The 144,179-nt window shown below is 40.9% G+C and overlaps 6 protein-coding genes across 9 annotated transcripts; 4 read left to right on the plus strand and 2 right to left on the minus strand.

Moving 5' to 3' along the window:
* Positions 1–19,055: 19,055 nt before the first annotated feature.
* Positions 19,056–32,438, plus strand: fundc2 (fun14 domain containing 2). The gene is made up of 5 exons (XM_078412347.1): positions 19,056–19,162; positions 24,442–24,598; positions 25,698–25,773; positions 26,819–26,947; positions 29,866–32,438. The coding sequence occupies exons 1-5, from the start codon at positions 19,087–19,089 to the stop codon at positions 29,941–29,943; spliced, it is 516 nt and encodes a 171-aa protein (XP_078268473.1). The 5' UTR covers positions 19,056–19,086; the 3' UTR covers positions 29,944–32,438.
* Positions 32,439–36,225: 3,787 nt separating this feature from the next.
* cmc4 (C-x(9)-C motif containing 4 homolog (S. cerevisiae)) lies at positions 36,226–44,100 on the minus strand. Of its 2 annotated transcripts, none has more exons than XM_078412350.1 (3): positions 43,937–44,100; positions 37,723–37,787; positions 36,226–36,637 (listed from the first exon to the last, which is right to left on the minus strand). In XM_078412350.1, the coding sequence occupies exons 2-3, from the start codon at positions 37,778–37,780 to the stop codon at positions 36,522–36,524; spliced, it is 174 nt and encodes a 57-aa protein (XP_078268476.1). In that variant the 5' UTR covers positions 37,781–37,787; positions 43,937–44,100; the 3' UTR covers positions 36,226–36,521. The 2 variants fall into 2 exon arrangements, with proteins under 2 accessions (XP_078268476.1, XP_078268475.1); XM_078412349.1 differs by lacking the exon at positions 43,937–44,100 and adding an exon at positions 43,397–43,908.
* brcc3 (BRCA1/BRCA2-containing complex, subunit 3) lies at positions 43,444–57,968 on the plus strand. Its single transcript, XM_078412348.1, has 8 exons — positions 43,444–43,858; positions 46,301–46,420; positions 47,419–47,506; positions 48,890–48,978; positions 50,036–50,091; positions 50,857–50,988; positions 53,476–53,519; positions 55,960–57,968. Exons 1-8 carry the CDS (start codon positions 43,754–43,756, stop codon positions 56,109–56,111), a joined length of 786 nt encoding a protein of 261 aa, XP_078268474.1. The 5' UTR covers positions 43,444–43,753; the 3' UTR covers positions 56,112–57,968.
* Positions 57,969–61,237: 3,269 nt separating this feature from the next.
* On the plus strand, positions 61,238–92,692 carry LOC144600375 (amine oxidase [flavin-containing]-like). Of its 3 annotated transcripts, none has more exons than XM_078411952.1 (16): positions 61,238–61,265; positions 65,644–65,738; positions 67,529–67,666; positions 71,046–71,150; positions 72,489–72,580; positions 73,170–73,311; positions 75,210–75,359; positions 77,293–77,452; positions 79,884–79,980; positions 82,121–82,174; positions 85,661–85,718; positions 86,475–86,572; positions 87,860–87,971; positions 88,736–88,804; positions 89,387–89,529; positions 92,467–92,692. In XM_078411952.1, the coding sequence occupies exons 2-16, from the start codon at positions 65,667–65,669 to the stop codon at positions 92,468–92,470; spliced, it is 1,494 nt and encodes a 497-aa protein (XP_078268078.1). In that variant the 5' UTR covers positions 61,238–61,265; positions 65,644–65,666; the 3' UTR covers positions 92,471–92,692. The 3 variants fall into 3 exon arrangements, with proteins under 3 accessions (XP_078268078.1, XP_078268076.1, XP_078268077.1); XM_078411950.1 differs by lacking the exon at positions 61,238–61,265 and adding an exon at positions 61,369–61,661; XM_078411951.1 differs by lacking the exon at positions 61,238–61,265 and adding an exon at positions 63,053–63,164.
* Positions 92,693–96,994: 4,302 nt separating this feature from the next.
* Positions 96,995–101,012, minus strand: gpr34l (G protein-coupled receptor 34 like). The gene is made up of 2 exons (XM_078411953.1): positions 100,925–101,012; positions 96,995–98,063 (listed from the first exon to the last, which is right to left on the minus strand). The coding sequence occupies exon 2, from the start codon at positions 98,061–98,063 to the stop codon at positions 97,011–97,013; it is 1,053 nt and encodes a 350-aa protein (XP_078268079.1). The 5' UTR covers positions 100,925–101,012; the 3' UTR covers positions 96,995–97,010.
* Positions 101,013–131,357: 30,345 nt separating this feature from the next.
* On the plus strand, positions 131,358–136,943 carry LOC144600378 (snaclec echicetin subunit beta-like). Its single transcript, XM_078411954.1, has 5 exons — positions 131,358–131,418; positions 132,611–132,786; positions 134,699–134,836; positions 134,946–135,063; positions 136,846–136,943. Exons 1-5 carry the CDS (start codon positions 131,358–131,360, stop codon positions 136,920–136,922), a joined length of 570 nt encoding a protein of 189 aa, XP_078268080.1. The 3' UTR covers positions 136,923–136,943.
* The last annotated feature ends 7,236 nt before the right edge of the window (positions 136,944–144,179 follow it).

The raw sequence follows: 144,179 nt of genomic DNA on the forward strand, positions 1-144,179 counted from the left end.
CTATCTTTGGTTTAAACCAGTATCTGCAGTTCCTTCCTCAACATGGAAGTTGCCATGGTGAATTAATGACTGGCACTATTGAGTACCTTGTTTTTCGTACCAACTCTCTGATTTGAACTTTGGTAGACATTGAAGTGTAGATTACTGTAAGCTTTACCCGTAGTCGTCTTTATTGAATGAATTAAGTATTCACTGGGGACGGAACAATTAAATTCTTACTCTCTTTAAAGACACATTAATGCATCAACTAAATATGCAAATATCAATAATACAATAAATTATGTTGTATTAGATAATCAGACCATAACAGGCTGAAGTACGTAATGCAACCTATACAAAGTACATAGAAGTATAAGAAAATAACTGCAGATGCTGGTACAAATCGAAGGTATTTATTCACAAAATGCTGGAGTAACTCAGCAGGTCAGGCAGCATCTCGGGAGAGAAGGAATGGGTGACGTTTCGGGTCGAGACCCTTCTTCAGACTGATGTCAGGGGGGCGGGACAAAGGAAGGATATAGGTGGAGACAGGAAGATAGAGGGAGATCTGGGAAGGAGGAGGGGAAGAGAGGGACAGAGGAACTACCTAAAGTTGGAGAAGTCGATGTTCATACCACTGGGCTGCAAGCTGCTCAGGCGAAATATGAGGTGCTGTTCCTCCAATTTCTGGTGGGCCTCACAGTGCCATAGTGAGGAATTGGAGGAACAGCACCTCATATTTCGCCTGGGCAGCTTGCAGCCCAGCGGTATGAACATCGACTTCTCCAACTTTAGGTAGTTCCTCTGTCCCTCTCTTCCCCTCCTCCTTCCCAGATCTCCCTCTATCTTCCTGTCTCCACCTATATCCTTCCTTTGTCCCGCCCCCCCTGACATCAGTCTGAAGAAGGGTCTCGACTCGAAACGTCACCCATTCCTTCTCTCCCGAGATGCTGCCTGACCTGCTGAGTTACTCCAGCATTTTGTGAATAAATACCTTCAAAGTACATAGACGTTCGGTGCTGTGGTAGTGTTGTGGTTAGGGTTGTGCAGGGTGGTTCAAGAGGCTGATGATTGGTGGGAAGAATCTGAAGGTAATGGTTCTCAAGCTGCTGTACCTTGAAACTACTATTTGCATTCTTTATATTTACTATACTGTATGTTCTGCTAACTTTAATTTTGGCTAACATATTTTATTTTCCTTTAATCAAACAAATGTTGAATAGGTTAAAAATAATATGGAGCATACTGGAATTATCTTTGCACACAGAAAAAGAAAGAAAATAAATAACCGAAAAGGATGGCTGAGCAGAAATCTTCATTCTGTTTCTCTGAGCACAGATGCTGCCTGATGATATACTGAGCAGTCTAGGGTTTTCTACTTTATTTCATATGTCCAGCATTTGAGGTAATGTGTTCCTGGCTGGTAAAGTCGATTAAAAGTGAAATAATTATTTTTCGTGAATGCTGTTTGAATGTTTTTAATTTATGAGTTTGATGCCCTTTTCTGTTCTGTGCACAATGATTGCAGGGAGAATTTACAATTTTGAAGTTCTGAATGGATATAAATTGCAGCGATTTTAATTTAAAGGGTATTTGAATTTCAATGCATGTAGATTTAAATTTTATTAGATGATTTCTATTAAATTATGTTCCTAATTCTGGTGCATTGCTATTTTATGTTTTATTGTATGGAATTTGAATTTTATTGTATGGGGATTTAATTTTTTACCATTGACCATCCTTTATCTTGGGCAGTGCTGGCGTTGGAGTTGAGGTGATGCCACTGTGGAGCAAGGTTTATACTCTTGATAAGCAATCACAATCTAATCCAATTGATTAAAGCATAAACGACTGTTCATCAATTACAACATATTGATCTAACCCAGATGCAGATGTCAGATCCTTCACCCTACTTGTCACTTTCTTCACAACAACAAAGGGAAGAACTAGGAGAGAAATCAATACTCTGTTCAGTCATCAGATTAACAGCAATTAACATTGTGCACTCTTTGGAGCCATTTTGATACGGTCAATGGAACAGTCAATGAAAGGTCATACAGATTTTACAATGTGTATTTTGGAGGTGTGATAGATAATTTTGCTGCTAGACTGGTACGGTAGAGATAAGAATGCATGACGTAATGACAACTTAGATGTGAATATACAATGTTCTCTCTCGAAATTAAATTTTACATTCTATCTCAGCAATTGTGTCTAATTTTATTATTCTATGCATTAGTCCATTTCAATATGTTTGTTTATTTTTGAAGTATTTCCATACCACATCTAATGACTTTATATGATGAACATGATAATATAAATACAATAAAACCATATCATTATGCATTTAGCAACATTATTTCCAAACAGTTTTATATCAGTCTGACCCAAAGCAAAGTCTGATCAAGGTTTCAAGTCAGTTCAAGGTTTCAAGGTCAGTTTATTGTCACATGTACCAGTTAAAGTGCAGTGAAATTTGAGTTACCTTACAGCCATACTAACTCATTGACCTGAAATATTAAATTTGTTTTAATGATCTGCTGATTATTTCCAGAATTTTCTGTTTTTGTTGTACATCACTCTGAAAATATTTGAAGTGATCTTGAGCATCCATAAAACAAGGATAGAGAATTCCCAAGAAGAATTATGTCTTGACTAGAGAAATACCTCTGAACCTGGTCCTCGATGTCTTATCCTACTTATTTTCAGACAAAATCCTTTGTTCAATCATGAGAAGCAGGCATTCAGCATCCACCCTGACTACCTCCTTTAGAATCAGTATTGTTCAAAATAATCAGCTCTCATTCTTTTAAATGCTGAAGAATACATTCCCATCCTTTTCAATCTTTCTCATATGGCAGACATACGATCTGGGAATCAACCTAGCTAACATCTGCTGTACTAGTTCTATGGCTAGTATCCTTCCTAACATAAAGAGACCAAAGCTCCAAACAGAGCTTCCACACAGAGCAATCACACCAAAGTCCTGTGCAAATGTAGAAAAATATTCTATTCTTATATTTCAACACCCTTGCAATAAGACCAATATGCTATTTGCCTTCCTAATTGTTTGTTGCACCTACATATTAATTCCCTACGATTTATGTACAGAAATACCCATACCAACCCGACCTTTAATGATTGTTCTCCAATTTAAATCATGCTGCTTTATTGTTCCCTCTATCAGAAAGAATAACTGTGGATCTATCCAAAGCACCCTTCATCTTTTCCCCATTCACTGAAACTATTTATATGGCTTCATAATGCCTTGTTGAACTTCTTGCAGTTTAGTTTACCACATAGCTTTGTATCATCAACAAAAATGGATAAATCCACAATCTTCCCCTTTATTTAATTCCTTTGATCCTTTGGCACTTCACTAGTTGGAGCTTGTCAACTTGAAAAGGAACTATTTAGTCCCGCTCTGTTTCAGTCTGTTAACCTGTTCTCTTTCCACACTAATATATTACTCTATTCCATGTGGCCATGCCTTATCTCCTGTACCAACATTTCATTTGGCAACACATTATATTCCTTCTAAAGATCTAAATATTCTATACTTACTGGTTCCTTTTTAATACCCTTTCTGGCAAATCTAATAATGGGAGGGATGTCATTGGACTTGGATAGTGATTTACTATAACAGTGGGTTTAATCATGCCAGCATGTACAAATAGCAAAACTTCAGAATACATTTACTGACTCACAGGAGTGTTTAATCATGTTGGAAATTTTGTTTTTTTTTATTTTGTCTTGCTACATTAAGATATTTAGATATGTCATTTATTGTATACGAATGAGTTAATTAATACATTATCATGTGCTTTGGTGTTTTTTTCTTTTCTGAGCAAAAATCTCTTCAGTGTTCATGACTATAAAAACAGAATGTGAGAAGATTGTGAGCTGCATTAGACTTTTTATTAGAAAAGTTGATTACAGCAGTTTATTATTTGGAAAATTAACAGTATATCAATAACATCTGTGCGTAGCATATAAATATATGGATTGTGCTTTGCACTTTATGTAAGGTTGCCAACTACATCATGAACAATAGTCTATTTGGTGTTTTGATATATTTTCTGTAGGACACCTGGAAGTACTGCACCTACCATGACAAAGCTGCTGAAACAACAAGTTGTGTTGAACTGAATGTGGACAATGTGTGGACAAAGGAAATGGTGATTAGCTGATGATAAACTGGGAGGTGAGCTGAATACCATCATAAGCAATTCAAAGCCATTAAGTGCAGGAGTATTTGGGTAAATACACTGTACACGGCTGTAGCCCCAATGCTGTGAACAAGCAGGAGGGAATTAGTGAATATTAAAGGAAGCATATTGGCTCAAGAAAATGTAAGAAAAACATACTAGAATTCCAAGTTATACCATTGGAAATATTAGTTATACAAGCTAACTTACAATGCCAAGTTACAACTAAAACAAAATGAACCTAATAATATTTTTATTAACACCAGTTAAAATACTGTAGGCAATATTGAATTTTATATTATAGACGGATTATTGTGACTGAAGAATGCGTAAAGTAAATTCCTAAATTTTACTGATGCAGGAAAAAAAACATACAAAATAGATTAAGTTGTTTCTGGGGGCAACTCAGATGTGGGGTCAAATATAAATGAAATTTAGAATTATGTTTAAAATTATGAAAGGTCAAAGCAGGATAATTTTTTTTTAAAAGAACGTCTCCAGGAATCGAGAGCTCCAGAATTTTCAGAAAATGGATTTAGTATTTTGTTTCTGGGTACGTGCTTGTGAAAAGGGGAAATGAGAATGGGTGGATAAATATGTGGGTATATATGATATAGTTGCTCAAAATAGCCTGTTTCCACTTAAGAAATCTTACATGGAGTCAACTCACAGATCAGTGGAACCATTCTGGCAAGAAGTTGCAATTTAGAACCTCACATCCAACTGAGAGTAGATACAGGGGCACTGAGCCTGACTGAGTTCATGGTTTAAATGCAATGGGTGCTTGGATCCAATTGTCCCATGAGTGGTCTGCCCCCCCCCCCCCCCAAATATGGATGGTGGAACCCATAGATTTCTTCTGCTGCATAGAAATCTTTCTGCAAGTACCAAACAAAATGTTACAGCTGGGACTGCTCATGTCACAGTCCATCTGACTGCTTGTAGAGTTGTCTGCAAATACGCCCAATTCCTCATTCTGTTTTTCAAGGGAAATATATGAAAATGCTGAAACACACCTGCATTTTGTTGAGTGGACAGAGTTAAATTCAGGGTTTGAAAAAGACCAGAAAGACTATATTCAATGTGTGTACCAAGGACCTAGCCTAGTTTTATTGTTCAGGACATTACCGAGGATGACGTAAATGGGAGGAGACTAGGAAAAATGGAAACAGCAGGTTAAGATACCACTTTCTTACTTTGTTACCGTGAAATGAAAATGATTACCACATACAAGTTGATGTTCTCATGCACAGAGGACATCAATTGTCCTAATCACAGTATTATTTTTTTTGTTAATGGAATAAATCGTTATAAATTGCTGATTAACCATGAATCTGACCATAAGCCATTTTAAACATGGGTTAATTTTAGTAGAATGTTTTTATAAATTTAAATAACGTAAATAAACATACTTAACAGCTTGCACTATCAGCCAATAAATTAATCATTCACAAAGATCAAAAAACACTCTCAATTATTAATTATTTTAAAATATTATCTTTATTTGGGTGGCACAGTGGCATAGAGGTAGAGCTTCTGCCTTACAATGCCAGAGACCCGGGTTCGATCCTGATTACAGGTGCTTGTCTGTATGGAGTTTGTACGTTCTCCCCGTGACCTGCGTGGGTTTTCTCCCATGCGCCGAAGATGTACAGGTTTATAGGTTAATTGGCTTGGTATAAATGTAAATTGTCCCTAGTGTGTGTAGAATAATGTTAGTGTGCGGGGATCGCTGGTTGGTGCGGACTCGGTGGGCCAAAGGGCCTGTTTCCGCACTGTATCTCTAACTAAACGAAACTATTTCAACAAATATATAAAGGGTTAAAATGTACATGCACACACCTTGCAAATGCAAAATCACATGAACTCATTTTATTACTCACATATTACTAATTTATCTGCTATTCAGAGATGAATTGGTTACAAGTATGTATTATCTTGGACAACATTAGTATGCTGTGCAAAGGTCTGAGCTGTACAATTGTATTATTACTTAAAATTACCATTATTAATTCCTCATAGCTTTAATTATCAGGTACACTTAATCCAAAGTTTGTAGATTCAAGTCCCACTTCATAATTTGAGAATATAAACCAGGCTTATGGCAGGCAGGTTTGCCACTGCTACATGGGTGGTTTAAACTAAATAGTGGAGGGTGTGGGGGGGGGGGGTTTCAAATGGGATAGACAAGGATGGAGTTAAAGGGAAAGAGAGTATAGGAAAAGTTAAGAAAGACCCCAGAATTAACAGGACAGAAAGCTCACGAAGGAATAGGAGAGAATGGCCAAGTGTAATAGGTGAGATAAGCAAAGGATTAAAAGTACTATATATGAATGCGCGAAGTATAAGAAGTAAAGTGGATGAGCTTGAGGCTCAGTTAGTGATTGGCAGATTTGACATTGTGGGGATTACAGAGACGTGGCTGCAGAAGGATCAGGACTGGGAACTGAATATTCAGGGTTATACATCCTAAAGAAAGGACAGGCAGGTGGTTAGAGGAGGTGGGGTAGCTCTGTTGGTGAGGGATGAAATTCAGTCCCTTGCGAGGGGTGACATAGGGACTGACGATGTAGAGTCACTGTCGATAGAGTTGAGGAATTGTAAAGGTAAGAAGGCACTGATGGGAATTATCTACAGACCCCCAAACAGTAGCCCGGATATAGTGTGTAAGTTGCAGCAGGAGTTAATACCGGCATGTAACAAAAGTAATGCCACTGTGGTTATAGGGGATTTCAATATGCAGGTAGACTGGGAAAATCAGGCTGGTTCTGGACCCCAAGAAAGGGTGTTTGTAGATGTGCCTCCAAGATGGATTCTTAGAGCAGCTTGTACTAGAGTCTACCAGGGAGAAAGCAATTCTGGAGTTAGTGTTGTCCAATGAACCAGATTTAATAAGGGAACTCAAGGTAAAGGAACCACTTGGAGGTAGTGACCATAATATGATTAGTTTTAATCTGCAATTTGAGAGGGAGAAGGTTAAACCAGGAATGTAACTGTTGCAGTTGAACAAAGTGGACTATGAAGGCATGAGAGAGGAGCTGGCCAAGATTCAAATGGAAAAGGATCCTAGCAGGAATGACGGTTGGAACAGCAACGGCATGAATTTCTGGGCATAATCCAAAAAATGCAGTATTATTTCATTCCAAAGAGGAAGAAAGATTCTAAGGGGAGTAAGAGGCAATCGTGGCTGACAAGGGAAGTTAGAGATGGAATAAAACTAAAAGAAAAGATGTATAACATAGCAAAGAGTAGCAGGAAGCCAGAGGATTGGGCAACTTTCAAAGGACATCAGAAGGTAGCAAAAAGGGCAATATGGGCTGATAAGATGAGGTACGAAGCGAAGCTGGCCAAGAATATAAAGAAGGACAGTAAAAGCTTCTTTAGATATGTTAAGAGAAAAAGATTAGTAAAGACAAATGTGGGTCCCTTGAAGGCAGAAACGGGTGAAATTATTATGGGTAACAAGGAAATGGCGGATCAGCCTTCACTAAGGAAGACACAAACAATCTCCCAGATGTACTAGAGGACAGAGGATCTAGGGAGACAGAGGAACTGAAAGAGATTTGCATTAGACGAGAAATAGTATTGGGTAGACGGATGGGACTGAAGGCTGATAAAGCCCCAGGGCCTGATGGTCTGCATCCCAGGGTACTCAAGGAGGTGGCTCTAGAAATCACGGATGCATTGGTGATCATTTTCCAATGTTCAATAGATTCAATAGTTCCTGTGGATTGAAGGGTAGCTAATGTTATCCCACTTTTCAAGAAAGGAGCGAGAGAGAAAACAGGGAATTATAGACCAGTTAGCCTGACATCGGTGGTGGGGAAGATGCTGGAGTCAATTATTAAAGAGGTAATAACGGTGCGTCTGGATAGCAGTAAAAGGATTGGTCCAAGTCAGCATGGATTTATGAAAGGGAAATCCTGTTTGACTAATCTTCTGGAATTTTTTGAGGATGTGACAAGTAAAATGGATGAAGGAGAGCCAGTGGATGTGGTGTAACTAGACTTTCAGAAAGCCATTGATAAGGTCCCACACAGCAGGTTGATGAGCAAAATTAGAGCACATGGTATTGGGAGTAGGGTATTGACATGGATAGAGAATTGGTTGGCAGACAGGAAGCAAAGAGTACGAGTAAACGGGTCCTTTTCAGAATGGCAGGCAGTGGCGAGTGGAGTGCCGCAAGGGTTGGTGCTGGGGCCGCAACTATTTACAATATATATTAATGATTTGGAAGATGGAATTAGAAGTAACACTAGCAAGTTTGCAGATGACACAAAGCTGGGTGGCAGTGTGAACTGCGAAGAGGATGTTAGGAGGTTGCAGGGTGACTTGGACAGGTTGAGTGAATGGGTAGATGCATGGCAGATGTAGTATAATGTAGATAAATGTGAGGTTATCCACTTTGGCGTCAAAAACAAGGAGGCAGATTATTATCTCAATGGTGTCAGATTAGGTAAAGGGGAAGTGCAACGAGACCTTGGTGTCCTTGTACATCAGTCACTGAAAGTAGGCGTGCAGGTACAGCAGGCAATGAAGAAAGCTAATGGCATGTTGGCCTTCATAACGAGAGGATTTGAGTATAGGAGCAAAGAGATCCTTCTGCAGTTGAATAGGGCCCTGATGAGACCACATCTGGAGTATTGTGTGTAGTTTTGGTGTAGTTTTTCCTAATTTGAGGAAGGACATCCTTGCTATTGAGGCAGTGCAGCGTAGGTTCACGAGGTTAATCCCTGGGATGGAGGGACTGTCATATGAGGAAAGATTGGAAAGACTGGGCTTGTATTCACTGGAGTTTAGAAGGATGAAAGGGGATCTTATAGAGACGTATAAAATTATAAAAGGACTGGACAAGCTAGATGCAGGAAAAATGTTCCCAATGTTGGGGGAGTCCAGAACCAGGGGCCACAGTCTAAGAATAAAGGGGAGGCTATTAAAAACTGAGGTGAGAAGAACCTTTTTCACCCAGAGAGTTGTGAATTTGTGGAATTCTTTGCCACAGAAGGCAGTGGAGGCCAATTCACTGGATGGATTTAAAAGAGAGTTAGATAGAGCTCTGTGGGCTAGTGGAATCAAGGAATATGGGGAGAAGGCAGGTAAGGGTTACTGATTGTGGATGATCAGCCATGATCACAATGAATGGCGGTGCTGGCTCGAAGGGCCAAATGGCCTCCTCCTGCACCTATTTTCTAGGCTGATTCACCAGCAGAATATAGCATATTAGTTATCAATAAGATGTTAAGCTGATTCAATTGATACAGTTGGACTTTCAAATCAAAAACATGAATCAGTTAAATGTAAACTCAAAATTTTACAGGTGCTGGAAATTTTATGTCAAAAGAATTCTGATTAAAGGTCACTGAAAAGTTAACTCTGTCTCTACAGAAGCTGCTCGAACTTGTCAGTATTTTTATCATTCTGTTTTAATTTGACTTTAACTAGTCATTTATTTTAAACCTAGTTTTGGACTGTTTTTGGACTATCATGCTGCATGGCATGACTGCCATGCAACATGATAGTTAGCCTTTTATAAAGTGGGTTGAATGGTTTCTGAGGTGATATGTAAATGAAGATCATTATTTCAATTAATTGCACTAATTGAACCAAAACAAAGCAAGACACCAAGTGCTGGAGTAACTCAGCAGGTCAGGCAGCATCTCAGGATGACATGGATAGGTCAGGACCCCTCTTCAGCCAAAGCCCTTTCAAATTTTCAGTTTTGATAGAGTAAAGCCATTTATATTTTATAGATATAGAAAAAGGAAGCAAGTAATTTTAATATTCAATGAAAATCTTTTTTTCTGATTGAGATTCGTTTTTTCTTACAAATTGATTGCATGACTTCTTTAAAAAGTAAATCTGTTGGTTTTCTTTTCATGATCACCTGGGAAATTTATTTTGTTTCAATCAGTCACCACTAAAAAAAATCTAATTCATTTTAAAGAAATTCCCCAGGAATAATGTGGTGGACTCGTCACTTTCTAACAGGCTAATACAGAAAGGGGAATGAATGTGTCAGGAAATGTTCTAAATGAGGTGACTTTCAATTCAACAGCCTCCAGCTCCGCGCCAGACGTATGCAATCATGATATGAGCAACGTGGGCTAGTGTGCAGGTAGTGCCCCTGACAGAGTGGGGCAGCCCCAGTGCTGACTAACAGCAACTGAGGGCTGAACAAGGGGATTTCACCCAGCCATATATCTGACATATTAATAGCTGGGATCAGGACTGTTCAGAAAGGCTGCTGCACTGTAGGACTGCTACCTGCTCACACTGTTGCACAGTTAGGCACATTGCAGTATCTCTGCAGTCTGGCTGTTTCCTGAGACAGAGTTGTGTGAACCCAGTGAATACTCTCCAGCCTTGTTCTGAGTTGGAATTTATCCGCGATAACACAAGACATTAAACAGGTATGTTTTAACTTATGGCTGTTTTTTGTTACTTAATACCAAGAAAAAGTAAAAATCTACGAAAGGTAAAATAGTTATAGTAAATTTTCGATGTATATTGGCATTGTTAAAATTAATTTATTTTTAAAGTGATCAGTTCTGTTTTGTTTAACTGTTATCTGTATAGGTATTGAGATATTTTTTCATGAAGCAATATAACGCATCGTTGAGCAATGCTGTTCTATAACTGGCATGTACTCAGTGTTGGTTTGTCTGTGTAACATTCCGTTCCTCCACTGTTCTGTATAGATCACAGATGAGCCACATACCTATCAATCCTCCTGATTCTTCCATGTAACACATTTCATCCAGAGTGCTTGTTGTTATAGACTTTCTAATCCATTCAACCATCTTTTCCATGTTCTGTCAGCTTGGCTATAATGAATAGTGAACTAGCTTGCTCTGTTATCTTGAACCTACACCTAAGACAGTGAAGGTTGGTAAGGCGTTGAATTAAAAGAGCACACATTGGCATCTGTTTTCTCTTTTGTGCAATAAGCATGGGAACCAGACGGAAGCATTTTCAGTGAAGATCTATATTACACAGCTGCTTCAGACAGCCGCACAAACCACAAACAGCATCTTAGCACCTGTCATTTGTAAACAAGGTAGGCTAGCTTCATGCTTGGGTGTTGACTTGCTCCACAGTTGTGCATCAAAATATCTTGCTGCAATCCACGGTCTTTTCAGTGCATGAGGCAAGTTTCTGACCCAGAAAAACCTTGAAGTAACTGTTGGCATACAAAGTTATTGAAGAGTTTCCATTAAATAAATAGTTACAATGGTTTATAATATAAAAAAATCAATGAATATATTAGTTAGATGCAATTGGTAAAGGATAATAAATTGTTGCATTGGCAATTGCCAATGAATGGGGGACTAATGGATGAGGGGGAAATTCCAGAAAGATCACTAACGATGTGGACAATTAACATTTTGCGTAACCTTTTTCATTTGAAGTTGTAGAAACAAACAAATGCAGGTGCTGGTTAAAACGCAAAAGGACACAAAGTGCTGGAGTAACTCAGCCAGTCAGACAGCATCTCTGGAAACATGGATAGGTGATGTTTTGGGTCTCAACCTGAAATGTCAGCTATCTTTGTTCTCCAGAGATGCTGCCTGACCTGCTGAATTACTCCAGCACTCTGAATCTTTTTGATTTAAGTTTTTTTGGATGATGTAATTTCCAAACAGGTTTTCAAACATGGAGAAAATTGTCCAGCTTATTTCTTGGGCAGTAATGTCATTTCATTTATCTTATGTCAAACTGGATGTTCTGAAAGAAAGATTCTAACTTTGAAAGAATCAAGTTTACTTAGTATTTACAGCAGTTTCTGCAAATATGAAAAGTCCACGCAAGTGCAAATGTTAACTGATCACTGAGTAACATGCTGCTACACTCCTACCTGGACTGAGGATGCCATATCTCTCTGATTCTCTAGAGCAAATGTCATCAAGTCAACATGGGCTCAGTTAACAAGATGAATCATGCCAGTTCAAAATGGTAAAAGACACTGGTCCTTGAATGACCAAATTCTGAAATCTGCTGCTGCAATCCTAGATACTTGGTGACACAACATAGGTGTCAAAATAATCCTTGTCAACATAGTTGAGAGTGATTTACACGAGGGTCTTGTATAAAGCAAGGGTGAAGCAATCCAGGGAAGACCCAAATTTTGATCCATCAATAAAGGACGGTAGAGAAGCAGTTTAAGTTGAAGCTCATCAGTCACATCTTAAGTTTAAACTCATCAACCACATCTGCATTTATCTAGATGCTCCTGAGTAGTATCAGGTCATTTGCATTGTTATGTTAAAAACTAGGTCTTTAATTTGATGGCAGGTAGGATTAAAACAACTCCTGTCATCGTTTTACTTGTAAAGACTGCTTCAGAATCTGATAACACCAGTGTATATATAGACATCTCTACAAATATCTGTTTTTTCTAAATCCAAAATTTTAGTTTTGCAGCAATTCCATACCAGTATCCGTTCATTTTCTGAGGTTAAATCTATTTTTGCAAAGCTACCTGAACAGATGAAATGAAAATACTTTTAATTTCCACTTGCATTGCTGGGTTTCTCTAAAACAGGTCATACAAAAGAGCTGCATCCTACAATAAATTATAAAAGAAAACTGTTATCATTGAATTTCAACCTTGAAACTATTAAGAAGATCAAACTCTGAAGCAGTTCTATTAAACTTTGCTGCTCCATTACATCCATCGTTCATGGATCCAAATTTTACAGGCTCTGAATTTAGCTGTTGGACATTATAAGTGCATGTTTTGAAGCTTTATTTTGATGTGATCTTTTAACTTCTGTTTGATATTAATCCCTGTGGCCTTAGTTGCCCAGTGGATTTTCATTTGTTATGATCCATTCATTCATCCTTGTTATTTTCTGTTCTTTTTCAGAATAATTCACTCATCATAATTCTACAGAAATTTCAGCAGTCGATCGCTAAATATCAGATACAAGGTGTCAATCGGTTGCTCAGTAGCTAGTGTAGGATCTGTTTCATTATTGCTACAGCTACATCTGGTTACTGGGTCTCTGGTGACATCACCAATCTACCTATCACAAGGATTAAGAGAAGCCATTCAAAGAACTTGTAATTGTGTATGGAACATGGCAGTGATATTATATTGTGTGTTTAATTTCAGACCCAACATTTCCAATTTCAGAACTGGAATTTCTAATCAGCATCCATTCCAAGAATCATGAATCATGCTTCCTTTACATAGAAATTAAGAGCTCAAATACCAAAGTTATACCACAGGATGTTCTGGCAGCTATGCATCACTAGCATGTAGTCCTTCCTTTGCAAGCCATTAATCATAAACGGTTCAAAACCATTCAGATTCATGACTTTATAAAACACTGTTGTTATCGGCTGAGAACAAAAAAATCAACAGCAATTAAAAACATGAATGAATTGTCATCCTGAAACATTGTTTATTGCTCCTCAGGTCATTGCCTGCTGACTGTTTCTGGCAATCTTCTGCTTTAATTGCTTTATAAAGTTCCTTAGATTACATAAATATTTAGAATACAAATACTGACGGCATGCTGTTAGAACTTTACTAAATTTATAGAACAATTCAAATGATCAAACAGGATTCATAGAGCCCCTCCAACCCAAGCTGAACGGATTATTCTCTGTGGTGTCACTTAGTCACTACAATGCTTCACCAAGTTCCTTGACCCTACTGTATCGCTGATATTGCAGTCCTGCATTAGGACCCTTAGCTCCAACCGTTACTATATTACTGCAATACTGCATCAATTTTTTTGTTACTATTTTATTTCACTGCTACACATAGACATTATTGTCCCATATAACTTAATTTGTGCAACTGAGGGCAAACATCTTTAATGTAAGCTGAGTGGTGGCCATTAGACCTCAGGAGTATTCCCCTGGATAGACTTCTCTGATTCCTCCCCAGTGTTTACTCCTGAATTCTGGTGGAATGACTCTGTGTTGTTGGGCCCACTACATCTGACCCATGACTCTCCACTTTACAGAGTAAACAGATAATTTGCACAAGCATGAAAATTTTGTTGTCGAACAGGAAGTAACTTTTGCTTATCACAATGTAACACAATAGGTCATTACTATTTCTGAAAGTTACATTTTTGCTGACATAATTTGATTTCTCATGTAAAGTGATGAGGAAAACACTTCAGTAGCTAATGACAAGGATGTATGTTGGGAAATGATTATTTCATAATAAAAACTATAAACTTTCAAAATACTATAAAAACTTTCCAAAATAATAACTATTTCATAATAAAAAATATTAAAAATTATATATGTTGTTGTTTACACTTTCAATAAATGTTAAAAACACATGTGCTTTTGGATGTATCTTCAGTAATTACTCCTTTGTTCTCTTGTCCCATTGAACTCTCCTCCGATTGGTCAAGAACCCCAAAGGTGTAGAATTTAAAAATATGAAATGAAAAACAGAAAATGCTGAAAATATTCAGCGGGTTCAGCTAGCATCTGTGAAAAGCGAAACAGAATGAATATTTCGTGTTCATGAATTTTCATCAGAATTATTGAAAATCAATCAGCCAAAAACATTGATATGATAGCCACATACTGTAAAATGAATGAATTAGAAAGAAACAGGTTTCCAGGTAATATCAGTGCTCTTGATGATGGCAATGGGTATTCCTTATGGAATATCTCTGCCTGCATTGTATGGATAAGACTCAAATGCAGTGAACAAGGGAACCTTATCTACCCATGATGTACACTATCATCTTCTGGGAATGTATTCTCCCATGTGCCCATTATTCCAATGAAAAATAATGTATTTGGTGCCAGATTTTCAATTGGGATTTGCTACCAGGATTGCTACCTATCTAGTGATTTGAGACAGTCAAGGTAATTAATAAATATTGAATATAACCGAGAAAGTTAAGCATTCATCAGTGTGTTAGCCATCAAGAATGGTCAGAGGAACCTACAGCCTTTCCATTGAGATCCAGCTTACCTTGGTTCTGGAGTGTGGGTTCTATAGGGCGCTTGCACGGTAGGTCAAAAGGTTAAAGTGTGTGATGCACGGAGTCGCTCAAGCGTACTGGAGGATAAGCAAGAATCCGGCATACACTCGTCCCACACGCAACACGTACGTTCTTACCTGGAAAATACCGTCAAAATGGTCAGTTACTGTGCTGTTAAACATTGTGGGAATAGGGCTAACCGTGAGAACCATTTATCGTACTTCAGAATTCCAAAAGTGAGGAGAAATGATGGTAGAGAGTAGCAAGAGTTGAAGGGACAACAACAGCTAAAGCGGTTGGCGAACATTGGCTGTGCAGAAATCAAGATGGAAAAGATCGAGAATTATCGCGTTTGTTCACTGCGTTTCATCAACTGTAAGGCATTCTTTGTGTTTTTTCTTGATTCCTTTGGTATCTAAAAAGTTATAGAAGTGACAAATCTGGCTGTAAAATTGTTAACAATTTCTTAAAATCAATTCTCCCACTCGATAAAACATTGAATCAATAGCAAATCATTACCACGCTATGTCCATGCAGTAACTCAATGCAATGAACGGCGAGTTCATTGGCCCGTATACTGACCCGTATCTTTTCGCATGCGATAAGGTGTGTTCTAATTCATGTGGGTATTATTGAAAAGCATAGTCGTAATGTTGCTGCCAGTTGCCCTGTTATCCTTTCGATCGCAAGTCGCGCCGGGTCATGGACAGACGCCGGGAGGGATGAGGTTAAATGTATTGATGGCGATTCACTTCCGTGTTCCTATAATTTGTTTACCATGTTTCTCAAGTGGGTGTTTACATGCAAAAAGACAATGCTTCTGAAGGGAAATTTCTCAGAAAGAAATCGCAAATCTTTTACATAATTGAACTTCGGGCCTACAAAATTATACCTGTGTTTTGAATTACATTTTACTGAAATGCAAGCCAAGGAATGGCAGAATTATTTAGTTATTATTTCCATGCATGGATTTAAGTTTACTGTTTTGGGCCAATGATTTTTTTTTCCGTGTGGGTTATTATTTTAAACTCAATATGCAACTACCTGTTGTAGTTTGTATTCACACGAAGTTCAATAAAAAAGCACAAGCATATCATGGTCAATCAGATTGTTATGATACAACGAATGCAACGGTTATTTCATGCATCAAATATGAGTAATAGCCAGGTGAGTGTAGCACCGATTACGTGGAAACTAGGGTGAAAATCCAAATGTTTGTTTATAGTCGAGTGCACTTTCTATCCATTAAAATTAAACGTCACTAAAAGTTTATCGAACGAGTTTATGAACCTGATTAAAAACTTGCGAACAGCGTAAACAAATGATAGAAAACTCACTTTTCCACACACCACTTGTAACTGTGGATGATTCTTTGGAATATATACACTTGTGTCGTGCAACCAACCATTTGCAAATTGATTGTAAGCCTCCGATGGCTTCTATGCCTGAAAATTATTTGCCATGTATGGACTCGCCGTTCATATCAGGTATGCCATGATGTCCATGGAATTGAGTTCTGGAAATTGGGAAATATCACACAATTTCTCTGTTTCAGGCACTAAATAAGGGTCGATGCCAATCACAGAAACATATCATGCGGACTCGTCAGTTGAAAGATTGGAAGCATACTGCGACAATTCAACGGCTGCTGTGACCGAAGAAGGTCCCGCTGCACTGGCAGCCATAGTAATCAACACACTCGTGCTTGTCTCCAGTACACCTGTTGGCCTCCAGAAGGCATAGCGTGGCAACATTACGGGACAAGTGTCGTGACCTCGCCGGCCGTGCAAGCGCCCTATAGGTTGAGCATTGCATCAAGATCAACAAAATGTTGGAGTAATGATACATCATCACACTGGTCCTTACTAAAATTGGTTTTGTTAGTATCATGGCCTGTATTTAGGGTTGCCAACTGTCCTGTATTAGCCGGGACATCCCGTAGTTTGGGCTAAATTGGCTTGTCCCGTATGGGACAGCCCTTGTCCCATATTAGGCCCGGGGAGGGGGGGGGGGGGGAGGCGCTGTAGGTCCGGATGCCGCCTAACGGAGGTTGCCTGGAAACCTGCCTCCTGGCCCAGGCGGCCGCCATTGGTGGAGCGGGGATGGGGGGAAAGAGTCCCGTCCTGTTGCGGGGATGTTCCGTGCGGTGGGTAGATGGCGGCTGCTCTCCCACTGATGGTCCTCGAGGGGGCAGAACATGTTGATGCGCCAATGCTGCTGGACTCTGGGCGGCGTTGGGAAGTTGCTGAGCTGGCCGGGGAGAGGAAGGGGACGGGGGAGCCAAGGGCAGCCCCAGTGCCAGGCCCAGGCCTGCACTCCACCAACGCCCAGCCTCACCGCCGCTGCTGCTGCTGGCATCTTTCCCCTTGACCCACCTCAGGCTCATGGTTACCCAGTCACGTCCAGGCCCAGGCCCAGGCTCCGGCTGCTTCCCCAGGCACCAAGCCTGGCTCTCCCACCGCTACGGAGCCGGCAAACCCGCCACCAAGAGACAAGTGGCCGAGCCCTGCTCGTGCCAGAGGGCCGCTGAGGAGGGCGAGGAGAGAGCGGTGGCTGGTGCCGGGTCACAGCCCTGACCACGGCAAAAATACTGTGCAAGTTCCGAACCGGGCAAAGTAAACCAAACTGCATCGCTGACAATGGCGTCTGGAATCAGTCTGAGCAAAGCAGGAACTGGTTCTTGATTTTTATGCAGAAAAGACATTGATTAAAATAATGTAGATATATATGGATTTTTTTTCCTACAAAAGATACGAATTTAATAATAAAAGTTTAAAAATCTGAAAGAAATTGGTGGAGCGGGAGCACGTGGCCGCTAGCTGGGTGAGGTCATGTGGGGCGCGGGCAGTGACGTTACCTTGTCCAGTATTTGGGAGTGAGATAGTTGGCAACCCTACCTGTATTGGCGAACATAAAGCTCAGACAAATTTCTGTGCAAAGCTTAGTTTGAAGATAGTGATCCAGAGTTCCCCCTGATCGATGGAGTCAAATGCTTTACTGACATTAAAAATGACTCTGGATCGTGGCTGGTTCTGTTTCCTGCACTACCTTGGAGTTATTGCAGCATGCACGTCATGTGCAGCGAGCAGTGTAGGTTTACTAGGTTAATTCCCGGAATGGCGGGACTATCATATGTTGAAAGACTGCAGCGACTAGGCTTGTATACACTGGAATTTAGAAGGATGAGAGATCTTATCAAAACGTATAGGATTATTAAGGGGTTGGACAAGTTAGAGGCAGGAAACATGTTCCCAATGTTGGGGGAGTCCAGAACAAGGGGCCACAGTTTAAGAATAAGGGGTAGGCCATTTAGAACTGAGATGAGGAAAAACTTTTTCAGTCAGAGTTGTGAATCTGTGGAATTCTCTGCCTCAGAAGGCAGTGGAGGCCAATTCTCTGAATGCATTCAAGAGAGAGCTAGATAGAGCTCTTAAGGATAGCGGAGTCAGGGGGTATGGGGAGAAGGCAGGAACGGGGTACTGATTGAAAATGATCAGCCATGATCACATTGAATGGCGGTGCTGGCTCGAAGGGCCGAATGGCCTCCTCCTATTGTCTATGTCCACTCTGCCTCCATGGAATTCACACTGTGATTTAGGAAGATAGTGCTAGTGTATGGAGTGATTGCTGGTCGGCGTGGACTCGGTGGGTCGAAGAACCAGTTTCACCCTGTATCTCTAAACTAAAATGTACAGCATGGCAAATTATTGTTGATACATCACAAATATTAATTCCTCTTTTTGCAACGTTCATTAAAACATCTAGAAATCTGTCGACACCGGCCGCGAATGGGATTCAATCACAATGTATTACATAGAAGGGGGGCAAAAGATGCACAGGGTGCTTGCAACCCTGCAGCAGGGTCTGCAACCAAAGATAATAATAGAGCAGCAACTGGGGTCAATGATTGACAGAGCCCTGGGAGCGGGGGCGGGATGTGGATGAGGTCATCTCCGCTGGTCTGTTTCCAGGTGAGAGGGCAGGACGGAATGGCGGCGGCGGCGGCAAACGGTGAGGAAAGGGGCTGGCGGACAGTCTGTGCTGGGGCGGGGGCAGGTGGAGGCCTGAGCGTAAAATCGATAGGGGGCGGGCAGGCAAAGGGCAGGGAACCAGGAGCAGGGTGAGAGAGGCAGGTTTACAGCATTACACACCACTTTGTACGTGGTGGGGCTGCAGGGAGGGCCCGACTCTTCGCACAGCAGGAGCCCAGACAGTGAGTGCGGGCAGTTATAATCATAACAGAGGCAGAGGCAGAGCGATGGATGGAGGGGGTGGCCACCGGACCCTTCTACCGACCCGCTGAGATTCCCCAGCACTTTGCTGTTCGCTCAGGATTCCAGCATCTGCATTCTATTGTGTCTCCATGCAGTTATAATGTTGGCAGAAGCTGAGTGCCAACTGGAAATTTATATGTCTATAATATAATATAATATAATATAATATAATATAATATAAAGCAATGTGATACCACCAATGCACGGTGATAGTACCTGATCCCCAGTCTATAATATGGACGATGTAAGGGCCACTGTGCCGCCCTTATCTATTTATCACTATTTATCTACAATTAAACAGTTCAATTTAACTGAAAATAAATCAATGTCAAAGTTGATCAGCACGGGTGTCAGGGGTTATGGGGAGAAGGCAGGAGAATGGGGTTCAGAGGGAAAGATAGATAGATCAGCTATGATTGAATGGTGGAGTAGACTTGATGTGCTGAATGGCCTAATTCTGCTCCTATAACTTATTGATTTATGCGTTGGGCCAAATGGCCATGCTGTAACAGAGTAGGCAAAGGGGTTAATTAAGAGGGGGACATTGGAGCATGAAAGAAAGCTTGTGGGGAGTATAAAAACTGACTGTAAAGGCTTCTTTAGATATGTGGTGGAAAAAAGTAGTGAAGACAAATGTAGATCCCTTACAGTCAGAAACAGGTGAATTTGTAATGGGAAACAAGAAAATGGCAGACCATTTAAACAAGTACTTTGGTTCTGTCTTCACTAAGGAAGACACAAACAATCTCTGAGAAATGCTAGGGGACCAAGGATCTAATGGGAGGGAGGAACTGAAGGGAATCCACATTAGACAGGAAATGGTGTTAGGTAAACTGTTAGGACTGAAGGCAGATAAATCCCCAGGGCCTGATGGTCTGTATCTCAGAATACTCAAGGAGGTGACCCTAGAATTTGTGGATGCATTGGTGATCATTTTCCAATGTTCTATAGACTCTGGATCAGTTCCTGTGGACAGGAGGATGGCTAATGTAACCCCACTTTTAAAGAAGGAAGGGAAGGAGAAAATGGGGAACGATAGACCAGTGGCTTTACATCAGTAGTGGGGAAGATGTTTGAGTCGATTATTAAAGATGTAATAGCAGCACAGTTGGAAAGTAGTGACAGGATCGGTCAAAGTCAGCATGGATTTATGAAGGGGAAACAATGCTTAACTAATCTTCTGGAATTTTTTGAGGATATAACAAGTAGAATGGATAGGGAGAGCCAGTGGATGTCGTGTATCTGGACTTTCAAAAACCTTTGACAAGGATCCACACAAGAGATTAGTGTGCAAAATTAGAGCACATGGTACAGGGGGGAGGGTATTGACATGGATAGAGAACTGGTTGGCAGACAGGAAGCAAAGATGAGCAATTAACGGGTCCGTTTCAGAATGGCAGGCAGTGATTAGTGGGGTGCCACAAGGCTCAGTGCTGGGACCCCAGTTATTTACAATATATATTAATGATTTAGACGAAGGAATTAAATGTAACATCTCCAAGTTTGCGGATGACACAAAGCTGAGCGGCAGTGTGAGCTGCAATGAGGCAGATGCTATGAGGCTGCAGGGTGGCTTGTTTAGGTTGGGTGAGTGGGCAGATGCAGTATAAATGTAGATAAATGTGAGGTTTCCACTGGTGGCAAGAACAAGAAGGCAGATTATTATCTGAATGGTGTCAGATTAGGAAAAGGGGAGGTGCAATGAGACCTGGGTGTCCTTGATTATCAGTCTCTGAAAGTAAGCATGCAGGTACAGCTGGCAGTGAAGAAAGCAAATTGCATGTTGGCGTTCATAACAAGGGGATTTGAGTATAGGAGCAAGGAGGTCCTACTGCAGTTGTACAGGGCCCTGGTGAGACCACACCTGGAGTATTGTGTGCAGTTTAGGTCTCCTAATTTGAGGAAGGACATTCTTGCTATTGAGGGTACCTACTTAGGTTCACCAGGTTAATTAATCCTCAGGATGGCAGAACTGACATATGATGAAAGAATGGATCGACTGGGCTTATATTCACTGGAATGTAGAAGGATGAGATGGGATCTTATAGAAGCATATAACATTCTTAAGGGATTGGACAGGCTCGATGCAGGAAAAATGTTCCCCATGTTGGGGGAGTCCAGAACCAGGGGTCACAGATTAGGAATAAGAGGTAGGCAATTTAGGACTGAGAGGAGGAAAAAAGTTTTCACCCAGAGAGTTGTGAATCTGTGGAATTCTCTGCCACAGAAAGCAGTGGAGGCCAATTCACTGGATGTTTTCAAGAGAGTTAGATATAGCTCTTGGGACTAATTGAATCAAGGGATATGGGGAAAAAGCAGAAATGGGGTACTGATTTTGGATGATCAGCCATGATCATATTGAATGGCGGTGCTGGCTTGAAGGGCCGAATGGCCTACTCCTGCACCTATATTCTATTTTTCTAACAGTTTGTATTATGACTTTCAGTGGTTGGCCATTAATTCTTTAAACTGGCTTCCAATCCTACGACTGGCCTGTAAAAACGAAACTGTTGTGAATATGGTGGACAACAAAATGCTGCAGTAATTCAGTGGGTCAGGCGGCATCCCTGAAGAACATAGGTGATGTTTTGGGTCTGGATGCTTCTTTTAAAAAATTGAGATGTTTTTCAATCTGAAGCATTGGCAAGCTTTGATATTATGGTGATAATGTTGCAACTTTCATTTTTTGCCATTATTACAGCATTAAAATGTACACACTGACCCAGTCTTTCCCCACAGGCTGCAATAGTCATACAACGTGGAATTGGGCCCTTCAGTCCAACTTGCCCACGCCAACCAACATGCCCCATCTAAACTAGTCCCACGCCTGCTTTTGGCTCATATTCCTCTAAATCTACCCTATCCATGTACCTGTCTAAATTGTTTCCTAAAAGTTGTGATAGTACCTGCCTCAACTACCTCCTCCGGCAGCTTGTTTCGTACACCCTTTGTGGAAGAAAAGTTACCCCTCGGGTTCCTATTACATCTTCCCCCCCCCCCCCCCCCCCCCACTTCATCTTAAACCTATGTCCTCTGGTTCTCAATTCCCCAACTTTGGGCTAAAGACTGCATTTACCTGATTTATTCCTCATGATTTTGTAATTCCTCATGATTTTGTTTATTTTTTACTGTATTCAAGTCAAATCAATTGATTCATGAAAATTTCAGTATTTATGAATTAGTGTCGAAGTAAAATTTGCTCGCATTACCTCAAAAGTGTAATGTATTTTTGTTGCCTTTTGAAACATTCATTTGACATTTCAAATTAAATTTGCATGTTACATTCTTTATTTAGTACTGCAGAATTCAAATTATACTTTTTCCTACCCATGAGAATTCTTCCCTGGTCATGGGTGGGGTATGGTTATTGATGGTGGTTGACTCAACTACAGATTTTAGTCTGGATGAGAGGTCGGCCACTTAAAGATGAAATAAGTAGAAATATCTTCTCTTGGAGTTGTGGTTCTTTAGAATTCTCCACCCTAGGGAACTTTAGATGCTGAGTTATTAAGTATATTCAAATGTTTCTTTAGACTCAAGGGGAACTGTGTTGAAAACTGAAATTAATGTCAAAGATCAAAAGTCATATTTTCATCGAATCATAGAATAGTCCCCATGTCATGGTTTTATTTATGTTCTTGGGTCTGTCAGAATTTTTAAATGTGCATGGCGGCTTGGCCATCCTTTGGACATCAATATAACTCTATGTCTGAGATTTTTTCAAACTGATAACTCAGAGAACTAACTTTAAGAAGTCAACATTAAACAAAAATGAATTTTCCTGGTCAGCAGCATTTACTGTTTAATCCTGAGTGCATATGCCAAGCCATTAGGGTTTTCCTTCGAAAGCTGTCTGCGCTAATCCTTCTGTTGACTTCCCTGTTTAGGTGCACCTCTGGGGACAGATCACATAGTATTGAAGATTACAGTTTTAAAAATTATTTCCTTATTAACCTTGTTTATTAACATTTTTATTCCAAAGTAGATGTGTAAAATGATCGATATTTTGCAAACAGGAAATATTAGTTTGTGAACAAATGTTGCGTTGAGCTGTTATCAAAATGAATTCCTGAGTTATGAACATCCCAATAAACATTTCTTTAGACAGTTTCGCCCCACCCTACCATTTAATGGCACACAGAGCTAGTGTGTACTAACAGCTGCTAGTGTCCATCATGTCACATTAGGTGAATTGAAATCCTGCAAGCGTTCTTTCAATGGTTGGAATTTATTGAAAAGTGACAGTAGATGTGAGGTGTTTGGAATTAAACAGCAGGATCATTAAATCTTGAACCCTAGTTTAAGCTTTCATTTTTGAAGTTGAAAAGATTTGGGACATCGCCTTCTGTGTAACCATCACACTAAGATTCTAAAAGGTGCTACTCTGCAGATTGAAATGATGCTCAACAATTTTCAAGCATTTCTCACAACATTATAGAATGTTTAGTTTTTGATCTCCAAATATTATGTTGCTCTGTACATCCACATTTCTCTGCCCAAATTTTATGTTTGTATGTTGCACCCTCAAATGGAACAATTCTTTTTGGGCTTTGGGACTATTATGCCATTAGACCGGTTCATAAACGTTTTACACAATACATTGTAATGGATAGCAGCTCATGAATATTGGGGGGAAAAAAGAGGAGATGCAGAGTTGCATTATTTCCATAGTACGGTGTTTGATTTCATAAGCCAAATGGTGTTATGTATGTTCTGTAATTTAATAAATCAAAATTCATATTTATTAGCATATTAAAAATGATTACCAGAGCGTAGCTCTTGATTTGGAATGTAACATCAGTAGATTGCACTTAGCATTATTCAGGATGGCTGTTGCAAAGTGCATTCTTATTCAATGTCCAATAAGATTATTCAATCCATTAAGATTATATACGTGAACAACTGGCAGTTCATCAACCAGATGTTATTCTGCAGTTTGGAAGAGTGTAACACTGTGGACAGGACATCTATATGTTCAACCAAGACAAAAGCTTAGATTTTGTTATTTTTCTCTAGATCAGGGTAATGAAGGTGAGCAGTTTGAGGTGTTAGATTTGGCTGAATATGCCAAACGACAAAGATGGTGGAACCGATTCTTTGGAAGAAACTCTGGACCTATTGCTGAGAAATATACAGTAGCAACACAATTGATGATTGGAGGAGCCAGTGGATGGTAAGCTAAAAACGTTTTTAAAATATGGCCTTCAGCAGGGAATATTCTATTCTGCTCAATTTATTTTATATTCACAGTAAATTGAGACTTGGAAGAGGTTGTGATATTGTGGATTTTATTGCTACGTTATAGATTAACTTGGTCAAAATATCGAGCGAAAATCTTTCTAAATTCATTTTTGCTGTTTTTTAAATGGATAGATAAATGGGAGAATTTCCATTACAGTGCAGTCCCAGTGAATAAATTCTGCGTGATCTAATTTCACAAATCAAATGTAATATTTTTTTTAAAGTGAAGTATAACATCCACGGTACTAGTAGAAATCAGGTACTGATAAACTACCTGAATGAAAAGAAACAGATTCATGAACCCAAGACTATATTTCTGGTTGGATATCACTGGTTCTTTTAAAATTGCTTTCTGACTACACCAATAACATTTTTTTCTGGATGTGCTCCCACCAGGTTTTATTCGAGAAAGTATTCAAAGCATGTTACAGATCTCAAGCTTCAAGACTTGAAGACTTGGCTGGAAATGTTGTGTTGGAAAATGGAACAATATTAAAAATCTGTCAGCAATATGAAATCATTTCAATTCACAAAGCTCTGATGGCTCGGAGCTTTACTGAACTTTGGATGGTTTGATATGGCCATCATGGACTGTCTCAATTCCATGCCGTTGGAATTTTGTACGATCTTCTGCTTTATAATGTTCAATTTTGGCATTGCAGCCAATTTAAGTTCACAGCCCCATGTTTTGGTGGTTTGGTTGTCATTTTGTTCACTGTAATAACTTGTAAATGCTAGTTTGCACATCCCTTCCTTTTATCGTCAAGTGAATCTAACATCAAATAAAATCTTGATGATACATAGTAGATCGGGAAATGTTTGCGGAAAGAACAACATTTTTGAAAGATAATTGATCTGAAATGTTAGCTCTTTCTCCCTCCATTGAGTTGCCTGACCTGTTGAGTGTTAACAGCACTTTCTGTTTGTCTTCCAGATTTTCACTACCTACACTATTTTGCTTTTCCAATATATGGGAAATCTGTTAAAAAATACAGTTCTTAAATCAAATTAAATTTCTGGAACTTTTGCAGGTGTGCAGGCTTCCTCTTTCAGAAAGTTGGAAAATTAGCTGCAACTGCAGTTGGTGGAGGCTTCTTCTTGCTGCAGGTGAGAGTGGGTTGTTGACTTGATATGTCAAAAATAGCTAAGGAATGGAAAGATTATTTTCATATCTGAGGAAGCAGTTCAGCAGGAGAAAGAAATTGGGGATGTGTAGGTAAAGAAAAGCAACTGGTTCATATTTGCTATTTGGACAAATGAAGCGCAATCGTACCATACCTGTAAAGCAAAGGATAGGCATTTAATTAGCATTAGGGAATTCAGACTTAAAGACATAAATTCTTGGTGGTTTTTGAAGTCCAAATACATAGTGCTAAATACATTAATTCATTCCTGGATGGCTTGGTGTATACAAAATATGCAATTTGTAGTGTTTTCCTTCTGCAGGTGAGAGTTGTTGAAAATGGTTGAGCAATTGCTGGCTATTGAGCTCGTTACATAGAAAGATTTCTGGGCTTGGCATAGCAGCTTTCTTCACATAGAGTGATAATGAGGAGAACTGTAGAATTCAGCTGATCTATCAACATATGGAGCAGATGATACCAGTACCCAGCAATACCCTGAATTTGCAGTGTCAGCTAGTATGCACTAAACCACACTGCCTGCCACCTTCCAAATTAAGTGATTACACTGCATTTGCATTTTTGCGGTTGCCCGAGGTCTTTACTATGCTGTTTATTTCTGATTTTCATGCCATTAACAAAGTTTGAAAACTTTTATATCAAACCACAGAGTAGCTGCAGAAATTGTTTGAAGATGTATCTGGAAACTTAAAGGATGAATGATGTCCAATTAGCTCTGTCGTCTGTTGGATGGCAGATCATTGTGGTAGAAGGCTAGGTAGTTGTAGAAGGCAGCATTTTGTGTCTACCAACTAAGTATTCACAACCTTGTTTACATTATCCTATCTAACATGGAGAGAGCAAAATAAATACTGTTCAGAGGAGAGAGATTTTTTCCCTCTAGTAGGGTAGGGAGGAAAAAAACATAGCATTAGTATGTTGCAAGATATGCAAGACTTAGCACCATTTCAAATATGCATTTATCCATTTGTAAAAATGGTGTAGTAATAATCGAGTTTTTTTTTCCCCAGGTTGCCAATCACACAGGATACATCACTGTGGACTGGAAACGAGTAGAGAGAGATGTGAATAAGGCAAAAAAACAGTTGAAAATTGGCAAAAATAAGGTTACTTCGGAAGTACACGGTGCATTTGATGAGGTAGGGAGATAATGAAGTATAAGTATATTGGAGTAATTTGCCATTTAGCCGTGTTAACCAAATACAGGCCAGAATAATAAATACAAACTATTGCTGTTCTTTTGTTGTTTTCTTAGTTTAATCCCCTTCGAAGAAGCTGAATACTTTAATTTTGGTCTAAGTGACATGTTTAAACTAATAGGAAATATTATTATAGATTGATGCTGCCATATATCAAAGCATATGTGGGATTCCTGAAAGATAAAACTGAATAGATTTTTTTATTGCTTTGAGGACTGTCATTTATTTCAGTTATGACATTGTTTCAACCTTAAATTGCTTTCCTGTAAACTACCGTTCTATCCATCACATCCCTGTTTAAGGACAACCGTAACCGTTCAGTTGTGTTGCTTTCCACCAATTCCTGTTTTTTTAATCTTAAAATTTTATTAATTCCCCTTGCTCCCAGATTAAATATTCTGAAATGCTTTCTTGCATTTTGGATGCAGTTGTATTAAAGGAAACTTTACCTGTACTTCCCCCCTTGCCCCCATCCAAGGACCCTGACAGTCTTTTCAGGTGAGGCAGAGGTTCACTTGCACCTCCTCCAACCTCATCTACTGTATCCGCCGTTCCAGGTGTCAACTTCTGTACATCGTTTCGCTGAACACCTCCGCTCAGTCCGCTTTAACCTACCTGATCTCCCATTTGTTCAGCACTTTAACTCCCCCTCCCATTCCCAATCTGACATTTCTGTCCTGGGCCTCCTCCATTGTCAGAATAGCCCCTGCTTTCCCTCTCCATCCCCTCCCCCTTCCAAGTTCTCCCACCAGTCTTACTGCCTCCTACTACATTCTATCTCAGTCCCGCCCACTCCCCTGACATCAGTCTGAAGAAGGGTCTCGACCTGAAACATCACCCATTCCTTCTCTCCAGAGATGCTGCCTGTCCCGAGTTACTCCAGCATTTTTTGTCTACATTAAAGGAAACTGTTACACCGTTACATGTTTCCTGCAGAGAAAGATTGTGGAAAATATGATGCAGTAATGGGATTGTCAATTTGTGAAGGGCAGAGGTATAAATACATTTGAGTGCATCCAGTATGGAAAAAGCAGACAGGTGTATGAGTATATTTATCTCGTGGGCAGATCTGGAAAGAGTGCTAAATAAAATAGTTTAAATGCAAAGTTTGCATCAAATATATGAGGTTAGTCCTGTAAATTACTAGTCCTTGTCTCCTTGTAGTAGTTTTGGTTTTGCACTTGATGCATATGTTGACTGGAATTAATGTCTGTTAATCAGTTCAAATGTTTCCTTGTTACAGAAATTGAGAACATTGCAAATTTTTTCTATTTGTTACTTTTCTTTCAACCACATTAATTTCATACCTAAATACTTATATGTGCATTGTTGATCTGATAGTAATTTATTCACATATCTTTCTGCCTTAGGAACACTACATATTCTTATGCTATTTCCTTCCGATGAGCATCACAGTTCAGTCCAATTCTTGCTTTGGTGCTTTGTTCTTGCGAGTAAAGCACCAAGGCAAATTCCTTGTATGTATGTATATATACTTGGCTAATAAAATTTATTCAATTCAATTATGCAAATTGTTGTACTTGTTTCCATAGTCCCAAACTCTTAATGCTCTTCCTCAATCTTTTTCCAAAGTAAACTCTTCTCTCCAATTTTCCACTTTATTTCCTGCAACTTATTCTCTCTTACAGGCTTTCATCTGTAAGTTTTTCATTTGCAAAATTATGCCCTGTATGACCATTAACATTATTAATACATGTTAAAAAGAGCTATGGTTTTTAAACTGATCTGTGGGGGATACCACTTTACATTTCCTTTCATTTTGGAAAAAATAACTGGCACTATTTTCTCCCCTTTACCCATTTCTTCAATCTAATTGTCACTTCAGCTGACAAGATTATTTTGTGTAATCTTATCAAATATTTTTTCAAAAGTGTACTAACATATCAACATTATACTCGTCTGCAGTAGTGGGTGGCAGGGTGACCCAGATTTGATCCTGACCTCAGGTTCTGTCTGCGTGGAGTTTGCAATTCTCCCTGTGATCGCGTGGGTTCCTCTAGGTGCTCTAGTTTCCTCCCACATCCCAAGACATGTCCTTTGTAAATTTCCTCAAGTGTGTAGGGAGTGGTTGCAAAAGTGAGTTAACATGAAACTGGTGTGAACAGGTGATCGATGGTCAGCGTGGACGGTGGACAGAAGGGCCTGTTTCTGGGCTTTATCTCTAAACTAAACTGCTTTCTTAACAAAAAATTCAAGCACCCTTATCATACCAAATTACTATTTCACCATTTCACCACTAGCTAATTTGTATATAAAAAAAGGAATCAATATATCTTCTAAAATTTTCTTCTATCCTTTCTATCTCTAAATAGGTCTTCCCTCACCTATTGCCAACTTTATTACCATTTTCAAAGAAATATAAAATGTTGCAATCTTCTGACACTACTCCCATTGCAAGAATTAAGAGATGGTGCACATAACTTTTGCAAATTATTTCATTATTTCCTTAAATCATCCAAGGAAATTGATTCTGAGCCCAGCCGAAGAACTGTCCTTGATAGGCACAAAAATTGCTGGAGTAACTCAGCGGGACAGGCAACATCTCTAGAGAGAAGGAATGGGTGACGTTTCTGGTCGAGACCCTTCAGACTGATCTTCAGTCTGAAGAAGGGTCTCGACCTGAAGATCAGTCTGAAGAAGGGTCTCTACCTGAAATGACACCCATTCCTTCTCTCCAGAGATGCTGCCTGTCCCACTGAGTTACTCCAGCAATTTTTGTGTACATCTTCGATTTAAACCAGCATCTGCAGTTCTTTCCTACACAACTGTGTCCTTGAGTTCTCCAGATGCTGTGATAGAATGCTAACCAGTATTTTATTTTCTCTTCCACCACATAGGTGACCGTGTTTGTGAAAAAGAACATTGTCCTCACGGGTGGTTTTGTTGGTGGCTTCCTAATTGGACTTGCATCATGAAGATGAGTTGAACATGTTATTTTGACTGAAGAACTATACTCCATAATTACTTCCATCTCTACCCTCAAAAGCATTTATAGATTGTGTGCATTGTGTGCCCCGCAGATCAGCGCTGAGCAAGTGGCTTCAATATATTGTACCGAAGGAAATTTTGCATTACTGAATTCCTGGTTTTGTGATGCTTAACGATTTAAATCGCCAACATTTGTTTGTCTTTATTTGGAACTATAATCAAAATGCATGGTTGCACTCATTGAGGAATTAGACTTAAATTTTAACCTGACCTACATTCACAATATGATCGCACATTCAAGACCCCTTTCCTGCGGAATAAAGAAATCTTGTTTCATTTTGTTTAGAAATTGAACTTTTAATCCCATGTAAATTCTGAACTAAAAATTACTTGTTTTTGCATGTTTGTTAAACTACATGGCACTAACAATATGTTGTTAAAAATTGCTATTTGTGAAGACTACACACTCCCTATGCTGATACTTTATAAGGATTGGAAGTTAATTCATTAGCGCAGCTGGCAGAATGATATGGGTGTATTGACAAATTCAATACGATGTTGAGTTTAAAAGGCCAAATGCCTGAGATTGTTGAAAAATAAAAATGCAGTTTTAGAAGCTAAGTTTAATTTTTAACTCCCATTTTCTTCTGTTTTGTCCTTTTGAATATCATTTCTGTGTTCTAATTTTTTGATGTCACTCCCCATGTATCTTTTCTGACTTATTAATTGTTTTCAAATCATGTGCTCCTGAGCAAAACCTACTTCATTATATGCATTTTCAGAAGCTGCTTATCGATCCATTGCTGCAGTGCAGCTCGGAATTATAACTTGCTATGCCTCAGCATTTAGAAAGTAAGAATAAATTTAAGATGTCAAGTACCCCATGTCATGGTAAAAGGTACTGTGGCAATCTATATCATATTAACACTTTAAACTATTAATCTGTGTCATGTCACTGATTTGTGATGCTTGCCTTTACTACCGTTGTACCATCAAGTCAGGTCCTAGGTTTGTGTCTAACTCCAGGGACTTCATTGCAACCCTTGCGTGATTGCTGAATTGATGAAGCTGCTGTCTTTCCACTGTTATTTGCAGTGAGGCTCTATCTGTTCTCAGGTGCTTTCTGCATATGAATTTATGTTACTGAGTGGAGTCTTGTGTGTAAATTTGGCTGAATCAGTTTGAGCATACAAAGTACTTAATTGGCTATGGTGATATTTGATACATTGGAACATTTTACTGCAACTTTGTCAACTTGAACATGTAGATTTGAAAGTGAGCCAACTATTGGTAGCCCACATTAATGTGTTTTCCATATGAAAATGGAAGATGAGACAAGAGTGCATTTATGGTGCAGATTCTAAAAACCTGTACATCTTTAACACATTTATACTGATAATTGGATGAATTGGTTATTTAAAAAAATATATAGCCCTTCACATAGAGTTTTGCCAAAACAATTTAGAATTGATATTGAACATAATTTCACCATTACCTAATGTCATATTTTTTATTGTAGTTTATTTTCCAGTATTTAATTTCTTATTTACAAATTTAGGTGGTCACTTCCAGTCGAACAGCCTGGTGGATTTTCTGCTCCCAATTTATTAAATATAAGCACCCTAAAATTCCTTTCCAGATTTGATATGAAGTGCAAGCTGTCAAACGCAAGTCAGATTGTTTGCATCAGCAGTACATAGCCTGTTCAAGAATTGTTTATTTCCTTTAGGTAAACATTTGAACCAATTGAACATCAAAGTGCACACAATCCTCTGCCCCAGAATTTCAATACTTTAGCTAAAGGTCTTATCCTGCCTTTACCAGCAATGATTTTATCATCCAGATAATTTGCAATAGGGAGTCAATTTCTTTAAAGTTTTTGCACCAATCTCAATTTTATCCTTCATTCCGGGTTCTTTCAAAAACTAAAGATTAATTGTACACAACTGTACATATATGTCACAAATGTATAGGAATAGTCCTAGTTTTTGAAACACTGCTTCTTGAAAGGCCATGCCTTCCAAATTAAGTGTTATTGTATTAGATTTTCAATTTGCAATGGGATTGTGGACAATTACTGCTGCAGTCTATGTTTATTTACAGAAATGTACATTCGTCAAATTGTATTTGCTCATATTTCTAGCCAAGAGTCAGTCCATACACAGGCAATTTTCTTGATTGAAAATATCAACACTTTTGAGACTTTGATAGATTTGTCTCTGAATTAGAAATGAAGCTGGAGGGCATTTTTTAAATATTGTCCCAGTCTAGTCCATTAATGAGTGTCAAGGTGACATGCAATCTGACTTTTCTGTTTATCAAATTTTCCTGCTGCAGGTGTTTGCTTGACTCAGTATCTTGCCACTTTGTGACTCTTGTTCATTTTTATTTATGATTGTAATTTTGGTAACAGTATTATTTCTTGAAAGTGTGCAATGTCAATGTGGTGTTAAGAAAGCGCACCATAAAGGAGTTTTATGAAGTGTGTTTCACATTTCCTTCTGTATTAATTTTCACCCAGTGATATCCTAATAAAGCCTATATCCATTTGGTAGTGATGAGCTATTGCAGATGGCCAGTGGACTGAAGGGCTTGTTTCAGGCCTGTATAATTATATTACTTCAATATGATTTCAATACCTGCCAAGCAACAATTAGTGTAAATTATTACCAGCCTGCTCAATTATTTGCATGCATTTACTGCCCCTGGAATTGCTCTGTAAGTTGGGCAGCATCTGTAAAAGGAAAACAGTTGATAGTTTGGGTTGATGGCCTTTCATCACAACCAGGAAAAGTCGGAAAATGAACAAGTAGAAAAAGACAAAAAAAGGAGGAATATAGGGAGAATATGTTGTAGGCTGGAGATTGGCACATGGGAGTAATTCTGAGTGGAATAGGATAACCTTTGCAGTGGTAACGTCCAAATAGTGTTTAAAAAGAACATATTTGACACCCTGTGCGGGGATGGGATACAAGGAAAAGAATATAGAATAAAACATTAAGCTAATTGTGCTTGTCTTTGCTGGAGATATTCTATGAGACTTTTAGAGAAGGGAGTGGGGTTTTCTCCCTTTAAGTTATGTGATCATTGTACTCTTCACGTTAAGGAGGCTGGCAGTTTTATCTAATGTTTCATTTGCTGCCCATCAAAATATCATCCACATTAATAGTTGATGCTATTGGTGTGATTTGATCAGAATATTTGTGCAAAGGCAGATAAGACAAAAAAAATTGGCAATTGCCAAATCTTGGGATGTTCTTTTAAAAGTACTGTATGTTTGGGTAAAAACAGTGCATAAGATTGTATTCTAATGGTGCCCTTTTAAATGTCTTGATTAAACAAGAGAATCTGAATGCAGGCATTGTATATGTACTGCTTCTTGAGTTTTAATTTTTTTTCTGGATTTTAACTACCATTAGGAATTTTAATTATTTGCCCATGTCTGACTGCCCTAAAAAGTCCGAATGGACCTGCTTAAACTAAAGAGTAAAGTGTACATTGAATGTTATTGGATGGAAAAATTTGGGATTTTAACCTCAGGACAAAGACCCTTTTATTTAGTATTCCCATGCACATATTGCCCTTGTTCCATTGAGTGGAGCTTTTGAGGGCTGCAACAAAAAAAACTCTTTAATAAGCATAGCTTAAGAAGACATAATATAATGTAGTTAATATAAACACATAACTAGCTTTACTGTCATTCTGAGAAGATTTCAAAAGTTTGCACACAAAGTAGTGAGCTTCTCTATATGGTGATAAAGTAGAAGATTTTTGAACCAAGCAACTAACTGCGTGTTATATTTGGGAGGAAAGCTACAATGGGCTAAAGGGCCTGCCGCATATCTTTTCAGAACAATGTAGAAAAATAAAGCAGCCCTGAACCAGATAAATGCTGAAATGCAGCCTGTTAAATAAACTGGTGTCCAATCGGGACAGACATCTAATTACAGACTGAATTACATAACTAATTCTGTATTTCTCTCAGCCATAGTGTACACACAATAAGCCTCCATATTTATTAGTTAAGATCTTCCTTTTTCTTGCACAGAAAAAAAAGAATGTAGCAGCAGGATTAGGTATTTGTCCTCCACTGGTAATTGTATGATTTTGACCAATTAATTATCTCTCTCAATATTAAATTCCTGCTCTGCCATTTCCACTGATACTTTGTATCCATAAATCCATCTACTTGTTCTTAAATAAATTCAGCAACTTGGCTTCCACTACTTTCTGGCGTAGGACATTTTTTGAAGATATTCCCAGCCAAGGGAAACATCATCATTGCTTCATCTTGTCAACATTTCTCCATTTCAATGCAATCCCCCTCATTAACCTCCAATGACTGGAAAATAATATTTCTCCTCACTACAAGGCTCAATGATTGATTATACAGAAAAATGTTTAAAATGTCACATCATTCAGAATTAGAGCTTTACATAAATCACTTATAAAAATGGTCAACAGGAACTCAGTTTGTAAAACTACAAGGTCAATGCAAAGGGTGAATTTTCTAAAGCTCATTTTGTACTCCCTAGAATCCACAATATATTTGACATATATTCTTAAATAGAATCTGGGTTAGTGGTGCCAATGTCAATTCCAATGCTATACTCCACTCTTCAATTAAATGTCAGGATTTAACCTGAGCCACTGTATGTGTGCGATTATACTACCCATTAGTCTGATGGGCAGAATCCACATGCACTTTCACTTCACTTCACAGAATCTGATCAGCATAGTTTCTCCAACACAGCACAGATTTACTAAATATTGAACCCATTAGGTTAAAACTGCTAAAACCAAAACAGTGTAACATGCTCGCTATTGTGTTGGTTGCTAATGCTGCAAGATCGGAAATGAGTCAAGACACACATCCCAACCTCTGTTTGGAATTACTGCTCATATGGGAAAGTGGACAAATAATTGAATTGCACTGGACTATACTACTTTGGTTAAATTTCTTTGAAACATCAAGGTTAATCTCTGGGAAGATGAAAAGCAACAGGGATTAAAAATCATTCTGCTTCAATTCTGGGTAAGGGCCTTCAGAAAACTTTCAATGAACCAACCTTTACAGTAAATTTTAGTTGTGATTTTGCAGATGAATTTTGCATCAAAAACAACGTTAACTGGACAGAGTGGCCTAGTAGCACTAATTTCTGACAAAGTATTTGGAGATACCACTTTTCTACAGCAACCAATATCTCAAATTTGAAAGGAGAACAGTTGGGCATCTACCTCTATTGTTTAGGCATCTCACGCAGATTAAATAGAAGCAGATCTAATTTCGGCATTCAGATGTTCCTCTACATAGCAAAGGGTGTTTCGTGATTACTACATTGCATTTCCACTTTGCTTTATAATCAGTGTATAATTTCTACATTGGGAATAGTTTGCCTCCACAGGGTTTTGTTACTACATATTTACACTCGATCAAATAATTGTTTCATATTCCTTCATGACATAGGAGGCCATTTGGCCATCAAAACTAGAACAGAGAGTACGCTCAGAACAAAAGGCACAGCAGTCATAGTCAAATTGACCCCTAAATCCCATTCCCCCACTTATTTCCCTGTAGACTATTTCACAGATGTTCATCAATTCCAACCACCCATCCAATTTTCCTGCCACCTATAAAACACAGAACAATTTAGAGTATCCAATTACCAAGTCTTTTGGTTATGGAAGGAAACAAGAGAATGAACTGCTGTCCAAGCAATAACATTTGGTTGCATCATGGCCTGGTTCAGCAACTTGAATGCCCAATATTGCAAAAGGTAGTGAACATTGCCCACTCCGTCATGGGTACTGACCTCCCCACCAAAGGGATCTAGAGTTGTCGCTGCCTTAAAAAGGTAGCTAGCATCATCAGATACCCACACCATCCTGGTCACACTCTCATTTCTTTCCTGCCATCAGCCTGAAAACTAGCATCCAGGTTCAGGAGCATCTTTACAACCATCAGGCTATTAAACACTACAACCTCCAAATAAGCTCCCAACTCCCTAGGCTTGGGAGTATGGTTTTTATCTTTGCACTATAATTTTTTTTTAATATACACACACAGTAAACCCTTGTTTTTAAGGTGGGGCTGAGTGCCTTCGCGGGCTGCTGTGCTCCTTGTGGTGAGGGAGGTCCCACTGGGCTCTTGGTGACGGGATTCCAGGATTCTGACCCAGCGTCTGGGCAGTGATGGCAATGGGGGGGAAACCCATACTCGGTTATAGCGGACAATCGGCAATAATGAACCCCCCCCCCCCCCCCCCATGGTCTGTTATAACGAGGGTTTACTGGACTGAACTTTTTTCTTGTTCATTGTGTTTACAGAGTACTACGTTTACATGTCGTGCTAAAATTTTAATACATAATGGAATACACATACAAAATGGCAACATGTTATGATTTAATATTTGACTGGAAGCAAATTTCAAGACATCACCGCACTTGTGATTCCCAATTGCCAATCCTGGATTGTCATGTTATTCTGACTTATAGTTTCCTGCTGTACTGAGACAATCTGAAACAGCGTGACTGGAGCCTAGGGTTTACAGCCAGTGAATATACATCAGCTCTTCTTTTTCAAAAAACCCGAACAGCAAACTGACGTTTTTGCATGTATCTTACAGCACTCATGCATATCTTGGATCACATGTTGACATTTGCTTTCTTGATAGTGTTGAGCTGTAAAAGAAACAAAATAAAAATGCTGTGATCCTCGGCATTCATTTAGTTTGTTTTCCTTGTAGGAGCTCCCCATCATTCATCCCAACTACTGCTCTTTGGGATGGAGGGGAATGTTGTTGTTGAACCAAATTTTCTTGAGTTCCTATTAATTACTGGTGTAATGCCACTGAAAGTGACTGGATGATGCTGAAGCTCTAAATTTGCCTTTTGGTTACAATGGCTTTGACAGGCAAGTAGCCAGCCTTCTTACTCGAGTCAAGATATTGTGTAACAGTTTACTCTTTAAACATTAAACTGGGTCTGGAAAGGCCTGAAAAAGGGATTGTAGAAATAAGTGATGATCCAGTTGGATCTATAGAAAATCCAATTATTACAATGTTACCAAACCAAAAATCCCATCGTGAAGAACAAATGCATTGAGTTATGAGGTTTCTAATTAATGAATTATTTTGGTAATCACTTTTATAAGAATAATGAATAATGTTACAACATCATCAGGAATGGGGTACTGATTTTAGATAGACACAAAATGCTGGAGTAACTCAGCGGAACAGGCAGCATCTCTAGAGAGAAGGAATGGGTGACTTCAGGTCGAGACCCGAAATGTCACCCATTCCTTCTCTCCAGAGATGCTGTCCGTCCCACTGAGTTACTCCTGCATTTTGTGTCTACCTTCGATTTAAAGCAGCATCTGCAGTTCTTTCCTACTGATTTTAGATGATCAGCCATGATCATATTGAATGGCGGTGCTGGCTCAAAGGGCCGAATGGCCTACTCCTGCACCTATTTTTCCATGTTTCTAACATTTATTTTTCAGGTTTGGAAGGTAAGCCACACCTGACCAAGGGGCATTGTTCAAATGAAGTTGTTTTTTGTCCTATGATTTACAAGCTGTACTTAAAGCTGTTAATTTTGCAATAACTGCATGATGCTGTTCAATAAAGCAAATTACATTAGTCAAGATCTCAATGAGATGAAATAGTTGTGTAATAAAGTAATTCATGATAGGTAATATAGAATACAAGATGAATGTCCAACTAGCAAGAGCGAAGCATATTAAAAAGAAATGGGAAGAGACTCACCTTTTAGACATTTCTGTATTTCACAGGCTTGTTTTTGGCAGGGATCTTTGGCAGGCATTGTGTGGCTGAGAAAGCAAGGGGAAAAAAGCCATTTGTAACTTTTTACAATTGTATTACAATTATTTCACTTCTGTCGTTACTTCTGAAAGGCTGATCCTCTTGGATCCTCTTCTATCCAAAGCACATTATATGCCTTCCACACATTTGGAGATATCAAGAATCTTATGTTGAAACAGCGAAAGTAAAGCTAGATATACCACCTGACATCATCAACATAAGCACCTGATTCAGACACGGCAAAGTCGTTTCCAGCTTGGTCCAGTATACAATGTCCTCCCAACAAAATTTAGGATTTTGAATTGGGAGTCACAAGTTTGCAACTGCCTTACATAATCACACTCACATCATCTAAATTTACACGTACTATCCATACCCTTATTATAATCACCTGTCCTGAAGGCTGGACAGACCACCAGAGGTAAAGGTCCAATAATATATAGGGGAAAGGGAGTCATCGACATTTACTATAAATCATATGAAGTCTCATGGCATCAGGTCAACCATGGGCATGGGAACTCTTCCCCTCATCCCACCATTTAGTACTTATCCATGTTGAACAATACACTGGTTAAGTACCAAGGGTACAAATTGGATGGGGTCATAAAATGTTCGTCAATAAGGTTAGTTCAGTAACACCAACCCCGATTGAGATAGCAGAATTTGTAGCTTTTGGTAAATGAACCAACAGACAAGTTAAAGTAATGTAAGAAAATAACTGCAGATGCTGGTACAAATCGAACGTATTTATTCACAAAATGCTGGAGTAACTCAGCAGGTCAGGCAGCATCTCAGGAGAGAAGGAATGGGTGACGTTTCGGGTCGAGACCCTTCTTCAGACTGATATCAGGGGGGCGAGACAAAAGAAGGATATAGGTGGAGACAGGAAGATAGAGGGAGAACTGGGAAGGGGGAGGGGAAGAGAGGGACAGAGGAACTATCTAAAGTTGGAGAAGTCAATGTTCATACCGCTGGGCTGCAAGTTGCCCAAGTGAAATATGAGGTGCTGTTCCTCCAATTTCCAGTGGGCCTCACTATGACACTGGAGGAGGCCCATGACAGAAAGGTCAGACGGAGTGGGAGGGGGAGTTGAAGTGCTCAGCCACCGGGAGATCAGGTTGGTTAAGGCGGACTGAGCGAAGGTGTTGAGCGAAACGATCGCCGAGCCTGCGTTTGGTTTCGCCGATGTAAAGAAGTTGACATCTAGAGCAGCGGATACAATAGATGAGGTTGGAGGAGGTGCAGGTGAACCTCTGACTCATCTGGAAAGACTGTTTGGGTCCTTGGATGGAGTTGAGGGGGGGGGGGGTAAAGGGACAGGTGTTGCATCTCCTGCGGTTGCTGGGGAAAGTGCCCGGGGATGAGGTGGTTTGGGTAGGAAGGAACGAGTGGATCAGGGAGTTACGGAGGGAACGGTCTCTGCGGAACGCAGAAAGGGGAGGGGATGGGAAGATATGGCCAGTAGTGGGGTCCCGTTGGAGGTGACGGAAATGTTGGAGGATGATTTGTTGGATACGCTTGCTGATAATAATAATAATAATAATAATATTCATCTATTGTCATTGCAACGAGTACAACGAAATTAAAAAATAGCCAATCCTGACGGTGCGTACAAACATATATGCAATAAATGCAAAAACAAATAAATACATAAATACAATTATATTAAGTACAAGATTTTTTAACGGTGTTGCCTAGTGCAAAGGTAGTGATCAGTTCTCGTATGGCCCTGGGGTAAAAACTGTTCTTAAGTCTGTTTGTTCGAGATTTGATCGACCTGAAACGTCGACCAGAGGGCAGATGAACAAACAGACGGTGGCCGGGGTGGGATGGATCTTTTATTATTTTGCCTGCTCTACTGAGGCAGCGTAGGCTGAACAGGTGCTCCAGGGAGGGCAGTGAGCAGCCGATGATCTTCTGGGCCGTCGTGATGACCCTCTGAAGGGCCTTCCTGTCCTTTTCTGAGCAGCTGGCATACCATGTGGTTATACAGTATGCCAGCACACTCTCGATGGAGCAGCGATAGAAGGACAACATGAGCTTCTCCTGCAGGTTGGTTTTCCTGAGGATCCTCAGGAAGTGGAGTCTCTGCTGTGCCTTCTTTACTGTGGTGATGGTGTTGGTAGACCAGGTAAGATCCTCTGCGATGTGCGTACCCAGGAACCTGAAAGCGGGTACCCTTTCCACACAGACCCCATTGATGTAGAGTGGGTCGTAATCTACACTGGTTTTTCTAAAGTCAATTATAAGTTCCTTTGTTTTGGAGGAGTTCAGGACCAGATTGTTCACTGAACACCATGCTGCCAGCCTTTGGATTTCATCCCTATAGGCTGTCTCATCTCCTCCTGAGATGAGTCCAACCACAGTCGTGTCATCCGCGAACTTGATGATGGTGTTGGTGGGATGGGTGGGGGCGCAGTCGTGAGTGTAGAGGGAGTAAAGGATGGGGCTCAACACACAGCCCTGCTGTGAGCCGGTGCTCAGTGTAATGGTGGAGGAGAGGTGAGGGCCTATTTTGACAGTCTGGGGGCGGTTGGTCAGGAAGTCCTTGATCCATTGGCAGATGGTTTGGGAAGGTGAGAATGAGGGGGATTCTGTCCTTGTTACGAATGGGGGGAGGGGGAGCAAGAGCGGAGCAAGAGCGGAGCAAGAGCGGAGCTGCGGGATATAGAAGAGGCTCTAGTGAGAGCCTCACCTACAATGGAAGAGGGGAAGCCTCGTTTCCTGAAGAATGAGGACATCTCTGATGGCGTAGTGTGAAACACCTCATCCCGGGCGCAGATGCGACTTAGACGGAGGAATTGGTAGTAGGGGATAGACTTTTTGCATTGGGAGTAGGGGAACAATCCTTGTTCCGGACGTACACTGGCCCCATCTCCGAACTCTACCTCCGCAACATCGACGACTGCATTGGTGCTACCTCTTGTACCCATGCAGAACTCACTGACTTCATACACTTCACTACCAATTTCCATCCTGCTCTTAAATATACTTGGACTATCTCCGACATCTCCCTACCATTTCTGGACCTCACCATCTCCATCACAGGAGACAGACTAGTGACTGCCATCTACTATAAACCCACTGACTCGAACAGCTATATGGACTACACTTCTTCCCACCCTGTCTCCTGCAAAAAGTCTATCCCCTACTCCCAATTCCTCTGTCTATGCCGCATCTGAGCCCGGGATGAGGTGTTTTACACTAGGGCATCAGAGATGTCCTCATTCTTCAGGAAACTGGGCTTCCCCTCTTCCATTATAGGTGAGGTTCTCACTAGGGCCTCTTCTATAATCCCGCAGCTCCGCTCTTGCTCCCCCTCCCTCCATTCGTAACAAGGCCAGAATCCTCCTCGTTCTCATCTTCCACCCCATCAGCCAGTGTATCCAACAAATTGTTTCGCTCAACACCTTCGCTCAGTCCGCCTTAACCAACCTGATCTCCTGGTGATGGGCACTTCAACTCCCCCTCCCACTCCCAGTCTGACCTTTCTGTCATGGGCCTCCTCCAGTGCCATAGTGAGGCCTACCGGAAATTGGAGGAACAGCACTCATATTTCGCTTGGGCAGCTTGCAGCCCAGCGGTATGAACATTGACTTCTCCAACTTTAGATAGTTCCTCTGTCCCTCTCTTCCCCTCCCCCTTCCCAGTTCTCCCTCTATCATCCTGTCTCCACCTATATCCTTCCTTTGTCTCGCCCTCTGATATCAGTCTGAAGAAGAGTCTCGTCCCGAAACGTCACCCATTCCTTCTCTCCTGAGATGCTGCCTGACCTGCTGAGTTACTCCAGCATTTTGTGAATAAATAACAGACAAGTTAAATCTACTTCAACTTACCTACTTGTTTTAGATGCATCTGTCCTTCATAGCAATGCATACAGTCTTTGCAAAAACAAAGTTCTGCCTTCACATCGATAGCATTTCTCAAACTCAAGGCCTCTAACACCAAGAAGTATTAATGCAACAAGCATGTGGGAACTCCGAGATAAGCAAGTTTCCCTTTGAGCTGTGGAAATATTGTCAATCCTCCAAACCCTGCCACTGTGCCAAGTTATGCTGCATGTATATCTAATACAAAAATTCCAAATATTTAGAGAACAATTTACTACCCCTCAGGTACATGATGCCCAAGAAGAACAAGGTAATATGCCTCAACGGCTACTGACGGGTAGCACATGTTTATTGTGATGTGCTGCTTTGAGAGATTGGTTATCACACAAATCAATAGATGGGCAACGGATGTGATCTCACTGGACCACTTGGACAACAGGAACTCATGAGTGAGGCTGTTATTTGTTGGTGTTCAACACCAGCATCCCTTTTAAATTCACCATCAAACTGGGTCTCTGGTACTCCCTATGCAACTAGGTAATTGAATTCTTCATTAACAGATCTCAATCAGTATGGATTGGCAATGCCTCTTTGATGATTGTTAGCACAGGGACACCTCAGCATTGTGTGCTCTGTGCTCTGCCCTACTTTCTCTATATTCATGACTGTGTAGCCAGACACATCTCCAGCATCATCTTTAAATTCTCTGTTGATACTAGTTTTGTTGGATTAAAAAGTGTTTAATGATGAGTCAAATTACAGAATGAAGATTGATAATCTGGTTAAATGGTGCCTGAACAACAATCAATGTTAGCAAGACCAAGGAGCTAATTGATGACCAGGAAGGGAAGGCCGAGGGACCACGCACCTGGCTTCACTGGCAGGATGGTGGTGGGGAGTCAACAGCTTCATGTTTCTGGGTGAACATATCTCTGATCTGTCCTGGGCCCAGACATCACAAATGAGCTCACAAATGCACTACTTCCTCAGATTTTGAGGAGATCCGGCATCTTGTCAGATACTCTATTGAACTTCTACAAGTGTACGATGGAGAGAAGACTGACTGAATGCCTCACAGCCTGGTTTGGAAATTCAAAACCCCAAGAACAAAGTGGGTTGCAGAAAGTATTACAACCATCCTATCTATGCCCCAGCCTTATAATTTTGTTTATATTACCTCTATCAGTCCCCTCCCTCAGAGTCCTCTGCTCCATGGAAAACCCAACCTATTGTCTCTTCAGAAATTCCAACTTTCCAACTGTATTTTCTTGTCACACTATATATTATCTATAGCCCAAGTGATGTTTTATAAAGTTGCATGGATTGTGACATGTTATCAAACAATGGAACATATTTTAAAGCTGTCTTCAGGAAATTTAGATATTTTAGGCCATAGTAGGGAAAAAAAGAACTGAGGTTCCAGTCAGGAAATACAACTGGCAAAAATATGTAAAGATGGCATTGCCTGTAAACAATCGGGGGAGGGAAAGAGATGTCATTTTTGGAGCACTATTCAGAACTTTCGGTGTACACCTAAAATCGGACTGAACCACCTCTCGCCGCTAATATTACAAAGATTGCCAAAGAATTTACATGCTACAAAGAAAATGTTGAGACTCGCTTCTGATCTCCAATCAACTGTCTGTATACTTATTAAAATGACCAATACTGGAAATATATAGTATTTTTGCAGCTTCTTAGGGTCTCCAGTTGCAAAAGTTAATGCGGTCCCTTCACCAGCTGATTTTGCCTTATTAATGATAGGTCCATAGATCCATTACATTTACCTTAACTTGCATTTCAGCTGCGATACATTTCGCACCAACCAGCCTGCACTCACAGACCCGGAGATAGTGTCACCTAAAACTCGGCTCGGGTTCGTCCATGAAGGAATCGATGAGAAGTTAAAATTACAATCTTCTCAAACATCTGATACAACGAGGAACACTGTCTTCGCTCCGTGGAGAGTAAAGGCGCTACATTGCGACTTGTTGTGGTGACCCAGCCGCAGCTTCAGTGGGAGATTGCCCCGGAACCCGGTGGCGGGCCGCGTTTTCCAGCCGATGTCGGCCGTTTCCCCCGTTGGCGGCGAGGAAGAATATCCGGTTTCGATAAATCGAGTTTAGATTTGATTTGCAGCAGTTATGGCGGTGTGCGGGGTCCACCTGGACTCTGATGCTTTCCTCGTCTGTTTGAATCACGCTCTGTCCACGGAAAAAGAAGAAGTGATGGGGCTCTGTATTGGAGAGGTACAGATCCCTTAGCAACCAGGCCCGGCGGCCGTCACCCTAGCAACCGCGCGCCCCTCAGACTAACCAAGGCCTCACCTTAGCAACGGGGCCGGGGCCGCTCACCCCGGCGTCGCCGTCTGCTACCCTCGGGCAGAGCAATGCAAACCATCGCCTTTGGAACGGAGGCAGTACTCTCGGAACCAGGCCTGCCGCCAAGGCAGCAGTCATAGCCTGATTCCCACTGCAATCTGTCCATCAATGTGGGCTACAAAAGGGAGACCACTTGCTCCCATCCCATGTTGGCCCCAGTCAATGAGCAAGCAATCTTAACCCAGCCGAAGCCGACAAAGTAGGGGGCGAGTAGTCAATCCATTTCACGAGCTCCCTGGAGAAATAGTACAGACCGTCCTTATTGACTCAATTTAATTGTAAATTAAATAGATTAGGTGAATAAAATATCATTTTGAAAGCAGTACATGAATAAAGTGACGCTCGATGTATGGCAGAAGCATGGCAGAAGCAGGTTACTACAGACTAATCACTTCCAAAAGATTTCCCCATATACATTTTCACTACCTCATTGTAAACCAACAAGTAGAGAGTAATTACTTCGATTATATCAAAGCTCCATTGTCGCTTCATCATAGTCTAGGATGGTAGAAGGAGAATAAGATGGGTCTTTATTTTTAATAAATCTAATCAACTTTGCAATAACTTTCCACTTTTCCCTCATATTGGTATAGTTAATTTCTGGCTCCCCTCCCTTCACATCCTTTTCTATCTGTCTCCAATTCTTGGGACAGGTTTGTGATCACCTCTACTTTGACTACACTTCTTTTACCTCCGTTCCTTTGATGGCCCCATTCCATTTTCTTATGTCTTTGTCATGTCAGTTTTGACAATGCCATCTTCCATACACCTTCAATTGTAACGAGAGTTTCCTGTAATTTACAGGATTCATGAAAGTAACAAATCAATTTCCCACATATCTGATCTTCCTTCATTCCTTCCATCCCAGAATGATGATAGGTGTCCTGATTCTTGCTTTCTAATTTCTATATCCAACAGGACATTATTTGCCATTTCTTACATCTGTGGTGAATTACCATCTTGCCTTCCTCGCCTTGCGAGAGTTGTGCAACCAGTGCACCTTTTACCTTTTGCTGCTGTTCAGAGTCTGTAAACATGTATGATTGATACATCATACATCATAGAAACAAGCCTTTTGGTTCATCGAGGTCACGTTGACTATCAACCACCCATTTACATTAATCCTATACTAATCTAATCCAATTTTAGCCTTCCAGATTGTTATTAATGCCCCAAAATATACCAGTCACCAATGCAATAGAGGCAATTTCCACAGGTCAATTAACCTACGTCTTGTTGATGTGTGGGGAACCCCATGTAATCACAGGAGTACAGTAAATGCCACACAGACAGCATCTGAGGTCAGGATTGAACCCAGGTCTCTGGCACTCTGAGGCAGTGACTCTTATCAGCTGCACCACTGTCTTTACGGTCAAAGGACAATTCAATTGACCCATCTTAGTTTACTGTATTATATTCATTGCTGATGATATAATCTATGATTTACATTGGGGAGACCAATTGCAGAATAGATGACCACTTAGTGGAATACCATAACTCAGCTCATATGTGTGACTTTGAGCTTCTGATAACCAATACCTTTAACTTTCAGTCTTATTAACCTGACCTTCCGATCTTAGGCTCCTCTGCTGATCCATTAACGCTTGATGTAATTTTTTTGTTATATTACAGCTTTCCGGGCTCAGTTTTTTTCCCTAATAATAACTGCAATCCCCATATGGACCTCTTTTTGCCTCTTAACTCATCACCACACCCTTTCGCCTACACTACCATTCCTTTTATTATTTAATCTGGGAAATATAAAATTTTCTTTGATCAAAATCTTCCAGGGGTCTTTGGATAGGGGGTTGTTTCCAAAGAACTGGGGAGTAGCAATTACCTGTAACATTCCCTTTTTTAAAAAATGAAGTAAGGAGTTAACTGAGTTACCTCATCAGAGTTAATGTGGGTAATGCAGCTAATGTGGTGTACATGGACTTCCAGAAAACACACAATAGGCATATTATCAAAGTTGAAGCACATGGCATAAAAGGTTTTCCCCAGTATAAGTCATTAATAATAGCTGAGGCCCCAGTACTGATCCTTTTCAAAATCAGTGAGTAAAAGCCTTACAATTGAAAGTGATTAATTAATCCCAGGTTTATTTGTTCATGCCCTTTAACCATTTTATCCATGCAAATCAGTTATCCCTGATATGTGTCAGATTATTAAATGCCTTTTGATAATTCATTATTTGTTTCTCTGATTGATTGTGAGACCAGTTTCCAGAAATGAGAGAGTGTTGTATAAATTTGAAAGACTCAGAAATAAATCAAATTATAATTGGTGAATCCCTTTATATTTTCTTAGGTTGACACAAGCAGGATTGTTCACATTCATTCAGTTATTATCCTCCGTCGCTCAGATAAGCGCAAAGACCGAGTGGAAATTTCGCCAGAGCAACTATCTGCAGCCTCTACTGAAGCTGAGATATCCTTTCAATGATCACACAATGGAGATTGCTATTGTGAAGGGTTCTGCGTTCATCAAGCATATTATTTTTGTTTAGAGTATCCAACATTTTTCGCTGCAAATATTATCAGATAATGTTTTTTCCCAACTGTTATCAGGCAACTGAACCATCCTATCACCAACCAGAGAGTGGTCCTGACCTACCATCTTCCTCATTGGAGACCCTCTTTAATTGGACGTTACCGTTCTTTAGCTTGCTCTTAACGTTACTCCCTTTATCCTGTATCCTGTATCTGTACACTGCAGACGGCTTGAATGTAATCATGTATAGTCTTATCTACTGACTGGAAAGCCCGCAACTAAAGCTTTTCATTGTACCTTAGTTCATGTGACAATAATAAACTAAACTAAACTAATTTTTTCATGTTTTCACAAGATAAGTAACTTTTGAATCTAGAATCTTCACTAGATAGCCCCAGATTGAATACATATGCATTTGATGGGTGTAAACAAACGACAAGGATTGCAGACCTAAACATGTTTGTTATTTACTGAATTAAATTTCTAAAGGATGCAGGTAAATGTTCTATAAGCTGCAATAGCAAAATATGATGCAATTATTAATGTTTTATTCCTGGAGAGAAAATCATTCACAACTTTATTTTCTTTGTAAATCAGTGAATATATTTTGAGTGCATTAAGGTATTACTATGAGAGGGCTCCAAGAATGGTTTTCCTACTTGGAGATTGCAGTGTTCAAGCATTCTAGAGAAAAATCTAGCAGAAAGATAAGTGATTCTACTTTAATTTATAGTTATCACAAAATGCTGGAGTAACTCAGCAGGTCAGGCAACTCTGAAGAAGGGTCTCGACCCAAAACGTCACCCATTCCCTCTCTCCTAGATGCTGCCTGACCTGCTGAGTTACTCCAGCATTTTGTGATACCTTTGATTTGTACCAGCATTTGCAGTTATTTTCCTACACTATTTTAATTTATAATCTTTAACAAGTTATACAGATTAGCTGATATGACTGGCCACCCAATGAGAGTGGTGGGATGGTATCATTCTCATCCACATATCACCGTATGGCCTTCTCATGTAGGTAAGTGAATGACAGAAGTGAGCATTGAGTAACCATGACCACTGAGCATTTTTAAATATTTTAAAAATTATCTTTTGCACCTCACTAACATCCAATTTCATTCATGTTAACAACTCCCTGGTATGGATTTTAACTTTCACTGGATGATAAACTTAACATTTGTTCATTATATATCCTGCAAATAAAAACCGGGCTAATGTTTCAGAACAAAGACCTTTTTATCAGAACTAGGAAAGAGAAAACATTTTGCCTTTAAGTGGCAAAGAGAGTGGGGAAGAGATGAATAGGACAAAGAGAATTTCTCTTATCAGATGAAGCCACTGGAGCTGTGGGGATGAGTTGTAAACCATCTGATGTAAACCAACTCATCAGATGTATGGTTTAACGTGGGCAGTTAACAAAAGAATTTGAACAAGGGAATATAGAAGTAATGAAATGTTGCCAGTTGGAGAGGGAGTGAATACAAAAGTTGCAAAATGTAGAGCTGTGGGACATGCTTTACTAATAGAGAAAAAAAAGCTGAGTCCATATCACAAATGGAGAGGTCAGTTCTAATGCACCCAGTAAGCAAATTAACTAAAGATGTATAATTTGATATTGACTCTAAAATGATGCTTAGATGGTAGATGAAGTGCTGATCATCAAGCTTACATAGGACTTTGTTATAACAATGCTGGAGATCACAAATTGGTCAAAATGACAATGGGATAGTGAATAATAGTGAAGATGGAGAGAAAAATGAAATGAAGCACACTGTTTAGTCTATAGGAGTGATCCTGAACTTTCTGCCATTTAATTTCTGTAGGAGTTATTATTTTTCTCCCTTCCTCACATTTCACTGATTAAAACCCCATTTGTGCATATTTATTGATTTCATAAATTAGTTAAGTCAGCACATCTGGAGTTGTGTAGTTTAATTGGCTCAAATTCTAAAACAGTTTAATGGGATTCATAGTATACATCATATCAATCAACAGAAAAGTATCACTTTGTATGGTTTTGCATTTACCCATAAAGTTATCAGCAATTTTTTCTCAGTGCTTTTCACTTGTGAGGGATTTTGTAAAATTATCAGAGCCTTGATGTACTGTTTGGGTCTTTTAGATTTTCTTGATGTTCAAATTTCATGCTTTTGCATAGTGTTTGGCTGAGGGAGAGTGGTGCCTTGTTGTCTTGGAAATGGATTGTTTTACATTAGGCCAGATTAAACTTTGCCAGTAAATTATATGTTATCCTCCTACAATACTGCTTCAGATTCAAATTATATTGAAGAACTTTGCCTGCAATATCTTGAGCTTTTAGCTTGGTTACCAGGTGCTGTACATGTTGTAAAATTTGCTCCTGAAACAAAATGTAATTAATTTATTTGCTCTATTCTATCAGATGTCCGAACTCAGGCCATGTACCAGATGATGGACCAGGGTTTCGTAGGACTTATCTTTTCTTGTTTCATTGAAGACAAGAACACTAAGGTTTGCATGTTTTTATTCTTTTGTGTGCTAATCCTAAGGTGGCAGGCATCAATGTTCATTGCTTCCCCAAAGAGATGGAGAGCAAGCCACTGTGTTTATTGTTGGCTTAACTGTCTGGTTATAGAATGATATAGGTGTAACTTTGTTAATGATAGACTAAAAGAGAAAAAGCACAAATTATATATGTACAACTGTGATAGCTAAAACAAACACAAATCTTAGAAATCAGAAATACAAAAAAATGAAATGCTGAAAGATCTCACCTGGTTTAATCATTTGAGAACTTTTTATGAGTTTTTATATATGATTGCATAATATCATTTAAAGGAGAACAGGTTATCTGGCCAACATTTAGTCAATCTACAAAAGCTTACTGTGCACATTGTGTTTGCTAGCGAGAACACAAGCAAATCTCAGCAGTCATTGACTGAATCATGTGGAATGTCCCATGGACATGACAAACCATCTAAAAACATGTTTCATTTTTTCAAATCTTGCTTGACATGCAATGCATTTTCTAGTTGAGACATCAGAGAAATAGAAAGGAAAATGTTTGCACTCCCTGGTAGTATCAAATGTTGTTGCAGCAACTATTTCACAGATAAAAGGTTCTCTGCACGGTTTCCTAAGAAGGAAACCTTCCTTCCAAACTTAATTTCCCAGATCAACTTTCCTCATTGCCTGAATAATGTGACTGCTAATTAGTAAGAACTTGAATAGTTTTGTGCTGAAGTCTTGGGTTGATATTATTCTTAAAAAATTCAGCTATCAGAGGGGGCACTTTCATCACTTCATTCCTTGTGGATTTGAAAAGGAAGCATGAACAGAATTTTTTTTTGTCATTATGTTCTACTCCAAAACAAAGTTGAACAATCCCTTGTTGCTTTCCTTCATGATTAATACTATACCAATAAGTAGCATGTTTATTTTAACAGTTAATGATTAAGCTCCACCCATTTTTATGGTGACTGTATAAATAAAACCTACGTTTAATAGCTTATTGAAAATTTATGTAACGTGTAGAAAGAATACATTTTGCCCTTCTTGTTTGTTTCAGACTGGTCGAGTTCTTTACACCTGTTTCCAGTCAATTCAAGCGCAGAAAGGTTCTGAGTAAGTATAATCAAGTATATGTCATTATGTGAAGCATCTATATACTAAAACTCTCGTTTGTTGTTTGTTTGTTCTTGAACTACAGCCAAAACGGTACATGATAGCGCTACAATTTTAGGCCCACCTTACTCACCGTCGTCCCTTTGGTGCTAATGGAAGAAGTTTCATTGAAATCGGTGTTATATTTTTAAAGTTATTCACATTTTAAAGTTTAAATCTATCTCCTAGGGAGGGAGGGGGAGGAGGGAGGATAAGGGGGGTTGGAGATGGAGTGGGGAGAGGGGATGGGGGAAGGGAAGGGGGAGGGGAGGGGGTGGAGGGAGGGGGAGGAGGAGGGAGAGGTGAGCGAGGGGAAGGAGGGTGGGAGGGGAAGGGGAGGGGGAGGGTGCTGCATCAATGCAGGAGAGGTTTGGGCTCAATTGGTCCACTTGGTCTAGTGATATTTATTAATGGTCTTGGTTCTTGATGTATTCTGATGAATGTTATTAACATGAGGGAACGCTCGGTGAATGAATGGAAACAATGTCCTTGCACTCATTTTACAGTAACTCAGTATGGAATTGAAGACTTGCTTTCTCTGCCAGGCATTGAACTGGAGAATTAAATAAGCAATGTATAGCGGAAGACTTGTTTTCAAAATATATTGATGATGTTAGGGCTCTGCTTTAATCTTTAGGAGTATACAAGTATCATAAATCACTTGAGCTAATCTGAGGACCAGGAAAGCATAAGACCCTATTAATTTTTTTAATAATTTTATGTCAGGTATGAACGAATTGAAATCCCTATTCATGTCGTGCCACATGAAACTATTGGCAAAGTATGCCTGGAATCTGCAGTGGAACTTCCAAAAATTCTTTGTCAGGAAGAGCAGGATGCTTATAGAAGAATTCACAGGTAGGGTGCAAATGAAATACAACCGAGCTTAATACTACTCTTAATACTAATATGTACTCTTCCATGCTCACGGTTGAAAACATTATTCATACATTTGTTAATTCTAACATGACTATTTCTATGGATTCCTAGCTTGCCTCCTTCATTCATTGTTTCAAATAAATTGAGGTAATCCAAAACTCTGTTGTCCATTTTATAATAATGTTCGTGTTGTACCAACTCCTATCCTTGTAAACACCATTTATTCTGCAGCATCTGAAATATCTTCACCAGCCCAATTCTGATCCCCCCAAATGCAATTACTCCAACAGATGTCTGGAACTTTGATTGCCAAGAATTTAAATTTTGACCTATTTTGAAACATCAACACCTTTCTGCTTCTCTCTTCTTTAAGATGTTGTTTAAAACCCATCTATTTGGCCAAGGTTTTGATTATCTGCCCTATTATCTTTGTGGTTGCATTGGAGTTTTCTTGCTACATTACATATATACATCTGTAATTATGTAACCTGTATACAATCTATCTTCAATTTGGAGGTTCTGTTTATAGTACTTTGAGTTGGTATATTACCACAATGGGAAAATACTGGTCAGTCCTCTACTGCTCTATTGACATCAATTTAAAGCTCTTATATGTTAGAAGTGGTTTACATGATGCTTCTATCAGACACTTAAAAAAAAGATAATGAACACACCATTTTGTAAATAATTGCTTTTGAGATCACGTTCTATTTTCTGTGCCGAACAACTGGCACCAGTCTGTGCCAAACAATTGGCACCAGTCTACACAGACATTTTCAATCGGTCCTTGCAAACCTGCATTTGTCCCTGCCTGCTTCAAAGTCTCCACTATTGTTCCCGTACCCAAAAACCCAAGGATTACTGGTCTTAATGACTACAGGCCTGTCGCACTGACCTTTGTAATCATGAAGACCTTTGAAAGACGTGCTGGCCCAACTGAAAAATATCCTGGACCCCCTGCAATTTGCATACTGGGCAAATAGATCAGTGGATGACGTAGTCAACCTAGGCCTGCACTTCATCCTCCAGCACCTAGACTGCCAGGGGACCTATGCAAGGATTTTGTTTGTGGATTCTGCATTCAACACCATTGTGCCAGAGCTACTACACTCCAAACTCTCCCAGTTGACTGTGCCTGAACCCCTCTGTCAACTTCCTGACCGACAGGAAGCAGCTTGTGAGGCTGGGAAAGCACATCTCGGATCCGCAGACCCTCAGCATAGGAGCACCGCAAGGCTCCATACTCTCCCCTCTCCTTTACTCTCTCTACGCCAACAATTGCACCTCCACAGACTCCACTGTCAAGCTTCTCAAGTTTGCGGACGACACAACCCTGATTGGACTGATCCAGGATGGGGAGGAATCTGCCTACAGACAGGAAGTGACACAGCTGGCTTCTTGGTGCCATAGCAACAACCTGGAGCTCTATGCTCTTAAGACGGTGGAATTGATTGTAGACTTTTGGAAAGCTCCCCCTCCTCTGCCCCCACCCACCATCAACAACACCACAGTCACATCTGTGGAGTCATTGAAGTTCTTTGGAACCATTATCTCCAGGGACCTTAAATGGGAGGCCACCATCGACCACAGTCAAAAAGGTCCAACAGAGGATGTAATTCCTGCGGCAGCTGAAAAAACACAATCTGCCACAAGCAATGATGGTCCAGTTTTATACTATCATAGAGTCTGTCCTCACCTTCTCCATCATGGTCTGGTTTGGCTCAGCCACCAAGCATGACATCCGGAGGCTGCAGCGCATAGTTCGATCAGCCGAGAAGGTTGTAGGCTGCAACCTTCCCCCCATTGACGAACTGTACACTGCAAGGACCAGGAAGCGAGCGGGTAAGATCATTTCTGACCCCTCTGACCCTGGTCACAAATTCTTTGAAGCACTTCCCTCTGGAAGGCGAGTCCGGACTGTCAAAGCCGCCACAGCCAGACATAGAATCTGTTTTTTTCCCAAGAGCAGTAGCTCTATTCAACAGCCAAAAGTCTGTAGCCTCCTTTTGCTCTGGTATTTTATTTCATTCTTCACATGTTTAAATTATAACGTTTTATTTTTATAACATCGTGTTATTACTTGCGAGCAAAGCACCAAGGCAAATTCCTTGTAAGTATACATATTTGCCTAATAGAATTTATTCAATTCAATTAAATTCCATTCAATTTCCTGCTTCATTTTTTATCAAACTCATGGTTCCAAGATGGAAAGTTTTGCATTGTTCGAGGAAATGCTGTTACTCTTTGGTAGCTACTCTTTGGTAGCCCCAAGTTTATGAACAATTTGTTAATCATTTTTGGAAATAAGTATAGAACTTTGGTAGCTGATTATATTTATAAATAGGACATTGCGTTTTATTGTATGTTTGAAGTTTATTTATTTAGGTTACTATCTTGTTCTCAATAAATTTTTACCTTGAAGATGAAATTCTCTCTGGAGTTGTAATTCTATATATTTTTTTTCAGTCTGACACATCTGGATCCAATAACCAAGATTCATAATGGATCAGGTAGATAATGATTTAATGTGTTTGAAAGGAAATAAATTAACATTGAGTGGTATAATGGAAGAGTTGGCGGCATGGTGGCGCAGCGGTAGAGTTGTTGCCTTACAGCGAATGCAGCACGGAGACCGGGTTCGATCCCGACTACGGGTGCTGTCTGTAGGGAGTTTGTACGTTGTCCCCATGACCTGCGTGTGTTTTCTCCGAGATCTTCGGTTTCCCTCACACTCCAAAGGCGTACAGGTTTGTAGGTTGATTGGCTTGGTGAATGTAAAATTTGTCCCGCGTGTGTGTGAAATAGAGTTAATGTGCAAGGATTGCTGGTCGGTGCGGACTCGGTGGGCCAAAGGGCCTGTTTCCGCGCTGTACCTCTAAACTAAACTAAAGTGCTGTCATAGGCTTTGGCATGCTCCAGAGGAAACAATCCAAATTTGTCCAAAGTCTGAAGAAGTGTCTCGACCAGAAACGTCACCCACTCCTTCTCTCCAGAGATGCTGCCTGTCCCGCTGAGTTACTCCAGCATTTTGTGCCTATCTTCAAGTTTGTCCAAATCTCTGTGACTAATATACTCCAATCCAGACAATATGCTAGTGAACCTCCTCTGCATCCTTCCAGAGTCTTCACATCTTACTATACTGTGATACTGTGTACTATACTAAGCCTCAATAAATTCAGTTCCATTGTAATCATGGAAATTTTAGTAGCAAAGTTCAACATGCAACTTTAGTGCTGGTGTTACTATCTGGCACGATTGTCTTAGGCAACAGAGGATGAATGTTTACTGTGTTGTTTAACATTTTTACTATTGGTAATATTTTGCATTCCTATGTGTAGTGTTCATAAAAATGAACAATGCCATATTCAGGTACACCTTGAGTACTATAGCCATAAACAGTTTTTTTTTCAATTGAAGAAGCTTTTAAGGTGGTACAATGTAATTGTGTGATTTGTAATGAAATTGATATTTTTGCCTGCAATGTAATGGGAGCATCTTTGTAGCTATACCGCAGATACATAGGTACCACATTATAGATGATAGAACCTGTGGCATAATCAAAATATACTGGCAGATTCTGTGAAAATTACTATTCCAAACTAGTGTCCATTGTTAACTAAGGAGAGGAAACGCTTGAAGTACTTCGCAGATCAGATGGCATACGCAGAGAGGGGAATTATTTTTCCAGAGGGTAATGAAATAAATCATTGATTTGAAACATTGACTTTGTTTCTCTATCCACCTGCTTGACCTGTTGAATATTCCTAGTATTCCTGTTATTTCAAATTTCAGTTAGCACATTATTTTTTATCTGAACTGTGATGCCAGTGTCTGTCCAGCATTATTGGGTATTGATGTAACATGATTTCATGAACATTCCTTGAATGCTCATTATTTTCAAAGGGAGTGGATTATGGAGTGATGAAGTCAGCCCTTCAGTCTAGGGAGGTGGAAAATGCCTTTATATTGGAGGGAAGGCACCAATAGTGTCTCTGAAAAGAAGAAAGGAGAATTATTTTTTAGGTTGTTTCAAAAATTCAATCAATATCATCCCCATGGATCCCAATCCCCAAAACATGCATAGGGATGGGGTCTTTATTTGGAAGGAATACAGTGCTGTATGTTGGAATTTTTGGAGGTTGTGCAGTGTTGGAGAAGTTAAGCCAAGAGAAACTGAGATGGATGAAATAAGGAACAAAGTAAGTGATGTTATGTGTGCGGAATTAATTAATTTTGTAGGATTAAATTGGATTGCGAGGGCATTGCAAAAATTGTGCACCATGCGGAATATGTTATCTGCAACGTGAAACATTTTTCTCTCCATGTGCAATTAACTCAATAGATAATTGATTTTTTAAAGGTTAATTTTACATGGATTAATTTAATGTTAGTGTAAAATATTAAAACTACAGCCAAATCTTTTGGCTTCTCTCAGCTTCTCTCATCCTTCTCTCATCTTTCATTGTCCCACTGTCGTATAGGTTCTGAAACAAGAATTCAGATGCACAGGAAAATAAATTCTTGAATCAATAAAATACAGAGAGGAGACAGCTCATACTAAAATAGAGACAATTTATATTCTGTAATAATCTCGCTGTGGTGTAAGATTATTTAACACAATTTAAAATGAATAATTAACAAGGCATTAATGTGAATAAAAGATTTGGCTCTTATACATTTGTCTAGCTATGTAAAAAGTACTGAGCGGGTGCAATTCTGTGTACATTTCATTGGGTTGGATAGATTATGAGTTTGGTGTACTTTATCCCAGTTTCAGGTGTTGCACCAAGTTGCACTGTAGAAATAATGTGTTTCTTAGGAACCAACTGTTTCATGCTTTAGATGCAAATGGGGCACTGATGGGGAATAACTATTCTTTGCTTTAAAAATATTTTTTTCTTTTAGGTTCCTTCACTGCAAATAAGTTAATTTTGATTTGATTTTCTCCAGTTTTCACAAAGAATCTGTGCAGCCAGATGTCATCTATTAGTGGTCCTCTGCTACAGTGGCTGGAGGATCGTTTAGATCAGAACAAACAGCACATCCTGGAACTTCAACGGGAGAAAGAACAACTCCTCCAGGAACTAGCAGTCCTAAAATGAAAGGGATTGTAGGTGCTGAGGGAAGAGAAACAGAAAAGTGTAACCAGATTATCTTTTTCTGATGAGCAAAGAAGCCATTTGACTGCAACAAAGCCGTGTAGCAAAGCTTTTATATCATGTTTGAGATCCCACTCAATGTATTACCTTTAATCAAGCCTGTCAACAAATGGAAGGAAGCACATATTGGTTTTGGTTGGCTTTTATACCGAAAGGAGATTTTTCCAGTTATTGCTGGATATGCGTCCACATTTCAGGAAGCCAGCACTGGGATTAATCGCTCTATTTATATCAAGTTATTGTTTGGACTAGGTTGCTGACAATATAAAATAATTATTATTTCAATTGAACCATGTGGAAATAGTTGGTTTAATTAATGTTACCTCTGAAGACCAGGGAATTTGTTGAGTACTTGATAAATTGTTAAAAACATAAATGTCTACTTGTGTTTTTATTTGTTATTTACATTATAAAACTGAAATTTGAGGCATCCATTTGATACTATGATTTATTTTAATTTAAATATCGAAAAATAATATGCCAAATTCAAGAACTTGGGCATTCTGTAGAACACATCTTTCAAAGACTCAAAAGGCATAAGATATAAGTTATACTTAAAAAAGTGAAACTATTTATTTGTAATTTTTCATCCCATGAATGAATTTGGTGACTCGACAAAAGTCTATGTGAATAATTCTGTTCCCAACTTCAGAAATATTTAGGATGCTTTGCCATTTAAAATATCAGCATATCATCTGTGTGCATGACATTGATTCATCTCTGCACTTTGGAACCTTTTAGTGATATTTGAATGGAATATTAACTTAGCCAAACAGTGTATCTTGGAATGTAGACACAAGGAATTGCAGATGCTGGTTTCCAAAAGAACACACAAAGTGCTGGAGTAACTCATCAGAACTTCAGTAAGAATTGAATATATTTTCCAGGAATTGATCATTTTCACAGAATTATTGGACCTGTATGGAAAAAGATTTAAGAACTTTTTTCCAATGTGCTGGCATAACTCAGTGGGTCAGGCAGCCTCTCTGGAGGACATGGATAGGTGATGTTTTGGGTCGGGACCCTTCTCCAGAGTCTGAAGAGTTGCATACCCATGTCCTCCGGAGATGCTGCCTGACCACTGAGTTACACCGTGGGTTTTCTTTTGTAAATCAGCATCTGCAGTTCCTTGTATCTTAATAAGAAATTTCATACTGGTTATCTTTAAAGATGAATAGGAAATCTAATGAATTGGAATAAAGCTAAAGAGATTGAAAGTAAACAGCTGTAGAGATTAAACATAAACAGTATTAAGAACAAAACCCACTTTCTACTTCTATAGTAACATCAGAATGTTCTGCCTTAAATATTTTATGTATGTATATGTTTATAATATTAAAAAGATATTAACTTAAGGGATGTTAAAGCAAAAGATGAATTCATTCATATATCTCTTGCCTTGATTATTGTTTTAAACTGTCCATTGTCAGCAATGGCACTGGATATTTGTAATTTTTTTAAAAACATAGGCTTATACATCTTATTCATTATCTACCAAATATGTTGCACCTCATAAACATGCAAGTAAAGCAATAATTCTGTAGTGAATAGAAAATAACAAAGCTACAATGGATGATACATTTTACTTAACCTTCTCAAGTACCAAGCTAGGATTCTGCTTCCAGCTTCAATAACAAGTGATCTTTCTTACTTAATGTGAATTAGATTTCACAGCCTTAATAGAAATGTCAGCAGCTAAATGTTTTAATTGGTAACTTATCTTCATAGAGCAACAAACGCCTTTTTCTTAGTTAAAAGAAGTGTGCTATTAATTCAGCAAAATTGCATCAATTGTTTAAATTCCTGTCTCATTTACAGCTCCATTTTAAACATAAATATAACAAATTTCACAGATTTAGTAAAATATCAATCAGAAGTATATTTTGAAATATTTCAATATTTTCATCCTTTTTCCATTTCTGCAAAGGTTAGGCTTTCAATTTCAACAAAGTAGCAGTGTTATTCTGAGAAGATCCTCTGGACACCATTCAAGTATTTTTTTTCACTGTTATGCACTTATTCTGTGCAATGTATGTCTCTGAATTTACTTTCTCTCTTCCATTAATATCATCACACTGGAGTATGGAAGTCTAAGGTGAGGCAGAAATGATACTATAATTGATCATATTAACTTATGTACCAAGACTTGATGTATTCTTCATCTGTTCATCTTTCTCGTTTCTGTTACGGTGATGGAAAGTGAATAAACTTATGAGAAGAGAAAATCAGAAATCTATCATCAAGGTGCAAAAGAGTAACTTCATGTTGTGGAAAAATGTTGAATTTAGCATTATACCAGACCAAGTGGACCCTTTGGGCCAAACCTCTCCTGCATTGGTGCAGTACCCTCTCCTCCCCCTATCCCCCTCAACTCCCCTTATCCTCCCTCCCTAGGAGATAGATTTAAACTTTAAAATGTGAATAACTTTAAAAATATAACACCGATTTTTATTAAACCTTCCATTAGCACCAAAGGCGGTGAGTAAGGTGTGCCTAAAATTGTCGCGCTATCGTGTACCATTTTGGCTGTAGTTCAGGAACAAACAAATAAACACATGAGAGTTTTAATATATAGATGATATTTATGTCTTTACATGTATTGAATCAACTCATTTTTGTAAATGATGAAAAGGAAGAAGTTTGTTATTTACTTAAGTTACCACATTCCAGAATATTTTACAATCAGCCAATTGGTTTTAAAATACAAAACAGCCTAAATCTGCCAGCATGTTGGCACAACGATTTGGAGAAACAGTGAATGAATGAAAATTCCTCTTGGCTATGTTGGAGAAGGAATCCAAATTGTATCCCATGATACTCCTCTATTTTTTGTATCTGCAGTTTCTATTCTGAGTTAGTGGGCAGACAATTGGCAATGGATGAAATATTCTTGGATTTTTCTATGTGTGAAAATATCATCTCAGCCTATTCAATTAAATTCCTTTGAAGTTAAGTATAATAGTATTGTCAGTGAACCATTCAATCCACTGTGCAGTGATGTAAATGATTGGATAATTTTCTCAAATGCTTAATTGCAAATCTTGGCCAGAACACAAAGAAAATTTGCCTGCTTTTTACGATACAATACTATAGAACTTTATTTATCCCAGGAGGGAAATTGACACATGAAACATGAAATAAAAGTGATGAGTGGAAAGGATTGGGGGTGTGCGAAGATTGGGGAGGGGAGCCAGTCTACCCCACGACAGAAGGGGGAAGAGTTGTACAGTTTGATAGCCACATGGAAGAAGGATCTCCTTGGCGTTCTGTACTGCATCTTGGTGGAACCAGTCTGTTGCTGAAGGTACTCCTCAGGTTGACCAGTGTGTCATGGAGGGGATGAGCTTTATTGTCCAAGATGCTCCACACTTTGAGGAGCATCCACCCCTCCTAGGGCCTTTAACGTGAAACGGAAGGGGAAAAAAGGAGTTACAGTCGTATCGATCATCCAAAATACAAGACCTCTTACAATCCAGTATTCTCTTGCTAGTGCATTAAAACAACTGCCTAGATTTCATCAGTTGTGCCCGGTTGCCCAACCTGCTGAATTATATGAGAGTATTACTTTTAATCAAGAAAATAATTGCATATTGATTGGATCCTGTTTTTGTATGTCACACACTTAATTTGAGACAGAAATCATGAAAGAGAATATACTGCGTTACATGAAATTTTAAATTCCCATGTTGTGGTGGGAGAGGGGTGGATGGAGGGGGGGAGGGAAGATAAGGGGGGGTTGAGGGTGATGGAGTGAAGGGGAGGGGAAGATGGGGAGGGGGAGGAGGAGGGAGGGGAGGGGAGGGGAGGGGAGGGAGGAGGGGTGGGAGGAGGGGAGGGAAGGAGAGGAGAGGGGAGGGAGGGAGGAGGGGAGGGTGCTGCACCAATGCAGGAGAGGTTTGGGCCCAACGGGTCCACTTGGTCTAGTAAGTATTAAATCTTCAGTGGTGTTGGGCTTGTTGAGAGTTGTTAACTTTGAACTCATCTGAGAACTCAACTCTGGAATTAGCTCTTTGATTCTTGCTTGGGCCAAGGGTGTGATGAACTTAGTAGTTCTGCTGAAACCCAAAATTGGGCATTGATGATAAGGTTATTGATGAGTAAGTGCCATTGGTACCTTTGTTAACAAAGACTTCCATCACTTTGCTGATGTTTGAGAGCAGATTAAATGGATGGTAATTAGCTGGATTGGATTTGTCTTGTTTTTTGTGAACAGGGCGTAATGGGGAATTTTCCACATGCAGGTTACCTGAAATTAGAGAATTCAGTATTCATGCTGTTGGATTGTAGACAGACAGGATGCTGTGGAAACGTAAAGTGGAATAAAAATGGCTGGAATCTGGGAAATCTGGATGGCTGGAGTAGGCAAAATACAGGTAGTTGGCAAAGCAGTTGCCTATTTGTGTTTGGTCTTGCCAATGTAGAGGAGGCCACATTGAGTACTGTGAAAGGTGAGGTTGGAGGAGGTGCAGTTAATCCCTGTTTTACCTGGAAGGGTGGTTTAGATCCCTGGATGGAGATGGAAACATAGAAAATAGGTGCAGGAGTAGGCCATTTGGCCCTTTGAGCCAGCACTGCCATTCAATATGATCATGGCTGATCATCCTGGCTGATTGAGAAGATGTGAGAACATGTGCTACACTTCCTTTGGTTCCAGTGCAAAGTATTGATGTGGGTAAGCAAGTGGTGGGGAGGGATAAGCAAATCAAATGGTCATGGAAGTATAGTCCCTGTGGAAAACAGACAGGAATGGGTGGAGAGAGAGAAGATGTCACCCGTGGTCCAATTTGATGGCAATGTTGACGGATTTTAGAGATGGGTGAGGTGAAAGGTAAGGAACGCTACCCTGGTTCTGTCTGTGGAGAGGCAATGTGAGAGTGATGTGGGTGATTGTTTGGTCATCCACAGTGGGTGGGGTGAGCTGGGGGTGAGAGGTGGATAAATTTCGTGAAAAAGGACATTTCAAATATCCTGGAGTAAAAGCCTCATTTTGAGAACGGATGGAGACAAAGAAATTGAAGGCGCAGAATGGCATCCTTCAAAGAGACAGGATGGGAGGAAATGTAGTCGGAGCAGACTTATGTCAACGTACACCCACATGTGTGTACATTTAATGAAACCTACAGATATAATAGTATGCATTTTGTGTGTGAGTTGTTCATTTGTTTTTAAATGTATTATCAGTCTATAACTGCATTAGATTCCCAGCTTTGCTTTTTACTTGAAACATTAAATGCCCAGCCCTTGACAATCTTGTCAATACCTTTGCTGTTCTCTCCCCCCTTCCGTTATCTACCAATCAACTCTTCACCTGTAACCACCTATCCGTCGCTAGCTCTCATCCCACACCACCTCCCTGCTGTAGACAAACTAACTGCAAAGAAATTGCTCGTAAGCTGCAGCAAAGAATCAAAGGGTAGCGAGGGTTTAATCGAAAATTGAGGAAAATGTCCACTGGAAAACAAGACGTGATTATCATTGGTGGGGGCTTGTCTGGTGAGTCTCTTTGCTTTTTTCCCCCTCAATAAATTAGGAGTAAATAGTTTCAATTGCTGTCGCCTTTTATTTGATCGAAATTGGCTATGATCGAATATATTATTAAAGCGAATATTTTTTAGTTTAGAGATACAGCGCGGAAACAGGCCATTCGGCCCACCCAGTCCGCGCTGACCAGCGACCCTCGCACATTAACACATACACACCGTGAGATGCCTTGCTGTGGCAAGATTCTGTCCGTGATATTAACATTATTCCTACACACACACTCGGGACCATTTTACCAAGCCAATTAACCCACAAACCTGTACGTCTTTGGAGTGTGGGAGGAAACCGGAGATCCCGGTAGGTCAAGGACCCCGCAGAGAACGTACAAACTCCGTACAGACCGCACCTGTAGTCGCGATCGAACCCTGGTCTCTGGCGCTGGAAGCGCTGGAAGGCAGCACCAACTCTACTGTGCGCCACCGTGCCGCCCTTATTTTGTTTCTAATTTATCCAAAAAGTCGAAACAAAACCAATTGTTTTCTGTGACATTCACGTAGATTCATATTTAAGACGAAGTCTCTATAGGAGTTTCACGATGTATTTTACAGCTAATCTTGTTACAGTGGACTCGGTGGGTCGAAGATGATATTTAGACGCTGTATCCCTAAACTGAACTTAACATATGTTCTGATGTGTTTAGCCTTTTAAGTTATAGTTACCTTGTTAGTCGTAAAACCATTAACGATGAGTATTATCGTGCAGTCCTTCGGGCTAATTTCGTCTTTGAACCAATCCCACTCGTCTATTCTTTTTTTTTGGTCTGGTAGTAAACAAATGCAAAATGTCACGGACAAAATCTTGCCACAACAAGGCATCTCACGGTGTGTAACAGAGATGCAGCCTCCTGCTTGAAATTATTTTAAGATCAATTATTTTTGTCATTTATTGGAAGCATTAAAGACTATTGCAGTGTACGTGTTGCAGAGTCTCGGTTTTAATTAAGGATGTAGGCAAGTAAGGATTTCATTTTTTTTAACCAACAACTATCAGAGATCGGGAAAGGAAAAAGTTAGTGATTTAACTAAACTTAGAAACTTTGAATTTACAAAGTGAGAGAATGGGGGGGAAAATAAAAATAAAAAGTTAGCATGATATAAATTTGAGTTAACCTTTTGTTTTTTGTCCAAAGAGATTCAATGGCATTGGGCTTGTAATGATCAATACTAAGCAGTCTCAAAGCCATTAAGTATAAACTCATTGCAAAAAGTAATAGTTTTGAGGAAGTTAAATCCTAAATTTGAGGATGTGAAAATCCTGCAGAAATCAGGCAAGATGCCATTTTTGTGATGCAGATGACAAACCTGTGCAAATCAGCCCATGAATTTGAGACTTGCACTGATGGCCTATCTCTCCAATACTTGTTTGTGATAACAGATTTATCCATCACAAACAAATCCATTCGTAACAGTGCGGATCATAATCAAATCATTTGTTTTCCAGGAGTTTATTAACCAGGTTAGTTTTTTCAAAGTATCCTGTTGTTAGAGTTAAGATTGCAGGATTTATTTGTGATTCCCTTGAACGTTAGTACCCGTTCAAACGATGTGTCATGGGTGGATATTACTTGATAGGGAGCCAATAGATATTGGTGAAGCTTCACTCGGTTGCCATATTAGATAGCAAATAAATGCCTCAAGTTATTCTTGCTATGTTGATGTTACAGGTGCAGTGTCTGCTCAGGTCAGTCTTGTTGTTGATAAAATTGTTAAAAATACAATTTATAAACCGAGGATAAAATTATGTTGAATTACTGCAGTGTTGTGCCTGCTGTTGGGCAATACAATATAGGAATGAAGTACAAGGCTTGGAGAGGGTAGGAGAGATTTCCTAAAATGCACCCAGGATTAACTTTTATGAGAGAAGATGGCATTGATCTCCTTGGAGCCACTGGATTAAGGGTGCACAAAACAAACACTGGGTCAGGCAGCATCTGTGGAGCAAAATGGACAGTCAGCATTTTGGGTCGTGACTCTTCATTGGGACTAAATAGAGGCAATGTAGTCAGTATGAAGAGGTGAGGTGGTGGCAAGCAATAGGTGGATCCAGGTGAGGAGTGGTTGTTTGGCAGATGGATTTGGGAGAGTGGAGGAGGAATGGTAACAGAGTGTGAAGTGATGATAGGGGCAACTAAGGGTTGCAAATGATGAAAACTAGTCAGTGGTGTGGAACTAAATAAGGGACTTTGGGCAAAAGGGAACAATGCAGGGAGAGCACCCAGTGGGGATGGGGGGGGGGGGGTGGGGGTGGTGGTGGGAGAGAAATAGGATAATTGGGGGATGGGGTTGAAAAGAAAGGGTGTCTGTGCACTGCTAGTCTTGGAAGGAACCAGCCAGATGGTTATGTAACTGCTATCACCAAGATGGCGAGTTTGAAATGGTCTGAAATTTTACCCTAAAGTGGAGGATAGTAATAGTGGTTATGATAAGCTTACATGGACAAGGACATTGATGTGCAGCACTTTGGTCAACGTGGGTTGTTTTTAAATGTGCTATACAAATAAAATTGACTTGACTTGACTTGATTAAATATGGAAAACTTTAATCCACAAAATGACAACATAACTTCTTTGACAAATTGGTGGAGCCTTAATTTCTGAAACATCAATCTTTCCTTTTTAAAAGCTGTTTAATAATCTGTTTCATTAGAAAATGGTTGATCATCTGTTCTAATATCTCCGTCCATGTTTTGCAAAGTACTGTATATGTACCAGTTATTGACAATAACATGGTAGCTTGGAGTTGCGTTTCATCAGCTGGGGATTGGCAGATAATGGTAACCTCGAGGTTATCATTCAGGATGTAAAGATATTTTGTTGGACTGATTTTTTTTTGTTGCCATAAATGTGACGGAATGGACAAACAGTAAACTAATTTGCAATATCTGAGAACAGCTTGCAAATCTGCAGCACAGCAGTAATTCCTTTAGAATCGAACACAGGAATAACTTAATCTGGATAGAAATTGTGTGCAGAATATTTTAATATTGTTAATTTCTCCTCGTATGCCACCAGCTCTAACTTGAGACAGAACAGGAATAAATCATAAGGCTCACTTTTTTACAATTTTAATTTAAAGCCTACTTTCATCAACAGGATACTGTGTCCTCAAATTAGAGTTATAACATACGAGCTGCGTAACAACAGCTGGTGTTCTGAAATCATTCTCATTTGGTTGTTTACCACCTTCACAGTGAGATGTGTAATTTCCTGCTTTGCTGCTGTACTTTGACATGTATTGATTTGCAGCGTAATTGCCTGAAGAAATCATCTCAGATACCTTTATTACACTGGCAGTGAGTCGGAAATGAGTGGGAGGCATGCATGACTCTGAATGCAGACCAATGAGTTTATATTGATTAATATCTGCAAAAGACCATTAAACTTTCTTTAACTGGTAATGGAAGTGGAAGCTTCCTGCAGTGCAGACAGATTTATTTCATAATTTCTGGAACTCGGTTTTGAAATAGAAAAATATTACCATATATATTTCAACAAAGGGAGAAAATGTTAGAAGAACCAATGGATAAAGGCAAGAAGCAATGCACTTTTTTTCCTTGACAAGACTAAACGTAAATTGTAGCATAATTTTCAGACTACATTCAAAACTGTTGGAAACTGACTTCATTCAATAAATTGTGAACAAAGTTAATTGATCAGATATCCTGGTTGGTTTCCACAACTTCTCATTCAAAGTGTCCTAGATTTGCTGTTGAGAAGCACAAATATGCTGTGCCTGATTTAAATGCAGACATCTTTGATTAAGATTTTATTTGCTTTGCTATGATCAATATTGACAGAAGAGTTGGAAATCTAATGAATTAATTGTAATGCTAAAATTATTTGTTTTTTGCAACCTTATTTTCTGGCCTTAGTCCAGGTCTCTTGGTTTATAGAGCCTCCTGGTTGCTATACAACACTATTGTTTATATTTTACAGGCCTGTCAGCTGCCAAGCTGCTGATGGAGGAAGGCCTGAAAGTGCTGGTGTTAGAAGCGCAAGATCGGGTTGGTGGAAGGACATACACAGTTCGAGTAAGAAATGAAAATAACCATGATCTCTACCTTCTGGGGAAGAATAGGTTCCTGAAATGGCAGCTTGGGATTTGGATTACCAGCAGAATGTATATCACATTCTATGGTGTCCTAGCCTGTTTCTGTAGAGCATGTGAAGGATATTTGGTCTGCATGTGAAATCCATGAGGAGTACTTGTGATTACCAGTCCACAAAGAGGGCTGAAAACACTGCCATTATTACACACTAGCAGTAGAGGGAAGTGAATGCCCTGATGCTTGCTATTGATTGACTGAAAGATGCAGCATGGAAACAGCTCTTTGGCCCACCAAGACCATGCCAACCATTGATCACCCATTCATGTTACTTCTACATTATCCCACTTTTGCATTGGCTGCCTGCACACTAGGGGCAATGCACAGCAGCCAATTAAACTACAAATCTGCACATCTTTGGGATGTGGGAGGAAACCAGAGCTCCTGGAGGAAACCCACACGATCACAAGGAGAATGACCAAACCTCCACAAGGTAGAGTTTAAATCTGGATCTTTAGCGTTGAGGCAGCAACTCTACCAACTGTGCCACAATGCCACCCCTATACCTGTTAATTAAGTCACTTGCGCCTTTTGAAGTATACTGTAGCTTGTCTCCATGGTCATTGGCCAGTCTGAAAGTCAATGAGTTTTTGTTTTTAACCACACCTCATAGAAAAAAGTTACGTTCTGATCAAATGGGATTGATAATCTGATCAGTTATTCTTGAAGTACTGCCATACTTTGTACACCTGAGTTTAATGTTATAATGCACAGGGAACTCTTTCAGCACCCAGTGTGTGTCTATAATATTTGCTGACTGTAAACCTATCGTAAAACGGTTATGATTGCAACAAGTGTTACTTGATTCCTACCACAAAGCAGCAGAATCCACCTGTGCAAATGATAAAGGAATGGTTTGTTCACTTGCTGAAAACTTCCCTTCTCCCAACACATGGCTATGGGGCTAATTTCCCATTCCCACCCCTACCCTGGTTGATCTCTTCCAGCATCATGCTCAGTGCAACCAAAATCCTCCTTGGTTCTCTCTTGTCATCCCTTCTCTTCCCCGCCCTTCAACTCCAGCAGTAACAAACCTTTCTGCTCAAATTCCTTATTTTCCTTTTCTCTTGCATGCTAAGGTCAATTACAAATTTTTCTCCAATGTAAAGTTTTTATTTTTACCGAGGAAGTATATCAAGAATGGGTCTTTACACCAGAAAATTTCTAACAAGATGCTATTGGCAGAATTGGCTTCTGTATTAAAAATATGTATGAAAAATATTACATTTTGTATTGAAAAATAATCACCGTTGCCAATTACTGTTAAGCGATTCCTGCTGGTTAATGTGCACACATGAATTTCATTTACACATTGCCAATGGTGGTGGTGGCGGCAGATACGATAGTGGCATACGGGAGGAATTTAGACAGGCGCTTGGAAGTACAGGGAATAGAGAGATTTGGATTATTTACAGGCAGATGAAATCAGTTCAACTTGGCATCATGTTTGGCACTAACATTGTGGGCTGAAGGGCCATTCCTATGCTTTACTGTTCTCTGTTCTATAATACAAGAATTTGCCTTCCCTATAGCATGGTTGAATCGCTTGTCCACAATGATTGCCAAGATGTGCCCATCATAAATAGTATATCGGGTAGCAGAAAGGATACCACCACCCAGAGAACTGTGAACTGACAGAAGTCATTGCTGTTAAAGGAACAGGAAAGAAATTAAAAAGAAAAATGGTTATTCATTGATGCAATTATTCCTTGTAGGGTCCAGAGTTCCAATATGTTGACTTGGGGGGAGCATATATTGGACCGACTCAAAATCGGATTTTGCGTTTGGCCGAGGAGCTTGAAATAAAGACTTACAAAGTAAATGAGAAGGAGAAACTGATTCACTTTGTAAAGGTAAAATATTCTTTCATTTTCTAATAATATTGGCGTTAAAGGATGTAATTCTAGAGAATGACGGGCTCCTTGTTATCATTGTTGCTGATATTTGTCGTTTTGTGGATAATCAATTGAGCAGATGATGGGCATGGCTCCTTGTATCATCTTCAAAATGGAATATCAAACTGCCTCACATGAATCACCTTCTTTTGAAATAAAATTACATTCCCTGGCTGTGTGTCACATGGTAACAATCTTGAGACTTTCAAAAAAGATTCAAAACTGCATTCAAATGTTACTTCATTTGGACTGACTGGTATTCAATTATCTAATAACTACCATTACTCTTTGACTGGCAGTCTTTATAATATCTCATTAAATATAAAAATATATATTAGGCTTGAATTTCCATAGAAGGATGTTAAAATGTCCTATTATTATTGCAGGGGAAGACCAATAAAAATGCCCGAGGAATCTTGTAAATGTTTTTCATTTACATTTCCACCAATGGAAGATTAAATTGATGGGCCGGTTCAGCTGACAGAGGGTTCATTATATAACATTTAATGAAATGAGTCCTTGTTATCCAAATCTGCCTAATATTGCTGTTTAGTTCCATATTTGAGGCCACGTACCAAGGCACACACGGAGATGGAATGTTGAAAATGAACTTCATTTTGAGGAATCTCAATAGCTTTATTAAAATTAATATAAATATTCATAGCTTAGAATATTTTTTCTTCACCAGCACATAAATTCAGACTATATTATGAGGAAAAACGAACAAATACAGAGGCATTTTTTAAAAAGGTGCTTTGAGAATATCTTTGGTGTATTTAACACTCCTTTTCTTAGTTAAAAAACCTGTCAATTTTGTTTTTATCTGCACAATGCTGACATTTCTAAACTGCAAATCTGATGGCAAATATCCATTTTTAGAGGAAGTACATTTTTCCACATATTTCTGTATCTTGTGATGTTGAAGCAATAATTCACGTGGTAATTGATGAATTGTCAAAGGAAGAAAAAATGATTGATATTCAAATCAAACCTGTCACCTTTAAACACTTTCTTTGTGCTGGGTTTGGTGACAATTCTACAAGTCGACGACACTTTAAGCATTTAAACTTTGCTAAAAATTAAACAAAATAATATTTGTTAGTGACAAGCACCATGCCACATAAATCAAAGTGATAGCAATTATCACGAAGCTCCACAGGGAGATTCTCATGCAATGTATTATGCACTTCCTTTCATTATAACTGGAGATAAAATGTCTCGTTGTTTCTCTCTCCTTTGATATACATGGAAATGTGCCTCTATCCCAGAGATGGATTGCTCTTTTGTGCTTATATTTTGCTTGTTGTTATGGATACAGAATAAAAATGAAAGGCCCTGAAGTGAGGCTGTCATCTTTAATTTATCTGTTTGAGTTACTGATGTGTGGTACGATGAGAAAACGAGAGACAGTCAAAAAGGAAGACAGGAAAACCAGTCATTGGTATTAGTTAAGAGCTGATTGTTTTTAATATTAAATACTTAGGTTTACTGTAATGTGCCTTATTAAGCAGCAGTCCCAACGAGCCCACAGACACTGAAATCTTATATTTTACTCCCTGCAATGAGAGAGTAACTCCTAATTGAGTTACAAAGCTTGTATTAATTACATAATTACACAATGTGTGATTGACAAGGAAATTATCTATAATTTTCATTTTGACTGGGAATAGTACTGACTGTGTGTGCAAACTTTGAGTTTGGTTAAGAATAGCATTGCCACTATATGCAGTTTTTCACATATAAATATGTTTTGGATTGACACTTTTTCAAATGCTATGGTTAATTTATTCAATTTTATTCAATTACTCGGCTGTTGATGTTAGTTTAATGGCAGTCCCCAATATTCTGCCACTGACACTGATCCGCACAAAAGCCATGTCTCCATGTAACAATCTGTCTAAACCATATTCTCCTGAAGCTCTGGCTTCATACAATTGACTGACCAAACCACCTTTCTGAATGGCTCTGTGGTGTGACATTGAATTATACAACATGATCGACTGCATCTACAATGGAGTGATTCTGTCACCATGTGCCTGGCAACCATGATAATGCGGCATCAGTTAAATCTTGTTTGTATATTTCAGTGCATAATTATTGCAAAGGTCACGTTAGTACAGACAACTTTAAAGACTTTCCATGATGAACGATTTTGACACAAACCATGGACAACAATTACATTTGGAGGCAAAGTTATATCACAGTAATAAACATAAGAGCTCGCTCTCCCTCTCTCTCTCTCTCTCTCTCTCTCTCTGGCATTGTTCTTGGTGTCTGCTTAGAGTATCTTGTTTCCAGGCAAGCTTATGAATCGGAGATTGCTGGGCAAGGAGCCGGAGACTTCCTGCTCACTGTATCCACCGATAAGATGCTGCAGATAATGCCATGCCAAAAGCGGAGACACTTCTGATGATAACATTGTTGAAATATTTGATTGATTCAAGTCTGTATCCTGTTGCCTTTAGAATCAGCTATTGTTTCTTACTGAGGGAATACATATATGAAGGCTCATTTGACAAGTGTTCCAATGCTACCAAGTATTCCCATCACCCACAAACAATAAATATCCCACTTGGATTTCCTTACCTTTTTTTATTTGCTGAATAATTTAAGAGCAGAATTATTTATCTTTCTGCATTTAAAATATAATTGAAGAGGTCATTTTAATTTCTGATCCAGGAGAAACAAGGTCAAATCTTCTAGAGTATAATTTTGAGCTGGAAGAGGCCCAGATAGATTTCAATTATGTAAGAAATAATTTTGGTTATATATCAACTAGGATGAGGTGTGATCTTCTGGATAATGCATGGAAATCCTAGACCTACTTGTTATGGGCTTTTGTCCTGACATGACTTTTCAATGGCCAGTAGAGCAGAGTCACTGCCTCGCTGTGCCAGGAACCCTGTTTCAATCTTGACTCGTGTGCTGACTGTGTGTAGTTTACACGTTCTCCATGTGGCCCTGGTGTTGCACCTCCTAAGGGTTTGGAAAAGAGGTCATAACACAGGGAATACTTGGTTCAGGAGGAAGAATGGACCAGAGTGGCATAAAGGTAGCAGTCCCTTTGGAAATGCTGAAATGTGAAAGGAGAAGAGTATGTGTCTGCTGGTGGAGTCTTGCTAGAGCTAATGTGGGATGATCCATTGAACGTGGCAGGGGTGGAAGGTGAGAACAATAGAAGACATCTGACTATTGCTTGTGCAATGGGTACAAAACTAACATTTAACTATTCATTCTTGAGAAATGGAAATGCTCCATCAAGTAACCATGGGCACAAAGCACGTGGATGCATATGGATTTTTTTCAAGTGAACAGCCTTCGTTATCTTGTTTTGCAGGGGAAATCTTACCCATTTAATGGGCCATTTCCTCCTGTGTGGAACCCGATTGCTTATATGGACTACAACAACTTCTGGAGAACTTTGGATGACATGGGAAATGAGGTGACAGGCATGCTTCCTTCCTGAAACAGGTTTTTCAGTGTTTGAAAGATCCCAACATTTATTTTAAATGTTTTTATCCTTATTATTGTAGTTTTGATATGAAGTCAGTGAATCTTATTATCTGTGCTGACCATGAACCAGACACCAGGTTTGCTAAAAGACATCTGATGACTGATCGATATGTTTCTAGGTGTAATAAATCTGAGGCCCTACATTTCAGGAACCCAGTAACTCAAGGAAGTATTCAACAAATCTAACAGCCCTTAGCAATTCTAATAATTCTGAAACATTCAATGACCCACACTGTCATCTGGGTGGAAAGGCTCAAATGTCATAGACTAGGATGCCCTGGCAAATATGTTATCAAAGACTGTGTTGTAAAATACTGAAGTGATAAAAGATAAATGCCTTGGAAAATCTAAATGTAACAAGCAGATCTAGATTATTTGTTGGCGTTATCTCCCCTTCCAGTATTCTCGGAAACCCATTGTGGAGCCTTCAGTTTACTAGTTTGTTAATTGTGTTGAAATAGTTCAATTCCAAAAATAATAGGTTTTCTGAATACAACGTAAGTAGCAGACCGGCTGTGGATCCAAGATATGGCCACGAACAATTGCATAGTATCACTTGAACCAAGTAGAATTGCGTTGATGAATGGATCTTGGCAAACAGTACCTTTTAAACTGTTGCCACATTTTCAAAGGAACAGGATTTGCAGTGTTCACACAATCTTCTCACTCTGCTACTTGCATACAGTGATCATTGCAAGGACAAGGATTTAACTGAAAAATATAAAGTTTTGGAGTAATTCAGTGGATCAGGCAGCATCTCTGGAGAACATGATGTTTCAGGTGATGTAGGTGATGTTTCAGGTTGGGACTTAGCCTGAAGAAAGTTTCCTGACCTGAAACATCACCTATCCACATCCTCCGGAGATACTGCCTGATCTGCTGAGTTACTCCAAAACGACTTGGTCTTTTTTTGTAAACTAGCATCTGCTGGGGAGTGAACTGAACTGAGTTTAGGTCAGTCAATTCTTCTGCTAAATATCTGCCCCTACCAGGAATTATAGGGCCTCTTAGAAGTGTAATTGTTTAGCTATGCCCTCGAATAACCTGGGAATTTTGGGTCTTTGTCTTGTCAGGAATTTTAACCCTGGAACTGGAGAAGATAATTTATGATAAATTACCATCGTAAGGAGTCTTTGTTTATTTTCCATCTGGATAGAATTTCTAAATAAATATTTTATATGAGGGGGCAGTGTTCTAACTCAATCCCATGTTGGCAGCCTTTTTCATTATCATTAATTTATCGGAATTGTTAATTTGATATTTTTAGATTCCTGCAGATGCACCATGGAGCACTCAACGTGGAGAGGAGTGGGATAACATGACCATGAAACAGTTAATTGACAAACTTTGCTGGACCAGGTGGGCTACTACTGACCACTCAATTCAGTTTGTGATAGCATCCTCAATAGAATGGACAATAGTTGGCTATTCTGTAAAGAAAATATTTCCCACAACAGCAATGTTCTGCTGTTTACAAACACGAGCTCTGCCTTATCAACATAAGAGCAAATATAACAGTCTACTTGCACCTTGAATAGATGGATCTTATTGATGAGCTCTGTACCTATCAATACCAAGGTTATCAGTTTCCAAATCAGGTTCAACTTATCTGGAAATGCATAGGTTTCATCCAAATTAGACTTTCCTCAAAATAAGTCAAATTGCAAATATTTCCAGGTTAGAATGCCAATCGCTCACCAGAGAGGTGAAAGACAACTGTCTATTTTCTCTTGGCATTTCTCGCTGTTCCATCAACAAACTGGAAGCGAGCCTTTCATTTGGATGAAAATGCCAGTACCTAGGTGCGTGCTGTGTCACATTATGATAATAAACTTCTCTCGGGAAGTAGTGGTTCAAATTCCCTTTTTAAATTGTTTAATCTCTTTTAAGGTGATCATAGCATGGAGATCATTAAATACGTTTAAATATTGACTATGTTTAATTGCAGAACGGCGAGGGAATTTGCTACACTCTTTGTCAATGTGAATGTCACTTCAGAGCCCCATGAAGTCTCTGCACTTTGGTTTCTGTGGTATGTGAAACAATGTGGAGGGATGAGACGAATATTTTCTACCACTAATGGAGGCCAGGTTTGAGAGCCTAATATTAACATACTTACAATTTCAACTGACAAGTGAGATAGTTAATATGGTTCAGAAATTCTGTCAGATTAATTTCATTAAATTAACTTTGCATTAATACCTTCAACTCAGGAAAAATACGAATTGCTTTCGCAATTGCACTTGTGAAAACTTCAAAGTTAAAGCCATAAGTTATTTTCCAAGATAGAATAAAAATATATCCTTATAGCTCTGCTTCAAGCCTTTAACTGTATTAACTGGTGGTGATGGTATTATGCATAACATTCATATTTAAATTAGTTTTATCCTGATAAAAAAAATAGTCATAATGTCAAATGAAAACATTAATGTTTTTGGCTATTTACAATATCAGCAGGAATTTCTGGACTATTGCCAATACAGAAAAGATTGTGTTTATGTTGCAAAATTACAGGACCATCTGGAACAAAATCCTTGTTGCTATAATGCAATCAGGAAATAGATTTTAAATTGTTGACAGTTTGAAAGGCACTGATACAGTGAGATGTGAATCATGACTTTGAAGCTAATGGAAATATAAATCAGGAACGTGTGAATTGAACTGTTGAATAGCTGTCACCCATTTTACAGCAGCAGGTTCAAATCGTGTGTTCTGCCCACCTTTGGATGTAACTGAGTATCACAATATAGAAACAAAAAGCTGCAGGTGCTAGTTTACACAAAAGGACACGGTGCTGGAGTATCATAATATTCAGCTCTCTTTTTATAATAATAATAATAATAATAATAAGCATTTATTTTATATAGTGCCTTATCGGGAGCTCAAAGCGCTTTACAAGAACAATCATAACATAAAAACAAACAGACAAACTATCCTAACGGAGAAGCGGCGAATAAACAGCGCCAGCGTCCTCTCACGTCAGGGTCCGGCAGTAGACAACAAAAAGCACAGGACACACAGATACAATTTTTACATAAACAGCCATCACAGTGATTGCTCTAGGCACACCCTCACTGTGATGGAAGGCAAAGAAAAGTCTTATCTCCTCCTCATTCTTCTCCCGTGGTGCCACGAGGTGATCGAGGCTCCCAACTTTTTGAAGCCCCCACCGGGCGATGGAAAGTCCCAGGGCCGAGCCGAGCAGGCCGATGAAAGTCCTGAACCCCTACCAGGCGATGGAAAGTCCCAGGGCCGAGCCGAGCAGGCCGATGAAAGTCCTGAGCCCCCATCGGGCGATGGAAAGTGCCGCGGCCGAGCCACGCAGGGCGATGAAGGGCCTGCGAGCGGGTCGATCGTACCTCGCGCTTCGGGGCGGTCGAAGCTGCTACGGCTGGAGCTCCCAAACGCCGGTCGCCAGCCAGGGACCTGCGAACTCCCGATGTTGCAGTCTGCAGGGCCCACGGCCGAAGCCTCCGAGATGGTAAGTCCAGGCCCTGCGACCGGAGTCTTCAAGGTCGATCCCAGCTGGAGGCCGCCGACTCCACGATGTTAGGCCGTAGCGCGAACGGAGATACGACACGGTAAAGGTCGCATCTCCGTTGAGGAGGAGATTAGAAGGAAAAAAAAGGTTTCCCCCACCCCCCCACCACCCCCCCACATACACAGAGTTGTGTATGAACAATTACGAAGGATTATGGACCTTTTGTACAAATCTGTCCATACTGAGCAAAATAAATCGTCCTAATCCCATCCAAATTTTCAGATTCTTTATCCTGTTATTTACATTATTATTAATACTCATCTGATTAATCCTTCAATCACTTACTCTAACAATCCATTCCCCAGCCACACGTTCCCTTTTTTCCAAAAAAATCTGGTATCTCTTCTCGAATATTTTGAAATTTTAAAAATATATTTAAAATGCTGTTTCCTCTACTAGTTTTTCTTTGAAGATGCAACATATTGGTGTTAATTCTCCTTTTCTCAGGAAAGGAAATTTATTGGCGGCTCAGGACAAATAAGTGAGCGTCTGGCTGAAAGAATGAAGGATAGTGTGAGATTGAGCAGACCGGTGGTGGGAGTTAAACAAGCCGAGGGTACTGTTGATGTGGAGACGCTGCATGGAGAGAAGTACAAGGTATGTGAGCATGCGGTTATACACCAGTTCTACACTGCACAACGACAATTGTCAGTAGCAACCCCAGTCCCCTCTGGATATGTTACAAAATAATACTGATTCCACGCTCAACTTACTAATGAAAGGTACTGCATTAAATTTAGGAATTGTGTATTAAAACTCTTTAAAATCAAATCCTCTTTCAGCATGTAGTTGTGCAACTGTGTTGTGCTTTAGATGTAGTACTTCTTCCATCACTTTCCTTCATTCCATCTCCATGTTATTGCTCTCCTCAACTTGGCTCTCCACACCAAAAGTCTTATGCACAAACTAGTCACTCTAGATCTACTACTCCAACACTCAACATTCTGACATCCCATCCATCACCACTACCCAATCCCCAATGTGAAATCCAACATCAAAAACTCAGGTGCTCATTTCCTATCCCACACTTGACCCTCCATGCCCATCACTTCAGGCATTTTAGGTCCACACTGGCACTCCAACCCACTGCTCGAATTTAAGCCATTATTATTACCACATTTCTTGTTGATTTTAGGTTCAAGCAATTTCCATTTTCCTCCAAATTCTCTTCCTCTGAGTCTAGTCTATTATCCCTTTGCTTTGTCATTGGTAACAATGGATCCACTCTATAATTTCCCCCCCGAAGCCTGTCTTTTCAGATCTCTTAGCTCCTTCACAAATCTCCCCAAACTAACTTTTCTGTCTCTAGTTGACGTATGTCTACTTGTGAAGCAACGCAAGAAGATACATTAGTTGTAGGCTGCTGGTGATGGTAAAGTGCTCGTCTGTCAGCTGTGACAATGTCCTCTCCCTTGGATGCCACTCTGATCCCTGTAAAGGGCTGACAGGCCAGAACAGCATTGTTAAAGCTGGGTCCATTAACTGATATTGGCTGGCCACTTAAACCTTGTCAGCTTACTCCCTATAAAGTTATAGCCAGAGAGACAGACTGGGAGAAGAGAGAGGACAAGAGAAAAAAGAGGAAGGAAGGAAGAAAGAAGGGAGCGGGGAATGGAAGCAAAGTGGAGCACCTCCCTGTGTTTCCCTGTCACAAGTTCGAGGAAGACTGATCAACTGGGACAAACCTGAGACCACCAACGCCACCGTGTGGTCAAGGCTAGACTGCCGGGAAGATGCTCAAACAGCCAATGCCTATTGAGGCTAAGGCAGAGGCCACAGCAACCCTGAGATGCCAGAACCTCTTCCTGCCCACAGACCGCGAGGGACTGCACCCACACACGCACAGAGGCAAAGACTGGCCACCAGGATAACCCAGAGACTGCCAGTGTTGCCTCTTTAGGAAACATTAAGAAACCTAGACTGTCAGCACTATCTCTTGAGACAAGTGTGAACTGCAGGAAGAAGCCTGAGCTCGCCAAACGTCTTTCACAGACCAGGACTAGGCTGCTGGGACAATCCTGAGATCGCCAGCATCATCACATGTGCACTCTGACGGTGAGGGGCATTCTTCCCACTGTAAATAGAATAAATCACATGAGTTCATCCTGCTGTGAGTGTCGGTGTGGTCACCGCCGAACTTGGCGTCATCACCGACGACACGCAGCGTACCATCAATGTAGTTCAGGAAAATCCCACTTTATAATAACTTTGGTAGTAGTGCAGCAAATTCTGCAACAGAACCATTTTATACATCGTGGCTTGATCGTGTGTGTTCATGTTGACGGATGCGGCCTTCATAAATCCTACCATCTCGCAAGACTAGGTTTTCAGCAACATGCAATTGAAAATCAATTTGAACGAGAATAAATGATGTTTGTCAAAGATTGAAATTGTACGCATGACTCCACTTCTGGGCACATCTTTTCTTATAACTTCTCGTTCTGCAATGCTTCGATCATTTGAGATATATTTGTCTTGTACACATTTGCACCAATTACTCTCTGGTTAATTCTTTGTATGGTTTCTTCAGGCAGATTATGTCATCTGTGCTATTCCTCCTGCTCTCACCCAGCAAATCCACTTCAGTCCTCCAGTGCCTCCGCTGCGTAACCAGTTGATCCAGCGGGTGCCGATGGGCTCTGTCATTAAATGCATCGTCTACTACAACCAGCCGTTCTGGAAGGAGAAAGGTCTGTATGGGTCAAGTGATGCAGAGTAATTAGAAATGGCCAGAGTCCAAAACCCTCAAAAAGAAAAAAAAACATGCTGATTAAGAAAAAGAAACAGCCATTATTTAGTTCTGTTAAGTCCATGGAATATCTCAAATATTCACAGATAATAGATTACTTTTGTAATATATTGACTGCCATGGAATAGCCTCCACAAATAGCTAACCAGATAATCAGCTATGGGCACGGTAAGATATGGCTAGACAAGAGAAAGCTCACTAATCTTGTGGAAGTAATGCCATGGAGCCTTTTACGTTCCCTACAGCAGGTAATAGGGGCTCTGATATATGGTATAAAGTATTTGTCTCTGGATAGAAGGAACGGATGATGTTTCGGGTCGAGGCCCTTCTTCAGAGAAGGCTCTCGACCCAAAACGTCCCCCATTCCTTCTATCCAGAGATGCCTGTCCCACTGAGTTACTTTTGTGTCTATCTTCAGTGTAAACCAGCATCTGCAGTTCCTTCCTTCAGATAAAGTATTTATCATTGCACATTGATGGAAATTATATCTTTGCATAAATCAAGTGTATGAAAAATTATTAACTTTTAAGTTTTGCTCTGCAATATTTTTTTGCAATAAGAATTGAATAGTAATATAATTGCCAAACCTTGGCATTATTTCCACAAGATTAGTGAGCTTTCTCTTGTCCAGCCAGCCTCTTCTATTAGTAAGCCAGTTCTGGATCCGTATGACTAAACCAGTATGAATCATGTGTATCTTAATCTTCTGGATCAGCCTACAAAGGGAAAACTTTATTAAAAGCTTACAAAAATCCATGTAGACAACATCCACTGCTCTATTCTCACTGATCATCTTTGTCACCTACTCAAAAAATTCTATCGTTAGTAAGACACAGCCTGCTGTGTACAAAGTCATGCTGACTGGCCGTCAATAGTACATTCTCTTCCAAATGGGAGTAAATCCTCTCCTGAAGATGCTCTCCAATAGATTCCCTACCTCTGACGGGAGGCTCACCGGCCTATAATTGCCTGGATTCCCCCCCACCTCCCTTCTTAAACAAAGGAACATTAGCTACTCACCAGCCCTCCGAGACCTTGGCTTGAGAAGATGCAAAGATCGTTGACAAGGCTCCTGCATTCTCCCCTCTTGCCTGACTTAATAATCTGGGATAGATCCTATCATCATGGGTTTATCTACCTTAATGTTCTTCAGGAGCTCAAACACCTTGATTTCAAACTGCCCTGCAAATCAGTATTCTCTACACTGATCTTACTGTCCTCCACGCCCTTCTTGGTGAATACTGATGCAAAGTACTTGTTTAGTACTCACTTACATCTTCTTACTCAAAGTACAAATTCTCTCCTCTGTCGTTGAGTGGTCCTACCTTCTCCCTGTTTACCCTTGTTTTCAATGTATATATTTTGAATATTGTACTACTTATTTGATCTAATAACCTCTAATGTGACTCAACATTGTTGATTGACATTGATCCCATTAAGTGCTTGAGGGTATTTTACCACATTAAAGTATTTTCTTTTATTGTGTTGGGCTCTTTGAATTTAAGTTAATGACAAAAGATGTTGGAAATGTGGGAAGAAACAGAACTAATTAATATGTTAGATCAATGAACTTTCATCTGTACAAGCAAACATAAGTCCAAGGAACATCATTTAATCTCTTGGCACATTATATCTTTCGTAACTCAAAACTGAATTCAACAATTTCAGATAACTGGCTTCACCAGTTTTTATCAGAACTGGCCATTTCTATGAAAAATCATCAACTTGTAACATTAATGCTTCTCTTTCTATTTTCCCTTGGATATTCTGAATACTTCATTATTTCAGATTTCAAGTAAATACAAAGTTTTGCTCCAACCCTCCCTTCTGTTTTATTCAATTATTATTTGCATTTCCTCCATATAGTTCAGTGGGGATTAAGGAGTCTTCACATCCTCTCTCAAATAGCGCTGCATGCCTTATGTCATTCAGTCTCCATTCTAACAAAGACATATTGTTCATTCCACCCTTCCCTGAACTCTGCAATTAAAGCATGCTCGGTTTTTTAATTTTTCCCAGTTTTCTGGGAAATTTCTTTCTAGAATTATTTTCTTTCACATTTTCTGCTTCTGCAGTTTTTGTTTGTTTTTAAGTCTCAATAGATAGATGCTTTGGAGAAATTCTTTGTTCATCCTTTGAACCATGAGTGAAGTCAATACTTCACCGAGCATCAGTAAATGATCCAGTAACAACATAATCTTGTTCAGTCTGTCTCATTAGTTCTCTTCAGCCCAGTGCTGAACAGAATCTGTGATTCTATGATTCTAAGGAAACAGACTGCAGTATTTATCAGGCCTGTATTCTAACATGTGGTTGTATTCTACTGCAAAATATTTCCTAATGGCCTACAATAAACTGTGATTTTGTGACAGGTTTCTGTGGAACCATGATGATTGAAGATGAGGAATCGCCCATTTCCATGACACTGGATGACACCAAGCCTGATGGTTCACACCCTGCAATTATGGGGTATGGTTCACAGAGCTGAGGAAATGCACAATGCAATATATTGTTTTATGTTAAAGGGATTGAACTTAGTGCAGCAAATCCTCAAAGCGTACTTGGGAACAATGTAATAACTGTGTAATCATCAGTCTGAAGAAGGGTCTCGACCCGAAACGTCACCCATTCCTTCTCTCCTGAGATGCTGCCTGACCTGCTGAGTTACTCCAGCATTTTGTGAATATATACCTTCGATTTGTACCAGCATCTGCAGTTATTTTCTTATAGTAACTATACCGATTACTGTATAATGCAGATAAGTCATTGAGTAATAAATAGATGACTGCAAATGTAGCCAAGTCTGTGGTTTATTGTGATTGGGGGCTTCCTGAAATGTTGTCAATTGCAAGTCATGACATGCATTTTTATTTTTAATAATCAATCTTAAAAAATACTTTTTTTGTACGAGATGTTGGTGAGGCTGCATTTCGAGTATCCTTTTCAGCTTTGGTCACCCTGCTTTAGGAAGGATGTCATTAAACTGGTAAGAGTGCAGAGGGGACTTACAAGGATGTTGTCAAGACTTGAGGGCATGAGTTATAGGGAAAGGATGGGCAGGCTAGGACGTTATACCATGGAGCACAGGAGGGTAAAGTGTATAAGATCATGGGGAGAATAGAGGAGGTCAATGCATAATCTTTTACCCACAGTAGGGAATCAAGAACCAGGGGACATAAGTTTCAGGTGAGAGTTGAAAGATTTAATAGGATCAACTGAAGGGAAACTCTTTAACGCAGAGGGTGGTGGGTATATGGAAAGAGCTGCCAGAAGAGGTAATTGAGGCAGGTACTATAACAACATTTAAAAGACATTTGGATAGGTACATGAATAGGAAAGGTTTTAGGGATAAGGGCCAAACATGGATAGTTGGGACTAGTGTAGATGGGGCATCTTGTTCAGCCTGGGCAAGTTGGACCAAAGGGTCTGTTATAGGAAGGGAATTCCAGAGCAGCTTAGATAGCTGTAAGAAAATAAAATGTGAGGGGGTAATTGGAGGTGGCTGGGCATTAAATCTAAAATGAAGAACATTACGCCTGTTCTGACATCCCTTTTCATATGGATATTTATTAAATTGTGTGAGGGTGGGTTGAGTGTGGGCTTGTCAAGAAATGTTTTAGCAAGTATATCTGGGTCTCTACTATCCTGATACTGTTTCCCACATATGTAAATTTTCAAGGGGAATCAAGTGGACTCCAAATCCTGTAAAACACAGGATAAAAATGAATAAGTTCTTTATTCTAGCATTTGAAGCATTGTCAGATCTTCAACCTAACATTTTAATCACATTTAGTTTCAAATTTGTTGAATGTACTTTGCTATATACAAACCATTAACATAACATTTGACTCTACATCTTTTAAAAATATAAGAAATAGGAAAAGGAGTATTGAGATGATGCAGTCACTTAATACAATTATGGATAATTCTATGCTTGATCACTTTCCTCCCCTATTCTATACCCTTGATTCACTTAGTGTCCATAAATCTGAACATCTCAGCATGAATTTATGCATTCACTGAGCATTTCACAACCCAAAGATTTAACATAATTTACATAAAAGGCATGATCCCTCTTCTCTAGCATTCAAGAGTCTGTTGGAGGAAATCGATGCATCGAGCAAATCTGTGGGGTACAGAGGAAGGGGTCACACTCTCCTCCTCTCTCTCCTCTCTGTACTGGCCATCTCCACTCCCGAAGCGTCAAACATTCCTTCCCACCCACAGATGCTGCTCAACTCACTGATTGCTATCCAGCAGATTGTTTTTTACTCCAGATTCCAGCAGTCCCTTGTGTCTCTCTTCTAACTGGTTTTCTTTATCCTGAGACAGCCCCCCCCCCCACCCCAGAATTAGATGCTCTGGTTAATAGAAACAATATCTACTCTGTCAATCCCTGTCAAATTATTTGTGTTAATGAAATTGACTCTTATATTGTTCAACTCTATGAAAAAGAAGAACCAATTCCTGAAATTTAGCAATCCCAGACGCACAAATCAGATTCTGCATTTGCCGTTTCTCTTGATGTCAGATGCCAGATATCAGTTGCCTCCCATTGATCAAGAGGTGGATTATTAGGTTGTATTTGAACACTGTTATTTATTTCTAGGTTTATACTGGCGAGGAAGGCTCGACTCTTGCTTGATCTCACCAAAGCAGAAAGGTGGGTGTTGTAATATTTGATCTGATATTATATGATCTTGTATCTTTTTTTTTTAACAACTGACATGTAAAGACAGGCTTTACAAATTTTCTCCAGTGTTGCAGTATTTAATGTGGGTGATCTCAACCGTTTTCAGTACATTTGGCACAATTTCCCTGTAGAACACTGTTTAGAAACAGGAATGAGAGCGTGCAACAACATTCCATGTGATTCCACCTTTTATTAAAATTGCAAGCATTATAAATGGCTTTATTCCACAATGGTTCTGTAAATTAAAGAGCAATTAATTGAGTGACTTCACATGTTAGTGCAAATAGCGTATAATCCACTTCTTATCGAGTCCAGATCATAAGATTAGAAATTGTTCAGCCAGAGCTCAACACACTTCTCGGCATCTGCATACAATGGCTTCATGTGCGTAGTGGTGGAAGGATTGGTGGAAGCAGGGCCGCGGCGTGAACGCTCTTTCCTTGACCCCTATTATCCACTGGGATTGTGGTTGTTAAGTTTATCAGGAGAAGTGTGAAAATAGTTTTACCTTAACTATTCCAGACTACTGTTCCTGGTCAGATACTGCCCAGTTGTACCTTCACTCCTGTAATATGAGCTTTACATTGGTATTATTAATGTTAAAAATGAAAATATTGAGCAAATCTTAAAAATATTAAGCAGTTGGTGGAAACCACAGAGCCTTTAATGAAATCATGAAATCCACAACCTTAAATTGCTTTAATTTTCCACATGAATTCTTCCCACTCTTCTACTTTCCACCCAGTCCCCTCATTCTACTTCCTCCCCCGTGTATGCTTTTATCCTCCATTAACTACTTCAACTGATTTATGTGGCAGGCAATATTGCAGGTAATTTTTTTATTTTATTACAAAATGAAATATCCAGTTATCTAAAAAGTTGAATTCAACCTTGAGTCACAAGAGTTATAATGTGCCCAGGCAGAAGTGCAAGGCTTACATTGAGCTTTGTTGAGATGGTGTAGGAGACTACAGATGGAGAGGTCAGATGGGATGGAAAATTAAAGTAACAGCTTTGGGATACAACATTTAACATTACATTTCTTTCTGCCATAGTTCCATAAGGACTCCATGTCATTCTGCAAATGTTCTTCTCCACCACATTTGCTCTGACAATGCCACCTTCCACAATACCGCTTCTGTAAGAATCTTTCCACTGGGTGGCGCTGTCAGCGATGGCAGCCTTGCCAACAGTCTGTCTGTCTTTTCGTCCTTTTTGCTATTTTTAGTGTGTTTTAAAAGCATGTGTTAATGTTCTCTGGTTTGTTTTATGTGGTGGGGGGGGGGGGGGGGGGGGTCGGGGGAAACTTTTTTCAATCTCAACCTTGCCGGAGATGCAATTGTTTTCCGGATTGTATCTCTGGTCGCTCTGTGGCCTAACATCATGGAGCTGGCGGCCTTGCTCATGACTGATTTTGAGCCCCACCGTGGGGCCGTGGACTTGCCATCGGAGCCTGCAATCCCTTGCCTGGGATCGGTGCTCCACCCGCGGCCTGCGGATTTCAACATCGAGGAGCTTGGAATCTCGGGTAGAGACCGGTCGGGACGTTCCAAAGTCGCAGAAGGTTCGACCAGCCCTAACCCGGGTCAGATTGCCTGGCGTGGGGGAGCTGAGATTCCCCCCCCCCCCCCCCCCCCCCCGATGCAGGAGCTTGATCGCCCCGACGTGGAGGGCTCGACTACCGGCTACGTAGGCAAGATTGTCCTGTCAACGGAAGGTTCGAGGCCCCCGGCCGCGGGAGAACAAAGAAGGGAAGAAGATTTAACTTTTTTCGCCTTCCATCACAGTGAGGTATGTGGAGGAGTCACTATGGCAGATGTTTTTGTTAAAATGGATTTTGTGTGTTCTGTTGCTTTTTATTGGTATGACTGTATGGCAAAACAAATTCTTCGTATGTTGCAAAACATACTTGGTGAATAAAGTATGATAATGATGATATGTTGTATCTTGCTTTTTCATCAATCTTGGGTTAATAGGGCCATCACCCGTGCCTGTTTCATTGTCTACACTTCTCGTGCTCTCACGACTAAAAATATAATTGCCCTTCTCCTCACCATCCACCAAACCAAGATGCACATTGATAAATCATCGTCATTTCTGGAGTCCCCACCCTTAGGCCAGAACCTACCATGCACCCATGCCCCCTTTTAAGCATTTCAAGTGGACCAGGAATCTGCTTCACTCCAGCTGCACCAACATGCAGTACCATGCAATCAGAGGATTTGCAACAAATGTCTGTTAACCTCCTCCCTTCCATGGTTCCAAACATCTCTCCACATGCAGTCCAAATTTATTTGTGCTGAAAGCATTAGAAGAAAAAAATGGAAGCAGGAGTTAGACATTCAGCCCCTCGTGTTTGCTTCACTGTTCAATAACAACCTGGCCTACCTTCTCCCTGTTATATGAGAATTTTCCCAAACAGTCTGTGACCCGTAGCGCTATGGGCTCTAAATAAAGCGCTATGTTTAAAGCGCATAATGCTACAGCCGGTTGCGCTATATTTAAACCCCAAGTTAGTTCAAGTTCATGTACTAGAGGGGTTCACCGACAGGCTGTCACGATCAGCACCATGGATGGTGGCAGAGAGAAAGTGTGGTGCTGTAAAACAGACCTCGCGTATACCAAGACAAGTATTGTTTTTGTCCTCTCTTGCCATTAAAACTGATTTGCAACTAAACAGACAAGTGAGCCTTTTTCTGTTCTACTAGTCAGTCCCATGTAACACTCCCTCAGCACCACTTTCCTCCACTAACCCCATATCCCTTCATTTCTTGGCATTCAAAAATCTTCATAGCATGCTCACCTCTGTGATCTTCATTTGTTGTTAATGTTGTGTTTGCACTAAAAAAAAAAAAACATGGATTAGGTGACAACTTTTCAGAACACCCCGTTGCAATGCACAAGGACTTCCCCGAGTTTCAAGACTCCTGTCACTTTAATTTTTCACTTCACTCCCTCAAATACACTCTGTTTTCCATCCTCATCAGGCACATTACAATTCTTAGGACTCAACACTGATTTCAACAATTTCAGATCATTACCCCTATTTCTGCCTTTGTATATTATATTTCCTACATTTACCATTTTTATTTCCCTCCTGGTCACTTCAAATGATCTCAAGACCCACCTTTTATTATTCAATAAATGTCTTTACTATACTCCTTTAATTCACTCGAAAACCATTTTTGTTATTTATTCCCCCCCCCAACCTTTCCTTCCATATCCCAACACTAATGTTCCTTTTGCTCTCTCTGCCATTTTCTCCTCATCTGCTCCATCTTAAAAACTTTGCTGATGAAACAGGGATTCTCTCGCCACAGAAGCTGCCTGATTTTCTATTTCTATCATCCTTTGATTTATATCAGATTTCCAATGGCTGTGATATTTTATGCCACGGTTTCAACCTAGCGGATTTTTAGTTGAGATTTTTTGCAAAAAGTCTTGTTTCTTTTTCAGGAAGAAAAGAATTTGCCAGATTTATGCACAAGTTCTGGGAACAGAGGAAGCCTTGTATGTAAGCACATTTACTGTGACACTCTACTGTAACAAATTACCATGTATTGATGATAAGTCCCACAGTTAATGGGGGGTTTGGGATTCACTTGAGCAAACTGCAAATGCCACTCAGCAATCCAAAAACAAATATTGATCTGCTTGACACTTGCCATTGATTCTTGGGCAAGTGCACAGGGTCTCGCCCAGAAGCGAATCGAGAGCAAGAGGACACAGGTTTAAAGTGAAGGGGAAAAGATTTAATAGGAACCTGAGGGGTACCTTTTTCACACAAAGGGTGGTGGGGGTATGGAACAAGCTGCCATCTGGAACAGGCTGGGACAATCCCAACATTTAGGAAACAGTTAGACAGGTACATGGGTAGGACAGGTTTGGAGGGATACGGGCCAAACGCGGGCAGTTGGGACTAGTGTAGCTGGGATATGTTGGCCAGTATGGGCAAGTTGGGCTGAAGGGCCTTTTTCCATGCTGTAGCACGCTATAACTCTATGACTCCATGACAAAGGCACAACAGCAGTCTCATTATAAAAATGGTAATTTTATTCTTGGTTGTTCTTCCCTCGGTAATATGATCACCTTTTGCTCCAGTTGGTTCATGTCTTACAATGACTAATGTTCAAAGAATATTTTGTTTAAAAATTGTGTTCATATTGTGCGCTCAGAAAAGAAATGGAGTGCCCACACAGAAATTGAGTGCCCACAAACATCTGTTGTTATTATTACATGTAATGACAAGATCAACTTTTATTTCTGCCAGGCTGTTCATTATGAAGAGAAGGACTGGTGCTCAGAGCAGTATTCAGGTGGTTGCTACACTGCATATTTCCCACCCGGAACGTTTGTTCAGTTTGGCAGGTATGCATGTCACAATATTTGCTCTTGATAGCTGCAACATAGAACAGAATGTTCCTTCTGTCAAGTAAATGGGATGGACATTATGCTTACAGCTACGATAAGCCTCTGCAGATGAATACTATCTGTTGTAATTCTTCTGAAACAGAACTAGACTGTTCACAAACTCGGCCTCATGTTTGTTCCAGTGTTACGTATTGTACTACTTATCCATGCCATCTGTTTGTGCCTCGATAACATTGTCTAACTCCAGCTTTCCTTCTAGTAATCTATAAATGAAACTATTTTATTTTCTCCCTTGTTGCCATAAAATGTAATAATTCCAATACAAACTCACCTGAACTCCCTTGAACTAGTTTCTCTCGACTTTAGATCATCTAAAACTCTGCTGCACAAGTCTTAAACCATACTAACACTTGTCCATCCATTCCCCTGGTGCTTGCTGACCTATTTTCTTAAGCAATTCCTCGGGGTCAAGGATGAATGGTTCCACTCCAGTTTTGGGGTCCTGAGGTGACTATTGTAGGAGCCACAGACTCTTCCACTGATGAGCGCAGGTGGATAATCTGTGTGGTGGTGCACACCTTTCACTAGTGTCTAGGACTTCAATGGGCTCCCAATACATGGACACCAGGCTTTCCATTCCATCCAGAATAGCCTGGGATTCTAGGAGGAGGTTGTATTTTTTAAGTAGGCTTATGTGCATCCTTGAATTATTATTTTTTGTCTGTTGGATAGCTCTTCCAGTTATGGAGCTGAGAACAGAGTGCCTGGTTTGGGAGTCTGGTGCTGGGCCTGCCAATGTGAAAGAGTGTAATTGTGTGGGATGTCGAGCTGGGAGTGGACACTGACTTTTCTTCACTTATCCTTCCAATGAAAATGGAGGATATTATGGAGAGAAATGAGTGGTATCTTTTCAAGGCCTTGAGGTGCCTGCTATATATCATACAACTCTCAGAAGCAAATAGGAGATCGGGCAAGTGGATTTTGAAAAGGACTTTTCTTAGCACTGCTGCCTCCCCAGTGGACAACTCCTGCATCCCTAACTGAGATTCGTTGGTATCATCAGATGGCGATATAAACAAACTAATGAACATCAGTGTTTTCTATTTAGGACCTAAGGCTCCACAATGGCCTGTGAGTTCAAACACTTGGACAGCACATATTGCACAAAATTCAATGAGGGACAATGTATTCAGATTCTGATCTGAACAGGAGATGGCTACTAAGTATTAGATAAAGTGATTTGGTTTGATGGATTATCTCACACACATTGCTTTCAATGCGCAGAGTTCTACGAGAGCCTTTTGGGAGACTCTACTTTGCTGGCACTGAAACTGCTACCAAGTGGAGTGGATACATGGATGGAGCGGTACGGGCTGGGGAACGTGCTGCCAGAGAGGTAAACCAGGAATGAGACCTTAATGCAATGCCTCCCCCACCAACCATTGATTCACTTCAGTCAAGCCTCTGTATATTTCTCGTCAAATTAAATATGTATTAGAACATGCTGCCCACACTAACTTCTTGTGTTGAGAGGAGGAAGGGCATTTGGAGATGTTGAAGTTATGTAGTAGATGATCATGCTGTTGGGATTGGTTAAATCAATGCTGATAGAGGAGAGAAGCGAGTGGCATCAGTGTTCTTGTGGGCACTGGTTTGAACTATCACCAGTGTAATAGGCAAACACTGTATATTCTGGTGACCTAAAATATAAAAGAAAAATCTGGAGCAATGTCACAGGATTTCTGCAAAATGAGAAGCGGAGACAGCAGTGAAAGGTCCATAGGTACCGTTGAATATTTGCAGCATTTTCTATTTGTATATAATTATGAATATACTGTTCTGTTCAAAGTATAGTCCAAATGTTGTTTTTCATTAGAATTATATCATGCTTTAAATTTGAAAAATCTTGTTTTTCCCCACCAACGAACACGTCTGAACTATATGAAGAAGTGTATGCAGTGGTTGTAATTTCAGCATGGGTTAGTCATGTAAAACATGAGAAATCAATGGAGGTGAAAATAGTGAGAGTAACATTATACTCTCCCCTGAGATGACACTGAACAGATCGAATCTGAGTTCAAGTTTGGTTCAGTTTGAAATATCTGTGTGTGAGAGTAATTGCTCAGCAATGTTGTCATTCTATCTGTGTTCCATCTACAGGTGATGTGTGCAGTGGGAATCATTCCAGAGGCAGCAATCTGGAGTCTCGAGTCTGAGCCTGAGGTTCAAGTAAGTGCTGAGAAGGCTAAACTGAAACTATAAGCAACCTGTTACTAAATCAGCCTGATGATTGATTAATAAAACAGATCTGTAGTTGAGTGGCTGGTTTCTGTGAGAAGTGTTAGTATATCTGGAGAGTAGGAGTGAACTGTGCTTTACATTGTGGGACATAAGGACATATTCCCAACTGCAAATAGACACAGTGATCCTGACGTCAGGTGCTGTCTGTGGAGAGTTTGCACCTTCCCCTTGTGACTACGTGGGTCTCCTTTGGGTGCTCCAGTTTCTCCCCACATCCCAAAGATGTGCGGATTTGTAGGTTAATTAGTCTCTGTAAATTGCCCTGAGTGTGTAGGGAGTTGAAATGAAAGTGGGATAACATAGAACTAGTGTGAATCAGTGATCGGTGGTCAGTGTGGACTCGGTGGACTTGATTCCATGCTGTTTCTCTACATTAAACTAATCTTTGATCTCTACCAACGAGACGGGGCAATGATAACACATAATAAAAGCAATTATTTGTAAAAAAAGAACCATTAAATGGAGTTGCTGAACAGGAAGGATTAAAGCTTATTCATTGTCTACATTCAGGAAATTCCAACTCAGCCGATGACCATGACTTTCTGGATGCGACACCTGCCCTCTGTTCCAACATTCTTGCAGCTGCTGGGCTTGTCCACTTGCCTGAGCGTGGTTATTGTGGCCATGACCAGGAAAACCTGTCCATACAGAGGGTGAGAAGTAACCTTATTATTATCCAGTGAAAGGAAACCATGTTGCTACTATGTCACCTGATAAAATCTATCAATGACACCAAGTTTGGATGTCCTCGAGAGAAACCATGGGAACAGAAGTAGGTGATTGAACTTGACCATCTGCTATTAGCTGTCTTTTTAATGCACCTGGCAAACTGAATGCCAAATTTAAAATTAACAGTTGATTTGGCATCAGTTCAGTATAGTTTATTGTCACTTGTGCCAAGGTAAAGATAAAAGCTCTTTGTTATGTGCTAACCAGTCAGCAAGAAGACAATACATGCCTGGTATGGCATCTGCTCTGTTAACCGCTGAACCTGCAGCCCAGTCGATCACAGGCTCATCACCTCCTTCCATCCAGTCCATCTCCACGTCTTAAGGCTTCCCGACAGGCCGCGGCTGTGGACTGGGAACGCGGCCGGAGGTCTTTATCAAGGCGCCGCAGTCTCCATGGCTCCCAGATCGCCATGTAGAAGCCCGGGTCAGAGTCCGGCCAGAGCCTCGTGGGTCAGAGTCCAGGTCGGCGGAGCGGCCGACGGAGGCCACGGCTGTGGACCGGGTTGGCGCCACGAAGGTGTGAAGTGGGGTGTCGATGGCGATGAGGCCTCGGCAGTGGTGAAGCCTCGGCGATGGTGAAGCCTCGTGATGATGGGGCCTCGGCGGTGGTGACACCTTGCAGCGGCGGCGATGCCTCGCGGGTCAACCCGCGGTCGATGAGAGCATGGGGGGACCAGCAGGGGGGGGAAGAACAATGGGGGACCGGGTGTGGGGGAACCGCCGTGAAGGAGGGGGAAGAACAATGGAGGACCCGGCGTGAGGGAGGTGGGGGAAGAACAATGGACAATTGGGGACTCGGCGTGGTCGGTGCAGACTCAGTGGGCTAAAGCACCTGTTTCCGTGCTGTATCTCTAAACTAAACCAATGCATTCTTCCTCTGAGATGATGTTTTGAAAACCCACAGTACCAGAGGTGTACTTTAACCAACATTTTGTACATATAGCTACTGTCTTTATGTAACCTTAAGGTTAGCTCTCCAGTGGACTTTTGTTGATTATTTTCTGTACTGCCCATTTGTTTTATTGATCGATGCACGAGAATCCCCAAGTTCTTCACCTCAGTGGTTTTGCTATTTTGAAAATGCTCAGTTCATTTTGTGGGGAGAATGTCAGGAAAAATGGTAAAGGAGGTAGGACAATCCATTAACACAATCTGGTTGCCCCATATTTCTCCTCTCCTTCCTAGTTGTTCCTCTTCAGCAGCCTAGTCTTTCAGTTCACCTCTCCAGCATGATCCAGGTGTGGTGCATTCCAACAACATGCCTCTCTCTTTCCCTGCCCTGATCACAGTGTCCCGTACTCCCAATTAGAAATTCGTTTTCAACAGCAATGCATTGGGCCTCATGCATTCTTCATCTAGATGGAAGGGGGTTAGTTAAGATTTAGTCATAGAGTCAGAGAGCATGGAAATGGGCCTTTTGGCCCAAGTTCTCCATGTTGATAAAGTCACATTTTCTTGCATTTGGTCCATATCTCCCGAAACCTTTCTTATCCATAGACCAGTGAAATGTTTTTTAAAATGTTGTTATTGTTGCCTACTGCAACTACTTCCTCTGCAGCTTGATACATATACCCACCACCCTATATATGAGAATGTTGGCCTGCATGTTCTTATTAATTCATCCCCCTCTCACCTTAAAACTATGTCCTCTAGTTCTTGATTTCCAAACCTGGATAAAAGACTGCATTTACAATATCTATTCCCTTCATAATCTAACACACCTCTATAAGATCACCCCCACAGCCTCCTGTGCTCCAGGAAATGAAGTCCTCTCCTGCCCAGCCTCTCCCTATAGCTCAGGCCTTCATGCCTTGCAACATTCTTATAAATCGTCTCTGAATTCTTTCCAACATAGCAGGAGATTAAAACAACGCAATACCGCAAATGTGGTCTCAATAGTGACTTATACAACTGTAACATAATGTTCCAACTTCTACACTTATTCCCTGATTGATGAAGGCCAGCGTGCCTAAAGTCGTCTTCACCAACCTATCTCTTCATTAAAAAAAATCAGACCTTATCTTCTTGTTACCCTCCGCTCAGCCTCCTCGCCAAAGCTTCATGAGTTGAAGCCTCAGCACTTGCCCTCAACAAAGCACACGCACGTCAACACAGCCTCCCCCATCATGGCTGCTCCCAATACACTGCTCTGGTAGTGCTTGTCTTCCGCTGTACAGCCCTGGGAGCAGCCACTGCAGGATGCTCTTGGCTGCACTTTACTACACAGCTCTTTCAGCTGCTCAGATTTGCGTTCTCTAATGGCAGTTGCTGGAAAATGTATGAGTCTGGGCTTCAGATGAGTGCTGCATCAGGCTGTTCATTGTCTCGGACCACGTGAAGAATGTCAACATGAATTTGAAGCTGAGAATCTTAGTGTATATCTCAGTGGTTAACTGGGAAATAACAAGAAAGGCTAGTAAGGAAACATTTGGTCGCGGGGCCTTTCATCGCCCGGCTCGGCCGCGAGACGTTTCAGCGCCCGGTGCGATTCGGCCGGGGGGACTTCCATCCCCTTGCGGGGACTGTGCGGGTCGGTCGGGGACGAGCTGTCTGTCCGTGGGTGTGGGGGAAGAGAGTGGAAGTTTCATTGCCTCCATCACAGTGAGGGGGTGTTTGGAGTCACTGTGATAGACGTTTGTGTTGGGGCTATTTGTGTTGTGTTCTTTTTTCCTATGACTGCTATGTAGTTTCGTTCGGTACTTCGGTACCGAATGACAAATAAAGCTCTGTTATACTGTTATGTTATACTGTTATTTTTGGAAAAAGTAAAAATTGGCCAAATGTTAATAGTTGAAATGCTTTGCTGTGAGCTGTCTCCTTTTTCCTTCTGATTTTCTGATAGCTATTTTCTCCACTCAGGTAATTGGACTCTATCTACATGTGACATAAACTAAACATTGAGTGCAAAGTGAAAAGAGTAAAGATGGTGACGAGCCCTGTGAATCCACTCTCAACATTGGGTGAAATTGTGCCACGGTGAATGATGTCCCCCCCAACGTATTCAACACTAACTCTCCACTTATGATCTTTTTAGGTGGATCTTGTTTTCAAAAAACATATATTTTTTTGATCCCTGGTGCCTTTCCGAAAATATTAAATCTGTTGTATCTTTGTTGAATGTAAAAAAAAATAAAGTTTCAATCTATTGTGTCTGTAATGTAATTCGCCACATATGTTTCAGAAGGGGATGGGGTTTGTATTCGTTCACCACCAGGCAACCCACTATGGGATCCAATTATCCTTCTAGGTGCATCTCCACTCTGGGGATTAAGTTCTTTGATACACTCAGCAATGTAATTTGTAGCACTGGTTCGCAGTCTCTGCAATAAGAGAATTGCCACCAGATTTTGGAGTCACCTGGTTCCGAGGGGCAGTCTCAGAAATTGTGGAACACACTCAGGAAAATCCTCCTCCTGACTTCTAACTTGGTGTGGAGGGGAACAAGGGTTTCTTACAATACTCACAGCAGGTCAGGCAGAATGTGGAAAGAAAAACAGAGTTGACATTTCAGATCCTCAGAAGGGTCCTAGACCTGAAACATTGACTTTGTTTCTCCTTCCACATATGCTGCCTGATCTGAGTATTTCTTGCATTTTCAGTTTTTATTTCAGAACTCTGGCATCTGTGTTTTTTCTGGTTTTAATTTGCAACAGAGCCCTCCTCTCTGCAGTTCTGAATTCTACTTCTGGGCAGGCTACCCCCTTGGTACAGATAGCAGCTGACTGATGGTAGTTCTATCCCAACTGTTAAACCTGCAATGAAATAATAGAGGGGAGAAGTAGAAGAGTGGGGATGTTACCTTTTGATTTGTTTTGTGTCTCAGAGCATTGTTGAAAAGCATTTACTCAACAGAATCTTTGAAAGGTCAAACTCGACTGCCCGAGTAGACTTGTGTCTGTTTTACATTTTTTTTAATGCTTTCACCAATAGTTGTGTAAATAATACTCCCAGAAAACTTGGTTGCCTCTTTAACTGCAAGCCATTGGCAAATTTTGTAGTAAGTGTGAATCACATTGCAAGTGCTTCTCTACCACTGATTCCAAGTTTAATAGAGTGATGAATTATTGCAGTAAGGTGTCTACTCGAGTTAGGATTCAGGACAGGTAAGCTGACATGAGCCATATGACCTTTTCGTATCCTTTGCTGTTCACAATTTGTCTGTGCTGATTCCACTCAGCTTGTTGGATTATCCGTGCAACCAATGAGGATTCCCAACCCCAGTGGAAACTGTAAGAATTAAAAGTCTGCATGGCTGCGTAGAGAGGATGCCTGCAGTTGTAATAATATGTTGAGCCAGGGGAGGGAGCCAAGTGACAATTCAACAGATAACTCTAAAATGAAATGCTGGAAGGAGAATTCGGTGGTTCATGAAATAGTGACGTTGCTATTGCTTCAGAATTGAATGTCACCCTCTTTTGGTGCACCAAGCATGAGCTATGTACAAAGCTAATGCTCATTCGGTCCTCTGCGGATTTCTATGAAATTGGAACAGCGTTCATTAAATTAGTAATATGGTATTTTGAATATAAATCAAGTGCTGAAACAAGATTTATGCAGACAATCTCTAAAAGCTGCTTAAAAAAACATGTAGCAGCTGCAACATTGAGAGGAGCAGCGGATGTTAAAGTGCTCTCCCCATGGCCCTCACAGAACAGCTGCGTGGAAAACTGTCATGGACGTGAAGGAAACGCAGGACTTGGTTCCCTCACACCCACTGCCTGATGGGTTCCCCTTATCATGTCTCGGGCCACGAGTGGCCTTGTGTCACTGTGAGATGCGGGTTGATGAAATGGGGTGTGATCGGTGGGAGCTTGCTCTGATGTGAATTGTGCAGAAAGGCTATATGCAAGAAGGGACTTCTAGAGACTGCAGATGTTGGAATCCAGAACAAAAAGAAATCAAATTGCAGGAGGAACTCAGAAGGTCGAACAGCATCTGTGGGGATAAAAAAATTGTCAACGTTGTGAGTTGAAATCCTGCAGCGGGATTAAGAGCAGGGAGAAAAATTAGCCAATTTAAAGATGATGGTAGGGTTGAAATGAGTTTCTAGGTGAGAAGTGCTCAAAGGAGGGGTTATGGATGATGGCCGGGTGGAGCCAGCTGTGGGGAAGCGAAGGGAAGGAGTTGGGAGACAGAGACAGGTGGATGATAGAAAGAGCCAGACAAGAAAAAAACCAGCTTGTAATCTTTATCTAGTTTAGTTTATTGTCACGTGTACTGCGGTACAGTGAACAGCTTTTTGTTGTGTGCAATCCAGTCAGCAGAAAGACTATACATGATTACAATGAAGCCATCCACAGTGTACAGATACAGGATAAAGGGAATAATGTTTAGTCCAAGATAAAGTTCAGTCGTCTGATTAAAGATAGTCCAAGGATCTCCAATGAGGTAGATGTAACTCAAGACCGCTCTCTAGTTGGCGATAGGATGGGTCAGTTGCCTGATAACAGCTGGGAAGAAACGGTCCTTTAATCTGGAGGTGTGCATTTTCACACTTCTGTACCTCTTGAGAAGAGGTAGTGTCCGCAGTGAGTTTGAGCGAGGAAATATGCAGTACATATTGTCATTAATAACAAAAGCCTAAAAATGCTGGTCAGGCAACATCTAAAAAGAGAATGCTTCAGGTCATCAATTGGTTTCTTATCTGTACTATTAATACAGCAAAAAAATAAAGTGCTGGAGAAACTCAGCAGGTTAGGCAGCATCTGTGGAGGGAAATGGTCAGACTGGTTTGGATTGGGACCCTTCTTCAGGCTGATGGAGTAGCAGGAAGAAAACTGGAAAAGAGAGTTGGGGGTGGAGCAAAGTCTGGCAAGTGATGGGTGGATACAGTTGAAGGTGGGAAATGACTGGCAGATGGGTGGAGTAAGTGACAAAGGCTATTAGTGAAAAGCAGACATAAGGGGGTGAGGGGGAGGATAGGTGGGAATGGGGACTCGGGAATGGGAGATGAGCCTACAGAGGAGGGGAAAGGAGGAGGGTGACAGGGGTGGTAGGAGAGGAAGGTGGGTGTGGGGTGCAGTGCAAAAGAGGGGAGGTAGGGAGTATCACTTGAAATTGGAGAATTTAAAGTTCATATCATTGGGTGCAAGCTCCCAAGTGAAACATGAAGTGCTGTTCTTTCAGTTTGCAAGTGATTTCACTTTAGCCAAGGATAGAAAGTCAATGTGGGTTGGGGAGTTAAAATTGTTAGCAAAGGAGAGATCCAGCAAATGTAAGAGACAGCAGAACTATCACACATTCTCTGCAAATAATTCTGTTTAAAAAATTCAAAACCAAAATGAATTGTAAAAATAAAATATTTTATTTGAGTAAAGCTAAATTATACAAAATTACCGTTTGACTAAATTTCGATGTAACACTGAGAGCATAATTTGTGGATTTTTATGTATAATTTCCATTTGCATATTGCATTTATTTACAGTTTAATAACTTTAATGGTTTAAATTTAACTCTATTTAAAGACAATTATTTATAAAATAAGACTTATACATGTAATACAAGGTGGCTTTTTAAGCCACAAGATATTTAGTCAGTTCATGTATTGACTACTCCATTTTGACTTTATGTTGCTTATTGCGCTAGAAAATTAATTCACAGCCTTTTTGTCTCTGTCCTGTGGTCATCTATTTCACCCAACAGGACAAAAGGTGTCTTTAGTGCAGATGGTGTGTTCTCAGAAAAAAACAATAATTATTCTCTATGAAATGTCCCTGTGGAATTTGCTTTTCCATAAAACATGTGCTCTGGGAGATGTGAAAAATGTTGCGAAAGTTCTTTTGCTTCTCTCCAGATCGTCAACACGTCCTGGTGTCCACACAGCTTGGCAAGGAGAGGTTGAAAGCTGAAGGTTTGCCACAACTGGCCTTGAGGCTATGCAAGGAGGAATATACCTTATGGCACTTTAAATCTATGCCATGTTATAAGCATCTGAAATGATCGGTGAGCACTCCTAGTGCCCTTTGACCAGAGCCGTAAGTTGGATATAATGTAGGACTTGCATCTGTACAAAAACACTCTGTTTCTGTTGTCATAAAGCCACAGTGGAAATACCTGTATGATTACATCAAAGGTTTCCTGCATTGATATTTCTATTCCCATGAGTTCCAGCATTCATCAGTTTCCACATAACTGCAGCTGCACTCTTCCCATAGTAACTGGATTTTCCTTACTGTGATCATGTATTTTAAACCAAGCACACTATGTATTTGCCAGCCTGGTTACAGGATAGGTGGCAATTTGTGCTCCCCCTGGTAAGGTTGTTTAAATTCACAGGAAAGTAACGATGCCAAGCCTTTCCTGATACATCACCCTCGAGCAAGAAGACTGCTGCAACTATGCTACCCTAAAGGCCATGCATTCTGCTTCTATCTCATTTACTCAGGTGTTTGCAGCTCTGACTCTCAGATCTCTGTGATGGATCTAAAACTGTTCATCATCCCGTTGGTTTTGGGAAAAGTCTTGTTGAACTTTCCATGAACGGTGTAAATTATAGTCCGGCGAAAGGAGTTGGAGAGGAAGAAATAGATGATTGGATCAAGGCAGCTGTTGAGGGCAGAGAGACACAGCACCAGTTCGTTGGCTACATGCAGGATACGCTTCGATTGGCAGCCAGAGATTTGGTCCATCTGTGACAGAACGTACGGAATCCGGACAATGTGGTACGGCATGAAGCACACAATGTATATCGCAAGAACGACAAAAGTCTTCAGAATGGCTCTGGTACTCACTTTCCTGATTTGCTCCCTTTTTTTCCCCTGGGAGATTCTGTAAAGCTTGACAGCAATCTTGGCGTAGGATACTAGGAAAAGCAACGAGAGTATGAAAATAAAAATGACTGCGACCAGGTTCATTGAACCGGCTGTTAAAGATTGCTTCTTGTAGTGGAAGCAATTTGACTCTTTTGATTTCAAGATGCTCAGCACAATAAAGGGTAGCATGAGCAGAAATGTGAAGACCCACACGCCCATGGAGATCCATGAACTCCATTTCATGTTGTGGATCCTGAACTTGCGGAGAGGCCTGGTGATCTTTAAATAGCGGTCCAAGCTGATCAGCACTAGGAATGCAATGCTGACATACATGTTGATGTAGAAGAAGGCCCCAATGATCTTGCAGAAGTAACTCTTAGCCAGCCAAGCATACTCTCTGATGTGGTAGGAGATCCTGAAAGGAAGGCAGAGCAACAAGAGGAGGTCAGCCAGGGCCAAGTGCTTCATGTACGTAGAGATTGACATTGCCTTCTTCTGGTTGAAGTAAAACACCCACAAAGCCAATAAGTTGCTCAGCAGCCCAATCACACAGATAATAGTGTAGAAAATAGGCAATATGGTTGAAAGGAAGCCATCTTTAATTATACAGTCCGATTCCTTGACTGATGCACTGGAGCTCATTGTGGGCTGGGTGATGTTGTCAGGGAATACCACCAACGATGACATGTTAGCCATGGTGGCCATCTAAATCGTGGGGAGAAAAGAAAAACATAAGATTCGATTTGTAAGCAAAAATATTCTATTATGTTAAAAGTTAGCTTAATTGAAGCAGGATCATTTTTTTTAAAATCCAGGAGCAAGACATTTTAGACTGAACCCTTATCTTATCCGAGGTATAGTAATTGTTTGTAACCTATGTTGGATAATTCTTCATTTGTGGAATATATTGTCTTTTTAAAACTCTTACAGCAATTATTAACTTTTTTCAGATATTAAAATGTATTTTAAAGTTAAGTCAAGTTGAGTTTATTCGTCTATATGCAACACGGTCAGGTACAGGAATAATTGACAAGGGACAGAAAATGGCTTAATCGTTGAGCATTTTATTTCAGAATGCAAGCAAATGAGTGAAAAATTGTGTAGGTAACTAGACGATTAGGAAACTCGACGTTTTCAATATTCAGGGTATTAGTTGTATTTGTGAACTGTGGATATAACTTAAGTATATCCAGAGTCAAATAAGTTGCCCCTAAATTAGTTATCTGGCTCAAACTAGTACCCAAATCCTCATTTCCATCTCAAACCCTAACAAGTTCTGTCATGAAGAAATCAGTTCTTCACACACAGTGAAATTTTGAAGACTTTTCTCGCATCCTGTTTCCCCATTAGCCTGCTGTTCTGTTGAGCAATTGTGGTTAATAGGCTTGTGGTGGCCACTGAACACTTCAAAGCCTTTGTTCAATCCGATAAACCTAATGACAGTCGGGCCCTTATATACTATAATATTGCAGCAGTAAATGGCCTCAATGAATGTTCAGTTTAATGCATCAAAACGTGAGGCTGTGGGGAGCACTAAAAATATGTTACCAACAGGAAACAGGAAAATTAAATTCTAAAACTCAGAGCTCATATTGCCATTATGTGCAAAATTGAATTGTATTATTATCATGATTAAATCTATTGTCAGTTTTTATAGATGAGAAATATACCTTTCAAAATGGGAAATCACATCTGTTGAACTTACTCAAACTTTGATGCTGTGACAACTCAAATGGAAAATTGTGTCAGGTGGTTTAACTCAATTTCTATGCAGCATATGACATGAATTGTGATTGGCTAATGTTAAAGTTCAGTCTAAATTTTGAGTAGGGAAACGTGATTGAATTATAGATGAATTGCAATGGTTGCTTTTTCGAGGAATTGTATTGAGATGAGGAGGCTTCAGGCAGTTTTACAGTATATGTCATGCATAAATGTTTGTTTGATGGGACTCAAACAGATTTCATATTTATATTAATATTAAAAATACAGATTCAGAAACTCAGTGTAAACTTGCAGGTAATATGTAGCTGGAAGGGCAATAGAATTCAAGAGTGCAGCTCGGAAGTTGATGTATGTTGGACAAAATACTGTGGATTATACTATTAAATGCAGACATTTAATACATTGGGGCAGTAATCTATTGGTATTGATTATTATTATCACGTGTACCAAGATACAGTAAGAAAACTTTGTTTTGTTTGCTATCCAGGCAAACTATAATACACATGAGTATATCAGGTACTGCAAACGAGAAAAATAAACAGAGTGCAAAATATAATATTACAGCTATAGAGAAAGCGCAGATTAAAGAGTGCAAGGGCCATTATGAGGTAGATTGGAATATCAGCAAATTCATCCCTGATGTTATTACGGAGAGATCTGTTCAAGAGTTTGATGACAGCAGGGAAGAAGCTGAACTTGAGTCTGGTGTTACGTGCTCTCATGTTCTTGTATCTTTTTCCCAATGGTAGAGTGGTCCTTGTAATTGGTTTAGGTTAGGATCATTATTGTCACATGTACCAAGGTACAATGAAAAGATTTGTTTTAAATGCTATCCAATCTATCAGTTAATACTATTCTATTTACACAAGAAGCAAAACAGACTTTCCCAGTCTATCCAGCTGACTGGGCACCACGCAACAAAAGCTTTGCACTGTACTTCGGTATATGTGACAATAAACTACGTTAAAATAATTAAAATTCAATTATAGATTAGAGAGTGTCTAACCATTCTCCTTTGGCATTCAATAGTTTAACCATTGTTAAATTCCCCATCATCAATTTTCTGAGGTAGTCACTACTCAGAAAAGTTTCTGGACAACAACATAATTGCTGTCCCTGGAAAAAGGTTCCGGATATTTTGTGGTGAGTGACCCGCTGTCTGATCTCTCAAAGCCTTCTGACTACCTGCAAGCTGAAAATCTACAGTGCAATGAGAGATCCCCCACTAGCTGCAACGATACTTAAGAAGCTTAACATTACCTCAGTGAAGTAAGATAAATTTAAACTATACCTCCAACAGTACATACTCACATATCCTCTGCCATCACATTGATTATCTTTTATATAACCACGATACATTACTAAATATTGCTAACTATTCAACACAGTAATTACACTCACTCACTGCTAATGCACGCAGTAACTTTGCAGATCTTTACATACACACTGTCTGCCTCTGCCTGCCCCACTAACTGCACATTTGCCGTCTATACCTTTGATCTCTCACCATCTGTAACACCATCCCATGCACAATTGCAATACATTAGTTCACACTAACATTACTGTTTATAATAAACAATCAAAACACAACAAATGACTCCCCCCCCCCCTTCTCCCTTAACCATGATGTGGAACAACCAAACTCTTCAAACTCTCCCAAATTTCTGGCGATTTCACTACAAAAGTTTAACATGGTAAAAGTCAATGAAGGTTGGTGTTTGTCAGTAGCTCTGTGTACTTCACTTTAAATCTCTCAACTGGGTAGCTACTCCATAATCATAAAGAATTAAGAAGCAACTAGACTGAGTGAAGACCTGCGTTATAATTTCATAGACTCTTACCTGCTGTGAGTTGTTTCTGCCTCTGTCTCACTGAAAATGCTGCTGGTTCACTGAGAGACACTTTTTATTCCTGTCAGTGGAATTTCCATTGAGAGAACTACGTGGGTTTTGCTTTGCTCTTTTGCTCATGGGTTTGAGCCTCCTGATGTAATTTCTATGACATACTTTCTGTCAGTGGTTTCAAGCTTACACCTACTTCCTTAACTCATTACTGCAAAAGAAAACAAGAAGGAAAGACTCATTGGGCCATACTAATAACACTGAGGAGTTAGAGCAGGTCTTTGCTACTGATATAAACATTTTTTAATATTTTATTCACACAGAAAATGATGACAAAATATTCAGATTATTCTCCTTTAATTTACTTGTATTTCAGTTTATGGGAGATCTTAGTCATTAGACAATCCTTCTATAGCCTCATAACTAATTGGCTGGCCAGGCTGGTTCAGTGCCACATATGTTATATTGATGTGTCTGGATTGTATGCTGGCCTTTCAATAAAAATGGCCAGTATATGATCCAGATATTATACTCAGCTGGTCAAAAATGAAGTATATTAACTCTGTTTCTTTTCCACAGGAGCTGCCTGATCTGCTAAATGTTTCCAGACTTTTTATTTTTATTTATTTTATCGGCAGTTTGTATTTCATATCGACAGTGAATTAAGTGTGTGGTTTTATAGTAACCTAATAATAGATTTGATCAAATGAACTGATAAAGTTAGTTGCTTTTTAGCAGAATTCAAACCTTCAGTTATCATCATGTATTTTGAGCCCAGCCCTCTGCAATACTAGTGTGGCGACTCCACCACTAAACAACCAAAGCCATGCGCTGGCCTTTAAGTCTCAGACTCTGGCTATTACACATCATCAACATGTGGTTGGGGTTTTTTCAGTTGCATTTTTACTCAGCAGCAGCCTGTCTTATGATAGGGAAGGAGTAGAAATCTCATCATTTCTTTATGACTTTACCTATAAAAGTTCCTGAAGACTTCACAAACATGGAAAGCTTTCTCTTGCTGGTCTGTGACACAAAATTGTCCCATCAGATCAGTTGTGTTCACTATCACTTAATAGACTTCAAAAGGGCTCCCTGTACGCCGAAGCCTTCAGCCTGTATACTGATGTTGGTTCAATGCCAAGTGGAAGCATCGCAAGTTGCAGAAGAAATTGTCCCAGAGATATTTAGGAATTTGCAGTTTAAATTGCATCCAGTTATGTTCATTGATCAGGATTTCATTTTCTACATCTATTGTACTGTCTGAAATCTCCTTCCGCCCATGAACCGAGCTTGTTGCCCTCTACACCCCACCTCCCAATCCCACCTCGTGCCTCATCGTCTTTCCATGTTGTTGGTCAGGTAGATCATTGGTTACCTTTATGAGGTTGGTAGTGAAGGAATTTAATATTGGTTAAGTCATTGAAGATCCTGCATGAATATAAGTTGTTGCTTCAACATTTTTAGTCAAAATCAAATGAAGAGAACATCAGTATTCCAATACATCATGAAAACTTTTTATTTTAATGTGCCTTATTCCAATCAGATAGAGAACAAACATTAACAGTGAGGAAATGACCCCATAAAGATTAATATTCAAGAACATCCTCTCCAGTTAATTCCACAATTGCTTTTTTCTGAGGATGAGGAATTATGTCCACACCTCCTGTGTATCTGTCACATTGCTGATTTTGTGCGACCTGTTTATTTGCTTGTTAAATTTGACAAATTAGAGGATTTGCAATCTCAAGGTGTTTGTAACATCAATGAATGTGCAATGTTAGCAGTTATTCTAAAGAAACTATACCATGATAGTACAAAAACCAAAGAATGCAGAGCAACCATATTAGAGCAAAGTCCATAGGCACAAAATGCTGTGAGTAACTCAGCGGGTCAGGCAGCATCTCTGGAGAAAAGGAAGAGGTGATGTTTCAGGTCAGAACCCTTCTTCAGACTCGAAGTCCACTTCAAAGTTCGTTATGGTTTGGTAGGATTAAGGTAGTTCAGGTAGGGTTGTGGTTAGGGTTATGCAGAGTGGTTCAAGAACTTGATGATCGATGGGAAGAAGCTGTTCTTAAACCTGAAGGCAATGGTTATCAGGCTCATTTACCTTCTCCCTGGCATCAGTGAGAAGAGAGCGAGACCAAGGTGCTGTGGGACTCTGTTATTAACTGCCTTTTTGAAGCTTCACTTCATGTAAATCCCTTTGATGGTGCGACAGTCAGTGTCTATGATGACCAAGCAATGTCCAGTACTTTTCTGCAGACTTCTTCACTCTCAATTGTTCAAATTTCCAAATCGGGCCATGATGCAACCAATCAATATGCTCTCCATCCACCATATACTTGTAGATGTTTGATAGAGTATTCGGTGACATGTCAAATCTCCTCAAATATCTGAGGTAGTAGAGGCATTAGTGAGCTCTCATTGTGATCGCATCAAGGTGCTGTTTAGTTGCTTTCTGAATGGAGCAAGTGAATTTGATAATTAAGAGGAAACAATATCATCAAATTTCCAGGGCAGAACTCAGAACAGAGATACGTAGTTACCTATGGAAAGAGGAAGGAAATATTACTAGTGGCAGGAGAGACAGACATGAGCTATGTATGGGAGCTTGCTGATACCGCAAACCACAATCTAAAAAGCTCTTGAAACTGCACCTTTAACTCGCTACCCTGGCTTTGTGGTCACCAGTTTGTTCTTCTTGTCCCTTGTTAAAGTTCTAACTCTTGAGAATCTTTGGAGGCACTAGGTTAGAGTGTCTCTGCGATGTCTCTATAGAAATATTATTTTTAGATGAGGCCAATGGTCTGATCACAAACAGGATTTAACTGGATCTGGTTGCACAAAGGATTCAATGTTTGAAGGGACACTGGAGATAGTTTCTGACCTGGAATGACATTGAAAAGCAGGAGGCTCCTTCATAGAACATAGAACAGAACAGTACAGGAATGGGCCCTTTGGCTCACAATGTTTGTACCGAACATGATGCCCAGTGAAACTGATCTCATTTGCCCGTACATGATCCATATCCCTCCATTTCTTGAACTTCCATATGCCTATCTAAAACCCTCTGAAACACCACTATCATATCTGCCCCCATCATCACCCCCATAATGTGTTTCAGGCCCCACCACTTTCTGTGTAAAAATACTTCTCCCACACATCTCCAATGAACTCCCCCTCTTACCATTATAGCTATGCCCTATAACCTGGGACATTTCCTCCCTGGGACAAAGGCTCTGACTGGCTAAGCTATTGATGCCTCTCATAATTTTATATACGTCTATTAGGTCAACGGTACCCTCTGGCATTCCAAAGAAAATAATCCAAGTCCATCCAACGTCTCCCTGTATTTGAAACCCTTTAATGCAGGCATAATTCTGGTAAACCTCCTGTACCCTCTCTAAAGCTTCCACATCTTTCCTGTAATGGTGAGACCAGAACTGCACACCTGGGTTCACTGAAAGTGACTTCGGCAAAAAGTTCTTAAATCATGCGGTGAAAAAGACCTGCATGGCCCTAATGGAAATTATGAGTGTTGTTGTTCGATGTGGATGATGGTTAAGATGGTGTAGATTACAGATAAGTGAGTCGTGGTTTTGTTGAAGCAGTTTCTCAGCATGACTTCACTGGGTAGCTGCAGCTCCACTTTATGCAGCTCCAGGAACGTCCTGCAGATTCATAGAGATTTATTGTGCACTGTCCAGGAAGAAAGCATAGTGAGGATGCCAGGAATGATTGTGGCCAATTACACAAACCATCCTGTACTGATGGGCAAATGCTTGCTCCAACCACTGCATCTTGCGTGGGTGGAAATCAGTAGTGTTGTAAAGGCAACACAACATGAGTCTGCTGAATCATCTGTGCGTGAGAACAACTTTTTACTGACAAGTGTTGTGTACTGTGGAATACAAGACCATCTTTGCACTTGTCCACTAGTCAAGCCCATTGACTGCCGGCTACTACCAAATCCTAGGACAATAGACAATAGACAATAGACAATAGGTGCAGGAGTAGGCCATTCAGCCCTTCGAGCCAGCACCGCCATTCAATGCGATCATGGCTGATCACTCTCAATCAGTACCCCGTTCCTGCCTTCTCCCCATACCCCCTCACTCCGCTATCCTTAAGAGCTCTATCCAGCTCTCTCTTGAAAGCATCCAACGAACTGGCCTCCACTGCCTTCTGAGGCAGAGAATTCCACACCTTCACCACCCTCTGACTGAAAAAGTTCTTCCTCATCTCCGTTCTAAATGGCCTACCCCTTATTCTCAAACTGTGGCCCCTTGTTCTGGACTCCCCCAACATTGGGAACATGTTATCTGCCTCTAATGTGTCCAATCCCCTAATTATCTTATATGTTTCAATAAGATCCCCCCTCATCCTTCTAAATTCCAGTGTATACAAGCCCAATCGCTCCAGCCTTTCAACATACGACAGTCCCGCCATTCCGGGAATTAACCTAGTGAACCTACGCTGCACGCCCTCCATAGCAAGAACATCCTTCCTCAAATTTGGAGACCAAAACTGCACACAGTACTCCAGGTGCGGTCTCACCAGGGCCCGGTACAACTGTAGAAGGACCTCTTTGCTCCTATACTCAACTCCTCTTGTTACGAAGGCCAACATTCCATTGGCTTTCTTCACTGCCTGCTGAACCTGCATGCTTCCTTTCATTGACTGATGCACTAGGACACCCAGATCTCGTTGAACTCCCCCTCCTCCTAACTTGACACCATTCAGATAATAATCTGCCTTTCTATTCTTACTTCCAAAGTGAATAACCTCACACTTATCTACATTAAACTGCATCTGCCATGTATCCGCCCACTCACACAACCTGTCCAAGTCACCCTGCAGCCTTATTGCATCTTCCTCACAATTCACACTACCCCCCAACTTAGTATCATCTGCAAATTTGCTAATGGTACTTTTAATCCCTTCGTCTAAGTCATTAATGTATATCGTAAATAGCTGGGGTCCCAGCACCGAACCTTGCGGTACCCCACTGGTCACTGCCTGCCATTCCGAAAGGGACCCATTTATCCCCACTCTTTGCTTTCTGTCTGTCAACCAATTTTCTATCCATGTCAGTACCCTACCCCCAATACCATGTGCCCTAATTTTGCCCACTAATCTCCTATGTGGGACCTTGTCGAAGGCTTTCTGAAAGTCGAGGTACACCACATCCACTGACTCTCCCTTGTCAATTTTCCTAGTTACATCCTCAAAAAATTCCAGTAGATTTGTCAAGCATGATTTCCCCTTCGTAAATCCATGCTGACTCGGAATGATCCCGTTACTGCTATCCAAATGCTCAGCAATTTCGTCTTTTATAATTGACTCCAGCATCTTCCCCACCACTGATGTCAGACTAACTGGTCTATAATTACCCGTTTTCTCTCTCCCTCCTTTCTTAAAAAGTGGGATAACATTTGCTATCCTCCAATCCACAGGAACTGATCCTGAATCTATAGAACATTGAAAAATGATCTCCAATGCTTCCACTATTTCTAGAGCCACCTCCTTAAGTACTCTGGGATGCAGACCATCAGGCCCTGGGGATTTATCAGCCTTCAGTCCCATCAGTCTACCCAAAACCATTTCCTGCCTAATGTGGATTTCCTTCAGTTCCTCCATCCCCCTAGGTTCTCCGGCCCCTAGAACATTTGGGAGATTGTGTGTATCTTCCTCAGTGAAGACAGATCCAAAGTAACGGTTTAACTCGTCTGCCATTTCTTTGTTCCCCATAATAAATTCCCCTGCTTCTGTCTTCAAGGGACCCACATTTGCCTTGACTATTTTTTTCCTCTTCACGTACCTAAAAAAACTTTTGCTATCCTCCTTGGACATCTTAAACCATAGGTGGATTGGAAGCTGAAGATAGAAGAGTAATGCTATAGGAGGGCCAGCGCAGTGAATGGGTAATTACAAAGCTGGTCATCCCCAATGCAGATGGAACTGAACCGAACAGTTGATAATGAGCTGTATCCATGACCAACGTCCCAAGATATTATTACGGAGTTGTTAGGTTCTCGATACCTCAATGAGTTGGACGTGCCTCGTGCCTATAGAAAGTTGAATGGATTTCAGGAGCTGCATCTACCTGACTATTAAGTGCCTCAGGGGTTTTTTGCTTTCATTTGAACTTGGCCAAAACAAGTTGGCAGCCATAACGATTCTAGAGAACTGACTAATATTAGAGAGCTTTCCTACTTGGAGAAGGTACAGAGGCTTGAAAGCACAGACATCCAACTTCTTCCCCATAGCTATCAGATTCCTGAACCAATTGCCCCTTTCAAACCCCCTTGGAAGTGCTGCCACATACTCTAACTCTTAACTCTATCATATTTGGTCATTTTGTTCTTGCACTTTGGGTTTTCGTTTTGCACTACTTCAGATTGCACTACAATCTTGGCACCATTCTACTGTTTTGCATTTGTTGTGTGTAATTATTGTAGTATTTATCATTACTTTATACTATTTACTCTGTGAGCTTCAAGCAAACATGAATTTCATTGCACCCTGGTGTATATGATAATACCTAATCTAATCTAATATAATCTTCCCTCTTAATGCCACAGTATTATTCAATTTTTTACTGGGTTTTTCAACCACATAGAGTCCCTTCGCAATTTATTACACAAAGAAGAGCACTGGCTGTGAGACAAAGAGCATCATTGGGTTCATCAGCTGTGCAGACCAAAGCTTAATAGTGGATCCACCTGAGTCTATTACAACTTATGGAGACCTTTGCAGGAGTCAAGCTATGGGGTGGGTAGAGTCATGATCTATGTAATGTAAACAATCCATGACCTATGGACAGTGGACTCCTAGTTTAGAGATACGGCATGGAAACAGGCCCTTTGGCACATCAAGTCGATGCCGACCATCAATCGCCTGTTCACACTAGTTCTATGTAGGAATGGGTGAGGTTGCGGGTCAAGGCCCTCCTTCAGACTGAATGTCACAGGAAAGGGAAACGAGTGATACAGAAGATGATGTAGAGAAATAAAGACCAATGAATGAAAGATAGGCAAAAGATATACAAAAGATATCCCTTGCCTACCTGGGAATACAGTATTGGTCAGTGGCTCCAGTTGACAATGCCCTGTTCAGATGGAAGTCAACACATTTTAACATCCTCATACCGCACAGCATTTCATAGGCATGGTGAACAAAACAGTCAAGCCAGTAGGTATTGTTTCTGATAAGGTAAAGTGACTCCCTGGCTGAAGGAAGACCTGACTTATGAAAACTCAACTTCATGTCAATTCTCCCATTCATTTTAAAATATTTTTTGCAAGTTAGCAATAATAATAATAAAATGATTTGTGCTATTTGTTAATAACTGAATGCTGTACACGCACCTTTGGTTTAATTCTGGGTAGTGTTCGAGTGAACATAGAAGAAATTCGATTAAATAAAATAATTATAGGAAGTGTATGTAAAGACTCAGGATAACTATGGAAAACAAATGTTTCTGACTGCGGAGAAATCGGTTCATAGATAATTCTCAGGAGTGGAACCCTTGCGTATCCGGGGACTGCTGTACAACACCATGATATCTTCCAGCTGAGAGATTAATGACCGATCTTGCAGGAGTTCACGTGGAGGAAAAGGAGTCAGAAGAGATGCCCCTAGACACTGGGTGGGTCTAGACACAGGACAGCTTCAGGTACGGGGCACAGTGGGAGTGATCTGATCACCAATCCGTGGAGAATTGTCAAGATGGAGACGTAGGAGATTGCCAAATTATTAGGAGGCAGGAGTGATAAGGTAAAGGAGGTGAGAGGAGTTGCACGTGGATGTTGATCACACATTTAATGCCTGCGAGGGTGGTGATTGAGAACATGATAAACAGAATGAACCTTGGGGTTCAGTATAGAACTGGTTCCATGAGGCAACCATTACTGGACAGGACAGTCAGGAGGGCTGAGAGACACAACCTTAAGTAGATAACACACATCCCATGGTGGTTGGAGGTGGCGAGTAAGGTAATCTCTCCGAATTATGTTTGAGCAGAGTGGATGCATTGAGAGTGATAAAGACACCTAAGGTGGTCTTATATAAATGTAATTAGTGAAGTGATAGTATTAATTAATACATGCAGATAGTTGTTACTATACTAGATTTATTAATGTTTCAAGAAGAAGCAAGGACGTTTAAGAAATATGTACACCAGTGGCATGACCTTTGAAACACCATGTATGACTCATTAAACAGCCACATTAGGATATTATAGTTGTGTTATTGGAGATCTTATTGCATTCAACTCCACAAACCTCTCCTTGTTAGCTATTGATTCTAATTTATAGAGAAATATCCATGTATGCAAGGCACCTGAAGAGTAAAATATTTGCTGGTTACTTTTTGATGCTTAAAAGATCATCTTGTAGAATGGCTAGATTTTGTTTCATTCCTTAGCATTGTAAACATGTGAGCTGTAGGAGATGCACAATCAATTGCCCTGTTTGCATTCTCTGACCATCTCCGAGGAGAGTAACAGAGCATCAATCTGGCAGGTGCTGATATTCAGCTTCCATTTGTAGTTCTTACAGGCTACAGGATGGTGCCAAACTTTAAAGAATTTTGACTATAATGTTTAGTTATATCAGATAAGTGAATCTAAGATTCAACTCGCATGTATTTGGAATTAACATGTGCATCATGTGATATGACTTCTGATCACATCACTTGATAAACAGCTCGTGTTCAGTTGTGCAACTCTATGAGAAGCTCTGAGGTGGAGAACTGAGTTTCATAATGACAGCAATGTTGCTCACTGACTGGGTGGTTTGATATTTCTTGCAGACATTAGTACAGGTGTCAGAGGTTATGGTGAGAAGGCAGGAGAATGGGGTTAGGAGGGAGAGATGGATCAGCCACAATTGAATGGCAGAGTAGACTTGATGGGCTGAATGGCCTAATTCTACTCCTATTGCTTATGACCTTACATGACCGCATGACATTGACAGTGCAAGCAGAAATATCTCGAGTGAAAATTGTGAAAGGCAGGAAGGGCAGTGTAAGTTGGCTGGTAGTGCAGTGCTGGCTGGGAATGAGTATCAGCCTTGCAATGGAGGGCCATGATCTATCAGTGCAGAGTTCAAAGAGGAAAGACTTTCTCCCTTGAACTTATCTTTTCTAAAAGTTACTACTTGATCTTCTATGCGCAAGTCTGGTTGCACTCTTTGGTTGCACACCAGAACTTGGTTTTCACATTATTATGGTTACATAGTATTAATGTATTTTTAATTGTTACTAGAACAAGTGTGCCCGTTCAAAGCGGGCCCGTTGGACCCGTCCCCACACCCCCCATTCTCTCCTCCCCCAGCCCCACTCTTACTCTCCAAGTGTGCCCGTTGGGCCCGTCCTCCTGATCTGTGTATGTCAAGTGACCACTATAACCTTCTTTTTTTTTTTTTTTCCTAATCAGATGTGCAGCACTTTGGTCAACATGGGTTGTTTTTAAATGTGCTATACAAATATAATTGACTTGACTTGACTTGAACATGGGTTGTTTTTAAATGTGCTATACAAATAAAACTGACTTGACTTGACTTGCAATAACAAAACAATCAGTGCTTTTCTGGAAACTTTTCGAAACAATGTAGCCGTCACAAGCTGAAAACTAAATCCTTTTCTGGAAACTTTTCGAAACAAATGTAGCCGTCACAAGCCACAAGCTGAAAACTAAATCTGCACCGCAGCGCCCCCCTGAAAAAGGGGGGGGCAGCGCTTTAAAACCTCTGTAACTTAAAAAACACGCGACCAAATTAAATGAAAATATCACGGCCGAGCGAGCGCGAGATTGGCGATTGAGGCGGTGCGAAAACCGTCGTGCTACGGTCCGCCGTTTTGCTGCAATCGCTGTTACGTATAAATATACGATATATTCAGGTCAAACCCAAAAAATATATATATATATATTCACAAGATCTGAGTTTTAGTATTATATAGATAGATATGTTATCTGTGCGCTGTTGCATTTTACTGGCTTGTTAAGCTGGAGCAAGTAAAAATGTCATTGTTCAGTTGTCGGTCCTTCAGGATGGATGTGCATAATTCCAACAAGAAGTTCTACCTTGATGTTACTGCACCCACAGTAATCACCCACAGAAAACAAGCAAAACAGGCAGCTCCATGAGTAACATTAATTTTGGAACCGGGCTTTTCAGCATAATTAAACTCGTGAATTCAGCAGTGCCATTTAAGAGGGTCATCAATGGCTCACAGGTCAGTTGATGGTTAATTTGTTGTTTTTTTTCTGGCTGGTTGCCACAGTTGTAGAAATATTTGGTGCTGCAGGCAACTGTTTCATGTTGCAGAACTGGAGACCTGTCTGAAGTACAGGGTGCAAGTTTTCAGCACTACATCTGGGATGTTGTTGGGACTTGTATCCTTTGCAGCGTCTGATTCATTTGGCTGCTTTTTGGCATTGCTTGGAATGAATCAAAATGGTTTCTGCAATGGTAAACACCTCAGAAGGTGGCCAAGACGCATCGCCAGGGCGGCACAGTGGCGCAGTGGTAGAGTTGCTGCCTTACAGCACCAGAGACCCAGGTTCAATACTGACTATGGGTGCTGTCTGTATGGAGTTTGCACAATCTCCCTGTGAGCACGTGGGTTTTCTCCATGTGCTCTGGTTTCCTCCCACACTCCAAAGACTTACAGGTTTGTAGGTTACCTGGCTTCTGGAAATTGTAAATTGTCCCTAGTGTGTAGGATAGTGCTAGTGACGGGGTGATCGCAGGTGGGCAGGGACTCAGTTGGCTGAAGGACCTGTTTCCACATTGTATCTCCAAAGTCTGAAGATCATCTCAACCCTCTGAACATCACCTGTGCTATAATTCTGACTAAAGGTGGGTGCAAACACTAAACAGCACTGTCTTTGGTGCTCAGTTACTAGAGTGCACCAGTGTGTTGAGAGGGATGTACAGATACCTGAGGTGCCACCAGGTTCAGAAACAGCTGCTTTCCTACAACTATCAGCTTCTTGAACCGACCTATACATCGCTAATAGAGCCAGGGCAAAGTTATACTATGGACCATCTCTTGTACTACCATGGACGTATATTTTTCTAATTGTGTTTTGCACTAATGTCTTGTTTCATGCATAATCTTTTTTTTTACTGCCTTCCATAATTTCTGTGAAATGTATGTGTCGTTTATATTTTCTCGTGTATTGTCTGATTCTTTGTGTTTGTGATGCTGCTGCAAGCAAAATTTGCAATTGATTCGGTACCTCGCTATCCTTGTGCACTTGATAATAAATTTGGCTTGATGAAACCTCTTCCTCTCGCTCGTAGTGGTTTAATTGTCTGCGTTTCACACTATATGCGACACTTCTGTGAAAGATTTCTCAAATTGATTATTGAAATGTTACCTACAGCGCACCATTTGTTCCTGTTCACCATGTGAGCATTTGGTGTGTAGCTTCACCAGGTACGCACCTCATTTTCAGGCATGTCAGGTAGAGATGACAATGTATTCACTCATTTAGTGGAGAACAATAATCAATGGGAGGTTTCAGACATGATGGGATCCAGAATCAACATCTGAGAACATCTGGGCAATACTGTGGTGCAGCGGTAGAGTCGCTGCCTTATAGCAATTGCAGAGCCAGAGTCGCGGGGTCAGTCCCGACAACGGGTGCTGTCTGTATGGAGTTTGTACGTTCTCCCCGAGCCTGCATGGGTTTTCTCCGAGATCTTCAATTTCCTCCCACACTCCAAAGACATACAGGTTTGTAGGTTAATCGGCTTGGAATAAATATAAAATTGTCCATAGGGTAATGTTAATGTGCGGGGATCGCTGGTCAGTATGGACTCGGTGGGCCGCAGGGCCTGTTTCCGTGCTGTATCTCCAAAACTAAAACTAAACTTCCAGGGGTAATTCCTCGAGACTGTTTACTACCGAATGTAAAACTCCTTAACACTTGTAATGTGATTTAAACTTGCTTTTTTTCCCCTAGTAATAAATCTTGTAATGCAACTGAACTCCTCGCGTTTGAATAGTGCTGCATTTGTGCGGAAAAAAGGAAGCAAAGGGATGCTGCATATTTATATAAACTGCTGCAGAAACTCAGCAGGTCAGGCAGCATCTGTGGAGGTGATAGAATGGTTGGCATTTTGAGTCAAGACTGTATGATTGAAAGATATTGCTGATTGATGGAGGCATTGCAATTTGAGCAGGTGCTAGGTATGAGGTTTGGCTGCTGGAATATGACATTTATAACTGGCTTTGAATGCTGCAGCCTTCTACTCCCACCGCAGTTGTCACTTTTCTTCCCAGGTGCTATGTGGTGCCAGTGGATGTGGTGTATCTGGACTTTCAAAAAGCATTTGACAAGGTCCCACACAAGGGATTAGTGTGCAAAATTAGAGCACATGGTATTGTGGGTAGGGTATTGATAGAGAACTGGTTGGCAGACAGGAAGCAAAGAGTAGGAATTAACGAGTCCTTTTCAGAATGGCAGGCAGTGACTAGTGGGGTGCCGCAAGGCTCAGTGCAGGGACCCTAGTTATTTCCAATATATATTAACGTTTTAGACGAAGGAATGAAATGTAACATCAAGTCTGCGGATGACACAAAGCTGGGTGGCAGGGTGAGCTGCGAGGAGGATGCTATGAGGCTGCAGGGTGACTTGGATAGGTTGGGTGAGTGGAGCATACAGGAATAGCAGGCAGTGAAGAAAGCCAATGGCATGTTGACCTTCATAGTGAGAGGATTTGAGTATAGGAGCAAAGGGTAATTGTAATTGCACTTGTGATTGTAATTGTAACTGCAATTGTACAGGGTCCTGGTCAGACCGCGCCTGGAGTATTGTGTGCAGTTTTGGTCTCCTAATTTGAGGAAGGACATTCTTGCTATTGAGGGTGCAGCGTAGGTTCACCAGGTTAATTCCCGGGATGGCGGGACTGACAAATGATGAAAGAATGGATCGACTGGACTTATATTCATTGGAATTCAGAAGGATGAGAGGGAATCTTATAGAAACAGATAACAAGGGATTGGACAGGCTGGATGCAGGAAAAAAAAATCCTGATGTTGGGGGAGTCCAGACCAGGGGTCACAGTGTAAGAATAAGGGGTAGGCCATTTAAGGGTCTGTCCCACTTAGGCGATTTTAAAGCGACTGCCGGCGACTAGGCTGTCGCCGAACGTTCGCCGGGGTTTCGCGGGCATGTTCGTGAGGAGTCTTCAATGAATCGTAGCGGATCTCGACGCGTCGCGGAAGAATTTTCCAGATAGAAATTTCTCGCCGACAGCTGGCTTGTCGCCAGGTATCGTAGCTTATTGCGGGAGCTGTCGCATCTGTCCCCAGGTTTGCTAGGTTGTCGCAGATACATTTAGAAGCACGTAATATTAAATTAAGAAAAGGCATTTGAAGATACCAGAAGATAGTTTTGTTTAACCAATTTATTTATTGTCAGAACATTTGACAGGTAGATTGGAGGTGACAGTTTGACGGCCAGGTAAGCGTGGGAATTTTGCAATGTTTCCGAAGACGGTGTAATCTCTTAGCCAGGTGCTAGTTTCACAAAAAAAGTAACTTGTATAGTAACTTGTATCGACCTGACTCGGCATTGTCGTGGTCATTGTCGTAGGGTAAAAGAAAATTTTGGCGATCTGCTACGATTTTGACAGTCGCCGGCAGTCGCCTTAAAAATCGCATAACTGGGACAGGCCCTTTAGGTCTGAGATGAGGTAAATCTTTGTCAGCCAGAGAGTTGTGAATCTGTGCAATTGTCTGCCTCAGAAAGCAGTGGAGGCCAATTCACTGGATGTTTTCAAGAGAGATATAGCTCTTAGGGCTAACGGAAGCAAGATATGTGGGGAGAAAGCAGGAACGGGGTACTCATTTTGAATGGTCAACCATGATCATATTAAATGGCGGTGCTGGCATGAAGGGTCGGATGGCCCATTCCTGCACCTGTTTTCTATGTTTCTATGTTATGACTCTTAGTGCATCTTCATCACAAACATTACCCTCTGATATGGCACTAGAGTGCCCGTTCCTCTGTCAACATCTCGTCCAAATGGGACATTGCTTAATTCTCAGGTTTCAGATGCACTTTTCACATTATCATTTGGGGTGGAACTAGTAAAAGTAAGCTTCCAGCAATAGTCACATACTAGAAATCAAGAGAATGAACTTTAACTGGCAAAAGTAATTTGTTGTTATAACTGTAGATTTACTGCGCATTACACTGGTCAACTATGAACAGTGACACTTACTTTGAATTTAAAGGATATTCACGTAATACTTGGGCGGTGGTGCAGTGGTAGAGTTGCTGCCTTACAGCAAATGCAACGCCGGAGACCCGGTTTCGATCTCGACTACGGGTGCTTTCTGTGCGGAGTTTGTATGTTCTCCCCGTGACCTGTGTGGGTTTTCTCCGAGATCTTCAGTTTCCTTGCACACTTCAAAGACGTACAGGTTTGTAGGTTAATTGGCTTGGTAAATGTAAAAATTGTCCCTAGTGTGTGTAGGATAGTGTTAATGTGCGGGGATTGCTGGTCGGCACAGTCCCGGTGGGCCGAAGGGCCTGTTTCCGTGCTGTATCTCTAAATTAAACTAAAGTAATACTTATGCTTGATGTGAAGCTCCTAGTCTCTCACTTATTGACGTATTCATTCACTTCTCTATTCCTGAAGTGCTTTTAGCTTCCTCTTGCAGTGCCTAGTTCCACAGTCCCACGGCACTAAATAAAGAAACCTCTCCGAAATTAATTTAGTTTCTCGGTAACCATCTCCTTGTGGTCCTCGGCTGAATGCCGTACAATTGAAATGAAGCTTTTAGAATCAGTTGCTAAGAAATTGGGAAGTGTGAACTTTAATGAATTATTTCACTTCTTATCTGGCCCAGGTCCTTCTCTGGGTTGATGGCAAGGACCTGCTATTACTGGACACAGAGTAAAGGTCACTGCAGTAAGGGTCAAACTACTGGTATTTCCCAAGATAGTAGAATCCCTTTTCAGAAATATTCAATGCTGCTTCTTGTTTTGAAGGGAATTTTTTTTATTTAAACACGTCAGTGTTGAATTTGAGTGAACCAAATATTATTCTCATTTTTATTTTAGCTTCACCCAATTTTAGAAGGGTGGAAATATAGACTGAATCTAGAGAAAATATGCCTGTGCATCTTAGTGAAATCTTCATCAAACAACTGTTGAAGAAGGATCTCGACCTGAAACGTCACCCATTCCTTCTCTCCAGAGATGCTGACTGGCCCGCTGAGTTACTCCAGCATTTTGTGTCTATCTTTGGTTTAAACCAGTATCTGCAGTTCCTTCCTACAAACTAAGTTTAAGGGTTATATACCATACTTGTTAGGAGCTGCCAGAACATTTTGCAAACCTCATTCATTTTATGTCCATTTAAAGCCCCTTAAAAAGGCAGGTCTTCCCATTCATTCAGAAGATGTGGAATTGTGGAATTGGTATGTTGATCCCAAAGGAAAGATGTCTGCATTGTCCACTTTGACGGATGTGAGGAGAATGTAAAAGAGCAGAGAGCTTCAGTGGCACGAGCCATGGGACAGTGGCAGGCTAGTAGACTCAGACCACTGCTCCCCCTAATCATTGTTAAACGTATAAGTACACACTTGTACATACGCAGCTGCATAATGAAAGTCTGTTTTAAGTGCCTCTCTAAAAGCAGTTAAAGTCTGCATTCCCCAGATGGTAATTTAGCACAGAACTGATGGTGTGGAAATTATTACAGAGCATTTTTCTCTATTCCTGACAATTTCATCAGAATCCCCACAGAATACAGTTTGGCAAATTTAAAGACGTCTATCTTATTCAAGGACATGACTATTGCCAAACTGAATTCTGCAGTAAGGATTTCAAATAAAGGAATTTGATGCCTTTGTTACTCGAGCAGTCAATTCACAAATCTTTGCATCTTTCTGTATTCTGGCAAGGATGATATAAGGCAGAAGGTTCTTCTGACCGATCTTCTGAAGGTTCCTACATGAGGGAGAGCCGTCGGAAAGTGTGCAGTCCTGTTGATGTACCTGACGCGTTCCTAAAATCTGTGAGGACCAAGAGTCTGGGGTTTTTTTTGCGGGTATCTTCAAACTTTCACTTCGACGTTCTGAAGTCCCCACGTGCTGTAAAAGGACATGCATGATACAAGTGTCCATGAAGAGCAAGGGGACGTCCCTCAATGACTACTGACCAATGACACTAAAGTCATGGAAATGAAGTGCTTTGAGAGGTTGTGTATAAACCATATCAACTGTCTGAGTACACTGGACCCACTACAAATCACCTACCTCTACCACAGATCAACAGTGGATGCGATCGCACAGACTCTCCTCTCTGCACTGGACCACTTGTATAATAAGAACATAACAAGAACACATTGGGCAGGACAGTGGCATAGCAGTGGAGCTCATTTCTTACAGCGCCAGAAACCCAGGTTTGATCCTGCCTACAGCTGCTGTCTATACGGAGGTTGTACATTTTCTTTGTGATTACATAGAAACATAGAAAATAGGTGCAGGAGGAGGCCATTCAGCCCTTCGAGCCAGCACCACCATTCATTGTGACCATGGCAGATCGTTCCCAATCAATAACCTGTGCCTGTCTTCTCCCCATATCCCTTGATTTCACTAGCCCCTAGAGCTCTATCTAACTCTCTCTTAAATCCATCCAGTGATTTGGCCTGCACTTCCCTCTGTGGCAGAGAATTCCACAAATTCACAACTCTCTGGGTGAAAAAGTTTTTTCTCACCTCAGTTTTAAATGGCCTCCCCTTTATTCTAAGACTGTGGCCCCTGGTTCTGGACTCGCCCAACATTGGGAACATTTTTCCTGCATCTAGCTTCTTTTATAATTTTATATGTTTCTATAAGATCCCCTCTCATTCTTCTAAACTCCAGTGAATACAAGCCCAGTCTTTTCAATCTTTCCTCATATATCAGTCCCACCATCCCAGTGATCAATCTCGTGAACCTACGCTGCACTGCCTCAATTACAAGGATGTCCTTCCTCAAATTAGGTGTGGTTATTCTTTTTAGTCACTTGAAGTTGTGACTCATTAGTATCAGAACAGCCATGCAGTCTTCTTCTAACTAATTTTAAATGCTATTCAATAAATCCCCCACCTCTTCTGATTTCCTATAACCCTAGGTATTTTTGAAATATTTACCTGGGTTATTTTTCACTGTTAAATTAGCTTCCACCACATTATGCATTCCTCATTTACCCACTAATTCTAGAACATAGAATGTAGAGCATAGAACCGTACCACACAGGAGCAGGCCCTTTGGCCCACGCTGGGGCAGCACAGTGGTGCAGTGCCTGTCAGTGCCAGAGACCCGGGTTTGATTCTGACGATGGGTGCTGTCTGCACAGAGTTTGCATGTTCTCCCTGTGACCATGTGGGATTCCTCTGGGTGCTCACCGGTTTCCTCCCACTTTCCAAAGAGGTGCAGATTTGCAGGTTAATTGGCGTCTTTTAATTGGCCCTGGTGTGTAGGACAGAGTTAGTGTATGGGTGATCGCTGGTCAGTGCGGAATCAATGGGCTGAAGGGCCTGTTTCCACCCTGTTTCCAGTCCACACCAACCACTAAACAAGCTAAAAGTCCATGCCAGCCTTGATGCTGATTAAAAATAATCCCATCTCTGCACACGACCTTTATCCTTCCATTCTCTGCATATTCATGTGCCTATCTGAAAGCTTCTTAAATGTTACAATTGTATCTGCTTCCAGCACAACCCTTGGTAGCAGATTCTACTGGAATCGCTGGCTCAGCAGAACAACTAATATCATCAAAGACCCACACAAACCTGGCTATGCTTTCATCCTGCTGCTAACACTGGGAAGAAGGTACAGGAGACTGATCTTGAGATTGAAGAACAGCTTCTTCCCATCAACCTTCAGCCTTTTGAAGAACACTGCACAAAGCCTGTTCCAGGAACCTCTGTATAACAAATAATTACCTCAAACTTTGCTTCTCTCACCTTAAAGCTATGCCCTCTAGTCTTTAACATTTGCAACATGGGAAAAAGATTCTGACTATCTATACTTTCTGTGCCTTTCAAAATTTTATAAATCACTATCAGGTCACCCCCTCAGCCTCCAACACATCAAAGAAAACAATCCAAGTTTGTACAACATCTTCCTATTTAAGAGAAGCACCGAGGTGAAAACCACCTGTGAGCTCCGAGGTGGAGGCAATAGGGGAGCTCTGAGGCGGAGACCACGGGGGAGCTCCAACGGGAAACGGGAGCTCTGAGGTGGAGACCACGGGGGAGCTCCAAGGGGGAAGCAGGGGAGCTCCGAGGCGGAGATGACAGGGGTGCTCCAAGACGTAGACCGTAGAGGAGCTCTGAGGAAAAGACTATGGAGGAGCTCCGAGGCAGAGGTTGTGGTGCAGTACAGCCCGGAAACAGGCCATTCAGCCCACAGAGCATATGCTGCCCATCATAGATGTATCAAGAGCCACTTCATCCACCATGTCTGTGCCAACCTTTTTGCCCACCTGCACTAATTCCATTTGCCTACACTACACATGCATTTGTTATGCCTTGCCGAACTAAGTGCCTGGCCAAATGTCTCTTGAATGTAGTGATTGTATCTGACTCCACCACATCCTCTGGCAATGAGTTGCAAACACCAACTGCTCTCTGTGTAAAATAAAGCCTCCCCAGCTCACCATGTGGGTTCCGGTCAAATGCCTTCCCAAAGTCCATGCAGACAACGCCTACTACCCAGCTTGGTTACTCCTCTCCCATTATTACTAATTTATGTATCTTTTCTCCAGATTGATAATGGTCTATAAGTTTTACAAGATCAAAAAGTTTATTTTGTCTGGAAACTCTACCTTCTTCAAAGGCAGGGACAGAATTGAAACTTGCAGAAATATTTCAGATACGAACCACTTCCTATCACTCTGCCATTAAGAAGCTGCAAAGTTAAACCTGTGGGTCGGTAAGCAGTAAAATAAGAAGCTACTGTTGTGGAAGTGGTGAGGATTTGCTGCAGAACAACGGCTGCAGTGCAGTTTAGCTAACTGCTGAATGCTACACCATATTGAAGGCTGATTCTCTGCCACCATACATAACTATTCACTTCACCCTATAGTCTCTGTATGATTCCTGTCCCCATCTGCTGCAGCCAACACTGGCTCTGGCCTGGCTTTGGGTGATTGACAAGAGTCAGAGAGAGCTTTGCGAAATGAGATAACCTGTCTTTGCATTTAAATACAGAAAATAACACTTGTTACCGATCCCCGTTCTCACATATTTGACACCTTCTTGAGATTACCTTTAATCCTGGAACAATAATTCCAGCCACTCTTTCATTATTTTCTCATGTTCTTTCTCATTCTCAAACTTTCATAATGTTATTTGCATACTCGATCTATAAACTTCAAAACAACATGCCACTTCCTGATGCAAGTCGATGGTCGATTCAGAAACGCTGTGGTAAAAAAGTTCTCATAAGATTTAATCATAAAACATAAAAGTCATCAAAGCAGGCAATATGTGAACAACAGATTCTTCCACCGATAGGGCAGAAGCTGCCTGTAGTTGGTACGTAGGTGGATAGTTTAAATTCATGCTGACAATCTGGGTGTACTGGAGAACCCGTTTGAAATATCTAAAGCAGTGAATATGGCAGAAGAGAGAGGAGATGGATGTTCAAAATCAATACTCATAATTGGGGCTCATGCCAAGCATAAAGTCAAGATAAATTAACCTGACCTGCCTGCACATGATCCATATCCCTCCATTCCCTGCATATCCATGTGCCTATCAAAGAGCCTCTCAAGGACTACTATTGTATCTCCACCACCACCCTTTGGCGGCGCGTTCCAGGCTCCCACCACCCACTGTGCAAACAAAATGTTGCCATGCCCATCTCCTTTAAACTTGCCCCTCTCACCTTAAAACTATGCTCTCTAGCCTTCGACATTTTCGCCCCGAAGAAAAAGATTCCGACTGGCCACCCTATCTATTTTTGATTGCTCAGTGCTTTAGATACCGCCACACCAGACCATACCCATTAAGTTATATGGTTTCCCCTTGCCGGGTCTTTGAGTTTACTATGCATATGAGTCATAGAGTCATAGAGTCCTACAGCACAGAAAGAGGCCCTTCGGCCCATCGTGTCCGCGCCGCCCGTTACCAAACACAGTCTAATTTTAATCCCATTTTCCCGCATTTGGACCGTAGCCCTGAATGTTGTAGCATTTCAAGTGCCCATCCAAATGCCTCTTAAACGTTGTGAGTGTTCCCGCCTCCACCACCACCCCAGGCAGTGAGTTCCAGACTCCAACCACCCTCTGGGTGAAAAAGTTCTTTCTCACATCGCCCCGAAACCTCCCTCCCCTTACCCTGTATCTATGTCCCCTCGTTGTTGAACCTTCCACCAGTGGAAGAAGTTCCCCGCCATCTACCTTATCTATGCCCCTCATGATCTTGTACACCTCGATCATGTCTCCTCTCAGCCTTCTCTGCTCCAGGGAAAACAACCCCAGTCTGCTCAGTCTCTCCTCATAGCCGAGGCCCTTCATCCCTGGCAGCATCCTGGTGAATCTCCTCTGCACCCTCTCCAAAGCTATCACATCCTTTCTATAATGTGGTGACCAGAACTGTACACAATACTCCAGCTGTGGCCTCACCAGTGTTCTGTACAATTCCATCATTACCCCCCTACTTTTATATTCGATGCCCCGGCTAATGAAGGCCAGTAACCCATAAGCCTTTTTGACCACCCTGTCCACCTGTCCTGCTGCCTTCAAGGACTTGTGTACCTGTACTCCAAGGTCCCTCTGTACCCCTGTCTTCCCTAGGGTCCTTCCATTCATGGTGTACTCCCTCTCCAAGTTATTTCTGCCAAAGTGCATCACCTCGCACTTTTCAGGATTAAATTCCATCTGCCACTGCTCCGCCCATCTGACCATCTCATCTATATCTTCCTGCAGCTTGCAGATCCTTTCCTCGCTATTCACCACCCCCCCTACCTTTGTGTCATCTGCAAACTTGCTGATCATGCCCTGTACGTTAACATCCAGATCATTTATGTAGATTACAAACAGTAAGGGACCCAACACCGATCCCTGCGGCACCCCACTGGACACCGGCCTCCAGTCACAGAAGCACCCTTCTACCATCACCCTCTGCCTTCTGTCACTAAGCCAGTTTTTTATCCATTTTGCCAAGGTGCCCTGGATCCCATGGGCTCTTACCTTCTTGACTAGTCTCCTGTGTGGGACCTTGTCAAAAGCCTTACTGAAATCCATGCATACCACATCCACTGCACTACCCCCATCTACCTCCTTGGTCACCCCTTCAAAAAATTCAATCAAGTTAGTCAGACATGACCTTCCCTTAACAAAGCCATGTTGACTATCCTTAATTAACCCTCGATCCTCCAAGTGAAGACTGATTCTGTCCCTCAGAATCTTTTCTAGCAGCTTCCCCACCACCGATGTCAGACTCACCGGCCTGTAGTTCCCAGGTTTATCCCAACTGCCCTTTTTAAATAATGGCACCACATTAGCTATCCTCCAGTCCTCCGGTACATCCCCTGTTGCAAGAGAGGCTCTGAAAATTTGTGCCAGAGCCCCCGCAATCTCCTCCCTTGCCTCTCTCAGCATCCTGGGATACATCTCGTCAGGGCCCGGAGACTTATCCACTTTTAAGCCTGCCAGAGCCTCCAGCACCGCCTCCCTGTCAATAGCAATATGCTCAAGAACATCACAACCCTCCTGCTCCATTTCTAAGTCCGCATCGCCCTCCTCCCTCGTAAAAACAGATGCAAAAAAATCATTTAAAACATCTCCTACATCCTCTGGCTCCACACATAGCTTTCCACTATGGTCCCTGATGGGCCCCACTCTTTCCCTCGTTATCCTCTTATCTTTGATATACTTATAGAACACTTTGGGATTTTCTTTTATTTTGCCCGCTAGTGTTATCTCATGGCCCCTTTTTGCTCTCCTAATTTCTTTTTTAAGAACCGCCCTACACCTTCTGTATTCCTCTAATGATGTCTGTGCCTTAAGTTCTTTATGCCTTCCAAAAGCCCCCCTTTTTTTTCGAATCAATCCTACTATATCGCTCGACATCCAAGGTTCTTTGGACTTGTTTGTCCCACCCTTAAACTTTAGGGGAACATGCTTCCTCTGTACTTTTTCAATTATTCCTTTGAATGACTCCCACTGTTCTGATGCGGTCCTCCCCACGAGAAGCTGATCCCAGTCCACCAGGGCCAACTTTTGCCTTATCAGATTAAAATCGGCCTTGCCCCAATTTAGAAATTTTCCTCTTTCCTCTGGTCCCTCTTTATCCTTTTCCATTACCACCTTAAATATCACTGAATTGTGATCACTGTCACCAAAATGCTCTGCCACTGACACTTCAGCCACCTGTCCGGCCTCATTTCCCAAGATTAAGTCCAATACCGCCCCCTCCCTTGTTGGACTTTCAACATATTGGCTCAAAAAGCCCTCCTGGATGACCCTTAGGAACTCTGCATCCCTCAGGGCCCTTGACACTTTGGCTATCCCAATCAATATTCGGGAAGTTGAAATCCCCTACTATTACTACCCTGTTGTTTTCACCCCCCCCCGAGATTTGCCTACAAATATGATGCTTTGATATCCACTGAATATATTCTCCTTTTGCACTTGTCCATTATGGCTCTCTTACTTTTAAATGCAGCAAAAGGTTCCATTGAATTACATACTTACAATGGGAGCACATTGTAACTGACAAGACACCTCTAAATATTCAAACATCTTGGTTGCAGAGTAATTCAAATAAATATCCTCAAAGCTTTCGAGGACAGAATTCCAAGATACCCCAAAGTAGACTGGTGCCCTCAGCCAGTGAGGTCCGACTCACCAATGACACAAATATCCCAAACTATTGACAGACAGACCAAATATGCCAATGACCGTGTAATCTGATAGGGAACCTTCCTTGATCTCAATGAGTCATATTGTCATGCAGCACGAAATCTGGCCCTTCGGCGCAACTTGTCCTTGCCAACCAAGAAGCTTCATTTAAACTTGTCCCACTTGCCCACATTTGGTCCATATCCCTCTAAACCTGTCCTATCCATGAACCTGTCCAAATGTTGTTAATGTACTTGCCTCAACTACTTCTTCTGGCAACACTTTCCATATACCCACCACCCTCTGAGTGAAAAGGTTGCCCCTTAGGTTCCTATTAAATGTTCGTTTCCCCTCCCACCTTAAACCAATGGCCTCTAGTTCTTGATTCCTCTACCCTGGGTAATAGATTCTGTGGATTCACCCTATCAATTCCCCTCGTGATTTTATACATCTCTCTGTTGCAATGGTGCAAAACAGCTTAACCGAAGATATCTGATGTCTGGTTTGATGTAGATCAATTAGTGTAACTGATGTGACCGAGAATATGCTATGGTCATGTCACATCTATTCAGTGGCCCGAAGCTGTGGGTGAATAGACATTGCTCTGCAGACAACACTGATAGCTTACAAAGCTGTCCCTTTTACTTCAAACATGATTAATGCTTATATTTTACATTTGAACGTGTTTTTTTTAAGCCAAGCTCTCATTTTTATTTATGCCTGTTCTCCACATGATTCCTGAAGGACATCTCATGTTAACAATCTCTAAGAGTGGCAGAATCGTAGGTTGTGGTCCTTCCTCACGTTCCAAAGACATACAGGTTTAAAGGTTAATTGGCTTTGGTAAAGATTGTAAATTGTCCCTAGTGTGTAGGATAGTGTTAGTGTACGGTGATTGCTGGTTGGCACAGAATCGGTGGGCTGAAGAGCCTGCTTCCTCACTGTATATCTAAACTAAACTAAACTAAACGACACTAAATAGGAGCTACTGAAGACCAGGCAGCCACTTGCTCTGCAGATGTGCATTGAATAGCCAGAGCAGAGAATTATCTGGAGTAACACAACAGGACTGGCAGCATCTCTGGATAGAATGAATGGGTGACATTTTGGGTCGGGACACTTACTCCAGCATTTTGCGTCTATCTTCAGTGTTAACCAGCATCTGCAGTTCCTTCCTATGCAGAGAATTATCTGTTGGTTTGACTCTGATGTTCAGTCAATGGCTTAATGATAGGGGAGGATGAAAGTCCCTAATTTATCATGATCCTCTTAACCAGTGAGCCGAGAGACAGCTCATCACAGCCCCGCAATGCCAGCTGAGATGTGAAAACTGGAGGTGGTCGGGTTGCCCCCTCGTTTTCTGCGTGAGTCTCAGCGGGAGAGGGAGGTATTTCTGGGAGGGTTTTTGGCTGCTCCTCTTGTTTTGTCCTCCTGTGTAAGTATGGTGTGTTTGGAACAGGCTCTGTAGAGATGGCCTGCTTCCTCACACAGGTCTGGCAGCCCTTCTGCTTGCAGTTCTTGCAAACGTTAATCTTTTACCAAAAGGACCCAAGTATTCTGCCTGACCAGTGCTTGGCCATTATGGCTTCTTTGCTCTTAAGCAAATTTCACCAGACCTTTGGTTAGCAGGCCATTCATGTCACTGTTCCTTTAATTCTAACTTCAAAGTTGTCCACTTCACATAATCTAACTGTGTCCCTACTTACTGCTGTTTGAAACACTGCTCGCCTCTCCTTCCTGTCGACCTTGTCTGAGTTGGGATTATTACATTGCTGCTCCCACAACCTTACAGGTGCCTTGTGAACATCTGACACGGATGTGGCTCACTCGACTTGTTAACCATCCCATGCCAATACCCTTTGCCCGAAGACTCGTCTGACATCAGATCAACGTCCAGCACGTCTCGCCTCACGTCAAAGCCACTTTGATGTGAGCTGAGGCTTGTGCTGAAAACCACTGAGACAAGTTAGATCATTTAAAATATTTCTGCAGGGTTTGACCAGAAACGTCATCCAATACATGTAATCATGTGTAGGAAAGAACTGCAGATGCTGGTTTAAATCGAAGGTAGACACAAAATGCTGGCGTAACTCAGCAGAACAGGCAGCATCTCTGGAGAGAAGGAATGGGTGACGTTTCCGGTCGAGACCCTTCTTCAGACTGAAGAAGGGTCTCGACCCGAAACGTCACCCATTCCTTCTCTCCAGAGATGCTGCCTGTCCCGCTGAGTTACTCCAGCATTTTTGTGTCTACCAGTGTCATTCCGCTGACTGGTTAGTACGCCACAAAAGCTTTTCACTGTACCTTGGTACATGTGACAATAAACTAAACTCAAACATTCCACAGCTATTTAATTCTTAATTCATTCCTTTTATCTTGTATCATCACTTTCCTGCTGTTAACCTTGTGATAGTCTTAAAACTGCCTATGTCTCTACTGTGTTTGTAATTCCCCTGACAGGTCCTGACTCCAGTGCTGATGTTCTGCATGACCATCCTTGAAAGAATCACTTCTAATATCTAATTGTAGATCGAACCTTTCCTTTTTTCCCCCTTTACATATTTGCAAGAGTCCATTTAAGAGTCCATTAGCTGTTTACAACCTTCTCTAACTTCTTGTACTTTCATAATCATAAAGAAAACATGGGTTGTAATACAATGAGTTATTCCAGACCACATCATCTTTATTTGAGATGCTAAATGCTCAGCTCAATGAGACCTGTGGTGCAGCCGTGGCCAACACACTGTGAATGGCTCGACTGTAATCCTGTATTGTCTTTCCACTGACTGGTTAGCACGCAACAAAAGCTTTTCACTGTAGCTCAGTACATATGTCAATAAAATAAACTAAACTGATCTCACTGCAGCCAAACTGTAGCTCTAAGAGAAGGTGCATACCTGGACTGCAGGATAGTTCCTGCAAATAGCAAGGCCACTGCATTCCACCCAGGTTCACTCACTCTGACAGAATGGCCCCAAGGTTAACATTTTTCTTTCAGTGTGTTTGCAGGAATCACTCTATCAGGCTCTCTCTAATATTTACGCTCTGCACACATATTCCAAGCATTCGCTCTCTCTACCTGCCAGTTTCCAAAGACTAACACCCCCGACCTGGCTGGTCCTCAAGGTTTCCAGAGTTCCTGTTCCCATTAGGTTGATGCCGAGGTTTTGTCAAACTGTCCCAGAATTCCTGCTCCCTCTCCACCTCTTCCCAGGGTTTACTTTTTCTGTTTCCAGAATTCATCTTTTCTGTCAGGCTGTAACCTGGTTGCCACCCTCTTTCTTGTAAAGTTCTCCAATTTCACCTTTCCAATCATCGTGTTGCCTGGAGTGCATCTCCTTGCTGTGTGCATTGACACTGCTGGGGGCTGGAGAACATTCGTTTGATGCTTTTGAGTGCAGTTAATATCTGTGTGTTGTTTGGTTTGGGCTAGTTTGATGAGTCTGACTCAATCTCCTTTTATTTGCTCTTGTTAAATAGAGTTTAGCTGAACCTTAGGTTCCAATTGAAGTCTATTCGGTGATGTGGAACATCATGGTGCAATAATTAAAAGGGAAATATTATCATCTGACTTTCATCAAAGCGAATCAGATCCCAAAGGAGTAACCTTCATCTTCAATATAAGATCTAATTGAAGCAATATGTAACCTGCCGCCCAGGATTCAATTCACAAAAGTCTTATTTTTAGATTTTAATCATGATTCTTCACATTTAACATTGGGATTTTAAATTCATTTACCATTATTAAAATCTGTTCTGTTGCAGTCTGATGGATCAAAAGCGACGCATATGCAGCAAGATTGTTATTACTGGTGCCTGGCTCTTTAACAAGGGGTGCACTTTGTGATAACCTGCGGTGACCAATGATGGGTCTCGTTAGAACTCCCCATGCCTTTTTGTATTCTAATCAAGCCTTGTATTCCAAAGACCATTGTAAATCAATCAAATTACATTTTCATAATATATGTCCTAAAATAGTCTTACTGTCATTTGGACCTGTCTTTCCTGCATTTGCTTCTGAAGTTGAATCTTGTTTATTGGAAACCAGAATGAGATGTTATTCGAGGGTTTGGCCTCACTGAACCAGAGTCTGTCAAAATCAGTTCACATCTGGTGTGGTAGCGTTCTGTCCATTTGAACAACTTCAGGAGATTGGGAAGAGCAGGTCTCAAGTGATAATCAAGCTTACCATGATCAGTAAACGCCAGAGAGATTGAAGTCCATCACTGACTTCTCGCTGATATACCACAGTTTTGACTTTGAAGATCAACATCCTAATGGCTTTGTTGATGGGTTAGGAATATTTAGCATAGAATCTACAAGGACACCTGAGACTGTTCCACTTTTATCCTTCATAAATCAACACCGGGTACATTTTGTTTTTGTCTTCCTGGAGATACATTCCACAAAAACTACACCACCCCCTTCTGACTTGGCTGTCAATCTTATAGAAATTAGTTCTGGGACACCCCACACCAATCAGGTTATTTTCTATTCTTATGCTTTACTTTATCTTTTCAATTTGAATTTAATTAGTAATCGTCTCACTTGCATTTTACTTTTTCTTCCCGTGCCTTGGTGTCTACAGGTCCCAATGAACTGTATTTGTCAAAAGCACAGTGATGCATCAGATAGCACCAGGTTTGATCCGAACCTCCCCTGTGGCCTTTGTGAAACTAAGTTATCTCTGTAACCATGTGGGTTTACCCTGAGTGCTCTGGGTCTTTCCATATCCAATAGATATGTTGATGGGTAGGGAAATTGGCTACAGTCAATAATCCATGTGTAGATGGCTCGTAGGAGAAACAGGGTGTTGATAGAGATTTAAGAGTGGATGCAGAAGAATGCAGAAGAATGGCATTGATGGGAATTTCAGAGTCGGAATTAAACTGAACAGATCAGATGGCTGAAAGAAATTATTAAAATAAATTATTGATATGCAAGGAATGAATGCAGGGTTCAATCTGAGGTTGTCAATTGGAGTGAGGGATAAAAACAGAAAATGCTGGAAAGATTCAACAGGTCAGGTGGCATCTGTGGAAAGAGAAACAGTGTCAATGTTTCCTGTTCGAAACCCTTTTTCAGGAGAAAAGGTGTGTTGAGTTTGCCAGTAAGACATTGTTTTTTGTTAAATTTAAACACAATGTAAAGGGAAAACAAAAATAAATTAACCTCATCCTTTCTTCTCGGAATAAACCGATGCTATTAATGTGGTTAACTTTTGCAGCTTTTCTCAATTCAAAATGCAGTTTCATGAACTGTATGTAGACACAAAATGCTGGAGTAACTCAGCGAGTCAGGCAGCATCTCTGGAGAGAAGGAATGGGTGACGTTTCGGGTCGAGACCCTTCTTCAGACTGATGTCAGGGGAGTGGGCGGGACAGACATAGAATGTAGTTGGAGACAGTATGACTGGTGGGAGAACTGGGAAGGGGAGGGGATGGAGAGAGAGAGAAAGCAAGGGCTATTTGAAGTTAGAGAAGTTAATGTTCATTTTTTTTTTGGAACCGGGGCTGGAATCCCTGAGGTAGAAGATGGAGGCTTTTTTTAAAAAATTGGAACCGGAACTCTTTTAAATTTGGAACCGGAGCTTTTTTTAAAATTTGGAGTTCCTGAACTGTGTGGTTGCGTTAAATAAATGTAATTGACACAAAGGAAAGAAACAAAAACTCTTCATTAAGTCCAAACTGCAAAAATTGCCAAAATTTAATTTCACACTTGATATCAATTGAACGGTTCATTATTTTCTGCTGCAAAAAAATAAATATGGATTGGGCATTATTTTAGTTGCACAAGTGTGCAATGAAGTATATTGCATTGAAAGGACATTCAGTCACATTTGTAACATGACCACGACAAACACATGATGCTTGATTCTCTTGTTTCTAATGGTAAACGTTTCCTAAATGCAGTTATACTGATGATATGTGAACCAAATATTCCAAAATCCCAATGACATCTCGACACTGCCACAGCAGATGATGTTTGCCGAGCTCTCTTCCAACTCATTGGGGCCGTTCCCTGCTCTCCCTTTCAGCTCACCAGCTTCAGTTCCTGCGCTCTCTTTGACTGAACCCTGACCCTGTTTCCTGTGCATCATGTCTTTGTTTGTCGTCATGATACAAATATGACTGAAAATCCTTTCAATGCAATATACTTCATTGCACCTGTGCTACTACCTGTGCTAGTAAACAAATTTGGTTCACTGGAAAAACTGCTATAATACCATCTAGCATTTAAGAGATTTATAAGTGGTTTGGGGTATTCATAATAATAACATCCAATAATCTGGAAAATCTGCTAGTCCAGCACCACTAAAGTTAGAGCATCATGAGTGGCGCAGCGGTAGCGTTGCTGCTTTACAACGCCATAGACTCAGATTCGATCCGGACTACGGGAGCTGTGTGTCTGGAGTTTATACATTCTTCCTGTGACCGTGTGGGTTTTCTTTGGGTGCTTCGGTTTCCTCCCACCCTCTAAAGACGGGCAGGTTTGTAGGTTTAGTGGCTTTGGTAAAATTGTGAAAATTGTCCCTAGTGTGTAGGATAGTGTGATCGCTGGTCAGCGCGGACTCGGTGGGCCAAAGGGCTGTTTCCGCGCTATATCTCTAAAGTCTAGAGCATGCCAGATTATTAGAATTTTGATGTGAAGTTTTTAGGCTCTTCCAGATGTTACCAGCAATTATTATCATTGCAATCATATCATATCATATATATACAGCGCGGAAACAGGCCTTTTCGGCCCACCAAAGTAGAAATCTGAAAAAATAAAGTTCCAAGATGGTTAATAATAAATAGGATTTGGCTGGAAAAGTTACAATTGACCAAGGTTTATATTTCTGGTTATAAGTCTTGGATCATGATGCAAAAGCACTCAAGGCACATTAATGATAAAGTAATCCATCACAAAGTGCTGGAGTAAGTGTGGGTCAGACAGCATCTCTGGAGAGCATGGACAGGCGACATTCCTGAAACATTGCCTATCTATGTTCACCAGAGATCTGCAGTTCTATGTGCCTTCAATGATAAGGTGTGGGTTTTCTTTTCCACCTCTGCATCGGCATTGCCTTCAATACACTGCAGAACCTGTGCAAACACTTCAACAGGCTGAACCCCTTGTGCAATGAGGTCAAATGCAACTGGGAAATATCATGATGTATTAGAGAGCTGGCCTGCAGTGCCACCTGTTTTGTATTTAATTAAATAGAGCCACATCCCAGACTGGAAGTCTACAGAAGAAAGAGATGAATGAAGATGACATATGCTGAGTGTATCATATGTGTAAGCTATTGGGAACTGTGATTGTTCCCATGCAGGGCGTGTGGACAACACAAGAAGCAGCTGCACACTGACTGCATTATCTCCTATTAGTTCTCGATTATATTTTCCTCCACTAATCTCTTGAGTAAATAACAGTTCTATTCACCAATTTCCAACTACTCACAAAGAGGTGTTTGTCATCTGCCTCACTGTGTATAAATGCCCTCAGCATGCAAATACAAGCACTTGCCTGGAACATCCTGGAGGGTGTGCATTATTGGCCTGTGACTGCACCATTTCCTCTGCAATGGGCCCAGGAACAAGCCTCTTGCTGCTTTTTGCCGCACTCTGTTGCTGTGATCTGCAAGGTACGCATACAATTTCAATTCAAAACTGACCTTATTTTCACACTCACTGTTTCATCCTTTTTCTCGTTCTCTCCTGACCGTTACTCCACCTCCAACCACCGCTCCCCTCCCCCCCACCCCCCCCCCCCACACACACACACACACACACACACACACACTTTTATTGCTTTATTTTAACACACTTCTACCATTCTGCATATTTTCTTATTGCTCTCCTTTCTTTCCATCTCTGAAAAAGAGACAAGTGAAAGAGATTGAAGGTGAGCATCTTTTCATATCTTTCTCAGCATACGTAGGGAGAGCCACTGCCTTGTAAGTCACATTATATTACAGCGCGGATATTACACATAATCAATTGTACTTCTCAACACATCAAAACACCCGAAAAGGAATGTATTTGCCAGAGTGGAATTGCAATGCCGGTTCACTGTATTGTTCCAGAGATGCCAGTGTTAGCATTTGAGGGGAGATTGAGTACATGGGCCTGCATTTTCTAGAACTTAAAAAAATAAGAGGAGATCTAATTGAAAATTCTCATACAGCTTGATGGATGGAGAGAGGATGTTTTTCCCTGGCTGAGGATTCAACGAGCAGTGACTTTCAGATACTCTGGTAAAGGTGCAGGCCATTTCAAACGGAGGTAAGGAGAAAGTTATTTCCAGAAAGGATGGTGAATCTTTGGAATTCTCACACAGAGGTCTGTCAAGGATTCAGCCGTTGAGTTTATTTAAAAGAGAGATTGGTAGCTTTTTGGAAATTATAGGAATCAATGGACATGGGGATCATGGAGAAAAGTGGTGTTGAGATTTAAAATCATCCATGATCTTGAAAAACGAAGGAGCAGACTTGGACCAGATGGGTAATTTGCTGCTCCTGTTTCTTCTGTTCTATGACTTTACTTCAGTATTACACCCTTGACCTTCTCCGGAAATATTCCATAAATGTGAAAATATGGCCGAAAAGATACTGTGCTCTACAATTACCAAGGGAGTATTGAACATAATCAACTGCATTTCTTAAAACACTGAAAACAGATATTGTCAGAAGTGACACACACCACTATTGTTTAAATATTAATTGACCAAAATAATCAAAGTAAGTCAAAGATAATTGAATATTGTAAGTTTGATTATTCTGCTATGCTCGGTTAAATTTATAAGAAACTTCAAAGAGTTCTTACCCATTTAAACAGCAGCTGAGACTGAACTTGAGGAAGATGTGGCTGAGCCGAAGATCACAGAACGGAGGGAGCACATACGCCGAAAACGAGAACAGTTCTGTGAAGTGTGGTGTCTTCCAAACTGGGTTCTATACAATTACACCTGTTACCGAGTTTTACCTGGACTTCGTACATGGGTTGACGCTGAGGTAGGGCAGACTGCAGAATTACAATTGTCCTCTTGTATAAGCAAAGGTAGTGGGGTGGGTGGATGGGGTAGAAACAAGTTCCAGGCAAGGGAAAATTTACATCCCCCCATATTTCAAGTAAAGTCACGTCAGGTCAAGCATATTGTCATGGCTTATGTAAGTTACAAGTACAATGAGAAGCTTGCTTGCAGCAGCATCAGAAGCACATGGACTTGGGTACCACACAAAAATCACAAAAAAATTATGAAAAACAGTTAAAAGAAAAAAGTCTGTTCACAAACATTAGCGCAAAAATTCAATAGAAATAAGTGCAGTTGCTAATGATTTTAACTGCCCTTCCCATTCCCATACTGACCTATTTGTCCTGGGCCTCCTCCATTGCCAGAGTGAGGTCACACACAAGCTGGAGGAACTGTGCCTCATATTCTGCTTGGGTAGCTTAAAACCCAATGGTATCAACATTGAATTCTCCAATTTTAGGTAATCTCTAACAAACCCGCCTCCCCCTGCCCTTTCTACCCTGCCCCCTTTCTTCCTCCTCCCTTTGCTATGCTACGCCTGGATTCACATCTATTTCTCTCCACCCCCTCTCCCCGCAAATGCATTCCTTCCTCTGGCTTCACACTTTGCAACTCTTCAATCCTAGTCTCACACCTTCTGTTTTGTCATCTCTGCCCTTTGTCCAACCATCTGCCCATCAAAATCCCCCTTCATCTGTCTTCCCCTATTACCTACCATGCTTTGTCCTGCCCTCCTCTCTTCCAGCTTCCTATCCCCCCCTCCTCCCCCCCTTCCTCCCCCCCCCCCCACCCACCACCCCCACACACACATACACACACAAAATCTGTCTGAAGAAGGATCCTGACCCAAAACATCACCTGTCCTGCCCATTGTCTCTAGGGATGCTGCATGACCCGCTGAGTTACTCCAGCACTTTGTATCTTGTTTGGAAATAAATCCATGGTAGTGCAAGAAGTGACCCATGGTGAGGGATGAATAGGGTTGCTGAGGTAGGAGTAGGGTTCTGCAGGTCAGTTGAAGAACCTGATGGTTGTAGGAAAGTAGCTGTTCCTGAACCAGGTGGTGTGGGACTTCGGGTTTCTTACTCCTGCCTTTGGTGAAGAACCAAAGACCCTTATTAGGTTGTATATTTAAGCAAAAGTGTATTTCATTTTACACGAGGATCAGTGTTGATGGTGTTGGGAAGGTATCCAATTATGTGCGGTCAGTATTCTCCCAAGGAGAAACATTACCATGTGAGATCTGGGTCCAACAGAAATCAGCCTGGCAGAATTCCAAATAATAGCCTTTGGAATATCTAGAGACACTTGAAAGAATGGGTCGACTGGGATTGTATTCACTGGAATTTAGAAGGAAGAGGGGGGATCTTACAGAAACATATAAAATTCTTAAGGGATTGGACAGGCTAGTTGCAGGAAAATTGTTCCGATGTTGGCGGAGTCCAGAACCAGGGGTCACAGTTTAAGAATAAGGGATAGGCCATTTAGGACCGAGATGAGGAAAAATCATTTCCTCAGGTTGTGAATCTATGGAATTCTCTGCCACAGAAGGCAGTGGAGGCCAATTCACTGGACGTTTTCAAGAGAGAGTTAGATTTAGCTCTTAGGGCTAAAGAAATCAAGGGATATAGGGAAAAAGCAGGAATGGAGTACTGATTCTAGATGATCAGCCATGATCTTATTGAATGGCGGTGCTGGCTCAAAGGGCGAAATGGCCTATTCCTGCACCTATTTTTCTATGTTTCTATGTTTGCCCACATTTTTGGTGAGTAGTGGAGCCAGTGATGAGTTCTGACTTCTTTTCACCCCTCCCCCTCCGCCCCCCCCCCCCCCCCACGTCCCCCCACCCCAACCACATTCCTCAGGGTAAGCTGATGTCTCTCCTTTTTCAGGTGTATTGTCAGAATATGGTACCAGGTGGTCATCTTGCCTCACTTCACAGCTTGGAGACGAGTGAGTCTCTTGCAAATCTAGCATCGAATACATTGAATTCTGAAACTGTTTGGGTTGGTGCCTCTGAGAGGTACGAGGTAAATGAATGACTATATGGCTTAATACAGCACAATCATTTGTTTCTCAATTCATCTATTTGTGTAATACCTAACATCTTTCTCTCCTTGTTGTTCCCACTTAATTTAGGCAGGTATCTTTTTCTGGACAGATGGATCTCAGTGGGATTATTCCCACTGGCAGAGGAACTATCCTACTGTAGGACAATTAAATCACCATTGTGTTCAACTCCAATGTGTTGGACTAGGTATGCTTTCTTTTTTGAAATATGAGAACTTGAATGTTGGGGTAAGGCTCAAGTTATGAATGTTCAACATTGGTGGGAAGCATTGTTGTCATTATCTCACAAATTGTCACCTATAATAGGAAGTAATGTTAATTCATAAAACATGTGCCAGAGCAATAACTTGCATCAGGCTGCGTTAATCTTTCAAGTTAAATTCAGCCCATTTGCTCTATTGCGTAGTTTTCCTTCTCCTTTTTACTCTTTGCCAGTCAGTCAGTCTCTATGAAATTCCAGACTCAAGCCTGATTCCAGTAAACACCATTGTTCTCTCTCTATTTATCCATAACCTCTTTGTTTCGCTACTCTTCAACACTTCTTTGGGCTTATGTTCAATCCAACAGATTTTCTACAGCTCAATCCCTCTAAACTTGGATTGTGAGGACTACACTTCTCTCTTGATAAGAAGCCTAAATAGCCCTCCACAACCACTTATTTCTCCTTGGAGTTCATCCATTTCCTCCAAGTAAATAATGTTGCTCTGAGAACCATGTGGATCTAAGTTGTGTTTGTCTCATGAGAAATGTGGAATATTCCGTGGTTCTGTCCAACTTCGGTCTCCTCCCCCATCTGGTTTTGCAATACAATGTTGCTAACATTAGTCTCACATCCTGTTCTCACACTGAACTGGCTTTTGTCTTCTGTCTTGGCTGGTGTTGTCTAATCTAATCTTCATCTTGATTTTGTCTCCAACACAAATTGTTGTACTTCCTTGACATCTCTTGATAACATGTCTGTCTTCCAGTTGTTGTGTTACACCTTTCTGCCCTTCCAGTTTCCTAGTTCCTCATTGAGCTAAGTTAATGAAACACTTAACTGAGTGGAAACAATCTTCACAATCCTGGCATGAAGTATCTTTATCTTTCCTACCTGTTCTACTGTGCTGCTTCCAAGTATAGGTATGACATCTTTCTGCTCTATTTGTACAATATCCACATCACCATCCTTTAGAACCTTTGGTGTTCACCACCTTCAGAGACCATATCCCCACCAGAGTCATAGAGCCTCAGTAAAGAGAGATTCTCTCAGAATGATACCAGTTACAGTATGCTGGGAGATTATGGTTCTCTATCTTATTGCATTATTGTCTCAGATCCCTTTTATATTTCCAACTTTAAACTATTTAACCCTTGCTTCAAATATCCCATGCCAAAGTATCTCGTTGTCTACTTACTTCTTCCATTCCCTTTGGATCTTCTCGTGAGAATTTCCTTGCAGTTTTTGGGCCTTTGACTGAGGTTTTGTGTTTGCCGGTCTGAATTTCTTCACCACTCCAGTCAGCTGCCTTTACATCCCATAAATCCCTGAAGTTTTGACATTCTTTATCCTCCTTCACCTTTGCAATCCTTGGCAAAATTCACCTTTTCAATCACACTTTTATTCAGCTCTCCCCTTCTGTCAATTTGGCAAGATGTTCCCTTTGTTATTTCAGCCTGCTTTTTGAAGTAGATTACATTGAGAAGATTTCTGTGCAAAATAGGTTATTTAAATGAATGCAGTTATTACACATCAATGTCAGACAATATATGTGACTGTGTGTATAAATGTGTGTGTGTATGCTTTTGCCTGAGTGTATCTGCGTATATTATCTGTGTATGCATCTGTTTCTATAGCATTTCATTCACACATACCTACACAAAAATGCCTGCTCATTTCTTTGCATAGATAACAAAATACCAAATAAGTAAGCAAGTTCATAAACAGATTAACTAATGTTATGTCTTTTGTACTTTTGCCCTTATTTAGATGCCTATTTTATGAGAAATACGGATTGTTCACAAGGCTTTGCAGCCGTTTGTGAGTACAAGCCGGAGTTTGATTAGTCTACCTTTCTAAACACAAACCAAATCTCTGCTTGCCGAGCAAATCTCAGATCAAAAACTAGCCTCTGTTTTTTCAGTTACAGTTTACTCTCTCATGACAATCTGAACCATTTAAAGGCACTCTGCTATCTGAAACAAGATTGGGCTAGAAGTAACAAAATGTACAACGACTAAGGCAAGGATGACTCTTGTCATGTACTACTACCAAGGCCAGTGCACAAATCATAAGCTCCAAGGCTACGACCGACTAGACTGCTGCAAAAAGTTAACACTGTACCCACCTGCTCTTTCACTACCAGGCAGTGAAAATACTCAAATAATCAACCAGGAGCAGGACAGATACCAACACTCAAGAGAAAGCTAAAGATCTTTGAATGCCATAACAGCTTGTTACATTTATAAGGAGCCTTTAATGTACTAACATGTTCTGGAGCACTATTCTGCTGTTAAGCTACAAAATCTGTCCAATGTTGTTGCACAGCTTCAGAGACCTTATAAGCTACAGCTTATTATATGCTACTTCCAACTTTTGAATAAAATGAAAAGCAGACAGAAAGAAGATGATAAACCACTACAGGCCCTTTCATCTCAGATCCTGACCGTAAATGGCAGTGAGAGGTTAAGAGCCCTGATGGAGTATAATACAAAATTAATTAAACACTAGAAAGACAGATGATGCATGTGTGTTGTTATTGTGCCTGCCTCAACTACATACTCTGACAGTTTGTTTCATGTATCCACTACTCTCTGTGTGAAAAAGATGCCCCTCATGGTGTGAGCTCCCAGTGGAGGCATTTGAGGCATGTACTATAACACCATTTAAAAGATATTTGGACATGTATGTGGACAGGAAAGGTTCAGGGAGATATGGGCCAAATGTGGGCAAGTAGGATTTGCATAGATGTAGCATTTTGGTTGGAAAACCAAGCTGTGATGCAACCTGGCAATGCTTTTTATGTTGCATCTGTAGAAGTTGGTAAGAGTCATTGGAGACATCTCCTAAGAGAGTAGTGGCGTTGGTGTGCCTTCGTGACTGTCACATGGTTGGCCAACGATATAAGAGTGGTAATATTAACGCCAAGGAACTTGAATCTCTCAGCCATTTCCACTTCAGCATCATTGATGTTAATTGGGGCATGTACTCCAAGATGCTTCCTGAAGTCGATAACAACCTCCTTCATCTTTCTGACAATGAGGGAGAGGTTATTGAGTTAAGATGCTGTACTGCCCAGGTGGTACAAGAGTAAGCCACACATGAATACACTTTAGTTCATCACTGAACTGATATGTTAATAAAATTTAAATCACAAGAATGTACCTAAGTTCAATTTTCAGTTTTCACTTTTGGGCAGCATGGTGGCGCAGCAGTAGAGGTGGTGCCTTACAGCACCAAAGACCCGGGTTCGATCCTAACTATGGCTGCTTGTCTGTACTGGGTTTTGTACATTCTCCCCGTGACCTGCATGGGTTTTCTCCAAGATCATTGGTTTCGTCCCACACTCCAAAGACGTACAGCTTTGTAGGTTAATTGGCATGGTATAAATATAAATTGTTCCTAGTGTGTATAGGATAGTGTTAGTGTGTGGGGATTGCTGGTCGGTGCGGACTCGGTGAGCCGAAGGGCCTGTTTCTGCGCTGTATCTCAAAAAAAAAGTCAGTCAAGAAACTATCTAAAATCCACTATGCAAGATGTGCTACATCGTCGTACCAAGTTTAGAATTGCACTAGCTTGATGGAAAAGTTGTTTACATTTTCATAGCAAAGATGCCTATTCTTATACAGGTACCACACCACCGATATCCCACTGCACCCTCCTCTTCATCTGCCACCACACAATCCAAATATACAATCCTTTTCAGGCATTATTTCTGATCGGATTTAATTTTCCAAGATGATTTGATGTTTAAAAGCTCCTTGGGCCATATCCAAATCAACAATCTAAGTCTAACTATTCCAGATTTGATTCCTAATCAATATGTAGTTGGATGAATGATGGCAAGTCATAGTGAAGGAAATAGAGCTGAGTTATGTTCTCTGAGATACATATGGGAAAATGAAGAAAGGGTTTATCCTCTTGATCACCGTGCGCTGTTGGCAAATCATGTTGTGATGGATATGCACAAGTCTACAGCACATTGATGCATGAGCCTTCTAGGTGAGCTGCCAAAGGATTCCGTATGCTAGTGGGTTGGCATCTACCGACAAGTCAGAGTTTCAAAGGTGAAATAGAGAGACATTGGCTGAAAATTGGGTGAGTGTAACGTGGGATACTGAGTGTAATATTGAAGTGGGAGGTTGAGGATAATGAAACAATTCTTTTCCCCAGAGTCAGGTGGGAAAGTGATCAAGAGAGGGATGTTTTTGATTAGAAGTAAAGATATGATTTCATTAGTGTGACCACCCAGGAGAATGAACTTTTTTGGCTGGATTTGAATTGGAATGAACTTAAATCTCAGCCACTAAAATCTTTCATTAAGCAAACTTTTCAGGACTGGCTCAGATCCATCCTTTATCAGTCTCATAAGAACACTTTACATGAGAAAGCCCCACCTCAATGCACTTTAATTCAGAAACTGGTCCAAATTAGTCAATTTGTCAATAAAAGATATTGGAAGAAAACCTTTGCCCTTGACGATGTCTGATTAAGCTTTGAATAGCACAATGGCCGCCTGGAGTCAAAGAAGTTATCAGAAGGATTAAGAATAGCATTAGCGTATTGTGAAAGCTGATCTCCTGTTCACAAACATTATCACTGAGCTACAACAAGGAAGAAAAGGTGGCTATTGACCGAAACCTGGGTCAAGTCTGGTGCTTGTCAAACATGAGTTTCTGACATAACCAAGCACAGCTTGGCATCTGAGTTAACACAAAGCATTAATCTCACAATGTTCCTACATGTTCCCATATATTTCAAAAATGTGTTAATTTTGCTGTATTGCAAATAAAATAAATATGACTCATTGCAATCACATCCAATTTTCAAGTTTCTTCTTTCCTGATTTCAATTTTTGCAAGAATCTACAATATTTTTGGTAGTTATCAATCCAGACGTTGTTTGAAATTGTGCATTTCAATAGGCTGGTGCATTTAAAAAGTAATTCAAACAAATTAACACAACCAGGTGGAAATAAGCTCAATTGAAAACAGTGTATTTTTAAGCAGTTAGGGACAATTCCTATCTGCATAAATGAGTTCTCAACAATACCTCAAATACAGAGAGAGGTAGGTGACAGTCCATGGATTGGGGTGTTGAAGTGGATGGAATGTTTGGCTAACCAGACAGAAGTGGGAAGGTTTAGTTAGAACTGTGCGTCCCTACAGGAAGTCAGCTGGAGATATTTGCTGCATGTGCAAAGGCAAAGACTGAATCTGACACCATAAAATGAACTGTCTCAAGTTATTTTGGTCTTCAGTGTCAATCTATTTTCATTGTTGTTATGCAATGTTGCTGTAATAGCGCCACCTTTGGTGTGAATGGAGTGGATTGCAATAAAAAATGATAAGTTTATTAATGACAGATTTCTGCTTTTTTCTTCCACCACCATTTCCATCAGCTGGCACAAAGCCCACTTTTGGATATATGATGACAGGAAAATAAAGATTTTGTGATGTCTTTGCCATTCTAGGTCATTCTGTCACATGCTTTTGCAAAGGGGCTGCTGATGTTCTCCCACTATGTACAAAAAATATGATAAGCTGCTGCAGTCTATTCAGCTGAGGTATAATAAAGGGGTTTTCAATAATCATGCCAGCAGTAATTGTTTCACACATGATTTGTCTCCTTAACACCATGTGCACATTTTGCAGTGATTTCCGTTTCATGTCTGTTTCTCAGTGAACAGCTGAAGCAGCTGAAGTTAGCATCAGTTCCCATTCATTGGAAAGGGGAAGATCACTCAAAATTGTGGCTACTGACTCAGTGACTGCTCTCTACCTTCCTTCATCTGAATGTTACTTGTGCTTGGCGTCCAACAGGAGATTGCTAGGTCAATATAATGTCCAGCTAAAGAGGAATCTATTTTCTGGATGTTAAGCTTGTGAGGTTCATTTATGAAAAATCGGAGCTAAATGATGAGCCTTCATTGTGAAGTAATTGCTCATTGGTTCAGGATCCATGATTAGATGCATAATGGAAGGCCTCTACACTATTGTCCATGACATAGAAGTTTGGATTGTCAGCCATGTATCTCTTTGTATCTGTTCATCTCGACAGTAAGATTGTCCACTGCGATCATGTTTCATGGTGAGACTTTCCACTAGGATTCCCACACTCTGCCCTCCCATTCCCCATTCCCCATTGAACTATTGTTCTAAAATCCTGTCGTTAGATAGTTTATCAAGTATACTTTTTTTCCATTGTTATGCTATCCGAGATCTTTTACCCCTTCCCCTCGTAAATCCCACCAGCCTCAACTTCTCTACTGGCCCAAGTGAATGGATGGTGCTCTGAGCTGCTGAGGTGAAACATAGAAACATAGAAACATAGAAAATAGGTGCAGGAGTAGGCCATTCGGCCCTTCGAGCCTGTACCCGCCATTCAATATGATCATGGCTGATCATCCAGCTCAGTAACCTGTACCTGCCTTCTCTCCATACCCCCTGATCCCTTTAGCCACAAGGGCCACATCTAGCTCCCTCTTAAATATATCAAATGAACTGGCCTCAACTACCTTCTGTGGCAGAGAATTCCACAGACTCACCACTCTCTGTGTGAAGAAATGTTTTCTCATCTCGGTCCTAAAAGTCTTCCCCCTTATCCTTAAGCTGTGACCCCTGGTTCTGGACTTCCCCAACATCGGGAACAATCTTCCCGCATCTAGCCTCTCCAACCCCATTGTTCTATGTACCTTTGCTGTATGCAGGTGTGTGTATGTTGTTTAGGTGAGATTTAAGAAGGAGCAATGGAGAAGCCAAAATAGACATAAGGAGAAGGGTCGACTTGAAACATCACTTATTCCTCTTCTCCAGAGATGCTACCTGACCCACAGAGATACTCCAGCATTTTGTGTCAAACTCCAAGCAAGATGCTCAGGACTGAAAACATCCTTCATTTTGGTAACCTCTGTAAGATATAATACTAACACAGTCACTCTCTCTTTTTAGTTACGTTTAGAGATACAGCATGGAAACCAAGTCTCTGCTGACCAGCAATTCCTGCACACTGACACAAAGGGCGTGCAGCGTAGGTTTACTAGGTTAATTCCAGGAATGGCGGGACTGTCATATGTTGAAAGACTGGAGCGACTAGGCTTGTATACACTGGAATTTAGAAGGATGAGAGGGGATCTTATCGAAACGTATAATATTATTAAGGGGTTGGACACGTTAGAGGCAGGAAACATGTTCCCAATGTTGGGGGAGTCCAGAACCAGGGGCCACAGTTTAAGAATAAGGGGTAGGCCATTTAGAACGGAGACGAGGAAAAACTTTTTCAGTCAGAGAGTTGTGAATCTGTGGAATTCTCTGCCTCAGAAGGCAGTGGAGGCCAATTCTCTGAATGCATTCAAGAGAGAGCTAGATAGAGCTCTTAAGGATAGCGGAGTCAGGGGGTATGGGCAGAAGGCAGGAACGGGGTGCTGATTGAGAATGATCAGCCATGATCACATTGAATGGCGGTGCTGGCTCGAAGGGCCGAATGGCCTACTCCTGCACCTATTGTTTATTGTCTATTGACACTGTACTAAACACACATGCTTGGGACAATTTACAATTTTTACCAAAGCCAATTAACCTACAAACCTGTACCTCCTGGAGAGTGGGGGGAAACTGGAGCACCTGGAGAAAACCCACGCGGTCACAAAGAGAACGTAGGTACTCCGTACAGACAGTACCCGTAATCAGGTCTCTGGCGCTGTAAGGCAGCAACTCTACTGCTGCACCATTGTGCCACACCTTGATGACTTGCTGAGGAAATTTCTGAAAGAAGCATTGACAGACTATGAGACAGTCTTGACAAAATGTCTCAAAGTAAATTGAAACATTTCAAATGTAATGTCAAAGCCTCCAACATATGAACTGGAAATATTGATTTTGTGTGGTCAAAATCCTAATCAACAATCTGCTGACTCAAAAAGTCAAGGATAAAAATTAATTATCAAATTACTGTAGCACCTCCTCAACCAATGCTTACCAGCAATTTAATAAATACCAACCCCCTCCATAATAATTCATTCCTCTAATGTGCTTCATAGCATTAACCAAGTGGTATCTTGCATGGATTGTGGGGAAACTGAATTTCCTTTTCAAAGCCTATCTTGACCATTTTTGAGATCCTAGAGAAAATTGCTTCATATCAGTTTTAGGAAATATTCAATTGAAATTATTTTGTTTAGTATCTGGACATCACTGGCCATGCTAATATTTATTGTCCATTCTTATACCTCATAATAATCTGGGGAACAAATAAAGTGGATGAGTCAGATAAATCTTCTTTCTCCCAGGGTAGAAATGTCAAATATTACAGAGGATTTGTTTAAATGAGAGGGGAAAGTTTAAAGAAGATTTGTGAAGCCGGGTGTTGCACAGACAATGGTTGGTGCCTGGAATGTGCTGCAAGGAGTAGGGGTAGAAAGGGATACGATAACAAAGTTTAAAAGGCATTTAGATGCACACATTAAACAGGCAGGGTTTAGAGGGATCTGGACCATATGCATGCAGATAGAAACATAGAAACATAGAAAATAGGTGCAGGAGTAAGCCATTCGGCCCTTCGAGCCTGCACCGCCATTCAATATGATCATGGCTGATCATCCAGCTCAGTAGCCTGTACCTGCCTTCTCTCCATACCCCCTGATCCCCTTAGCAAAAAGGGCCACATCTAACTCCCTCTTAAATATAGCAAATGAACTGGCCTCAACTACCTTCTGTGGCAGAGAATTCCACAGACTCACCACTCTCTGTGTGAAGAAATGTTTTCTCATCTCGGTCCTAAAAGACTTCCCCCTTATCCTTAAGCTGTGACCCCTGGTTCTGGACTCCCCCAACATCGGGAACAATCTTCCCGCATCTAGCCTCTCCAACCCCTTAAGAATTTTATATGTTTCTATAAGATCCCCCCTCAGTCTTCTAAATTCCAGCGAGTACAAGCCCAGTCTATCCAGTCTTTCCTCATATGCAAGTCCCGCCATCCCAGGGATTAATCTGGTGAACCTTCTCTGTACTCCCTCTAAGGCAAGAACGTCTTTCCTCAGGTTAGGAGACCAAAACTGCACACAATACTCCAGGTGCCGTCTCACCAAGGCCCTGTACAACTGCAGC

This window comes from Rhinoraja longicauda, chromosome 15 (genome assembly GCF_053455715.1).
Source record: "Rhinoraja longicauda isolate Sanriku21f chromosome 15, sRhiLon1.1, whole genome shotgun sequence".
Classification (NCBI taxonomy): Eukaryota; Metazoa; Chordata; class Chondrichthyes; order Rajiformes; family Arhynchobatidae; genus Rhinoraja; species Rhinoraja longicauda.

Excerpts from the sequence above, each read along its gene's own strand:
- gpr34l (XM_078411953.1), bottom strand. The coding sequence starts at position 98,063 with ATGGCCACCATGGCTAACATGTCATCGTTGGTGGTATTCCCTGACAAC.
- brcc3 (XM_078412348.1), top strand. The coding sequence starts at position 43,754 with ATGGCGGTGTGCGGGGTCCACCTGGACTCTGATGCTTTCCTCGTCTGT. Across the intron at positions 46,421-47,418 it reads CAGCCTCTACTGAAGCTGAG|AGATTAGCTGATATGACTGG; the intron begins ATATCCTTTCAA and ends AACAAGTTATAC. Across the intron at positions 50,092-50,856 it reads CAAGCGCAGAAAGGTTCTGA|GTATGAACGAATTGAAATCC; the intron begins GTAAGTATAATC and ends ATTTTATGTCAG.
- cmc4 (XM_078412350.1), bottom strand. The coding sequence starts at position 37,780 with ATGCCTGCCAAAGATCCCTGCCAAAAACAAGCCTGTGAAATACAGAAA. Across the intron at positions 36,638-37,722 it reads AATACAGAAATGTCTAAAAG|CTCAACACTATCAAGAAAGC; the intron begins GTGAGTCTCTTC and ends TTTCTTTTACAG.
- LOC144600378 (XM_078411954.1), top strand. The coding sequence starts at position 131,358 with ATGGGCCCAGGAACAAGCCTCTTGCTGCTTTTTGCCGCACTCTGTTGC. Across the intron at positions 131,419-132,610 it reads CTGTTGCTGTGATCTGCAAG|CAGCTGAGACTGAACTTGAG; the intron begins GTACGCATACAA and ends CCATTTAAACAG. Across the intron at positions 132,787-134,698 it reads GTACATGGGTTGACGCTGAG|GTGTATTGTCAGAATATGGT; the intron begins GTAGGGCAGACT and ends CTCCTTTTTCAG.
- LOC144600375 (XM_078411950.1), top strand. The coding sequence starts at position 61,613 with ATGTCCACTGGAAAACAAGACGTGATTATCATTGGTGGGGGCTTGTCT. Across the intron at positions 67,667-71,045 it reads AACTGATTCACTTTGTAAAG|GGGAAATCTTACCCATTTAA; the intron begins GTAAAATATTCT and ends CTTGTTTTGCAG. Across the intron at positions 73,312-75,209 it reads CTACCACTAATGGAGGCCAG|GAAAGGAAATTTATTGGCGG; the intron begins GTTTGAGAGCCT and ends TCCTTTTCTCAG.
- fundc2 (XM_078412347.1), top strand. The coding sequence starts at position 19,087 with ATGTGGATGAGGTCATCTCCGCTGGTCTGTTTCCAGGTGAGAGGGCAG. Across the intron at positions 19,163-24,441 it reads GGCGGCGGCGGCGGCAAACG|ATCAGGGTAATGAAGGTGAG; the intron begins GTGAGGAAAGGG and ends ATTTTTCTCTAG. Across the intron at positions 26,948-29,865 it reads TACACGGTGCATTTGATGAG|GTGACCGTGTTTGTGAAAAA; the intron begins GTAGGGAGATAA and ends TCCACCACATAG.